We start from the raw sequence: 138,414 nt of genomic DNA, 5'->3' as shown, positions 1-138,414 counted from the left end.
GCGGAGCACAGCGGCCCGACGAGCGGCAGCGGGCGCCGCTCCACTGAGGCTCTCCAGCCGAGGGCTGGCCTCTGGGTTACGCGGCTCGTTTAGAGCAGTGTTGCCGCATCCCGCCCCCGCCACCCTCCAAATTAGGGCGATTTATTTCGGGGGTGAACCTGCGCGACCTAACCTTGAGCAGCCTCCGCCTCAGTCCCCGCGTGGGGGCGCGCGCCAAATCCGGCAGGGGCCTCGTGCCTGCCCGCCGGTCCTACTCCGGGCACCGGCCTCCCTCCATTTGTCCTCCTGACGTCTTTTCCGCACCCCCTCCCAAAAGTAGCTAAATCTGGGTCTCAATTTTTCAAAACATCTCCTGTGTTGCACCAGGTAGAGACACCGTCCGGCCCTGGTGCAGCCGTGGCTCCCCAGCCCCGGCCCCCTTTCCAGGTGCTTTCAAAGTCTCCCCGTGGCCTCTCCAAGCCCCAGCGTCAGCAGGTGCCAATCCCACCTTCTAAAACCTGCCACGTCAGCCTGGGGGGCTTTCCCCCTTCTTTTGCAGTCCAGAAGCAACTCGGCCTAAACGCTGATGTGCACAAAGATGTCCTGGCGAACCCTGAGCTTGTGTCTGTGTTTTGTAAATTTGGAAATATTAGAGCTATGCAGAAGAGAACAGAAATAATATTATATAAGGCCAGCATGGTGGCTCAGGCCTGTAATCCCAGTGCTTTGAGAGGCCGAGGTGAGAGTTTTGCTCGAGGCCAGGAGTTCAAGACTAGCCTGGGCAACATAGCAAGACCCCATCGCTAAAAAAGGAAAAATTAGCCAGGCATCTGTAGTCCTAGCTATTCAGGAGGCTGAGGTAGGAGGATACTTGAACCTAGGAGTTTGAGGCTGCACTGAGCTGTGATTGGGCCATTGCACCAGCTTGAGCAACAGAGCTAAACCCTGTCTCTAAAAGAAAGAAAAGAATATTAATGACACCCACCCACATCCACTATCAAGATTAAACAGATATCAAAACATTTTGCAGCATGTAATTGGGATTTATTAAAGACATAAAATTAGACATAACTCAAGCCCCACCCTCATTCTTCTCCTTCCTCTCCAGAGATAGTCACTGTGCTCAAGTTGGTGCATATTATTCCTGTTCGTGTTTTTATACTTTTATTACGTATGACATATGGATCTAGCAACTACATATGGAATAAATACCAAATTTTATTTTTAATTTTTACAAAAATCTCCAGGCATAGTAGCTCACACCTGTAATCCTAGCACTCTAGGGGGCCGAGGCAGGAGGATGAACCAAGCCCAGGAGTTTGAGGTTGCTGTGAGCTAGGCTGACACCAGGGCACCCTAGCCCCGGTGACAGGGTGAGATTTTGTCTCAAAAAAAAAAATCTTAGCCGGGCGCGGTGGCTCACGCCTGTAATCCTAGCACTCTGGGAGGCTGAGGCGGGTGGATTGCTCGAGGTCAGGAGTTCGAAACCAGCCTGAGCAAGAGCGAGACCCCGTCTCTACTATAAATAGAAAGAAATTAATTGGCCAACTAATATATATATAAAATTAGCCGGGCATGGTGGTGCATGCCTGTAGTCCCAGCTATTCAGGAGGCTGAGGCAGCAGGATTGCTTGAGCCCAGGAGTTTGAGGTTGCTGTGAGCTAGGCTGATGCCACGGCACTCACTCTAGCCTGGGCAACAAGCGAGACTCTGTCTCAAAAAAAAAAAAAAATCTTTACAACAATGACATCTTGATGAATAATCTTTTTGTAACTTTTTTCATTCACCATTATGTTTTTGAGATTTATTAGTATCAATTCATTTGTTTTAACTACAGCATAGTATTTCATGTTTTTCATGTCTCCTATATGTAGCATAGAGCTGAACTTTTTAGGAAACTTAATCTGAGACTATATCTCTTTTAGCAAGAGTTTAGCTTGTTTTGCTAATTATAATTGGATTTATTTCTTCTGTTGTATTTTGTGCTATTTACCATGCCTTTTCTTTACATTTTATTTTCTGCTTTCCTGTTACATTATCTGGGTTCAGTTTCAGAGAACAGAACCATTCTAGATAGTTTAAATACTATCTACATAGTTAAATACTATCTAGAATTTAGATGGTTTAAATACTATCTACATAGTTAAATACTATCTAGAATTTAGATGGTTTAAATACTATCTAGTATTTATTGCAGGTGTAGGATGGAGGGCCGAAGCAGCAGACTCCAGGCTGAACATTCAGGAATGACTTTGAGAGTCGTGCTGCAGAACGGAGCCACCAAAGGAGCCACTGCCTCTTCTAAAATCAGGAAGTCATGTACTGAATTGGGAAGCTGTCACTATACTTACGAGCTCTTGAGCCACACAGGTATTGTATTGTCATGATGAGAAGCCACTGCAGAAAAGTTAGATGCCTCCACACTGCACTCCCTGGCAGAGACAGCACACATGGACTCTGCTTCACCCGCACCTACAGACCTCATTAGAGAGAAAGTGATTGAGAGAACCAAAACCGCGTCCGGAATCCTTGCTGCAGGATCCTGCAGGAGATGTAGTTCTGGCCTTTCAGCTTCTGCAAAGCGGGAAGGACAGTAGGAAGGCAATGGAATGGGCGTTGCACTAACTCCACTGTATCAGCCCACCAAGGCAGCCAGCTGCTGAATCTGCACTCTGTTCCGTATTTCCTCCGTCTGATTTGGAATATATTTATTCGATTTCTATTCTTATTGTGATTAACTTAGTCATTTAAAATTTTTATTTTTATTTTATTTTTTTAGGAACAGAGTCTCATTCTATTGCCCAGGCTGAACTCCCAGACTTAAGCCATCCTCCTACCTCTGCTTCCCAATTAGCTGGGATGATTTTTTAATCAAATAAATACATGGGAATCGTATAAAAAGTAAAATTTACAGGCTTATAATTGTAAAAAGAATTCCCAAGTCCCCGTTTAAATAAGCTTACTTGCTGTTTTATGATATTTTTCAACTTTTACATATTAACTTAATTTTTTATTACAGAGAAGAATGATTTGGTCATTTTATGCCCCACCAAAAATATAATTTTACCTGCCCTCATTCTTTCAGTGTAGTTTTATGATCATTTTTGGTAAATCGATATTAAGTGTTTACATAGTGTAGTATAGTTTGGTATGAACTCTTTTTTGGAGTTAAAAATTGCCTGTGTTGTTGATTTGCTTAGATTTCTCTCAGCCCATTATAAATCCTTTCTCGAACATTTTTCCAGAGCTGTGAAACATATCGCTGCATCTACGAACGATGGTTTGCGGGAGGGCCTTTCCCCTGGGGTGCTTCGCCTCCCTGTTCCATCCTGGCCGCTGCCCTCTACCTGCTGTCGGCTGTGGTCCAAGCGTCCCCTCCCCTCCCCGTCGTGAGGTGCCCTGAGTCTCCCGCGTTCTGACCTCTGCTTCCTGCATCCCAGGTAGGCCTCTTGCCACGTGCGCACCTGCATTTCGGTGAAACACATGCCCCATTGGTTTCCTGGGGGCGGGAGGTGGGGTAAGGGGTACAGAAAAAGTAAAAATCTTTTGAGACTGTAAATGCGTGAAGATGTTTTCATTCTACCCTCATACTCGATTGTTAGTTCGGCTAAGAACAGTGGTTGTCGTTGGAAATCCTTTTCACTTAGCTCTTCGAATGCACGGCTTCGCTGTTCCTCGCTCCGGTGTTGCTGTTGGGAAAGCCACTCGCATTCTCTTTCCTTCCCTTTGCAGAGGACTGGGTTTGTGAGAATTATAATTTATGTATTTTTGTACCGCTCCCTCCCCAAACCCTCTGAAGGCTTGGCGTGCTGGTATTTTACGATGACGTGCCTTGGTGTGGGTCTTGCGACGTGCCTTGGTGTGGCTCTTCCGTTGCTGTTCATCGTGCCGGGCGCTGGGCACGTGTGCGGAAGTGAGCCGCTCACATCTTTCAGTTCTGGGAAGTTGTCTCATCTTTTTGTTAATTTTCTTCTCTTCATTTTCCTTGCTCTTTCTTTCTGGAACTTTTGTTAGTCAGTTCATGGGTCTCCTAGATTGCTCTTCTAATTTTCTTTTCTCTGCTATTTTCTATTTCTTTGTCTTTAGTTATTTTTCCATTTCCTGGTACATTTTCTCAACTTTATCTTCCAGCTATTCTGTCAAACTTTTGTTTCTGCTATTAACCTTTTAATTTCTAAGAGTTTTTCTTGTTCTGGAGGCTCCTTTTTTTAATAGCATCCTGTACTCCTTTCATGGATGTGATGTTAATTGTAGATTATTTCTGTTTTTACATTTACTTCTATTCCATACGTTGTCTGCCTCTGTTTTGTTCGAGTTCATTTTTTTATGTGTTCATTTTGGTCTCCATCTAGAGACTTTCCTCAAACTTCTGGTGATCCTTGCCTCTCCATTCATAGTTAAGACAAAAATACTAAATATGTATAGATTCTTTGCTTCTGGAAATAAAAAAAATTAAATATATATTTGTATTTACTTTGTATCAAAGATTGCTAGTTGTCTCTCCTCCTTCCTTTATTAAAAGAAACCCTGAGCTTTAGCTGAACACATCTGGGCCCGGCTGAAGCCAGCTAAAGACTACATTTCCCATTCTCCCTTGCAAATAGATGTGGCCATGCAACCAAGCCCTGCCCAGTGGGCAGAAGTAATATGTGCAACTTTGGGATTATGTCCTTAAACGAAAATGGCATTCTTTTTCCTCTTCTCTGTTTCTCACTGACTGCAGTGTGGATGTGGTGACAAAATTGGAAGCACCCATCTTAGACCATTAGGCGAAAACTATGTGTTGAGAATGACAGAACAATGGTAGCAAGGGGGCCGGGGGCCCAGGACTGTAGGACCACAATGTGAGCTCTGGGCTGCTTCTAGACTCTTGCATGACTGAGAGACAAGCACCGATTTTGTTTAAAGCCCTGTTATTTTAGCCTTTGTTATAGAAACTAAAGTAGGACCTATGATACTTAAATAGAAAAATTTTTTATAAACATATCAAGATGTGGTTAACAATAGTTGCCTTTGGGACTGTAATGGCTACTGGGCAATTTTTATCTTCTGCTTTACTCATTTTTAAATTATTTGCATTGTTTAAAAACAAGTATTACTGTTAAAATAAGAAAAAATAACAAAGGAAGAATACCATTTAGTTCTATTTTTTTTTTTTTTTTGAGACAGTGTTTCACTCTGTTGCCTGGCCTAGAGTGCCGTGGCATCAGCCTAGCTCACAGCAACCTCAAACTCCTGGGCTCAAGCGATCCTCCTGCCTCAGCCTCCCAAGTACCTGGGACTACAGGCATGCGCCACCATGCCCGGCTAATTTTTTCTACATATTTTAGTTGTCCAATTAATTTCTTTCTATTTTTAGTAGAGACAGGATCTCACTCTTGCTCAGAGTTGGTTTCGAACTCCTAATCTTGAGCGATCCTCCTGCCTCAGTCTCCCAGAGTGCTAGGATTACAGGCATGAGCCACCGAGCCCGGCCTAACATTTAGTTCTAAGCAACTGAGTGGAAGGTCTGTGTGCATGCGTAGAGCTTCTCGGCTGGGAGCGCGGAGGGGCGCTGAGTGGAGACCCAGCCTTTCCATTGCATGTCTCCAAATGTCCCTATCTCCAGATTGTTGTCTGGGCTTTTGTTTGTTTGTTTTTCTCTAAGGTGGGTGGATTTCTCCAGCCTGAAGAATCCTCCAGTCTCCCGTGCAGGCAGACGAGCCTGGCTGCTGGTGTTCTGGGCGCCGAGTGGGGGGAAGAGAAGCCGAGGGTCTCGCTATCTGATGCGCAGACTTTCTCTTGACCTCCCTGTTTTCCGATTGCCCCTCACTCCCAGCCTCTGCTGAGTCTCACCCTAAATCCGGAATCTTTCTGGCTTAATTTGCCCGGAGTTAACCTCCCATCTGCAGTCAGAGAAGAAGGGGGAGTCACCTCCCCCTGGAGTCACCTCCCACCTGGGCTTTGAGCAGGTGGGGAAGGGGTCTAACTGCTCCATGTACGGACTTCCGGCCAACCTGTGCACTTTCAGCTCTGTCGCTCTCCTCTTCTGGGTCCTTCTGAAGTTCTCTAGGACAAATTCTTCTTAGCTTTTCTCCTTCGCTCTGGTTCTTATGCATTTTGGTCTCTGCTTTGTGGACGACAGTTGGTGCATGCTTGGTGGCTAGGCCTGCCGCTGCAAAGCCCCTGCCTAGACCGGAGTTTAAGAAGGGTAAGGCACAGCAAAGAGAGCTGGCACCAATCAGACCCACTATGAATTTGAGGCCCCAGAATCTGGACTCTGAATCAGAACCCAAATGACCTCACTTGCCCGGTAGCAAAATCGTTTCCCTACAGGCTGCGACAATCTAAGTCGCCCCCAGGTGCTGATGCGGCTGCTCTGAATGACACACCTGAACCTTTCTTTTGAGTTCCTCAAGCCTGTTGACCACAGACACCACTGGCCTGGGCATCCGCTCTGAAGGAGTAGAAAGGCAACGCTGGGAATTCACACCCATTCAGATGTACCCTCTGTCTGAGTCAGGGGCTAGCAAGCCTTGTTTCTGTAAAGGGCTATATAGTTGATATGTTGAGCTTTGCAGACGGTATGGTCTCATCTCCTTGTAACTACTCACCTCTGCCACTGTAGCATGAAAGCAGCAGAGACAGCACATAAACAGACCGTATTCCAATAAAACTTTACTTACAAAACAGACAGTAGGCCAGATTTGGTGCATTGACTGAATTTGGTGACCCCTGGTCTAAGTTGTCCTCACACTTTCTCAGGCTTGGTAAAGCTTATAAGGGAATTTCTCTATATCTGCAAGTATCAATCAATATTTTTAGGTCAAACCCAGAACTTTGAAGAGTTTTTTTTTTTTTTTTTGGTCTTCTGGCCTCTTTCGTTGCTGTTAGTTTAATTGTTATTCCTTGTTCCTTTGTAGAGAATCTGTCTCTTCTTCTTTGTTACTTTCAGTTTCTTGCTTGTTTGTTTGTTTGTTTTTTGAGACAGAGTCTCACTTTGTTGCCCAGGCTAGAGTGAGTGCCGTGGCGTCAGCCTAGCTCACAGCAACCTCAAACTCCTGGGCTCAGGCGATCCTCCTGTCTCAGCCTCCCAAGTAGCTGGGACTACAGGCATGCGCCACCATGCCCGGCTAATTTTTTGTATATATATTTTTAGTTGTCCAATTAATTTCTTTCTATTTTTAGTAGAGACGGGGTCTTGCTCAGGCTGGTTTTGAACTCCTGACCTCGAGCTATCAGCCCGCCTTGGCCTCCCAGAGTGCTAGGATTACAGGCGTGAGCCACCGCGCCCGGCCTTGTTTGTTTTTTTGTTTTTAAATTTTTTTTTTTTTTTTGAGACAGTCTCACTTTGTTGCCCAGGCTAGAGTGAGTGCCGTGGCGTCAGCCTAGCTCACAGCAACCTCAAACTCCTGGGCTCAAGTGATCCTCCTGCCTCAGCCTCCCGAGTAGCTGGAACTACAGGCATGCACCACCATGCCCGGCTAATTTTTTGTATATGTACTTTTAGTTGGTCAATTAATTTCTTTCTATTTTTAGTAGAGACGGGGTCTCGCTCAGGCTGGTTTTGAACTCCTGACCTTGAGCAATCCGCCCGCCTCGGCCTCCCAGAGTGCTAGGATTACAGGCGTGAGCCACCGCGCCCGGCCTTGTTTGTTTTTTGAGACAAGGTCTCATCCTGTCACCCAGGCTGGAGTGGAGTGGCACAATCATGGCTCCCTGCAGCCTTGAACTCCTGGGCTCAAGCGATCCTCCTGCCTCAGCCTCCTGAGTAGTTGGGACTACAGGCCTGCGTGACCACGCCCGGCTAATTACTTTGCAGTTTTGTTACAATATGTCAAGGTATGGATTTTGTCTTGTCTATCTCGTTTAGAACTGAGTATATTTCAGTCTGATGACTTGTGTCAGTCAGGATTAGACTTGGCTGTAACAGAAAACTTCCCCCAAAGTGACCTATAAAAAGATGAAAGTTTATTTCTTTCTTATGTAAAAGTTAAGGTACCGTCTTGTTGCCGTGCCATTCATAGCCTCAAGTTTATGGTGCAAGATGGTAACATTTGTATTCCAAGCAGCAAGATAGAGTAAGGTGCGAAAAAGGAAAGAAGGGTACATTCATTCTGTCTCTTTTTTTTTTTTTTTTTTGCCCAAGCCTTGACCTTGATATTCTGTCTCTTAAGGAAGATTCCCAGAAGCTTCCACATGAACTTTCCTCTATATTTATCCCATTGAATAGAACTTAGTCACATGGCCATACCTGGATACAAGACAGTCATGTGCCCAACTAAAAACCAATATGCTATTATAATAGAACAGTGGTTCTCAAACTTTAGCATCCATCAGAATCACTGGAAAGCTTATTCAAACATAGATTGCTGAGCCCCACTTCTGAGTTTCTGATTCAGTAGGCCTGAGATGGGGCTGAGAATTTGCATTTCTTTTTTTTTTTTTTTTTTTCTTTTTTTGGTCAACTGATCTGAGACTTTAAATCTTTTAAAGATTTTTTTTTTTTTTTTTTTTTTGAGACAGAGTCTCACTTTGTTGTCCAGGCTAGAGTGAGTGCCGTGGCGTCAGCCTAGCTCACAGCAACCTCAAACTCCTGGGCTCGAGTGATCCTTCTGCCTCAGCCTCCCGAGTAGCTGGGACTACAGGCATGTGCCACTATGCCCGGCTAATTTTTTATATATATATATATCAGTTGGCCAATTAATTTCTTTCTGTTTATAGTAGAGACAGGGTCTCGCTCTTGCTCAGGCTGGTTTTGAACTCCTGACCTTGAGCAATCCGCCCGCCTCGGCCTCCCAAGAGCTAGGATTACAGGCGTGAGCCACAGCGCCCGGCCTGAGAATTTGCATTTCTAACAAGTTCTCAAGTGATGTTGATGTCACCTGCTCTGGGACCTCACTTTGGGGACCGTGGCAGTAGATGACAGGAGAGCAGGTACTGCAGAACGACTGGCAGACTCTGCTACCCATATCTGCTAAATCCCTTCAAATATTGCTTCTCCTTCATATTCTCTCTATATTCTTTCTCTCTAGAAGTTCAGTCAGATGCATATTAAAGCTTCTCATTCTAGCTTTCAAGTCTTTTAATCTCCCTTTTATATTTGTGGTAAAATATACAAAGGAGATTCTTTTGTGCTGCATTCTAGGTAATTTCCTTAGCTCTGCCTTCTACTTTACTAGCTTCTCTCTTCAGCTGTGTCTAATCTGCTGTTTAACCTGTTCATTTTTTCTTCTTCAAAGACTATGTTTTCCTATCTAAAAATTGTATTTACTTCTTTTTCAAATATGCCTACTCTTTATTTATTCAGAATCCTATTCTTTTCTTATTCTTTTTTTCTTCCTTCTTTTATGCCTTTACTTTTACTGATATTTATATTCTCTTTCAGCATGTAGCTCTATTATCTCAAGTTTTGGGAGCTCTACTCCTGTTTGTAGTGTCTGCTGGCTCTTACTGGTGGTGAATTATTCCTAATGTTTTTAACTATGCTTTATCTTTAGGTGGCCTAATTTTTTTTTTCCTGTGGGAATCCTGGGTAGCGGGATTATGACTCAAGTACAGTTTTGTTTATGTTCCATGAGTCACAGAGTATCAATTACCAGACATGGGAATTTTATTACATGGACACTGTAAATCCATACCTTAAAGCCCATGTTGCGCCAAGTTTTTAGTTTCTCAAGGGGCTTTTTATTCCTCCCACAGCCTAGCCAGAGACAATCAAACTTCCTTGTTAACTTTGCCAGTAGGTAGACTTTACCTTCTCAGATATGGAATTTTACCCTACTTACAAGCTAGTACATTAATTTGTTACTATTTCGTGGGTGATTACAGGAGGCATGAGTTTCCTGGGTCAGAGACAATTTATGACTCACTGCACAGCAAGCAGCATGATCATTTTTGTGTCAGTCCCTCTTGCCCACTGAGTCCCACAGGGGTGATGCTGAAGGGCTCAGATGGATGTCTGCACATGCAGTGAGCTCTGCTACAGGACAGGAACAACCTGCTTTTTGTCCCATAAGACATTACCTCATCACTCAAAGTTGCTCACTGCAAACCAAACTCTGAGAAATGGCCCAGTAAGGAGTGGTCAGAGCTGTGCGTTTGTGGCATGACCAGCAAGAATGTCTATGCTGCAGGCCCGTAGAGGACTACCTCCTAGTGCACCTTTTTCTTTAGTGTGCAGCCTTCCGAGGCGCCTGGCTCAGGTTCCAGGTGTGACTCCTCGACTCACGTGAGTCTATTGTCTCCTTTTACCCAGTGGGTGTTAAAAACGGAAACTCCAACTGTCACAGGCAAGAGGAGCCTCGGGTGACATGATGACTAAATGCAATGTAGTATTCTGAGTGAGATCCTGGAACAGAAATAGGACATTAGGTAAAAACTAGGGAAATAGGAACAAATATGAATTTTAGTTAATTAAAAAAAAAAACAAAACGTGCAAGCAAACAAAGAAAAAGCTAAAGCTCCTGGATTATTGGATAGACAACCCTGTGTTTACTATCTGATTTTCAGTCACTGGAGGATTTTCCTATGAACTCAACCATGCATGACATTTTTTGTTATGTCGTATTGAGCGTTTCTGGGTTTCCATTCACCTTCGTCTATGACTTTGCTGGAATCCAGCTGCTTGTTTAAAATTTGTATTCCTGGTTCCCACCCCGGAGGCTGTGATTTATTGGGCTAGGGCCCAGGATTCTACCTTTATAACAAATGATTCTGATATAGATGATCCATGGGTCAAACATTAAGAAATACTGCCATTAAGAATGGAATCATAAACTGGGTCAAAGAATTAATATGGTCTGTAGTTTTCAAACTGAAAATAATCAACTCCTTGTTATGGCAAATACTCCCTCCCATCTCCTGTTGCAGAGACCATAGAGGCGGATGCCACTTCCCGGCCTCCCTCACGAACGGACTTGGCCACGTGGCCAGACCGCTTATTCAGACACAGGGGAAGACTATTGGAAAGCTTCTAGGAAACTTTTGGTTTTCAGATAACAGGGACTTATCCAGCTGGAGCCCTTTCTCCTTTATACTCTGCATGATGCCTGGAGCTACGGAGCCATCCTGCAGCCATGAAAAGAGAAAGCAGAAAACAACTAAAACCAGTGTTAGCATTGTCGAGTGGCTAAATCAACACTTGGCAATGGTTTTCCTCTAAACTTATTATGTGAAATAAGGAAAACCTTTTTGCTTAAACCATTAGAAGTCAGTTTTTCCATTTCTTTCTTTCTTTTTTTTAAGAGATGAGGTCTCACTATATAGCCCAGGCAGATGGGGTGCAGTGGCTGGTCATGGACAGAAGCAAAGTGCACAACAGCCTTAAACTAAAGCGATCCTCCTGCCTCAGTCTCCCGAGTAGCTGGGACTACGGGATGTGCCGGTGTGTCAGGCTGATTTTTCCATTTCTTGCAGCCAAAATTATCCTGATGCACTCAGGTAAAGACCCTCATTTCTTCCAAAAAACTTTTTATGTAATTTCAGACTTACAGAAAAGTTGCAATAAAACAAAGAATTCCCATATAGTCTTTATCCAGATTCCCTAAATGGTCACATTTTACTGTCCTTGCTTTATCATTTTCTCTCTATGTATGTTCATTTTTTCCAAACCATCCAAGGGTAAGTTGACATGATGCTTCCTTACCCCTAAATACTTGTACTGTTTATTTCATAAAAACAAGAATATTCTCCTATATAACCACATTATAATTATCAAAATAAGGAAATTAACATTGATATACTATTACTTTATTTATTTATTTATTTATTTAGAGACAAAGTCTCACTCTGTTGCCCGGGCTACAGTGCCCTGGCATCAGCCTAGCTCACAGCAACCTCAAACTCCTGGGCTCAAGCCATCCTCCTGCCTCAGCCTCCCGAGTAGCTGGGACTACAGGCATGCACCACCATGCCTGGCTAATTTTTTCTATATATATTTAGCTGGCCAATTGATTTCTTTCTACTTTTAGTAGAGATGGGGTCTTGCTCTTGCTCAGGCTGGTTTCGAACTCCTGATCTTGAGTGATCCACCAACTTCGGCCTCCCAGAGTGCTAGCATTACAGGCGTGAGCCACCATGCCTGGCCCTGATATACTATTATTGAATTTATAGTTATTATTAAAAATTTTGGCCGGGCGTGGTCGCTCACGCCTGTAATCCTAGCACTTTGGGAGGCCGAGGTGGGCGGATTGCTCAAGGTCAGGAGTTCGAAACCAGCCTGAGCGAGACCCCGTCTCTACCAAAAATAGAAATAAATTAATTGACCAACTAAAAAAATATATATACAAAAAATTAGTCGGGCATGGTGGCACATGCCTGTAGTCCCAGCTACTCGGGAGGCTGAGGCAGGAGGATCGCTGAGCCCCGGAGATTGAGGTTGCTGTGAGCCAGGCTGACGCCACGGCACTCACTCTAGCCTGGGCAACAAAATGACACTCTGTCTCAAAAAAAAAAAAAAAAAAAAAATTTTGCCAACACGGCCAGTTGCAGTGGCTCATGCCTGTAATCCCAGCACTTTGAAAGGCGAGGCAGGAGGACTGCTTGAGGCCAGGAGTTTGAGACTGGACTGGGCAATATAGCAAGACCTCATCTCCACAAAATATTTTTAAAAAATTATCTGGGTATCATGGCACATTCCTGTAGTCCCAGCTACTTGGGAGGCTGAGACAGGGTGATTACTTAAACCTACGAGTTCGAGGCTTTAATGAGCTATGACTGCACCACTGCACCACTGCACTCCAGCCTGAGTGACAGAGCAACACCTGTTTCTTTTTTTCTTTCTTTTTTTTTTTTTTTTTTTGAGACAGGGTCTCGCTTTGTTGCCCAGGCTAGAGTGAGTGCCGTGGCGTCAGCCTGGCTCACAGCAACCTCAAACTCCTGGGTTCAAGTGATCCTTCTGCCTCAGCCTCCCGAGTAGCTGGGACTACAGGCATGCGCCACCATGCCCGGCTAATTTTTTTGTATATATATTAGTTGGCCAATTAATTTCTTTCTATTTATAGTAGAGACGGGGTCTCGCTCTTGCTCAGGTTGGTTTCGAACTCCTGAACTCAAACCATCCGCCCGCCTTGGCCTCTGTTTCTTTAAAAAAAAAAAATTGCCAACAGTCCCAGCACAAGAAAATCTAACATCACTGATCATATATATTCAGAAAATCTAACATCACTGATCATATCTCTTTAGAATCCTTTAATCTGTATCAGTTGTTCAGTTGCTTTCATGACTGAAATTTTTTGAAGTGACAGGCCAGTTACTTTGTAGAATATCCCTTAATTGGGGTTTGTTTTATGTTTCCTCGTGATTAATTTCAAATTATGCACCTTTGGTAGGAACAGCACAGGAGCAACGTTGTGTTCTTCTCAGTTTATCATATCAGCAGGTACACGGTGTCAAATTGTCCCACTGCTGATAATAGACTTGGATCATTTGCCTGAGGTGATGTCAGCCAGGTTTCTCCACTATGAAGTTTCTATTTGTCTCCTTCTGTAATCAATAAGCATCTTGAAGGGAGATAATCTGAGACTATGTACATATCCTGTTATTCAGCAAACCTACACCCACTGGTTTTAGCTCCCATTGATGTTTCTTTCCCTTTCCCCATTTATTTGTCTATATCAGAACGGGCTCACGGATTCCGATTCTATCCCACGGGTTATGTAATTCATTACTGTAATTATTTCGGTACTTAAAATTATCTCAGATCCGACCTTCAAGCTGGCTTCTGTGTCCTTTTCACACGTTCTCTTGCATTTTTCAGTATTTCTTCCTTTCTGGGCACCCCACGTGTTCTGCTCGCTTTGTGCTTTCTCTGCCCGGCCCTAGCACCGGCGTCTCCCGAGGGTCGCGGGTCCCTGTAGCGGGGAGGGCACCGGGCACTGATTCTCCTTGTTTCTGGGAGCCGGTTCTGTCTGAGTTGGCTGCTCCTGGGAGGAGCTGTCCTTTCACTCTCAGCGCGTCATCCTTCCTGCCGCGCCTTTCCCAGCCCCGGTTTTGCCTGTGCCACTTGGCGCCTCCGCCCGAGCCCGGGACTGTCTCCCCACAGACGAAGGCCGGTGGCCGCGGGCAAGTGCAGTGGGATTATCGCGTACACACTCTCACGTACTCGCATCAAAATTGTTTTCTAAACAAGTAGAAGCAAAATTTAGACAGAACAGGTATCTGCACCTTAAGATGAAAAGTTTCCATCAAATTGGCCAAACTAGAAATGTAGAAATTCTTTAGCAGACGTGAGCTACAAATGCACTTTTTGGCCTTTTTTTTCCCTTCTTTTATGACTTTCCATTTTAAAGTCTCAGCTGCATTGTACATTTTTGCCTTTTTTTGTTTTCTAAGTACTATTTACCATTTGCTGAGAACATAAGATCAAGGTTCTGTTCTAGCCTCCTCTTGCTCCAGCGATTCATGGACTGTGCTCCATGGAACGAGTGCCACAGGTGGCTAAGAGGAGCTTCCTGAGAGTGAGACGGATGGGATTTCACGGTCAAATACTCGCGGGGAGAGCTAGGGTGCAGCACGGCAAGCAGATGTTTGGGCTGTAAGACTTCTCAGAGCTTTTTAATACGTGTTGTGACTTCCCAGTAGAATGACGATACCCAGCACTCCCCAAGCCTCCTTGATCACCGAATACTTCTTAGGGAGCACTCGCGGCCCAGTGTCCTGCTGCTCCTCCCCCAGTGGCCAGCACATCGATTCTATTTCCTACGTAGCTCTAGAATTCACCCACCTCTCCCCAAGCTCACAACCAGGATCCCATTCAAGCCACCACCTCTCTCACTCATTGAGACCTTAATTGGTCCACTGTGTGTCAGCCGAAGTCCCAGCAGGAGACAGGTGGCACGCTCCAACGGAGTGATATGAGGAGAAGCTGACAGAAAGGCAGGACGGGGTTTAGGGACAATGCAGAGCCCGCTGGGGCTAGTTACCGCAGGAGTCATTAGCTCCAGGCCCGCAGGGACGGGGAGGAGCTGCTTGCGGCACTGGGAGGTGACTATCTGCAGGAGCTGCCAGACAGGCGCCCGGCCTTCCGTGGAGAGAGGAGCCAGTTCACAGCGAGCTGGCAGGATCAGCCCTGACTTCACCTTCTCCCAGACATCCAGTCTCCCGCGGGGCCCCCATGGGCCGCACCAACCGGAAGCTGGAGACAGAGCTGCAGTCCCTGTGGCCGGCTCTCCCAGGGCACCGGGCGGGGGTGGAGACCGAGTCTGGAGGGACAAAGAGAAGATACGCAGCACGGCCTGTCTTGAATTTAGTCTCCCCGCCCACATCCATCCTCCACGTCTCCAAAGCCCACGTCTCTCCTTGCTCTTCTTCAAGTCCATCAATGTCCCCACCCCACCCCAGTCATCCTTGGAGTAGAGCCGGCAGTTCAGTACCAGCTCTAGTATGAGCTGCTAGCGTCTCCTCCCAACTCTACGTTCAGTGACAGGTGACAGCAAGCCGTGGGGAAGTATTTATACCACAGGAATTGGCAAATGCTGCTAATCAGGGCATTCCTTTCTTTCACTGAGCTGCGTATCTTAAGATAAAAATATTCTATATAACCTTTTTTTTGGTGGCAACTTGGGAAGTGTTTTTCTCCATTAAACAACTTCCAATTGAGAAAGCCTGGAGGCAACGGCTGGCCTAGCGGTGAGGCGCGCCCAGCGCCCAGACCGCAGTCTCCAAATGCCTCGCCCCGCCTCGGGCACCAGGGCTCCCTGGAGAAGTGGCTGCTTCCAGGTCTGCGGTGAGAAATGTAGCAAGATGAGGCCAGAACATCGTGTACCAGCGAGCGAAGGGACAATCAGAGACAACTTGGGGCCATGTCACAAGGACCCCACAGTTGCCATGAAGGTATTTCTATCGGCCAAAGAGAGGACAGTTTGAGCATTGACACACATACATATGCATGTACGTAGGTATGTGTGTTGGATCGAAAGACATCACACATATTAAAAGTCCAGGAGTTCATGCCTCTTAAAAAACCGAACCTCACTGGTCACCTTCAGAAGGTGCTGGGAACCAGCTCTTCCTGACAACCGCTAAATACAGCTGGAAAATGAATCATTCATCATCGTTTCCAATACTAATGCTCTACAAAGCAACAAAATAGTTGATGAGAGGAAATTATTTTTAGAAGACTTCTGTTAAATGAAGAAGGCGTGATATCACCATTTTGCAACCCCTAGTGAAAGATCTAGGCCGCCAGCATCAGTGGCTGCCGGGTCCAGGTGGTCTGCGACGAAAAGCTGCTGGGAAACCGTGACGACCGGGTTAAGCTGCAACATCTGAATCAACAGTCAGTCTTCACAGCTTAAAAATATTAATATGAGCCCCCCGATGGGATGTAATAGGAATTCTGAAATATTCTAAGCCGACGGTTTAGAACTGAGTCTGATCCACAAGGATGAGATGAGAAACCCAGCGTGTGATTCCACAGGATCAAAATCAAATAAATTGCAAGGTAGAAAAGAATTCATGGATTTTAGAGACTTACCAACTAAATGTAACGGATGCATCTTGCTAGGCACCTGATGCAAATGTATGAACTGTTTAAACTATTGTAAGTAAGATGAATGGGGAAATTTAAACAATGACTGCATATTTTATATTTAAAAATTATTAATATTTAGGTGTGATAATGGTATGGGGCTTTTTTTTTTAAAAGTCCTTATCTGTAAGAGTGGAGTCTCAGCAAGGCACTGGGAGCGTCAGGGGCTGGCTACTTCCTGCTATGGCAGCTGTCACGCTGTGTGGCCAGATGCTACCGGCATCCCGGGCTCCGCCCACCGGGTGCCCTGAGCACCCTGTTTCCTGGGGCCAAACAAAAGTATCTCCAAACATCAAACATCACCAAATGTCTCCTGGGGAGAATCGCTCCCCGTTGAGAAAACCGTGTTGGGAGATGGTACTGAAGTGTTTATGGTTGAAAGGACACCATACCCGGGATTTGTCAAAACCACCCAGGGGGTGTGGGTGGAGTGAGAGGAGTTTGACCGTGTGTCAGTAACTGGAGAGGGACACACAGGAGTTCATCATGCTGTTCCCTCCACTTGTACGTCAAAAGTTTTCCATGATAAGTTTAAAAATTGTAGTGCCAAGTATTAAAATATTTCTATTTCCCCAAAGTATCTTAACATATTTGAATAAATGAGTCATCTTTAAGTCAAAGGGTTATGGGAGTAATTAAGTCATTTAAAAAGGCTTGGCAAAGCCCTTGTCACCTTTCCAAGTCCTGAGAAAACAGATGATCTAATGATTAGATAATAAATTATTCTCCAAATCGGGTAATTTTGTTTTTAACAAAATTGAAGGACCTAATCATGTTATAATGTATTATAAATCACTGAGGGTTTTTGGGATATTTCCTAAGAAATGGGTGACCTTCCTATAATCAAACACTTCAATTTCTCTCAGAGTTCTTACATTTATAGAAATGAAAAGTAGGAAAAGAGTTGGTCATGAGCCTTAACTCATAGCAAATTCATAACATTTTAAATCTTCACTTTAAAACACCTTCATTTGTCTCATTAAGAAATGTGTCTCACATCTTTTAGAATTCTACGTCAAGAAAATATATTCCGTTACTGTGATGAAATATGTACTAGCAATAATTGTAACGATGCAAAATGTTTTTGTGGATTAATAGCCCTATGGTCACACAAAATAAAATTTAATTTTTATTACACATGGTCAAAAATAAGACATGCTTTAAAATATTACACTAAGATAAAATTCTGTGGGGGTCTTAGACTAGAAATATGAGTTTAAAGAGAAAAAAAGTTGTAAAATTTCCAACTGGCCAAGAGTTGTGTTCATGCACCTTTAAAAGCGAATGATAGTGGGTTCCATTTGATATTTTTATGAGCCAATTTTTATCCTGAAATTCACAGTTGGCAATTACACACGTTATAACTTAAAACATAAAAATTTAGTTGTCGGACTTACAATGTGTGAAGGGTTGTGTAAGTTTTCTCAAATTCTTTTCGGGGTTACACAGGCAAAGGCGTGGCCAGCATGGCTGTGACAGCCCCAGTCCCCTTCCCCTGCTGGGACTCCAAGGCACTCACTGTGCCTGCTGGCGTCACTCCAGCTTCCCTCATCTTCCTCTGATTTCCTTACTGGATATTATTATGCCTCGATAAACGCCTAACTCCCTTGATTCTTTGCAGGACAACGTAGAGCAAAAGTTATTGAGACGTATTTCAGGTTTCAGTGACAAACCTGCCAGACGGCATCACCTCCTGTGAGAACAGACTCCAGGGGGGACTTCCTCAAGGTCCTGGCACCGGGCCAGCCGTTTCTTGCCTCCCCACTTCCTCAGAGTCCTGTGGGGTCATCCCCAGCCACTTGCACAGACCACCATCACACCTCCAATTTTTCGTTTGGTCTATTTTAGAATTGTTCCTGTTTGTCCCCGTATTCCAGTCTCTGATTTTCTAATAGCGACGCTAGCCAGTTCACAAGCGCGACAGGATGCATAAAGACGTTTGCATTTGCAAGTAAGGCTGCCCTCTGACCTTTAGGAAGCCACTTTCCCTGTTTGCTTTTTCCAGACCCAATTTCCCCCCGTCTTGTCAATACTTCACAGGTAACTCAGGACAGAAGCCCCTGGCGGGCCACCCGGCCACATGCTCAGCACCCAGCAAGCTGTTCCACGGGCTGCCACTGTGAACTCCCAGCTAGGAGCCAATCAGAATTCAGCAGCATGTCTCCTTTCCCTCATCCCCTTGTTTGTATGTTGAAGATACTTTAAGCATGTAACATAAGGATACCTTGTAAACTAGGTCAGGTAAGGGTATTTTAAGTTTGAAAATGGTAAACTCAACATTAAAAATCGCTTTGAGATATTCAATGATTTGCTAGTGGGATCGCGTCTGCTCCTTTTAAAAGGCTGTAAAAAGAAGGGGCTGTTTTCTGTTGTAGTTTTAACTATTAAGTCTCACTGTAGTTGACATTGTTTAGCAGGAACTGCTAACAGTGAAACTGAGAAAAAGAAACACAAACATGAACAAATGACCTTTTATTTCGTACGGAGATATAAAGGCAATTGTGTGCAGCAGCAATCTGATGGGCAGTCCAAATTCTCGGGAGGAAGTAAATTCACGCTAAATGTCAGGATGGCTGCTTGAAGAGAAGGTCAGAGGAGGAGAGATGAGACAGAGACTACTACAGCTAATAAATAAAATCTGCAAGCCACGTGGTTTGAGCACCACAACTTGAGAGTTAGGGGTTCTCCACGCTTAGTAATTCTAGAGTCGTCATCAACATTCTTGAAGTGCATTTTGTGCTATTTTGCAGTGGAAGTTGCTCATTAAGGAAACTTTAATCCTTACAAATAATTGAATCATTTTATTAAAGGAGTTATAAGCTTTGCTTATTGTCTGTCTTGGATGTGGCCTTTGGGACGGATATCCTCTTTTAAGGGTTGTCAACAGGGCTGACACACTTGGTTGGTCCCATTTTTGAGGTGATGCTAGTTGTAACAGCATATTCTTTTTTTTATTATTATTATTAAGACAGAGTCTCACTCTGTTGCCTAGGCTAGAGTGCCATGGTGTCAGCCTAGCTCACAGCAACTTCAAACTCCTGCCTCGGCTCAGTGATCCTCCTGCCTCGGCCTCCCGAGTAGCTGAGACTATAGGCATGCGCCACCATGCCCGGCTAAATTTTTTTTTTTTTTTTTTGAGACAGAGTCTCACTTTGTTGTCCAGGCTAGAGTGAGTGCCGTGGCGTCAGCCTAGCTCACAGCAACCTCAAACTCCTGGGCTTGAGTGATCCTTCTGCCTCAGCCTCCTGAGTAGCTGGGACTACAGGCATGCGCCACCATGCCCGGCTAATTTTTTTTATATATATATCACTTGGCCAATTAATTTCTTTCTATTTATAGTAGAGACGGGGTCTCGCTCTTGCTCAGGCTGGTTTTGAACTCCTGACCTTGAGCAATCCGCCCGCCTCGGCCTCCCAAGAGCTAGGATTACAGGCGTGAGCCACAGCGCCCGGCCCCGGCTAAATTTTTATATATATTTTAGTTGTCCAGCTAATTTCTTTCTGTGTTTTTAGTAGAGACGGGGTCTCACTCTTGCTCAGGCCAGTCTCGAACCCCTGACCTTGAGCGATCCTTCTTCCTTGACCTCCCAGAGTGCGAGGATTACTGGTGTGAGCCACCGTGCCTGGCCAGCATATTCTTTTAAGCTGGGAAAAATGTTTACTAAAAAAACGTGTCTTCCAAAACACAACTAATGACAAGGTCAGGGGCCTGGCGAGCCCTTCCCCTGCACTGCGCGCCACACCGCGGAGCTGAGTGAGCAGTCCCACAGCGACACTTCTCCGACACTTACACTTGTAACAGGGACACGCCATATACTTTGTTATGAACACAGTTTATTGGCTTTAAATATACATCAGTAAATTTTTAAATGTTTATTAAGTTTTATGATGAAAGAACACTGAACCAAAACACCAAAGGAAACAGAGGCTCAGCAGCATGATTTCAATATATTTTCCTGGATAAACAGATTTTTTTTTAAAAGCATACATGACTTTTTATCCATGAACAAGATCTTCCTAAATTCAATGTTTAGAAATGAATTATTTTTGACTAAGCCCAGAAAAATGGGGTTCATAAAATAAAGGCACAATGTGGGTAGCAAAAGAGGAGAAAGAAACGGGGGAAAGTTTATTTTAATCTCAAGTGGAACATGGGTTGGCTGGTTTGGTTTGGTTTTGTTTTAGACTATTTAAGGCAGGACTCTCCCTCTGCAACCCTGTAGATAAACCCTAGTGTTTTAGCTATAAAAGTTTTAAGAGTTCAGATATACAGATAGACCGATTTTTAAAAAAACCTCTTTTCCTAAGAGTATTCTAAAGGCTTTTGAAGCATTATATAAATCTTTAAAATTCCTATTACCCAACATTTTAAGAAATAAATCTATGCTTGAATAAGGCACGAAAGATACAAAACAGTTTAAAAAATTACAGTCGATGCTAGGGCTAGCCCGCTCCTCTGCTCTGGGGACCAGCGGCCCATCTCCGGGAACTGAGTCAATCTGCGCGCACCGGTATCAATGGGCAGGTGCCGCAAGAGCTGAATTTTATCACTGAGCTTCCCTCATCCACTGGTGAGGGAGTGACACAATGGAACTGCCTAAATTTGACAGTGAAATTTAAAAACAGTATTTCCTTTTTTTTCTAGAAATGCTTCCTTTGAACATGGAACAGTGACTTCCGTTAGCTCCTGCCCATAAAGGAAAACAGAATGGAAGAGAACCAATGATCCCCTGCATACTTCAATTTTACTGATGGGACAGAAATTTAAAGGAACTTTGCTTCTAAATGACAGCCTAATAACCGTTGATGACTTGACATTTTAGTTGTGTATCTTCTATGTATGCATGTTACTGGTGCTAGTAGTTCCACTTCTGAATCACAAGAATTCAAGTCCTCCTACCCCACTGCTAAGTAAAACAGACAGTAAAGCTTACGATACAGCAATGCCACCTCTGAGACTGTAACAGCAGAGAGATTTTAGTGGAGTTCCACACTTCCCTAAGTGATAGAAGAAAATGAAGGATCCAGAAAGGTCAGACTAAGCCTGAAACGAAATTTCACTATGAAAAAGGGACAACAAGCGTCCAGCCAGAGCGAGAGCAGTTAAACGTGCGGCGTGAGGAGTGCATGAGACCGAGGCATCGCCGCGGGCGGGGGCTTTGCCCGGGGGGGCAGAGGAGGGCCCGGACAGGCCGCCGTGGGTGCTGCTTTCCTTCCTCCTCCGGGGCTGGCAGCAGAGGACCAATCACTTCCCGTAGAACTTCTTGTTGAGGAGGAAGATCAGGAGGTTGACATTTACTTTAGCTCTGTCAAACAGCTTCATGACTGCGACGCCTTCATACTGTAGCTGCAGCAGGTCCTGTTCAAAAACAACATCGGGACAGTCACGGCTGCGGAACACGCAGAGAGGCCGCGGTGTGGGGAGGGCTCCGGGGAGGGAGGCCCGGCCTTCGCGCCAGCCGAGAGGTGGGGCGAGAGCACAGTGGCCGGGGCGACGGGGCACGACGGCCGATGGAATCTGGTTGATTGATTCAGAGTCAGGAAGTCATGTTGTTCACATCAAAATACACAAAACATGCAATCCTAGCTCTCTGGGAGGCTGAGGCGGGTGGATCGTTTGAGCTCAGGAGTTCGAAACCAACCTGAGCAAGTGTGAGACCCCGTCTCTACTATAAATAGAAAGAAATTAATTGGCCAACTAATATATATATATAGAAAAAAATAGCCGGGCATGGTGGCGCATGTCTGTAGTCCCAGCTACTCGGGAGGCTGAGGCAGGAGGATCGCTTGAGCCCAGGAGTTTGAGGTTGCTGTGAGCTAGGCTGACGCCACGGCACTCACTCTAGCCTGGGCAATGCAGTGAGACTGTCTCAAAAAAAAACCAACAAAAAAAACCAAAACAGGGACAATAAAACGAGGCATGCTCAGGTGTCACACACACCTAAGCTTTCTATTTCAGAAGTTACAAAGACATTTTCCCATCACATCTACGTTATGGGTCACCGATTTTAATAAATCGGGAAAAGGTGAAGGCATTTCAACCTGAGGTGACATACACTAGCCATTAAACATGACACAGGGCTAGTAATGTTGTCTCAGTAATATCCACTAGATCCCTAATCTCTGTTTCACTTGAGAAAGTTTTTCTAGCCTGCAGGCAAGGGCAAAAGAGGACTTCACGTTTATTAGGTGGCTGCCACGGGCCTGGCGACACAGGCTGGTATCTGGATGGCATCTTGTTCAGCCCACACAGAAACCCTGCGCGGTGTGGTCTTCGAGTTTAGGGACGAGCTACCGCGGCTCAGAGCCGGCAGATGACTTGCCCCGCGGAGCAGAGTCGGCGCCCTGAGCCCAGGCCCGACTGTGGGGCGCCTGCCCTACCCTCGACCCTCCACTGTCCGGGACAAGTCCAACGACTCCGTGGCCTCACCCCTGAACCTGAGAAGAGCAGTGAAGGAGAAAGCAAGAGTAAGGGGCTCCAGGGGGCCCCGAAAGTCCAATCAATTAATCTTCTGGAAAAGTCCTGGCAGCTCCATCGAGAGCTGGGACATGTCACCTGTGCCCAACCTAACAGCACACACCCGGCGGCCGCTCCACGTGTCATGAATTTGTACACGCACGAACACGCTGCCTCGGGCAGACCGGCCTAACGGAACGGGGCGAAGCTGAGGAAATGAGAGCGTCGTTTCTGCGCGTGAAGCGCGTTGGCTACGTGCGCCACAAACCATTTCGCGTCGTGCAGCTCCCGTGTTTCACAGGCCTGCCGGTGGCTGCGAGGGACACGGCAGCACCGAGAAGCACGACTGCGCCTGAGGAGCCGTGCGTGCCAGGGGGTGGCAGGGAAGAGAGCTAACTAACGCCTGCTGCACACAGAGGACGCCTCCAAGGCCACAGAAGCAGGGACCGTCTATCCCGGCGTGGCTGGGGGAGGCTTTCGGAGGTGACACACACGCGAGCGCTCGACAAGTGACGGGGCGACACGTGGCGGGGAGCGGGAGGGCGGGCGGCATGAGGAGCCGGGACGCAGGGGCGCAGGAAGGCACCCACGTGGCGTGACGCAGTGCGAGGAGGCGAGAGCAGGCGCCCGGTGCCACCAGGCCGAAGGCGTCTGGATGCTACCTGGGAATCCGCTTGATGCCCCGATGTTTTTTAATGTGCAAAAAATCTCAAAATAAAAATTAGGGATCTTGGGAAAGCCTCTAACCAATGCTCACACACTACTGAACATAAAATAATTTCTAATACAAAGGAACATGACAAATTGAAAAAAAAATTAGGGATCTTTATGCTACAAAAGGAATCACAGGAGAGTTCTTTTCGAATTTAAGACACAATTTAGTTTACAAAAAAAATTTACATACACCTTTGTCAGAAGTGCATCTTTAAGTACCTATAATGCACCTACAGGAAACTGAAATGAGAAGAAACATTTCAAGCTACTAAGTAGGCTCACAATCGTGTACTGTCAACACCTGTCCTTAGGAATTCTGTTCAAGTCCAAGGAATCGCTCATTTCAGGTGCAAAGCTAGGCGGAAGCTTCAGACAAATGCTTTCTGGAAACGTACTCGTCTGCCAGAGCTCTCTAGAGCCACAGAGCAGATCCGATGCAGGAATCCTCAGCCCTGACCGCCACCCCCCCCAAGCCGCACTCGTGCCGACCATGGACAGCCTTCCCCGAGTGGGTCACCTTTCTACCTGTTCCTCCCACCAGGACAAGAGCCCTACCCAGAAAGCTGCAGGTCCCACCTGGTGCAACCCACCTGGTAATGTAACATAAAGGTCTCCATTTGAACTCCCATGAATTTGGCTTTCACTTCAAAGTCTCCAACTTCTTCTGTTGGACTGATTTCGAAGATAACATTTTTAAACCTGTTGAAACAAAACATCACAAGAGTGTGGTTTCTATGTGCGCATATAAAAATTCTGAGAAGTGGGGAAAGGAGATGAACCAAGTAAGTCTAAGGGTGAAAAGGGGCAGAAACCGTAGGTCTGAGGCACTTCTGCAGGGAGACGGCACGGGGCACCATTTCTAAGTGCCGTCTGCTCAGGCGTGCAGAGAGGACCGGCAGCCACGCCCTGTGGCACGTGCGCTCTACCGAAAGAGGAACACTGAGGAATGCTACAAGTGGCCTGTGATGGGATGACATCAGGGGATTTTCTTGGCCTTCCACGTGGCTGGCCACTAATGAGACCTAATGGTAAAAGGAAGAAACTGGGCTGGAAGGAGAGGGGGCGTGTGTCTGAATGCATGCATCTTTGAGGATTGGGAGAAGTAAACAAAAGGCAGTCAGTACCAAAACAACCAAGGGTGGAGGTTTTCTAGATAGAGTAGATACTACGTATATAAATGCACCGAGTATAACCAGAGATAAATTTCTATTATTAAAAATATTTAAGGTGTCATTCAATCTCAACACATTACATGCCAGGAAATTTTATGGCCCCAGGAGGAGGAACGATTATGCTGTCCCCCACGTGATGAGAGTGCTTCACCCAGAACGCAGCTGTGGAGCCCCTTACCTACTATGAACAGGGCCGAGGACCACCATGAAAGACGCAAAAGAGCCCACCAAGAAGCTAAAAGAGAGCTCACAAAGGCCACATACGGAAACGCAGTCACTTTACTCAAATGGAACACCTCACGGGTTATTCCTTAAAGATGCTTATTTTAAGTGATAAATTATTTCAACAGAACTGGTTGGCCATTTGACTTCTAAGCCCACAGAAACAAATTAAAAAGAAGTCAGAGAGGCAATTAGAGGAAAGCACTTGAACAGCAGTGGAAAATAAGGACCAAAAAAGGGAAGAGATAATAAATATTATGAGACTGAGTTTTAAAAAATCCATAAAGTGTTCCAAAAAAGCCCACAGAAAACAAGACAAAACAAAGAGGCTGAGCATGGTGGCTCACCGCCTGTAATCCTGGCACTCTGGGAGGCCGAGGTGGGAGGATCACTTGAGGTCAGGAGGTCAAAACCAGCCTGAGCAAGAGTGAGACTCCATTCTCTACTAAAAATAGAAAAATTAACCAAGCGTGGTGGTATGCACCAATAGTCCCAGCTACTCGGGAGGCTGAGGCAGGAGGATCACTTGAGCCCAGGAGTGAGGTTGCTGTGAGCTATGATGATGCTACTGTACTTCATCCTGGACGACAGAGCAAGACTCTGTCTCAAAAATAAAATAAAATAAAGACTAAGGCCCCCAATTGCAAACTGACCAGAGAAAATACAAATAAGCCATGTTTAAAAAAACAAAAGCCCCCCAAAACCCTCAACAAGAAATCTAAGAAATACACGTTATCAAAAGGACAAAAAAAACTACTGAATTCAAAAACATCAAAAATTATATTATTATTCAATAGTAGCAAGGAAGTGGTGAGACGATTACTTTCATACACACTTCAGATTACTGGTAAAAGTTCTGGCAATACATGTAAGTTTAAAAGTTTTTTCAAGCACTATGGAAAACAGTATGGCAGGCTCCTCAGAAAGTTAAAAACAGAATATATGCTCCAGAACTCCACTTTGGAGTACATATCCCAAAGAACTGGAAGCAGGAAGCCGACGAGCTATCTGCACACCCGCGTTCAGGGCAGCGTCATCACCGCAGCCAAGAAGGGGATGGACCCGAGTGTCCACCAGGATGGATAAGGCATGCACGGTGCGACACAGCCAGCCGCACACAGGAAACAAGTCCTGTCACATGCCACAGCGCGGGTGAACCTTGAGGACATCATGCTAGCCAATCAGAAGACGCCTAGTATCTGAGCCCACTTATGAGAGGTAGCTAAAGTAGTAGAACTGGTAGAAACAGAGAGCGGGGCTGCGGGTGCCTGAGGCCGGGAGGGGAGGGCAGCTGTTTAATGGGTGCAGAGTCTCCGTTTTGCTGAACTCCTGGAGATCTGCCGCACAGCAACTTGGATCCACTGAACCGCACCCTCGAACATGGTTACGGTGGTAAATTCGATGTGTTTTTATAATAAAAAAAACTGTTTTTCTTTTCACATCAGATAGGTAATGTGCCGACGTTGTAACAAGGTTTGAGGGAGACACATCTCACACGTGAGCGTGAAAACCCAATCATCACACGCACGAACTACAAAAGGATAAAAAAGTTTTTTTTATACTCTGACCAGAAATTCCATTTTTAGGCATCTATTGTTTTTAAAAAATCGAAAGAAAGATCAAACATTTGCATATAAAGGTGTTATCACATGCATAATAAACGCAAAAAGTCAAGTCAATTTAAGTGTCATACAATAGGTGAATGATTAAAATATAGGTTATATATTAGGGTTAAAATGATGACATAATGAAGAATGCCTACAATAATGTTGTGAGGAAAAAGTTGGATATATGACTACAAACATTGCCCCAGTTTATGATGAAGAATGGCAAGCGGGTAGCTCGTGTGCAAGTGGCTGGCAGACCATCCTCATGTGAACAGGGCATAGAAGGAAATGTACTGAGATGTCGTCAGTGGCATCTCTGGCCTGCAGGGTTATAGGTGCTTTTACCTCATGCTTCACTGTATTTTCACACTTCAATAATGATTATATATTATTTTTAGAATCAGAAAAATGTAAACCTTTTTTTTTTTTTTTTAGTCTTTTTTTATCAGACACAAGAAGGGGAAAGCTCAGTGGCCTGAGGCCACGGGGCAGACTGAGCAGGTGCTCAACTAATGCTGGTGCCGCTGGGCCCAGGACCTGGGGGAGGACGTCTGGTCAGACCCACATGCGAGCTAAGAAAGGAAAAGAGGCGAAGTCCCTGGGTCCCAGCCACAAGTGGAATAAACTAAACTCCTCTTATTGTTACTCTTACTTATTCTTGGTTCAGATACAGAAGAAATCCAAGGAATGGCTTCATGCTTTAAAGAGGAAAAATTAAGATCAGATCACAATATATGGATATGAACATGCCCTGAGACAAATGCTCCACAAACAAGGAAAAGATATACTTTCTCTTTTATGACAGACATTAATTCTGAGTATAAGGCCTAATTCTGCACATAAAAATATATAAATACATAAAAAATATTAAAAGTAACCATCCATTTCCAGCTGAATTCAAAAAAAAAGAAAAAAGAAAAAAAAAATAATAATAAAAGTAACCATCCAGAAAAAAGCAAGAAAATAAAAATGTGATAAATGCAGAAATAAAAAAATCAACTAATAAAGTAAAAGAATACTCACTGATTCACTTGCAGGTCCTCAATTTCTAGTAGAACTCCTTTTTCGTGTAGCCTTGCTGCTGTATATTTCAGAGAAATCTTTTTGCTTTTCTTTCCTTTCATTTCCCTAGGCTTTTTGGAGACCCTGTAAAAATTACATCATGTCACCTTCCAAATCTTCATAATATTCCTTAAGTGATTCTGAGGCACACCCAGGTTTGGGATCACTAGATGTTCTCCTTCCCATGATTCTAGGGCCAAGAAGAGACTTAGGAAGAAGGGATGCTTAGCTAGTGTTATTTACGTCATATACTAACAAAGGGACTAGTCAATTATACAAACAATTAAATGCAAAATGAAGGACTAATGTGATAAATAGCTGCAGTGTGTCAGGTAAAAATTCCCAAAGTCACCTCAGTTGCTTCTACTTATGTTTCCCCACCCTAATTCATTCCCCTGATATGGATTCTTAAAAAAAAAAAAAAATACTCACTTGCCCTTGCTGGCTAAGTTATCCAGGCAGGTTTTGATGTAGCTTTTGTAGTAATCCACCTGCTCCCCATAAAAGGTGGCCTTAGAGTTCAGAGCAGCGTACGTTTGTTGTAATTTCACCAGTTCAGCCTTTCTCCTCTGTCGGTATCGCCTCTGATTCCGAATGTCCTGAAACACAGTTATTCAAATTAGGAAAATAAGAACAGATAGCATGCACTTCCTGAATCAACCTAACATTAGAACCCAGCGGTGCTTAACTCTGCCTTGACTATGACCACGCATTCTTAACAGGTAGTAGTAATCTGTGTTCACAAATTAATACAGAAATTCAGATATATTTTTGCCCCATTTGCATCTTTTGGTGGGGAAAAATGTGTCACTTTTAGACTTTCACGCTTTTAGAACTTACTTACAAGGCTGGTTCAGACCTCTTAAATATGTTGTCGGGACAGCGGGAAAAAGAGAATCGTAATACAGTGATCCCCGGGTCCCCAAGCCTGCATGGTGCTGCCTCAACCGCAGAGACTCCTCAACTCTCAGCACCAAAGCCATTCCCTCTGAATGATTCACACAAATCAGGGACTACCGTGAATTTATATTTCACAGTAATCATGAAAAAGATCTGGAAGAATTCTGTAAGGCCAAAGCCGAATTTAGCCATAGGAGACTCTAGTTAGGGTCCTCTCCATGTTAATTCAGGCCATAGAATAAGTCACCTCCGGACAGGCAAGGCCCTGGGGACAGAGAGCCAGAAGTGGCTTCTTAGCAGGCAGGGCACCGACCGCCTGTGAACTGACACTCTGCTTGCTGTTGTCCCAACAGCTGCTGTCTCCACTGTCTCCTTAGGAGCCTCTCAAACAGCTTTAAACGAGGCCAGGCCGTCGCTGTCCCCCAAATGCAGTACCCTGGCAATGTCGTTGATCAGTTCCTGGTATTTGTTCTTTGGGTCCACAGTTCCAAGCTCCGTTAGCTTCTTCAAACCCGTGTGGATCTTTTGTTTCTTCTCCTGAAGAGTGAGGTTGCTGTCTTCCTTTACAGACTTTGACTTTTTCATCTTGTCGGGAGTCTTGGCGTCACGCATGGCACGTCTCTGCATGGCCCTCTGATGTTCTGCTTCCTGCAGAGGAGGAAAAGAAGTTCTTGGCAAGTTCGCCACACTAAACCTTAGCTTGAATTTACACAGCATATCTGCACCTGCATTGGTATCGTTCTTAAACTCCATCCTGGAAGCAGAGGGGAACAAATCTTGCCCCCTGCTCACTGACAGCTGAGAAAGTGCACGAAGCAGAGGCAGATCTCTTTCCCTCTAGAAGCGATTATATCCACGAAATCGCACAACTTCTTTGGGTTTCTCTCCTGGACTCTAGGTACGACTGGGTGACTGGACTCCATTATCAAATCTCTCACATCTTGGGACACGAAACCCATTTAATTTTATTCCAAACACAGCTCCGTGATTGCTGTAACTGTACTGAGGCCACATCGGCACTCAGTGAACCTCGCTAAGTCTTTTCACCACTTGTCCAGGCTGCATCACGATCAGCCTTCCCTCTGCTTCCGAACATGCTGCAAACGCCACGGTCCCAACCAGGAAAAACCTCCCCTTGATCCTCACGTCCTTCCTAGTCACCGTCCACGTCTGCCCAATATATCCCTGTCCAACAAATGATCTGCACTTGCTGGTCCATTCTTTCAGCACTTTCTTCTCTAACTCCTTACAAACTGGCTTCTGTATCTACTGCTCTTGTCACCGATTACCATTCCCCCACCACAAATCCAGTGCCTTTTGTTAGCTGTCACCTTGCTCTTCTTTGATGCATTTTCTTCTCACCCTAAGCATGGATTGGGTACATCCAGTGACTCACGGCCATTTCTCTGTCTACTCTCTCGGTTTGTCAATGACAGCCTTCCCAGCTGACAGATCCCAAATCTTTGTGGCTAGGGCTCCAGTGCCACATTTTGAGCTGTTTGCACTAGGATGTTTACACTTGGAATGGCTTGCAGTTCAGACTTGTAATTCCTCCCAAATTGGAACAACTTTCTTTCCTAATCCTCCCCTTTCCTCTAGTGTCAACACTACTCTGCATCACATAAGGCAAAGAGCACAAGCTTTGGGGTCAGACAGAACTGGATCCAGGTCTGGATCTGCCACTACCTGCTGATGGTCTTAGGTAAGTTATTTAACCCGTAAGGGTCTTAGTTTCCTCATCTGTAAATGAGGATGAAAAGATTCACCTCATAGAGACACTACAAGGATTAAATGAAAGAACACAGGTCAAAGCCCCAAATAAACACTAGGATCTCAATAAAGACTCGCTCCTCCTTCCCAGCTTCAAAATTCCTTCGAGGTTAATTAAACCCATTTCAGTTCCGGGTTATGCCTCTTTCCTTGCTCCTCACACACATCCAATCAATAACCAGTCATAGCATCTAAAAGCTGAGAGCTGTCAAATGTCTTCTGTACAGTCTTAAGAGTTTAACAGGTGCCACAGGGTCCCAGAGGGCTGGGTTCCAGACGCCCCATTCCTGGAGCTACCAAAGTAGCCCTGATTTCACCTGCTCTGCATACTGGGCTTCTAAGTAAGCTGTCATTCGATTAAACAGATTCCCATGCTTAAAATTTGAAAACGAAAGACCTGACCTACTTTCTCGTTTGACCAATGAGAAACAGGGGTCTCAGACACGCAGTGACTCATCTAACACTTCTCACCACCATTCCCCACCGCCCAAGCCCCTGGGCCTCATCACACACCTAGATGATTCCACTACCACTGCTCTGATAAGCTCTGCCGAATTAATGAACATTAAATGGTCTCCAAGCCTACAAAGGTGCTACTCCTCATCTCTGCAGTACCGAATTCCTGAGTTTGAAATAATGGGGTGCCAGTGCTTCCGTTCTCACTACTCACCTCCACTTTCATCTCGTCAGGTCATGCTTGTCTTTCCTTTGTCCCTTTGTCCACATGGGCTCTCCTGCCTAGCATGTCCTCTCCTACGTGCACACCCAGACCCTACCTATCCTTTGTAAGTTTGACTCAAGTTCCACATTCTTTTTAACACAGAGATGGTCTCTGTCACCCAGGCCAGGGTACAGAGTCCCGGTCATGGTTCACACCAACCTCCAACTCCTGGATTCAAGTGATTCTCCCACCTCAGCCTCCCAGTAGCTGGGACTACAGGCGCACACCACCATGCCTGGCTAATGTTTAAACGTTTTGTGGAGACAAGGTCTTGCCATGTTGCCCCGGCTGGTCTCAAACTCCTGGCCTCAGGAAGCCTCCCACCTCATCCTTCCCAAATGCTGGGATTACAGATGTGAGCCACAGTGCCTGGACTTTTTTTTTTTTTTTTAAATAGACAAGGGTCTCACACTATGTTGCTCAGGCTGGAGTGCAAGTGCTATTCACCAGCGTGATCATAGCACACTACGGCCTCAAACTTCTGGTCTCAAGTGAACCTCCTGCCTCAGCCTCCAGAGTACCTGGGACTATAGGCGTTGAGCCACCACATCTTGCAAGTTCTACTTCTTTTATGAAGGCTTCCCGATGCATTACTCTTCATTGGCCTCTTTCCTCAAATTTCTATCATTTGTATAGTTAATACCATAGTTAATTTTTAATGGTCTTATCATTAATTCAGGTATATATGTCATATTTCCCCAATAAGGTTATGAGTTCATTTAGTTTAAGAACCACATTCTGTATTTTTCTTCTATCTACCAAAGCACTTAACAGAATTCCACCTATATAATATTCAATAAGTTACAGTCAGCCCTCCGCATTCATGGATTCAACTGACTTTGGATCAAAAATATCTGAAAAAAGGCTAGGCTTGGTGGCTCACACCTGTAATCCTAGCACTCTGGGAGCCAAGGTGGGAAGATCAATTGAGGTCAGGAGTTTGAGACCAGCCTGAGCAAGAGCCAGACCCAGTCTCCACAAAAATAGAAAAATCAGCTGGGCGTGGTGGCATGTGCCTCAAAACCAAGTCCCAGCTACCTGGGAGGCTGAGGCAGGAAGATTGCTTTAGCCCAGGAGTTTGAGGCTGCAGTGAGCTAGGCTGACGCCACTGCACTCTAGCCGGTGCAATACAGTGAGATTATCTCAAAACAAACAAACAATTTTGGAGAGAAAAAAAAAATGAAAAGTAATAAAAAAAATAGTACAAATTAAAAACTAATACAGCATAACAACTATTTGCATAGCATTTACACTATATTAGGCATAAGTAATCTAGAGATGATTTAAAATATACAGGAGGCGGGTATAGACAGGTTATAGGTAAATAAGGGACTTGAACATCCTCAGGTTTAGGCAGGAGGTGGACTGGGGGCTATTGGGGCCCTGCAGACACTGAGGAATTACTACACTGGATGGACTCACCAATTCTGCCCCAGGTGAAATTAATACTCACACACTCTCTCTGCATGTAAGCACCAATAGTGAGCTTCATGCCCTAAGAACATCTCCTTCTGGATTTAGGAGCCAATACCTGTCTCGGACAAGCGCTAACTACCACCACGCTCCATTTATGTCCATGCTCACCCCCAGGGTGCCACATCTTATCTGCATCTCCCCTCCTTTAACCCTGGCATGCGCCCATCACAGAGAGCTTACCTACCATATGAAGGAATGTGTTAAACCCTAAATTTTACCTGTTCGTTGGTGGCTGGTGTTTCTAGGATTTCAGTCAAGGTCTCTCCTGGCTGGAACCGGATGACATCCACAATTAAACGTTTTGTGCTGAAATGAAAAAAGTATTTAAACATTACCACGTGGTCTGGGCGTGGGTGGCTTGTGCCTGTCATTCTAGCACTCTGGGAGGCTAGAGGAGGGAGGGTTGGTTAAGGTCAGGAGTTCGAGACCAACTTCTGCAAAAGTGAGACCCCCATCTCTACTAAAAATAGAAAGAAATTAGCCAGGCAACTAAAACTAGAAAAAATTAGCTGGACATGGTGGCGCATGCCTGTAGTCCCAGCTACTCAGGAGGCTGAGGCAGGAGGACTGCTTGAGCCCAGGAGTTTGAGGTTGCTGTGAGCTAGGCTGACGCCACAGCACTCTAACCAGGGCAACAGAGTGAGACTTTAGCTCAAAAAAGGAAAAAAAAAAAGAAGTAAACATTCCCAGGTATTTTAGTTCCTCTCAGGTGGACCTAAGCAGCAGCAGGACAAACGGCACCTCACAGAGGTCCCAATGAGCAGGGGCTAACACACGGTGCTCAAGGCCCAAGGCTTGTGTTAACAGTACATATAATACAAGCAACTATACAACAGAGCAGGTGCCATGGTTAGGATTTCTAAGATTTAAATTTCATTTTAGCATATCAGCAAAATAAGGCAGATAGGTCCTGTGCCAAGTACAGTATGAGACGTGACCATAGTTACGATGGCTATGACAGGCCAGGATGACCGACTCAGGCACGACCGAGCGGGCTCACTCACCAAAGCCAGCCGATCTTTGGATCACACTCGCTTCACTCTCCTGCTTTGCATACTCACTTCAGCAAGATGGTCCGAGCATCCATTTCCGCATTCTCATCTCCAGGCACATCAAACTTGTTGGTCAGCGTGAGAGATACTTCTGTCTTAGCCAGCGCCTCCTTATTTGGGTCATTTAAATTGCCAGAACTTTCCCCTAAAGTTTTGGGAGGGTAGAAAAAGCACAATAAAAATGAGATATTGGGGGAAAATAATACAACTAAAAGATACAAATCAGGCCAGGTGCCCGTGGCTCACGCCTGTAATCCTAGCACTCTGGGAGGCTGAGGCAGGCGGATTGCTCAGGGTCAGGAGTTCGAAACCAGCCTGAGCAAGAGCAAGACCCTGTCTCTACTATAAATAGAAAGAAATTAATTGGCCAACTAATATATATAGAAAAAAATTAGCTGGGCATGGTGGCGCATGCCTGTAATCCCAGCTACTTGGGAGGTTGAGGCAGCAGGATTGCTTGAGCCCAGGAGATTGAGGTTGCTGTGAGCTAGGCTGACGCCACGGCACTCACTCTAGCCCGGGCAACAAAGTGAAACTCTGTCTCAAAAAAAAAAGATACAAATCTAAGATGACACTTAAATAAGCCAACACTTGTAGTATGACAAGAACACTCTTTACTGAGGAATGAAAGAAGGTGTTAAAGCCAAGTGAAGGATTGGCAATAAAATAATTTCAAAAATAAGTGACCAATCACTTCAACACTGTCATATCAATTCTCTCTCAAAACACCCTTTTGTTTTGCAGGACTTATAATTTCTATATGTGCATCTGTATTTTAAGTGACTCTTCCACGGACTTCAGTTCTGTGGTCCCTGTCCTCATAGACAGGGACCACATCTGTTTTGTCTCTCAATCTATATCCAGAGTTCGGTACGGTACAGAAACAGAGGTGCCCATTATAGCCCTCCTCTGTCACGGTCCCTCTCACCTTCCAGGCAGTCAAGACAGAACTTACCTATCAGGGACTCGATGGTGGGCACCTCGCCAAGGTCGTCCAGCAGCTCGTGGATCGGATCGTTGTGCTCTGGAGCAATGGCGTCCTGGTGATCCAACAGGAGCTGCACCGACACCCAGTGATCAATTCCACGTCCACACCCGACCCTCTGCCCCACCCCCTGCCCACACTGCCTAGCAGTGACCTGCACAGAAGAGGTCAGACAACAAAGCTCCTGTAGTCAAAGAACTGACAAGCCCATCCCCAGCAAAATAACCACCCCCAATCAATATAATACATAGAGCACCACACTGGGCTTTGTTGCAGGACATATATATGACGATGGATGGAGAGGAAAGACTGGCACTCTCTTAACCTCACAGCTGTAAGGATTCAAATGCGCCCTGTTTAAGGAAGAACAACGAAACCCACAGAGTTCAATACCTGAAGTCACCAATGTACCCTACAACCTGTCCAAATAACTCACATTCAGACTTTGACTTAATGTTTCCAGTGTGCAACATCTTTTAATTCATACGAAAGTATACCAAATCAATGTCATCATCATCTTAGCAGCACTCAGCAAAGCCTTCCAGATGCCATCATCCCAGGGCATGTCCTCAGAAATGACAGTGGCTGAAACCTGCTTTATGTTTTACACATGTCCTCATTTCCCGTTCTACACATCCCCAAAGGTGAAAGAAATGATTTGAGAATCTGAAGAGGGTGCACCCAAGGGAAAAACCCACTCCAAGGCTACACAGAGGAAGAAGCTGGTATCGTAGATCAAGTTAGAAAAATGACACAGAGGGCTGGGGTAAAAAAGGAGGAGCAGTAAACACATTATTCTAACGAGCCACTACTAGAGCAGTGTGGATTTTGGAGCCCATCTCTGGGGATTCCGATTCGGTAGGCCTGAGGCAGGGTCCAAGAAAGTTCATTTTTAGCTATCAGCCCATGTGATTCTGACGCAGGTAGCCCAGGGATAACTTGTAGAAACTTAGCAGTAGACATTGTTAAGAATAATAAGCAAAGGAAGAAAGACAACAAGGAGAGGTGGTGTCAGTAAGATCACAGGGAGGTGAGATAACTTGGTTTCCAGAGATTAGCAGCAGCCAGGGAAGGTAATTAAGGACAGAGCAACAGAATTAAGTAATTACAGAAAAATACTTACAGTGTGGGTGTTGATGATTTCACCAATGGAGATGTAGATAACCGGTTTGGTGAGGGTTACCAAGTCAGAGTACTCATCCACATTAAATTTATCCTGAAGCTCTGGGACATCACAAGCAGTTTGGAAAAACCGCCTGAAAATAAACACAGGAGGCAGCCCCCCAACAAGTGACATCTGCATGAGAAACTGGCAAGAGGACACTCCATAAGCCTGTCATGCAATGGCTTCAAGCAGAAGCCAGTCGAGACAGCTAATTCTAGACAAAGTACTGCAGGTTTACCTGACAGCCTTGGATGCGGACTCTGATAACTTCTCTCTACCTAGTTTTACAGTGTTAGTTCTACCCACAAGAACCACTGAACTGTAATTTAAAACATTTCTCAGACACCGGTGCCATCATGAGAACCAACTCTCACTCTGTAACCGTGCAATGAGGCACTGAATTCAAAACCAGAAGTTAATCTGCAAATATTAAAAGCACTCTCCAGTTCCTGTCTGATTATAAAGTAACATGTGCCTAATGCATAACCATTGTTTTTATGTTAAGTATTGTCTGTTTCATATGAAAATCCTCTTCAAAATGAATGTACCACCTTCTGGTGCCCTGAGCACATCAAACCCGTACCCTACAACACGGCAGTGCAGGGAAAGTGAGGGGTGGTATTTAATCTTGCCTTTCCCCTCGGAAGTAAAAATATACCCAGGGAATTCTTCAAGTACCCTGTCCTTTTCCCCTTACCTGAACTTCTGGTAGGACTGGGACAGATACTCGTTAATGATGCTCAGGTGAGCATTGTCTCCCAGAAACATCTTGTTGGAGGCAGCGTGCTGCAGCATCTTTGCGATGGAGCCCAGGTTCCGGCGCTGGTCCGTGGTCAGCTGGCCTCCTGCCGACAGGTCGATGATGTCGAACGCATCCGGAGCAACAATGGCTGGATTCATGTATCGATAGTAAAGCAAGTTGCCAATGATCTGGAACAGGCGGCACAGAGAGATGAGTATGAAAAACCACACCATCGAGCAAGCTACAAATGACTCTGCTAGCAAAGAAAACCAGAAAATGCAGTCCTGTTAGGGAAAAATAAAAATACACACACATGCACACATGCAAACACACTTTCTCTCAAATAAAACAACCTAAATAAAACAACCAAGTTATCCCTTTGTTGGATGTGGTTAAAAAAAAAAAAAAAGAAAGAAAAAGAGAACAGAACTGAAAACCACTACTAATAATTAACGAAAGCAGATTTAGAAGGTAAAAATGTCAAGCTCAAAGTCTGTCACCAAGCATTTTCGGGCATCTTTTGTTCACACGTCACAGTAGCAAATGAGGCTGCCGTAAGCCACGTGCACTTTTTACTTGCACATAGGTGGGCTTTCGTTATAAGAAGCTACTGAACATGGTTAACACAAGTCCTTGAACACAACCTAATGAGCACAGTGCAATCTGTCCAACCCCCATCACCCTCATGCTGCAGACTTCAAAGGCCAAGTTCATGCCTTTGAAATTAAAGTCACTCAATACACATCTCTTCCACAGAAGAATTCGGAGACAGTCACAGCATTTCCCCTAGAGTACATCCAGAAAAAATAAAATTAATTCACCTGAACAGAAAGTCTAGAATCGAGGCCTCACTGTAGGAAAGCACAGAACTAGGAGAGAGAAGAAACAAGCATTCAGATTACAAAAGAGGAGGAGCAGCACAGCTGAGCCAGAGAGTTCCCAGCCACCGCCTTAGCAGAAGCGACCGCACTTGCGACTATTCGCCTCGCCACCAGCAGAGGGAGCAGTTCTCCAGTGAAAAGACAGGACTCAAAGAAATGTATCTCGAGACAGGAAAAATCCATCTTTCTCCACTTGTTTGCTGTCTATGCACCATTCAAACTGCAGAGGAACGGCTCCACACTGAGAGAGCTATCATTTACATTCACAGTTGCTTTCAAAGGCTCAAGATCAAGGGCGAGTTGCTGCCAGAGTCTAAGGCTCCATGGCCTGACCGAGGTTTATATGAACAGCTTTTTCCTGCGGGGCTGTGGAAGGGCAGGAATCTGCCGGCTCTCGGACCCTCACCTTCAGCAGCTCATCCTCACCGGCGTCGGGGAACTTCTCATGCAACGAGTCCTTCAGCACCTTGGCGATGAAGCGCATCCCGTAACTGCGGGTGGACAGAGCTCGGTGAGAAGGGCCAAGGGGCAGGAGGGTGCGAAGGCCAGGGGCCCCCCGGGGTCAGGACAACTGCGGCACTCACGGGATTTTGTCCACAGAGCTGATGATGGCGCAGAGGAACTTGTCCGTCACGGCCCGCATGTTCCTGATGGAGTTGTCCAGCCGCGTCTTCACTTCCTCGTGAGCCAGAGCTTGCTCGGGGGTCACGTCATAGGGCAGTTTGCTGGAAAGCAGAAAAAATCCCCAACTCCGTCAGAACAGCAGCCAGGTCCAGCCTGAGGCAGGGACCGCATCCTTCAGCAACAGAAAGACCCAGATTAGTAACTCACGCTCCTGCTCACAGAGTTGCTAAGTGGGAGGGCTAGAATCTGAGCTCAGGTTTTCAACTGTGAATCGGGTGCCCTGGACTGTGTGCCAGCACTATGACAGGGGCTTGGGAATTGAGGGCAAGACACGAGACCCCCTCTTGAGTCTCTTACGTATGATGGGAGAGACAAACGGATCATTACAAACAAACTGTGCTAAAAATAACAAGTTTAGCAAATGCACTGCAGGACCCCAGGGAAGGGGCTTCATTCGGACTGGAGAAACCAAGGACGGCTTCCGAAAGGCAGCGACACCTGAACTCAGGAAAAAAGCAGGGTTAGAGTCTTCTAGGAAGGAAGGTCAAATCCAAAGAGGAAGAAGAGGAGAAATGAGGGTGGAAAAGTAAACAGGGACCAGGTCATGGAGGGCCCTGTATATAATTTACTAACAAGTCTGGACTTTCCTAGAAGCTGGGCTAGGGGTGCATTAAAAGATAGGAGATCTAAGCCAGACACGGTGGCACATTGTGGTCCCAACCACTTGGGAGGCTGAGATGGGAGGATCACTTGAGCCCATGAGTTTGAGGCCAGCCTGGGCAACAATAGCAAGACTCCCATGTCTAAAAAATAAAATAAAATTTTAAAAATTTAAAAAAAAAATTGGAGATCTTCATTTTGAGAAGATTGCTGTGGCCCATCATGAGGAATGAACTAAAGATGGACAGTCACAGACAAAAGAAATAGGCGGCCAGTGCCACAGTCTGATCAAGAGATGATGAGAGCATGAACGAGGATGCCGCAGTGGGGACCAAGAGAAGCCCTTAATCTGACAGAGACTAAGGAGACACCGTCACTGGGACTTGGTGACCCCTCGGACGCTGGCGAGGGAGGAGACGGTTACGCACAGGAGTTGAAGCTAGAGCTGCCGACAGGATCGCTCGAGGAGAGGGCACGGTCGGAAGGAACCGGCCGGGATGGCAGATGCGCTAGGACACGGGGCCAAGGCTTAATCGGGAAGGAAATAAGGAAAGAGATGGAAAGACAAAACAGAGTGTGGGGGTGGGGGAATCAAGGTTCCGGTACTTTCTTGGATTATCCAGGTGGGCCCTAAGTCCAATCGCAGGGGCCTCATCATAAGAAAGAGCCGGCTTGAGATTGGGTGCGCACACAGGAGGCAGTGAGGCGACCACGGAGGCGGAGACCGGAAGCGCACGGCCCAGGGTCACGAGAAGCCGGCAGCCACCAGAAGCCGGAAGAGGCAAGAACAGACTTTCTACTGGAGGCCCTGGAGGCTTTGCCCGCACCCTGACTTCAGAGAGAACGATTTCAGTGAAAATAAATTTCTGTCGTTTTAAGCCACCACCTGTGTGGTGACTTGTCGTGGCCGACACAGGAAACCAGGACAAGCAGACAGGGGCACAACTCCATTTGCCGCAGCGTGGCTGAATTACGATAGGAAAACCGTGAATACAAGAATTCTGCAAAAATTAATAGAAGCATTCGGCGAGAAACAACTGGACACATGGGATGATGAAGAGTACTGCATATTTTACCTGTGACATTTAAAAAGCAGTAACAAGGGAATCAAAGTGCTAAAAGCAATGGTCACAGTCGGAGAATAGAACATTAAATTCCTAAGATCTTAGAAGCGAACACCCCCGTCCCCAAGAGGCGAGGAGATCCCGTTCGCTGTGTGTGGAGGCCGCAGGGTGACGGGCTCCCGCCGCACTGGCACCCTCGCAATCGTGGGGATTTTTTAAAAGGGTAAAATCAATTCCCCTTTTATGAAAAGCAAAATAAGATTCCAGTTTCTAATAGTCACCCAGAAGAAAAAAAATCCCGACGTGTCGAGTGGAATTTTGATCTAAAAATGACCGGCTGGTGGACCAGAGGAATTCACTTAGTAGCTTGAGCCAGTGTCCATGGGCCTATGACCTAGGGATGCCCCGGGTTGCGGGCAGAACTTCCCAGACAAGTACTGCAGTTGGCGGGCCACATTCCAGGATTTGGGCCTCAGGTGTGCAGGCCAAAAAAAAAATTTTTTTTTAATCACACCCAGCACAATGATCTGACTGACTCCTGGTGACAGACTTATGTGGTACTAAGAACCAAATCAAATGCCAAATGATTCCCAGTAGGGGATAAGCTCTTTCCAGGAATCAGCAGAACGCTCCATTCTCTGCCCAGGGTACACCCGCCCCTGGTACACATGAAAGGCAGGACGCTGCAGAGCAGTGCCAGTCTGGCCAGCCTCCAGACCAGCCATTGATAAGATAGGGACACTGAGCTGGAACGAAATCAAAACATGCTTCCTTCATTGAGAAAGTCTCACTATGAAGAAAAGTCATTTAAAATAAACACTGTGCTTCCTGACACAGATGATTTTCCATTATTCGTCTGCAAACCACACTTTGAATAGCAATAGCATGGAAAGCTACTCCTTCTAAGCCCCAGAGAGCTTCATGCATGATCTAACACTACTCCGCAACAACAAGAAAAAAACCTCAACTGGTCACATCTCCATTCCTCACCCAGGCTGAATAAGGCCAGAACATTTTGGCTCTGTGAATTCAACTTTCCCAGCATCACTCATATCTGATTGACGCATTTTTGCTTTAGATAAGTTAATGTTGGTAAACTACTGCCTGGCAGAGTAATCTCCTGTAATATGTTAATTTAGTTAGCCCAGCTCACAATGGTCCAAGGCAGCTCACCATTCACCCCACACCATTTTCTCTTTCCTTTAATGAAACACAGTGATCTCTCCCAATCTACACAAACCTTCCCATTCAACTGCATGTCTAGTTACGCCAGGGTGCTTTTAGGTCCTAGATCCTCCACCTTAGAGGGTTCAGACATAAACACTCTGTATCTAGCTCTTAGCAAGGCAGGCCCCATCTATCCCTTAGGCTTCAGCTAAATGGAATTTCACCTTCTCAGACAGGCTTTCCCCTAATCACCCTGTCCATGTTAGCTCCAGTACCCTACATAAAACTTCACACAACTTCCCTCAATTTTTAATTATACTTTTACGTATCTGTTTGTTGTCTCTCCCACCCAATAAGTTTACTGGGATACTGGCGAGCATACTTGCCTTTCCAAAGAAAGGGCAGGGAGCATGTCTGTTTCATTCACTATTGTATGTTTCACTTTAATAATTGCATTATTGTATGTGTCTCTAACAGTGCCTGGCACACAGTAAGTGCTCAATAAATATTTGCTAAATAAGTGAATTCATTACCAGGTCAACAAGTTACAGAACAGTTTTCTAAAGGAAAAACTATTTGGATAATTCTTTGTTTTTAAATCAAAGGTTAATAACTACATTAATTAAAAAAAAGAGAAAATAATGACACGAAAGAGAAATGGTTATGATCACCATACCTTGCCTCTCCCGTCTGAGACTCCATCTGATTAACCCAAGATTTGTAAATATCCACCGGGTCGGTTTTAATGTTGAGAGACTTGTCGTCCATAATCTCCTTCACAACCGGGGCCAGGATCTGTCGCAGTGCATTCTGGCCCCGGGCGCCACGGTTGAAACTTACAACCATCTTAATAACGGTAGGATTTCCTGTCACGATCTCTTGAATCTGATCTACCTTTGACCTATAAATCCGCAAATACAAATTCAATTTATCACAGAACCTATCAGCTTAAAAGATCTTTCCGACTTAAAGATCCTCTCTCCTGGAAGCAGTCTTTCTCTAGAAACATCTCCCAGCACTCATAGGACTTTCCTACAGCTACACACTCAATCATGGGAGTGATTAGTAGGTCCTCTATTAGACAAAAATATAGAATCTTAATGTTTGGATCAGTTTTGGAAAGTATATCCCAATACAGAATGTTCCTAAAATTTAATTTAGCAAATTATCTTAATTCTACCCCCTCCCCGGAAGTACCAACACTTTATATTAATTTTAAAAGTGCAAGCTTCCTGAGGGTAAGTATTGTTCACAAATTAATTGAGATCAAGAAAAGGTATAGGCAGGCGTGACTCTCAAACTGGGTGCCTCTGAGACAGTGGGAAGGAGCCCCAGGCCCCGCAGAAATCCGTTCATACTTGATTTCCTCCTGGAGCGCTGTCTTAAAGAGCCGCAGGAGCAGGTACTCCTCTCGCTGGTTGGATGCATAGTTGTAGAGTGTGAAGATTACAGAGTCCATGAACTTGGTGGACTTGTTCTGAGGCATCTGAAAAATCAGCTTGGCCAGATAGGTGGGATTGGTCTGAAACAAATCCAAGGGAAAAACCATTTCCAGATAATAAAGACTGGCAAAAAAAAAAAAAAAAAATCCTCATATTTTTTAAACTTGAAGGATAAGAAGATTTAAGTAAGGAAAAGTAAGACAAACTTTCACTCATCCCTCAGTGGAAATCAGAAATATTTCCAGAGGGATTTATGGGTAAGGTTTTCTTGTGCAAAAGTGAATTAACTAAATTTTTATAATACTGATTCCAGGAGCCACTTACCTGCAATAAATAAAACAGATGCTGATAAGCTTCCAATTTCTCTCTTTTCTCTTTGCTCAAAGCCTTGAGACCGCCCTTCTGTTTGTTTATCATCATCATATCAGATAACTGCTCCTTATTTTTTTTAGTAAGCTTTTTACTGTGGGAAACCACATCCTATAAACGAAAACCAATACGAAGATCAAAAAGCTTTCCAAGATGAAACTCTGGGCACTGAGGAAGGGCCTTACAGCATTTGCATGAAGGTCTACCGTACTGGCAAATCCCCACTGAGTACTTTAGAACCACTACACTTCATCCTGTTTTTAGTACACCCATCGAATCCATTCTCACTTCTTCCTATAAAAAACTTGAGCCATAAAAATGTCCATTGACTCAGGAAACCAACTTCTAGGAATCTCTTGTATGCAGACATTAAGACATTAACTACAATGTTGTTTATAACAAAAACTTGGGAAAAAAGAGGTAAATCATAGTATATCTTCAAATGATCTATTATGCTGCCATAATAAATATACTTTATTATATACAATTTCTGGCTCTAAAAAATAAATAAATAAATAAATAAATATACTTTAAATATTATAAATAAATAGTATTTATGACTATATGGGAACAGTCTTAACTTCTAATATTAAGTAAAAATGTAGGGCACAAAATTATGGTAGGGTGGTAGAATTAGGGGAGGATTTTTATCTTCTCTATCTAAAATTTTAGTAAATTATTTCCTATGTGATTTTTACAAAATGTATGACATTAGCTGAAAAGAAAGTCAGCCTCCACCCCCCCCAGTCGGAAAGGGGAAGTCAGGGGGGATACAACAGGACAAAGTGCCCCGAAGTCCCCAGTGGCCCCGAGCCACACCTGCAAGGTGATTTTATTTTTCACTAGCAGTCCGATTTTGATATCCATGAGATTGAGGTCATTCTCCAGCTGTTGGTTGGAACGAATGAGGGTGATGACCTCTTCCCGCATTTTCATAAGATCAATCTCCTCCTGAAAATCCTGGTCACTCTGGTCCAGCAGGTGGACAAATTTTCGGACCACGATCATAGGAGGATCCTCGGCATTGACTGGCAGAAAGAAACCGTCCATCAGACACAAAACGGAGTTACCAGAAAAAGTTCTACGTCTTGGGAAACATCAGAAAAGTAGTTCGATTCACACGTTAAGATGTTTATTTCTGAGGCGTGCTAACACAACCGTCAAGTGCAGCCTTCTCAGTCATGCCACTACTATGTTATGACAAAGGCTAAGACAGGAAGCAACAAGACACCCCTCTAGCCACGTGTCCGCAAAGGGGTTCGAATCGCGAGCGGCGCCCACTCCCGAAGCCTTGCCTTCAGCACAACAAGAGATCCGGGGAGAACACCCAGAACCCGCTGGCTCTCACCACGGCCTCACTCTCCACGCGTACTCACTGAGAGTCTTGTAGTCATCACGAGCTTTGTTTGCCCGAATAAAAGCCTGGATTTTGATAATGTCATTTATCTAAGGAACAAAAAAGAAGAAGGAATTCCTTTGTTCGTCCGTCCACCAAAAAATATGGCAAAATCAAATCTACTGGCCTTTATTGTCCAAGGGTACGTACGTGGTCTCGGAAATACTGCAGGCGATCTCTATAGCGCTTTCGAGCTTGATGCATCCTTGCCAGAGACTGGATCTGTGGAGGAGAGATCCCGGAGGTCACACGAGGCCTCCACCCCGACACACGTCGCACTCACACCCCACACGGAGCAGCCCTGCTCAGCTACCATACCTTCACAACTTCATCTTTGTGCGAGCGCAGGTAAGCCAAACGGTCTTGATATGCCTTCTTCTGCTTGTATCCTCGCCACTGGGACTGAAACCATCAAATACCACAGATGACATGTTAGTCCCCAAGGACCAGAAGAAGCTAAAAAAAAAAACCTCATCTTGATACATTACTCAAGTGCAATTTTATGATGAGGCTTTAGAAAGAACCACTGGCCGCAGCGATGGAAGACGAGGGCCTGGGCTGTACCTCCTCCACCAGGAGGACACAGTGGCCGAATGCCACTTCCCTGACATTAGCATGGCACTTCACACCATTTTAAGGGCGGCCGCACAGATTCACTTTTTGGCTTCTTACAACAAATCAGGGGAGGAAGATAACATAAGACGGGGATATTAGCATCTCTATTTTACAGACGAGGAGACAAATTAGAGAGATGCACCGCTACCTAGCAGCAGTGGAGCCCTAACTCCTGACTCAGAATTCTTTCTGTGACAGTGTGTTATTCTGTCAGCAAAGCAAAACCACAGTTGCTTCACTCAAGGCTCAATCTTATATAAGACAGGAAGAAGAGGTGTCCAGGAACTGCCGCCATCACCACTAAGCACACCAGGATTACTTTACCCTGGTAGTAAAGAGGAGGTACCAGCCAATGGGACTAAGAGGCCAGAAGCCAAATACACACTCAGCCCTTCAGTAAGAGCAGGCGGTTTGTCACCGCTGTCTAGGAGCCCGCCTGTGGTCTGTCTGACAGGCTCCGAGGTACCTGGATGCAGGTGATGGCGGGGATCTGTTTCTTCAGGAAGTTCATCCTGGATCGGAATTCCTGTCGAACCAAGTACCCACGGCAGCAGGCCTGCAGCTTGGTGATCAGGCCTTCGTTGGCCAGCCACAGCTGCTCTCGGTTATACGCGGCAGTCACCCCAGAGATGGAACTCTGAAACAGCATCGGGTCATGTTTGAAGACGTTCACAGGTGAGAATGGACTAAAATTTTAACAAAGTATCACCCACAGCATACCAACTAACCCCTACTGCTTCCTTAGTCAATACTAGACCTTTGGCTAAGCAATGGGAATAAAGAGCTCAGGTCTGTTTTTCAGGGCCAGGCTCTTTGCACATCAAAAAAACCCCAAAAAACTCACAAACAAAAACTCGATCATCTTTTATCTCCTGTCGTCTCATTTAGCCACCCACCCACCCACCCCCGACTATGCTGGGCACCGTGCTGTCTGGTCTGGGGTCACCACTGACAAGACTACGGACTGACAGGTACCCCACAGGGCTATGTGCCAGGTGCTGGGACCCTAGAATGCCACAGCGTAGGACACCTCAGGGGGACCGGCCAGAGAGGAGGACCAAAAGCCTCATGGCTAGGCAGACTGCAACTGGTCTTGAAAGAGCAGCCCAGAGGGCTGGGACTGTTACCACAAGTCCTGGAGAGCCAGCGCGCTTACAAGCAGAGGAATAGAACATCCAGATTTATTTTTAAAAACAGCACTCTTAGGAGACTAGCTGACAGATTAGAGATAAGAGAGACTTGCACCAAGTGGGTGAATTAGGATTCTGCTGTCATGATGCAAGTGAGAGATGGACCTGGCCTTGACCGGCAGGTAAGCACATCTGGCCACCCACCCAACGGCCACCTTCTCCCTTCTCCTTGATAGCAGAGCTTTGATTTTTCCTGGGCAATGATGTGTGCACTTTAAAGATTACGTGAGCTAGGAACAGTTCACATGCTGCGAGCACAAGCAGTTCGGCAAGACCTTTGGGAAAGCTACTTAAGAGAAAGATAGGCAGCCGGCCACAGGCCTTTTTTGCTTTTCTTTCCCTTCCTCCTACTTCCTGTCCGGACTGCCAACTTGATGGGCAGAGCTCCAAGCTGTCATTGTGGATGACAAGGTAACCTTGAGAATGGAAGCCACGTGCTAAGAGTGACAGAGCACAAAGACAGAAGGATCCTTGGGCAGATGACATCACAGAGCCACCATCCCTTCCCTGGCCTGCCGAACTCCAGAATTATTTTATGTGAGGAAAAAGATACGCCCTTATATGCTATTGCAGCCACTGTTCTTTTCTGTCAAACTGTTTTTGAGGTACCTGCTGGTACTTCTAGGTACTTCTAGACTGCAAATGGAAGGGCAACCCCGGTGGTGATCACAGCGCAAAGGTAAGGGCTGGAGCCGCTGGCTCAAATGAGACCACCACAAAGAATGTGCAGGGGAGAAGGTGGTCAACAGAATCCCGCTAGCACTCAAGCAGAGGCTGAGCAAAGGCAGGCAGGCAGTGAGAGATTAAGAAGGGACATTCAGAAGCAGGAGAACCAGGAGAGAATTGCACTGGAGAAGCCAAAGGAGTTGAGGGTTTGAGGAAGGGACTTTAGAGAGGTCAAACATGAGGAGACCTAACTGAATCTGGCAACCAAAGGTTACTGATGAATTCCAAAATAAGAGTTTTACTAAAGTAAAAGCTGGACGAGAACCCACACTGCTGTGAGCTAAGAAGTGAATGGTGATGGAGAATGAATCGGTGAGGGGAAGACTAACTTTCAAGGCACTCAGCAAAGCCAAACACAAAGTATGAATGTAGATGAGGCCAAATCAAGGAGATGCTATGGGCTATTTTTTTCCCCCAGAATGAGGGATTTCAAGATGATTATGTAGGCCGATACCCAACAGTACGGTCCTTGGGCCAGCAGCAGCAGCATCACCTGGGAGCTTGTCATAAACGGAGTTTCTAAGCGCCACATCCTAGACCCACAGCATCAGAGACTGCCTTTTCACAAGGTCTTCAGGCAACTCACATACCCCTTAAACTCTGACAAGCGCTGATCTGGATGACATACAATAATCAAAAATAGAAGAGGGCTGGGCGTGGTAGCCCAGGCCTGTAATCCCAGCACTTTAGGAGGCTGAGATGGGAGGATCACTTGAGGTCAGGAGTGCGAGACCAGCCTGGGCAACATAGTAAGACCCTGTCTCTATAAAAATAAATTTTAAAAAGGGAAAAAAAGAAAAAGAAAAGAAAATATCAGGAGTACAAGGTCTTTAAGGAACTGGGAAAGGATGAACTCAAGCAATACAATGGACAATGAGATTTTTTTCCTCCAGAGAGAAAATGGTAAAGGATTCAGTGAAAATCCAGGTAAGTTCAAAGAGCAGAGAGCAGGGGGAGGCGAGAGGGAGGATCCATCCGCACGCGATGGCCAAGGTTTGCGGTAGGGCAGGGTAGGCGGTTGTGTCACATGCTGACAATGGGGTAGTATCACTCTCCTTTTAAATTCTTAGGTCCACATGCAAATCACTTTCTAAGCATGAGCCCTTCTATGGAGCTTAACAAGATTCTCAAAGGTGTACTTGTCCTAACAAAGTTAAAAATCACGCTGCCAGGAGATGCCGCCCGATACCTGAGCACAGCACACGAAGCCCTCAAACTTCAACCCCGGCCTCCCCCTGCCTGCTCCTCTGCCACACGGCACATGCCAGTCAGCAGCGCCATTTGCCTTTCCTTGAATGGCCCCTGTCCTCCCATTCCTCGGTGCCTTTCCCTTTCTGACCAGAACAGCCCTTCCTCTTTTTCTCACCTGCCATAATACTATCTGTGCTGCCTTCCTCCGGGACAAAATTTCACGTTCCCTCAGTACTCCCTCTACTGTGCTGTTGTCAGAGCACCACCTCTCCCAACCTTATTGCAGTACTCGGTTCTGCGCCTGCTGTGCTCACGACAGGTGAACTAGAAGGCAGAGACTGCGATACGTGCTGTACCTCTCAATGCCCGACAGAGTTCAATGAGTTTAGTCAAATGTAATCACCTGTGAGATCATTAGCCCTGAAGGGGAAACACTGGAAGGTAAGCGTCTAACCCTCCTACAAGCAGACCTTTAACCACAGGTAGACCTTTAACCACATCTATCTGATAGGTAAGTCCTGAAGAAAAGGACCATTTAACTTTTTCCATATGTGCATATTCTACTTGTAGTACACAGGATTTGGGAGATGCTGCTAAGTAGATAACCTTTTAAAAGTCCTTTACACTGTCCTTTTTCTCTAGGAATCTTTGATGCCTATTAGTAACTTGTCTAATCATGGCCTACAGGAGCTTATGCGCCCTCGACATATATTCCTCCCCTTCGATGTTCCCTAGACAAGGCGGTTTCACTAACACGAGCGCAGCACCAAGTGAGTAGTGCTCCGCAGCCCGACAATGGCGACGCAAGCGCCCACTGCACACCGGCACTGCGAACTTGGCGGCTCACCTTAAAAACCAGTAGGGGGCATAAGACAAGTACAAACATGACAAATTCAAATCCAAGCAGATTAAACTCCGAATGAATACAAAGTTCTCCGACGGCTTCAGAGAAAGATGGAAGGCGGAAGGAAAGGAATTTAAAAAAAGATTCCTTGAGGAGGTGACTCTTGAGATGGGTGTGCCTGGAAGGACAGAATTTTGACAGATAGATGGCAGGGGAGAGACATGTGACAGCAGGGACTGTGTTTTATTCATGACTACATGCCCATTGCTCAGAGAGTGCCTGCTACATTGAAGGAGGTGTTCAATAAATAACTGTTGATGGATGAATAAATTCTAGTAGGAATGAACATAAGCAGAGACACAGAGGATGGAGTGTACTTTAAAAACTGTTATTAGAACAGTTTCATTTGAAACTTTCACATTCATCTGAAAGTGCAGGCTGTATTCTAATACAGTACAGTTTGGAGTTTTTGGAATAGTCAGAAAGATTGAAAATGTAAATTGAGAGAGATTAAGCAGCAGTTGCATTTAATGAGGAGTCAGCAACTTTCATTTTTTCTTCTTTTCTGGATCATCCAAGTGTTCTTTAATAAGCACAGAATTTATCTCACATAATCCTACAATTCAGATGTTTTACTAAGGTTGGGCCTTAGTCACTCCCCCAACCACTACAAAAAAACACTACCCCCAAACAGTTCATTACATAAATTTTAGTCTAGAGCTTCTGACCACATGATGCCCTATTCCTCTCAACTAGTATTAGCAAAATAACACTTTCTCTCTGCTTTTTCTGATGTGAAGGAAGGTGACCTACCTGGATCTCCTCCCGAGAAAGCTGCATAGAATTTTGCACAAAGTTTGGGGGTTCGTCCCATCCTCCTTCCTGGGTCTCCAGGTTGTGGTAATAATAATACCCACCTTTCACCCAGTGCTTCACCCACTTGCTATTGTTGTCTCCTGGCAGAAAAAAAGAAAAGATAAAAGAAACCCAGAGCCACACTCCCCAGTTATATGCCCAATACTACAGGATTATTCTAGTCAGGTTTAACAATCTAAACGAAGACCATTACAAACACCTGCTCCTTGGATCAATGCTAGTAAAGGGGCATCCTAAGTCCCCATTAAATTGTGGCTTTGTGATATCTAATTCAGCTCATTCATATCTATAGTATAAAAAGAAAATACATACAAAGTCCAATTACTGAACTGACTGTGATTGACATTGTTCTTTCCGAAGCTTATGTCTAAAACCTTTGTCTAAGACAACCCTTCCGATAAAAGATCTGGCTGGGCACGGTGGCTCACGCCTGTCATCCTAGCACTCTGGGAGGCCGAGGCCCCGGCAGATCGTTTGAGCTCAGGAGTTCGAGGCCAAACTGAGTAAGAGCGAGACCCCATCTAAACTAAAAATAGAAAGAAATTAGCTGGACAACTAAAAAAAAAAAAGTATATATAGAAAAAAACTAGCCAGGCATGGTGGTGCATGCCTATAGTCCCAGCTACTTGGGAGGCTGAGGCAGGAGGATTGCTTGAGCCCAGGAGTTTGAGGTTGCTGTGAGCTAGGCTGACACCACCACACTCTAGCCCGGGCAACAGAGAGAGACTCTGTCTCCAAAAAAAAAAAAAAAAAAAAAAAAGATCTGCGATCATTCAGCCTCTCCAATTAAAGAAAAAGGCCACGAAATAGGATGAGAAATCTTACCTTTATTCCCCTTTAAACTACTTTTAACTGCCTACAGACTTAGATAATCAGAGCCACTGACACCCAACAAAAGATAAATTCAAATATTTTGATCTTTCCCACATTCTTAGAAAAGTGGTCTTATTAACAGAGCTGTCCACAAGGGGGGAGGGCCGGCTTTCAAAAATAGGGATATTATCTCCTTTAAAATGAGCCTAAATACTGTACATCTACACTAAAATACCTGTCCCTATAGCGTGTTCCTCCCTCTACATCTGTCCCCTCATACACTCGAGCGCTTAGCTTCAGGGCACACATTTATTTTCCTGTAACTCACCTGCTGCCAGTTTGTTCTTCCTGGCTTCAGCAAGGTCACTCTGGTAAGTGTCACCGCACTCGGGGATGACTCCGTATAAGCCGACATCAGGGGAACGAAGGGCACCCAGCGTCTTCCCAACATCACCGCTTTCCACTGCCTCGTTAATGGCAAAGACTCCTAACGCAACTGTCGCGATAAAGAGCTGTTACCAGAATGGTTTAGAACGTGTCCAAATGCACACACCAGTTCACCTGACTCTACCTATGGGTAAACTGCTCCCCCTAGACGTATCTTGGGCAAGCTAGCTGAATATTGAGACACGAGGCACCTTGTCACCCACACACTCCACCAAAACGGAAATGAAACGGCTGATACGTACACCTCTGTGCCTCCTGAGTGTCTCTGTTGGACTGCCAGACTCCACCCTGAATTTCATCCAGCCATAACACAGCCGACTCGTCCTGCGTTTCCTGCACATCGTTAAAAGCGAAACAATATTAAAGTCATGAAATCGGGGTACATGTGATGTATATGTGATGAGGGGGGCTTCTGAGACCCAATTAGATATGGAGGAAGAGTTTTAAAAAATAAGAGACACTCGGATTAGTCGAATGGAAGCAGCCAGCCATCGGAACACTGGTAAAGGCTGTAAGGGAACCGGCTCGATGCAAGTGAGCAGCACTCGGAGAGGAATTCAAGTGGATCAGGAGGTCGAGAGCAGCCAGTAAACTGGACACGGTCCTGTGACTTATACAGTGACAAGGGCCAGCGTATGCATATAAATATGTACTTATTCTAGAAAGCCTCTTTTGCCTACAATATTCAGAGGAAGTTAATATTCTCTATAACTCTCAATGTTTTAAGACTGTCAAGTCGCACTTTAACCAGAACCTTTGAATTATCACATTTAGAGCCAGAAGTCTCACTACGGGCAATCTAAACTTACCACCAGCTTATGTTCTAAAACTCGATGTGAAAGCACTTGCTGGGAACTTAACAGACCCATTTTCACACAGACACATTATAACAGACAGAGATTGGCCAGGTGCGGTGGCTCATGCCTGTAATCCTAACACCCTGGGAGGCGAGGGGGGAGGGGGGATTGCTCGAGGTCAGGAGTTCGAAACCAGCCTGAGCAAGAGCGAGACCCCGTCTCTACTATAAATAGAAAGAAATTAATCGGCCAACTAATATATATAGAAAAAATTAGCCGGACATGGTGGCGCATGCCTGTAGTCCCAGCTACTTGGGAGGCTGAGGCAGCAGGATTGCTTGAGCCCAGGAGTTTGAGGTTGCTGTGAGCAAGGCTGACGCCACGGCACTCACTCTACCTGGGGCAACAAAGCAGACTCTGTCTCAAAAAAAAAAAAAAAGACAGCGATTAGTTTCCTCAGTATGGCCAAGAACAGCTGCCAGCCCACAGCATACTTTGAGCTGACTGCTGGGGACAAAGGCGATAGAGCAGGAGTAGTGGCGTACTTCCCTCTTCCTAAGTATGGCTTCCAACAGGTTTTGTTTTTAAGTATAGTTTCTTGGTGATCATTTGTTCTGAAAGTCAATTTAAATAGAATTGGATTAACAGAAGTATCTTCCTCTTGTATTTCCTAATTTTCAAGAATCTGGCTCTCAACCTCTGACTACGGAAAGTGTAACAGCTTATGGATTGACCCCAGCTAGTTGCTGTTACCGACAGTTGGCACAGCAGGTAGTCTACTGTCTGCCTACGCTCAGCATGAGAGTCAGAATGGAAACCACTACCGATGCCCATTTAGACTTCAGCGCTCATCCTCGGGTTACGTAAGCTTCAGCTGGGTGTCCTGTGACGGCTAAGATGTCTCTAAGGCCTTTACAGAAGGTGTCAATTCAGCAGATTAATGTGGCAGTCTTTTCTAGAAAAGGCAAGGCACCTCGGGTTTTTAAGTGGCCAGGTTGTGAGAGTCATGTTTGTGGTGATCTTGGCAGACCCCCCAAAAATTAGCATGCTCTTCAGGCTTGAGCTGACAGCAAGTGGGATAAATAGCTCAAAAATCCATTTAGATTGCTTGATGTGAATATAATCTGTAAGGTGCCACGGGAGGTAGAAAAAAAAAAGTCAGCCAATAACCACAACTGTGTGGCCAGATGAGGCAGGGTCTGAGCTTGGGGCAAAGTGGGAAGTTTCACTGCCTAATAGCCAAAGCCACAAAACCTTGGGGGAGGCTTGGCTTTCCTCCTATTACGGAAAGACACAACAGTTTAGTCAGAGCGAAGCAGCCACAATCCCTGCAATTTGTAAGGAGTACTGGTGACAGGATAAGGCCAAAGGAAAGCATTTGAAATTGAAAGCAGTGATTTCTCTCAAATGCAGAGTTTCAGAAAGAAAGATCATTTAACCTAATCATGGTAGGTGCCAGCGTCACAAATATGAGAAGCACTGTCCCAACTGTAAGCAGCTCACAGTCTTGGGAAAGGGAGCCAGTGAACAGGTAAGTAGAATACAAGAACAAATCACTAACAGCTGCAGAACCTTGTACCCTCCCACCACCAGTCACTTTCTCTTACTGAAAGTAGAAAATGACCACACACTATCCCCTAGAGTCCTAAGAATAACTACTGGAAACACGAAGCAACAGTTCCAGCGTGAGACAGTACAGTGAGTCAGCTAGAGGCCTGTAAACCGAGAAGCCACAAGCAAGAGCGCTGAGGTCCAGTCTCCAAGAGGAGCAGCATAAAAATCCTTGCGTCTTAAAAACAGAAGCATTTCCACAGAATCAAGCCATTTGGGGTTCACTTGGGCTAGTCGTACACCAGATATCTCAGAGCGGAGTCTGCCGTAAGCAAAGCTGGCAGGCTTGGGCAACCTTCCTTCCTGGCGCTGAGAGGAGGGCAGAGCTCGTGAAGAATTCCGGCCTTTCAGAGTTCCGCCTTCCCTGCTCCATGCAGGCTGAGGTAAACCCTTTCATACGTGTCCCTCTAAGACACAAGCAACAGAGCTATGGTATGAAAGGCAAGGAAAGATGGTACAGAAATATCCCTCACCAGGATGAAGGGCAGCGAGACCGCACAGGTCCCTCCTCCCAGTAGAAGGAAAGAACAGGTTCTTTCTGCTCCAATTAGATCAAATAAGGTGACAAAACCCAAAATCTTCCTAGTAAAGTTTATTAACTCAAATCACTGAGCAGAGCATTAAAACCTAAGGCTGGATGTTATGGAGACTACCAAGATAAAACAGATTTTCTGTAGAAACGCTGCATAAAATACATTAAAGTACAGCCCCCAACTACTCTGACATTTAGAAACACACTGACAGGGCTGGGCGGGGTGGCTCACGCCTATAATTCTAGCACTCTCCGGAGGCAGGCAGATCGCTCAGTCAGGGATTCAAAACTAGCCTGAGCAAGAGCAAGACCCCATCTCTACCAAAAAAAAAAAAAAAAAAAAAGGAAGAAATTAATTGGCCAACTAAAAATATATAGAAAAAATTAGCCAGGCATGGTGGTGCATGCCTGTAGTCCCAGCTACTCAGGAGGCTGAGGCAGCAGGATCACTTGAGCCCAGGAGTTTGAGGTTGCTGTGAGGTAGGCTGACACCACAGCACTTTAGCTTGAGCAACAGAGCAAGACTGTCTCCAAAAAAAAAAAAAAAAAAAAAAAAAAATCTTTTCCTTGCTAAATTTGGAACTCAGCAATAATTATTTTTAAAAACACTCCCAAGATGGCTCATAGGAACTTAAAGGCTAAACTGATGCCTAAAAAAAGATAATTCCACCTAATATGTGGTTCAGCCAGTTGGGCCTGGCACTGTTAAACAAATTTTCCTTTAACTTCTCACCTCCTCTGCCTTTGATGAACTCTAAAGTTATTCCATATCAAAAGGAAATGCTTCAAACTCTAGTCACATCCTGTAAAAGCTTAACTCCCCTGACCCAAACATAAGTAGCAGACAGCTTTATAGCATGAGTGAGCACTATGTAAGTTATATCCTTAGTTTACTTTCCTTCTTGACATGGAACCAACCTAGTTTATTCTCCCAAATCCTACTCCTCTGACAGTAGGTATAAGACTTCTTTTGGATTTTCCTGGCAGCATGAACACTACACCACCAGTCTATACAGAATTGTGGCAGCCAGGCCCTACATTAGAGATTTTGAATCAGAATTGAACTAAAGCGCAAGAATCTGTATTTTTTTTTTTGAGACAGAGTCTCACTTTGTTGTCCAGGCTAGAGTGAGTGCCGTGGCGTCAGCCTAGCTCACAGCAACCTCAAACTCCTAGGTTCCAGCAATCCTACTGCCTCAGCCTCCCGAGTAGCTGGGACTACAGGCATGTGCCACCATGCCCGGCTAATTTTTTACATATATATATATCAGTTGGCCAATTAATTTCTTTCACGTATAGTAAAGATGGGGTCTTGCTCTTGCTCAGGCTGGTTTCGAACTCCTGACCTCGAGCAATCCGCCCGCCTCGGCCTCCCAGAGAGCTAGGATTACAGGCGTGAGCCACCGCGCCCGGCAAGAATCTGTATTTTTAAAATGACTTTTTTTTTTCTGGAGACAGAGTCTCACTCTCTTGCCTGGGCTAGAGTGCTGTGTGCATCAGCCTACCTCACAGCAACCTCCAACTCCTGGGCTCAAGCGATCCTTCTCCTTCAGCCTCCCAGGTAGCTGGGACTACAGGCACACACCACCATGCCCGGCTAATTTTTTCTATTTTTAGTTGTCCAGCTAATTTCTTTCTATTTTTAGTAGAGACAGGGTCTCACTCTTGCTCAGGCTGGTCTCGAACTCCTGAGCTCAAGTGATCCTCCTGCCTCGGCCTCCCAGAGTGCTAGGATTACAGGCATGAGCCATCGAGCCTGGCCCTAAAATGACTTTTTAAGTGTTCTGATGACCCACTAAGTTTGGGAAGCTCTGATCCAATAATGATCTAAAAAAATGAATCAAAGACTGAGACTTCCATTTCTAGTTCCCTAGAGCCAATTACCTCTTACCTGAGTAAATTAGTTGATCCCTTCATCTCAATTTCCTGGCTGTGAAACAGGAGTTGTGATTCAACCCTCTCTACAGGATCAAGTGACACTCTGCATTAATAATGTGCCTCTTAAATGAAACCTGGTACTATCAGACTACGTTTACATGATTAGGACATGTTATGTCAACTACTGTCATAGTACCGTAATCAGAGGAGATCTGTCAACATTATAAAATTACCCACAACTCCTCCACCCCTAACCCTAGTTTATAGAGCTCAAGCTGGTGTCGGTGTACAGAAAGCTCCAATACACTAAGGGCTTGGTCTGTTTTTCTACCCCTGGCTTCCCAGAAAAAATCTGACCCCCTGAATTAAAATTTTCTTTTAGCTCTTCCACTTGCTGCCTCACTTTAGCTATGGTTCTCCCTCTCTAGTTGTTGTTACTTAGGAAGCATTCAAAGGAGATGAATCACAATTAGAAAAACAGATGTAGGCCGGGCGCGGTGGCTCACGCCTGTAATCCTAGCTCTCTGGGAGGCCGAGGCGGGCGGATTGCTCGAGGTCAGGAGTTCGAAACCAGCCTGAGCAAGAGCAAGACCCCGTCTCTACTATAAATAGAAAGAAACTAATTGGCCAACTAATATATATAGAAAAAATTAGCCGGGCATGGTGGCACATGCCTGTAGTCCCAGCTACTTGGGAGGCTGAGACAGAAGGATCGCTTGAGCCCAGGAGTTTGAGGTTGCTGTGAGCTAGGCTGACGCCACGGCACTCACTCTAGCCTGGGCAACAAAGCGAGACTCTGTCTCAAAAAAAAAAAAAAAGAAAAACAGATGTAATTATGCTTTAATCATGCACCTAATATGTGAGAGCCTACTACATACAAGGGAACTTCCTAGATAAAGCAACAGAATAAAAGAATGGTACAAACCTTGCCAGTTTCCCCAAGAAACTAGCTAGGAGGTAAGACAAATGAACTTTCTATTACAATTACTTGGAAAAAGTGTATGTTCATAGCAGCATCATTCCTGATAGTCATAAAGTAGAAATAACTTGTATGCATCAGCTCAAGAATGGATAAATAAAATGTGGTACAGTCATACCATGGAATTATATTCAGCAATAAAAATAAAGTACTGATACATGCTACAGCTTGGATAAATGAAGCTAAATAAAAGCAGCCAGTCACAAAAGACCACATATTACATGAATCTGTTAATATGAAATGCTCAAATCCATAGATAGTAGTAGCCTGATGGTTGTCTAGGGCTGGGAGAGGTTAAGGGAAAATGAGGAGAGACTGCTCATGGGTATACAGTTTCTATTTGGGGTGATGAATATGTTCTAAAATTGATTGTAGTGACAGTTGCACAATTCTGTGAATATACTAAAAAACACTGAATCATATACTGAATTGTTTGATATATGACTTAGGTCTCAATAAAGCTGTTATTAAAAAAAAACTTACCACATTATCTACTAAAGCTTAACAAATATGTATTCCCTATAACCTATTAATCCCACCCCTAAATGTATACCTAATAGAAATGCATATATTTACCAAAAGACATGTACTAGAATATTCAAAGAAGCACTAATGTACAATAGCTAAAAATTAAAAACAACCAAAACTTCACCAATATATAACCACACGATGGAATGGTATAAAACAGTAAGAATGAACAAACTATTGCTACATGCAACCACATGGGTGAATATCACTAACATTATGTTGGGCAAAAGAAGCCAGACAGAAGAGAGCGCGTAATGTATGAGCCTATTTAGATACAGCTCAAAACTAGGCAAAATGAACTGCGGTATTATAAATCAGAATAGTGGATACCATCGAATGGAGAGTGGACAAGGAAGGATAGGAGGGGACACGAGGTAGGTTTCTGGGGGTGCTGGCAACACATTCTGCAACCTGAAGACCCATTATGTGGTATGTCCACTTGTGAACACTTATGCAATTGCACACCTATATAACTTGTGCATTTTTCTGGACCTTACATTTCATTAAAGAGACATGTCTACAGCTAACAACAAAGGACAAATACCCAAATTATAAAAGACCATGAGCCCCTGCGAGATAGAATCTATGTCTCAGATTTCTGTGTCCCTCCGGTGCTCTGGATCTAAGGGTGCCTAGAAAGTATTCATTGAGTGAATCAAGGGAGACATCCCTACCTCTGTCTTTGTTCTGGGAGGGATGAAATGTTCTCAACAGAAAGGAACGATTTTGATGCCACTCACCTGGGCTTTCTCTCGCTTTGCTCTAATCAGCGTGTCCTGGTAATGCTGGGCCACTTCTGCCAGGACTCCCTCAAGTTTAGCTGCAGGAATCTGCAGGGCCTGCAGGGTCTTCTGGGCATCGCCTTCATCCAGGGCTTCGTTAATTAAACCAATGGCCAAAATCCCTAAATACAGAGACAGAAAGGTTATTTTAATTAAGAAAGCATATAATTAGTCTTGAAATACGCTAATCATAAATCCACCTGAGGGTAGCTATGATTCAAATTTCAATTTGTCTTCCATTAAGCAGCCATTTATAATTCAGTGTTTGTTTCATTTAAAGTAAACTCCCTTGTATTCATGTTCCTATTGAATGCTCAAATCCTTTTGTTTCATTTTTAATTCCTCTAATTTAAAAGTGATGAGGATTTTGATGAAACTGGCTTTACAGTATAGCTTTTAGGCACATTTAAACGTGTAATCAAAACCATTCCTGATTCACAAAAAGTCAGCGTTCAACAGATCTTAAAGATCTAAATTCAACATCACCTAATGATCACCTAATTCAACATTTTTATACAAGAAAAGACAAGGCTTAGGGATCTCTTCTCCACGATTACACAGCAAACAAGAAGATGGAAGATCCAAGCCCAGGCTCCCTGCTACAAGGCAAGGCTATTCCCACTAAATCAGTTACATACTCTCATAGGAAATACAAATTAAAAGTAGACATGTTGATTCCTCAGGTATCTTAAGCAGCTGTGCCACTTTTGTAAGGATTCTGTTGTAGAAAGTCCGGCTGGTCTCTGACCCTGCTTCCTGGGACGGAGGGTCTAAAACCCTCAGAATACCTGAGTGACAGGCATGTCTTATTAGCCATGGGCGAGCCCTCCGACTACACCTGAATTTAGGCTAACCAATGACTTCTGGTAGGCCTCTAGATAGTTTTCAGATGGAGGCTGGCCATGCTGGAAAGATCAACCATGTGATTATAAGATCGAGTCATGTGATAGCAGCTTGGCTTCCTGACTTCCGGGGACGGGAGGCCAACTGGAAATTTGAGTTTAATCACAAGGCCTGCAATTCAATCAATCATGCATATGTAATGATGCCCACGTAAAAACTCTGGACGCCCAAAGCTCAGGTGTGCTTCCCTGGTGGGTGACACACTCCAATGTACCAGGAGGGTGACGTATCCTGAGAACACAGAAGCCCTGTATTGGGGACCCTCCCAGACATTGCCCTATGGGGGTCTCTACTTTCAGCTGGTCATAATTTATATCCATTATAATAAAACTGTAATCATAAGTCTAGCAGTTTCCCCAGTTCTGTGAGTCTTTCTAGCAAATGACTGAACCTAAGGGGGTAGGGGGTAGAGGGAATCCCCCAATTTCCAGCCAGCTGTTCAGCAGTGCAGTGGCCTGGGAACCTGCAGCTTGCACCTGGTGTCTGAAATGAGAGGAGTCTTGTGGAGAACTGCGCCCCCAACATGTGCAATATGACTTAATTCCAGGTAGTGTCAGAACTGCCTATTATATAACCATGTCGGGGCTCAAAAAACACTGTCCCCAAATGAAGGCTTCATAAGCAGAAGTTTTTCTCTGGCCTTCTCCTGCCCTCCTTCTCTCAGTCCCACTCTCCCTTGAGGCTGGCCCTAGAAACTAGAATCCCTCTGCCCCAAGGCAGGTCACAGAAAGCAGAACCTAGTCCTTTTCCTTCCAGTCAAAAAAAGAAAGAAAGAAAGAAAAAGAAAAAAAAAAGAAAGAAATCAGAACCCCTTTTCCCAAAAGCCAGCCATAAAACCTTGAATTATCCTGTATAAAAACTGGCCATAGGCTGGGTGTGGTGGCTCATGCCTATAATCCTAGCACTCTGGGAGGCCGAGGTAGGCGGATTGCTTGAAGTCAGGAGTTCAAAACCAGCCTGAGCAAGAGCGAGACCCCCATTCTCTACTATAAAATAGAAAGAAATTAATTGGCCAACTAACATATATAGAAAAAATTAGCCAGGCATGGTGACGCATGCCTGTAGTCCCAGCTACTTGGGAGGCTGAGGCAGCAGGATTGCTTAAGCCCAGGAGACTGAGGTTGCTGTGAGCTAGGCTGACACCAGGGCACTCACTCTAGCCTGGGCAACAAAGTGAGACTCTGTCTCAAACTAAAAAAACTGGCCATAAAGAAATTATCTGACCTACCTTGTCTGACTGCAGGTCATAAGACCCCCATTCCAGAAGGAAGGAATGCAGCTCAGAGAGCCCAAGAAGAATCTGGACAGACAGGCCTTGCTGGGTTTCCCTGTCTGTTAACACTAGATCATACCCATTTTGTCCAATCATATTCCTACATGGCTGTCCATACTTTGTTGAACCTAAGCATAAAAATGGAAAGCTTCCCCTATATCTCAGGGGTATTCATTCTGAAGGCTCCCATGTATATACATTAAATAAATTTGTGCGCCTTTTCTCCTATCAATCAATCTGTCTCCTGTCAGTGATTTTTTCAGCAAAGGGGGCCTTGGTCCCTACAACTGCATTTAAAATTAACAGATCAGGGCTCTGATCTGGTGGCTCACGCCTGTAATCCTAGCACTCTGGGAGGCTGAGGCGGGCGGATTGCTCGAGGTCAGGAGTTCGAAACCAGCCTGAGCGAGACCCCGAATCTACTACAAATAGAAACAAATTAATTGGCCAACTAAAAAAATATATAAAAAATTAGCCAGGCATAGTGGCGCATGCCTGTAGTCCCAGCTACTCGGGAGGCTGAGGCAGCCTAATGGCTTGAGCCCAGGAGATTGAGGTTGCTGTGAGCTAGGCTGACGCCATGGCACTCACTCTAGCCTGGGCAACAAAGTGAGACTGTGTCTCAAAAAACAATAAATAAATAAAATAAAATTAACAGAACATGTTCAATTTACCTCCTGAAAAATTTAGCTCTTATTAGATACATACCTAATTAGATACATAACTAGTGTTTCGAAAACAATATCCAACCTTAGACTTTTTAGTTATAAAGATATTTTTCAATCTCTCACCCAAAAATCCTGCTAGGAGTAGTGTTTAGAACCAGTTCACGGAATCAAACCATCTTTAACAGTGACATTATTTACGGCGGAGACAGGCAGATTACTCACTCTCATGTTCCTCTTGTACCACCAGGTTCACATGGTCCACGCAAGCTTGGATGTCATTCCACGTAATAAATTCATTATTCTCTGCATGTGCCTGAGCTTTCAGTTTCATCAACTCATCAAGATATCTGTCCCAGCACCCCGACAAAAAAAAGACAATGAAGTGCAGCATTAAAACACACACACATACACACAAAAACTCCAGGATTATGATGGAGGACAGGAATGAAAAGACTTAGGAGTAAAATCCAAGACTGCCAGGGTACCCCAATCGTCTGATATATTCTAGAGCAGGCATCCTCAAACTACGGCCCACGGGCCACCTGCGGGTGGTTTTGCCTGTTTGTTTTTTTACTTCAAAATAAGACACGTGGGTGTGCACAGGAATTTGTTCATAGTTTTTCTTAAAAAACTATAGTCTGGCCCTCCAAGGGTCTGAGGGACAGTGAACTGGCCCCCTGTGTAAAAAGTCTGAGGACCCCTGCTCTAGAGGCCAGGATTAGGGCTGGGGAGTTGCCTTAAAATGTGAAAATGCACATTATTCTCACGATAGCCTGGTACATATTCTAAATTCCAGATAGGACCAACTTTAGAATCAGAGGAAGCAGCTCAAGTAATTCCTCTAAAGACAACAAAAACGGCCACATGCAAGCTAATAAAGGTAGAAGGAATGACTGATCAACAAATCATCATTCAATACTTTCTGACTGAAAGTACTGATTTAGGCAAAGATGATCAATCAGAGGTTAAAATATCATGTGAATGACTGATGGGGAACTGGACATTTTGATGGTACAAAAAGAGACAATGTTCTGCCAACAAGGGAAAAATATAAATACACAATGGAGGTATAAACTGTCTCCCTAATCCAAGGATCAATCTTATTATCTCGAATAGTGATATAGCAAGTATATTTCACATGCCTTTTGATATGAGGCAATATGAAATACATATCACCAAAAGTGTTACAGTGAATTGGGGCAAGCCTTTAGATCTAATTTCCAATTTACAGTAATAAGTCTAATATGAGAAAGCAACCAGATCTATAAGATGGGACATTTTATAGGACAATTGGCCCTACCCCTTTAACAAGTCAGTGTCATGAAGAAAGGAACAATTTTGGATTAAAAGATACCTAAGGGGCCAGGCACAGTGGCTCAAGCCTCTAGTCCTCGCACTTTGGGAGGCTCAGGCAAGAGGATTACTTGAGGAGTTTGAGACCAGCCTGAGCAAGTGCAAGACCACGACCACATCTCTACCAAAAATAAAAAAAATCAGCTGGATGTGGGAGCACGCACGTGTAGTTCCAGCTACACAGGAGGCTAAGGCAGGAGGATCACTTGAGCCCACGAGTTTGAGGTTGCTGTGAGCTGCAATGTATGATGACACTACTGCACTCTACCCAGGGTGACAGAGTGAGACCCTCTCAAAAAAGAAGAAGAAGATGGCCGGGCGCGGTGGCTCACGCCTGTAATCCTAGCACTCTGGGAGGCCGAGGCGGGCGGATTGCTCAAGGTCAGGAGTTCAAAACCAGCCTGATCGAGACCCCGTCTCTACTATAAAAATAGAAAGAAATCAATTGGCCAACTAATATATATATATAAAAAATTAGCCGGGCATGGTGGCTCGTGCCTGTAGTCCCAGCAACTCGGGAGGCTGAGGCAGCAGGATTGCTTGAGCCCAGGAGATTGAGGTTGCTGTGAGCTAGGCTGACGCCACGGCACTCACTCTAGCCTAGGCAAGAAAGCGGGACTCTGTCTCAAAAAAAAAAAAAAGAAGAAGAAGAAAAACAAAAAGAAAACAGATACTTAAGGGACACAACAGCCATATGTAACACATGATCCTGGACTGAATCCTGGTTTTGAACAAACAAGCTAGAAAGGAAAGTTCTGGAACAACTGAAGAAGAATGAAAATGGACTAGGTTTAGGTAATAGTAAATAAGTATTACTAATTTTGTCAGGGCATGAGATAGTGTTATCCTGGCTGTGTAACAAGGTGAGATAGGCATGCATGCACATATACGTGGGAGCATGTCATATCTATAATGTACTGTAAATCCTTCAGCAAATAAAGTAGCAAATAAAATGAATCAAAGTAGAGCAAAAGAAATGTATGGCCACACTGAAGTCCTAATGCCTGAGAAGAGGAGTGTTGCTGCACAAAAGACAGAGGTGACAGCTAGGTGATGGACTCAACCCACTGACTCTGGGCACCTACCGCTGACAGTTTTCTTCCTCGATGTTGGTGAGGCCTGTAACCGAACTGCTCAGCTGCTTCCACACCGTATTCATGTCTCCCGATTCCAGCGCCCGGTTGATCAGGGCCACCGAGGACAGCATCTCCACCGCGACAGAGAGCTCTGGATGGGTGAGGTTATGCTGCACAGAAAGGCACGGGGGAGAACAGTGAGGAAAGACATTCTTCAACATCGAGGCGGCCAGAAGGCTGATAAAACCACAACAAGACTCAGTTTCTGGAAGAAAGGTCTACCTAACCACAGGAAGAAGCAGGTATTAAATTCACCTCCACCCCCCCTTGCTCACAAACAGGACAGGCTCAGTGAACTCACCTGGGGACTCTGCTGCTGCAGAGTAGCCAGCTCCTTCTGGTAGAGATCGGCGGCAAACGGGTACACCTGGGGCAGCTGGGCTTCCGGGTTCATCAGCTCCATAACTGTCTTCTCGGCAACACCCTTCTGGATCGCGGCATTGATGGCTGCCACCGCCGCCAATCCTGTGCGGAAGGCAGGTCAGACACGCAGTGCGCTGAGAGCCCGAGGGGAAGGGGGGCCAGTTTTCATGAAACAAAGTTACAGCCTGCGGATGAACTATCAGCCATAAAGTCTGAAGTGGAATTTCACCTTTAAAAAGCTGCTTCCTTTGTATACAGGGTGAACTGTGTGGCATGTGAACCGCATCTCAATAGAGGGGTTAAAAAAAAGGGGCAGACTCCTAACTGCTCTCCTCACCCTTCTCTTCTTTCCACCCAATTCACCCTGTCTGCCACCACTACTCCCCACCCAAACCATCTCCTCCTTCCCCTGTAGCTTCGCAAATAACACGCCAGCTTCTTCAGGTGCCACTCTAAGCTTTCCACAATCTATCCAACCCTTATCTTACGCAGCTCTGACCACTAACAAAAATTTTAGTCTAACCGCTCTTCCTTAAGTACATTTTTTACCATCTGTACCTCTGCTTCCACTTCCTTTCCCCTTTATGGTCCTACATCAAGAGCATTCTTCTCTCTCCTCTTACACCATCCAAATCTCACCAATGCCTTAACTGGCCACCTCTGGATCTCTCTAGCCAACCATGAAGTGCCTACTAGCCCAGGTGAGCCTATACTGACTCCAGTTCTACTTATAAAACTGGAGGAAACAAAACAGACACATAGACCAATGGAGCAGGGTAGAGAACCCAGAAGTAAACCCCACACGTTTACACCCAAGTCATTTTTGACAAGGGCACCAAGAACATACACGGGGGAAAGCAAAGTGCTGTGGTCTGTGGTTGGTTTGTGCCCACCAAGCCTCTTGTGGAAATGTGATCCCTAGTGTGGCGGTGCTCGGAGGCAGGGCCCAGAGCGAGGACTGTCTGGGTCATGAGGGGAAATCCCTCATGAATAATGTGGTGCCAATCCTGAGGCAGTGAGTGAGTTCCCGCTCAAGACTGGATTGGTTCTCAGGGGAATGGATTAGCTCGCTGAGAGCGGGTTCTCACAAAGCCAGGATGTCCCTTGGGTTTGGTCCCTCTTCGCCTGTGCCCACTTCCCCTTTGACCTTCTCCACCATGTTTTGATGCAACAAAAAAGCTCTCACCAGAAGCCAAGTGAATGCCGGCATCATGCTTTTGCATAGTCTGCAGAACTGTGAGCTAAATAAACCTCTTTCTTTACAAATTACCCTGCCTCAGATATTCCTTTATAGCAACACAAAACGGAATAATACAGTCTCTTCAATAAATGGCACTGGGAAAACTGGATAATCATATGCAGAAGAATAAACTAGACCCCTATCTCTTCACCGTATACAAAAATCAAACCAAAATGGATTAAAGACTTAATCTATGACCTGAAACCATGAAATTACTAGTCAAAAATATTGGATAAATGTTAGAGGACACTGGTCTGTGCAAAGGCTTTTTGGGTAAGACCTCAAAAGCACAGGCAACAAAAGCAAAAGCAGACAAATAAAACAACATCAAGGTAAAAGGCTTCTTCTACACAGCAAAGGAAACAATCAATAAAGTAAAGAGACAACCTACAGAATAGGAGAAAATATCTGCAAACTACCCATCTGACAAGGAATTAATCACCAGAATATGTAAGGAACTCAACTCAATAGCACCAAAACCAAACAATCCAATTTAAAAATGGACAAATGAACTGAATAGACATTTATCAAAAGAAAACATACAGTGCGGGTGCAGTGGCTCACGCCTGTAATCCTAGCACTCTGGGAGGCTGAGACGAGAGGATTGCTTGAGCTCAGGAGTTCAAGACCAGCCTGAGCAAGAGCAAGACCCCATCTCTACCCAAAACAGAAAGAATTAGTCAGGCACGGTGGTGTGTGCCTGTAGTCCCAGCTACTCAGGAAGCTGAGGTGGGAGGATCACTTGAGCCCAAAAGTTTGAAGTTGCAATGAGTTATGACGACACCACTGCACTTTAGCAACAGAAATTCTGTCTCAAAAAAAAAGGACATACAAATGGCCAACAGGTATGTGAAAAAATGCACAACATCACAAACCATTAATCAAGGAAATGCAAATTAAAACCACAATGAGATGTCATCTCACCCCAGTTAAACTGGCTTTTATGAAAAAGACAAAAAATAATGGACACTGCCAAGGATGCAGAGAAAGAGGAACACTCATACACTGTTGGTAGAAATGAAAATTAAGATCGCCACTACGGAAAACAGTGTGGAGGTTCCTCAAAAAACTAAAAATAGAACTACCATATGATCCAGCAATCCTGTCGGGTATATATCCAGAAGAAGGGATATCAGCATTTGAAAGAGATATCTTCACTCCCATGTTTACTGCAGCACTATTCACAATAGCCGAGATGTGAAATCAATATAAGTGTCCATCAATGGATGAACAGATAAATAAAACATGATATAATACATAATGAGTGCGATGCACAATATCTGGGGGTGGACACGCTTGAAGCTCTGACACTGAAAAAAAAAAACTCCCTGTCCTCATAGAGCTTAGAGTCCAATGGAGGGAAACAAAATAAAAAATTAAAAGAAACCACACAAACACACACACACACACACGAAAATGTGGTATAAAGATACAATGGAACATTATTCAGCCATTAAGAAGAATGAAATCCTATCATTTGCAGCAACATGGATAGAACTAGAGGTCATTCTGTTGAGTGAAATAAGACAGGCATAGAAAGACAAGTATGTTCTCACTCATATGTGGGAGCTAAAGAAAAGTGGATCTCATGGAGGTACAGCATTGACTGGTGGTTACCAGAGGCTGGGAAGGGCAGCGGGGATGAGGGAATGAAGAGAGGTTGGTTAATGAGTACAAAAATACAGTTAGATAGAAGGAATAACATCTAATGTTTGATAGTACAGTAAGGTGACTATAGTAAACAATAAGGTATTATAATTCATTCAAAATAGCTAGAAGAATTGGAATATTCAACATAAAGATAAATGTTTGAGGTGGCAGATATCCCAGTTACCTTGATTTGATCATTACATATTGTATGCATGTATCAAAATACCACATATGTACAACTATTACATACCAATTAAAAAACAAAACAAAACTGGGAGAATCCTACTGCCGCCAACAGTAACTGGTGGTTGACTATGGTTAGCGGGCTCGGGGTGGGGAGTAAGGGGTGACAGAAGCTAATCTGGGACCCTTCAGTGACGTAAAGGCACAACTTTCCCGCCCTACTGGACGCTTCCACGGACGCGCAGCTGAGGGGACTCTTACTTCGCTGGTACTGCTGGGCAGCACCGTTGGCAGCGTCCACTCCGGCCTGCAGCTCCTCCTTCTGCAGGGGGTCGGCCTGGCCGCTCTGAGGAAAGCAAGGAACACTGTGTAAAGATCACTGTGCCCAGGGCTCCAGTCCTCACGGCCCTCAGGGCTCTGCAGCAGGCACTAGGGACAGAGAACCGCAGACGCAAGCGACAGCTCCAGGCCGCACACAGCCCAAGTGGCAGCCCGAGATAGAGCCAAAGGCCCTTGCCAAATCTAGGGGAGAGTGGCTTTCCAGATACTGGCACATTCTTTTAAATATTCCGTAAAAAGCATCGAAACATTCTGAGAGAAAACATCTGTAGAATCTTCAGCACATTAACACTGCTTTACTCCGACCAACAGATGCCAGGAGTTTGAAAAATGTATACTTGCCCTTATTTAGACAAAAAAATAAAGCCCCCCCCATGTTTGTTTAAAAAAAACCCACAAAGTACAGTCCCGTATAATCTACCCTCACTGCACATTAAGTACTTTCCCAGTGTTGGCCACAAGAAACTAATGAGGTGTGGCTTTTTAAAGTGGAAATGTGTGATGTAAGAACGTAAAAAAATTCAGGTTTTCCCCAATAGCTTTTAGTGAGGGTGAGAGGCGGATGGTGGAAATGAAGGGGTGGTTAGACTGGGGCTTGGGGGTGGGGGTGCATTGTTCATTTTAAAAGAGGATTCGCTGCTCTAAAAGCACAAGAGAGCTGAAAACTAGGTATTTTACCTTAGGATTTTTTTTTTAAAAAAAACTAATGTATATGCAGGAAAACAAGTTGTACTAGAAAAAAAAAAGCTGCGTAAGTATCTTTAAATGACAGCACGGGATTCAAACGGACAAATGCAAACTCTTGCAGCTCCAACCCACAGTATTTTCACCTGTCTCTTCTGCTGTTTGTCACTCAGGAGCTGCTTGAAGTACCAATCACTGTTCTGCTGCTGCAGTCCTCGCAGACCCAGCGCTGGTGACTGCAGAGCCTTGAACAAGGCCAGCGCAGCTCCCTGCTCCAAAGCTAGGTCGATATTGGCTAACGCAGAAATTGCTGATGAGGAAAAAAGGCAAAAGCTTAAGAAAAAAACCACGTTAACGTAATAGCCTAGAATATTTTTCCTTCCCCAAAACCAATCTCAGTATTTCCAAATAAGGGAAATACAACTCGGAGAGCCTTTTCTTCTGTAGTATCTCAGAAGCATTAAGATCTTGGGATTGGAAAGGAACCTAAAAGTCACCCAGTGCAGGGCTTCCCAACAAGCTGTTCATCAGATGTCATGCAGAGTCCCAGGCCACATCCAGGGCCTACTTAAAGCCTTCCAGATGCAAATAATAATAGCTTGGCACCAATATGGGTAGTAATATAAAAGCCACCAATCCAGAGTTGTCCAGATGATGCTTACAGACCACTAAACAGGAGAGAGTATCTGCCACGGGAATTTTTACTAAATCTTTGGACAATTCTGTTTCCAAAAAAATTTTTTTTAACTTCTACCCTGAAGTTCGCACTGAATACATTCAACTCTCCCTTCCTTGTGACAGTGCACTTCGCACTAACAGCTCGAGTTCCTTCAACCATTTCTCACGCAGCATCATTCTGATTCCATTCACTACCCCGGCATTTCCCGAACATGCTCCACACACAGAAGCCAGTGCTCAAGGTGTCAAGGGTGGTCTGACCAGTGAAGAGTAGATGGGGCTCTTACCCCTCGCTCAATATTCTCTACCTAGTCATAGAACCTGAGGTCACACAAGCTCTTTAACATAGTATCTGATGGTGAAAACACAGATGTTCCTTCATCCCAAAACCTTCACAGCGTTATTTTTAAGATTAAATGAAATCATACACATAAAAGCACTTTTATACTATAAAATAAATAAGGTATTAGGTTAAAAGTCAAAACGAGATAATTTCTGATTAGAAATTAAATCAGAATCATAATTACTTTATTACTTTTAGTTTCCCAATTTTTAGAAGAGAAAATGCCTCCCTTCACCACTGCCCAGGGACAAACATCTTTATCAAAGTAGCAAAAAAGAAATCAATAAAATACAAAAAATCAAAATATCTGGGGCACAGCAGTACTTTTCAATTTTAAATGTTTTCATTAGTAAAAAAACAAAATAAATAAGCTGTTAGAAAGAAAATCAAAACAGCCCAAGGGAAATAAAGTCTCAAACTAGAAAATGGGAGGTGGGGCAATGAGAAAGAGTAGTAAACAAAACAAAACCAAGAGGTAAAAGGAAGAAAAGGTTAAAAAAAAAATTGCTGTGGATTTGTGGTCTCACAGTAGGCTCCTAAGAGATTATTTCTATGTTTCTGATAACCATACCAAGGTGGTGGCTTCTTAAGTCATGGCCGTAGGTCTATGTGGCCGTTAGCCAACCAACCAATCACTCCTTCAATAGTATTTACTGAGGACCTGCTACATCCGGGAAATACGACAGTGAACCAAACAAATACCCCCATCCTCATGGAGCTTTCACAGTAGCTGGGGACAAACACATAGTCAACAGCTATACTTTCTCTAGGCACTATCTCTAGATACCGCAAAATCTCAGTATCTATCTACAAAAGCATCCAGTCAATTGTGCCTTTGCTAGAAGCATAAATCTACTACTTAAACATGTAAATATTTACTAACATTTATATTGCAAAGATAAAGTTTAGATTATTCAAATATTTCCTCCTACTGAACTTTAGTTATCTAACTCTAACTTTCCTTATTTTACTTAACAATAAATAAAATGAAAACTTTTTTTCATTTGTAACTGTTGGCCTGTTGCTTTTTTCTGGGGCAGTGTTAATGGCCTCATTGCTGGTTCTCATTCCCTGTGCAAAGAATCTTACCTGTAATTACATTAAGACAATCCCTGGAACTGAAAGTCCCTTAGTTTTCCTGGCATATAACTTTCCCTTGCCTCAGACTTTCTCTACAATGAGAAAAAGATTTTTCCTCTGCAGGGAATTCTGCCTTATCCTCACCCTCTCTATCTATCCTAGGAATCCCGGTGAAGGTTCATGGACACTGACACCTACTCAAAAATCTAAGCAGAAGTCATCATTCCCGTTTTTATTCTATGACTGAGCCTAATGCACCTTTCAAACCTCTTTCTAATCAAGCTGCCCTGAAATTATTCATCTAAATGTCTATCTTCTCCTACCATATTGAAAGTTATTTGAGGGAATTTTTATTATTTTGCTCTTCTAACCACATGAGAATATGAATAGAACATTTTAAGAACATATACATATCCTTCTTTCCTTACATGTTTACAACTGACTCTCATAAAATTATCAAGGTAAAACTATAAAGGTTATAAAACCCCAAACAATATAGTAGGAAAAAATCCCTTAGTAAAAGAAAAAGGATTTTATGCAGTCTACACAACAGGAAACACATTAGACTTTGTTCTCATAAAGAGAATGAAGCATAAGGACACTCCAGTTTATATTTGCTGACTTAAAGTCTTCATATAGATTCAGCACAAGACACCACCCATACCTGAATGGAAAGTGATTCAAAGCATCAGAAGCATCATTATCTCAAATGAACCAGAATGTAGCAGAATACAAAGACTCCCAGTCAGGATTTAGAATTCCATATCATATAGAGTTGGTAAAATCTTGTAAATCCTCTCTAGTTATCAGAGTATTAGTTCAAATAAGAAATTAGGAGGTCCAAATGAACAATGAAAACACTAGTTACTATTACTGTTGTTGTTATTATCTTGAGCAAAACAAGATCAAGACAAGCCTAACTGGTTGAAATCAAACTTATCAGTTGTGTTGGTGAGTCTAAACCTAGGCTAGGAATTATGAGGACTTTAAGAAGCAGAATAAGTAATCTCTGCTTTAAGTTCATAAAGATGTCAGAAATAAAGAGCAAGCAATATAAGACAATGCATAATTAAGCACAAAATTATGGTGATCAGCCCATTAATGCTATTGGAGATTTGAAAGACAAGTATATTTGTGAACTGGGATAGGCACCGAGGTGGAAACTGAACTGGATCTTAAATGGTGGGTACGACTTGGATTAGGCAAGAGATGAAGAATGAGGAGGGCATTACAGTGAGGTGATTACATGATTAACAAAGCGGTAGCCTCTTGTTCATCGAGTACTTACTAAATATCAGGCAATTCACATACATTATCTCAATTATCCACATAACACCTCCTCTAGTGTCCAATGTCACATAGCTGTTAATAAGAGGACAAGAGGTCAAATCCCAGAGACCACTTCAGAGCCAGACTCTCTGAGTCATGAAATGAACGGAATGAATATGGGACACAAGCAAATGAGTTTCTGTAAAGAGTAATGTTCATGAAACGTTGCACAGAGAACTCCACTAGACCAGGGATCCATTTTGTCTGGCAAGTAATAAAGAGCCAGTGCAGGTTCTTTAGCAGAGAAGCGGTAAAATGAAAATGATACTTTCAAGAAACTAATTTTTCAAAAGTGTGTAACACATATGCAAAAATCAATATTAAAAGTATCATCTCATATCTGTTTAAATACATTTTGAAAGACATGCATAAAAATGGCAATGGGGTTATTTCTTAAGTGATGGGGTCTAACTTTTTGTTTATTTCTGGATAACTTATGTTATTCTTTAAAAGAAAAACAAAACCATAATGATTCTTTAAAAATAGGCAAATAATTTTTTTTAAAGTATATAACATGGAATGAAAGACTGAAGCTATAACCCAAAATACCAGCCCAGAAGCTACTACAGAGGACAATAACTGACACAGAGGCTCAGCACACAGAGCACTATAATGAGCGACAGTTCCCACACAAATCCACTAATTAATGTCTAAAATAAATCAAACCGTGTCGTGAGTCTGAGAATAGATCAACACCCACATTATTCTATAATATCCCCTTAGGTGCCTGACTCAGGAGCATACTTACTATTGACTTTGTTTACATTGCCTTGAATTTCAGCTTGAGTGAGCAGCTCCTCATAAACGTCCCTTTCCCTCTCAGCGTTTTCTGTCTGAAGATGAGTAAAAAGTAGAGTTACGTTAGCTCAGGTGCCTAAGACGACCACAGAAACACATTTGTGTTCCTCCCCCACCATAGCAGAACCAAGAAATCCTTTATAAACTGGGCGCTGTGGTGTGCATCTATAATCCCAACTACTTGGGAGGCTGAGGTTGGAGATCACTTGAACCCAGCAGTTCAAGATCAACCCTGGGCAAAATAGTGAGACCCCCATCTCAAAAAAAATCTTTTACAAAGAACAAAGCAGGACAGGTGTGGTGGCTCACGCCTGTAATCCTACCACTCTGGGAGGCCAAGGGGGCAGATCATTTGAGCTCAGGAGTTCAAGACCAGCCTGAGCAAGACCCCGTCTCTACTAAAAAAAAATAGAAAGAAATTAATTAGCCAAATAAAAATATATAGAAAAATTAGCCAGGCATGGTGGTGCATGCCTGTAGTCCCGGCTTCTCGGGAGGCTGAGGAAGGAGGATTGCTTGAGCCCAGGAGTTTGAGGTTGCTGTGAGCTAGGCTGATGTCACGGCACTCTAAGCCAGGCAACAGAGTAAGACCCCGTCTCACACACACACAAAAAGAACAAAGCAGAATGCTACATGATTATAACTAAAATCTCAAAAAGCAGATCCGTTTGTTAATGATGAGCACGGGGGTTCTTCCAGAGTTGGGCAAGAGCACTGAATAAACCCTGCTCTGCTCATGTACAAAGCCGCACATCCTGCCGCAGACCGGAGTAAAATGGGAATAGACGGTCTGTGGTCTTGTAGCCTCCACTGCTGACATAGGCAGAGGCATGGTAGCAGCATCTCCCCGGCAGGCCAGTTTGGCACCTATCCTGGGGGGTAAAATTCCTGCTCTATGATATGAGATACAATGTTCTGAGAGTGAGCCTGTCTTCATTTTTGTCACCTGCTTATGTGCCCAAAGAACCAAGAGGTTTTAATCACTAATTTCAACAAGTAAAGCCTTTTACCTGTGTAAAGCCTTTTCTTTTTTCTTTTTAGACAGGGTCTCACTCTGTCACCCAAGCTAGAGTGCAGTGGTGTGATCATAGCTCACCGTAATCTCAAAGTCCAGGGCTCAAGCAATGCTCCCACCTCAGCCTCTTGAATGGCTGGGACTACAGGCACATGACACTGCACCCAGCTGATTTTTTTTTTTTTTTTACTTTAGGGCCAGGGAATCTCACTATGCTGCTCAGGCTGGTCTTGAACCCCTGGCCTCAAGTGATCCTCCCACCTCGGCTTCCCAAAGTATTGAGATTCCAGGCATGAGCCACCTTGCCCTAACACATATAGGTCTTAAAGGAGACTCTTATCTTCAGATTTTTCAAGTCAGAATCATTCAACTAACTTCCACATACCCATAACAATAGTACAGAGTATTTCACCTCAGAGAATCTGGAAAAGGAGAAGGGCTATATTAATATTTGGAGATCATCTTTCAAAAGGGAACTATTAATTTTAAATGACTACATTCCAGAACTTTATTTGCACAAAATACAAAAAGAAAGTAGAGTTCAAAATAGAGTCTAGGCAGGCAGAGATGGCTCACACCTATAATTCTGGCACTTTGGGAGGTCAAGGCAGGAGGATCATTTGAGATCAGGAGTTTGTGACCAGCCTGAGCAAGAGATCCCGTCTTTACAAAAAATTAAAAACTTCACCAGGCGTAGTACTGCACACCTGTAGTCCCAGTTACTTGGGAAGCTGAGGCAGAAAATTTGCTCAAGCTCAGGAGTTTGAGGTGACTGTGAGCTATGACGACGCCCTGGCACTCTAGCCAGGGCGACAGAGTGAGACCCTGTCTCAAAAATAAAATTAAATTAAAAATAAAAATTAAAAAAAATTTTTAAATGGAGTCTAAAACCAAAAGATACTGTGTAATTCCATTTATATGAAATTCTAAAAAAGGTAAACTATAGTGATGGAAAACAGACTGGTAGTTGCCTGGGGTCAAAGGTGGGGTGGGGGAGCAGATATTGACTGCAAAAGGGCACTAGGGAACTTTCTTGGGTAATGGTTAAATGACCACACATATTTATCAAAACTCAGACTGTACACTTAAAATGGGTAAGTTTTATTATATGTAAATTATACCTCAATAAAACTGACTTTAAAATGAAGCCATGTCAAATTATGAAACAATATAAAATAGGAAGAATAGATATTCCATTTTTACCCTGTTTTTAGCATTTGCCATTTTGTCCTGCTTGGCCTGGTAAAGGACATCCTGGTACGTGGATGCCAAGGGCTCGTCAAGATTTACAAGCATGGCATTAGGATTCTTCAGAGCTGTAAACGTGTCAGCTGGAATTCTACGGTCAATAGCTTCATTGATAGCAATAACAGCGGCATGTACTAAAAAAAAAAAATTCAAAGCATAGAACACTGAAATTATATAGAGTAAAGGATTGTTATCACACATACAAAATAACACTGCAACCCCCTATTACAGAGAGAGGCTCCTTTTCATAGATGGAGAAATAAGTGGGACTGGAGGAATGGCTTCCCGGACCCTGTGCGCCTTGTCTCTTCCTTTGATGCACAAAGCCAGCCACAGCTCCGCCTGTGATCCATGCTTGGGATGCCGAACATGGAATCTCACAGGTAAATATTCATAAGAGAGTCTTTCAAGGAGCATTTACTGTGGAGATGTTCACCCTTAATTACAAAGTAAACATCATATGAAACTCAATAGGGTGCTAAAATGTAAGACTTACTTTCTAAATGTTTTTACTTAATCAAAATTAACCACTTATTCTCAAATAACAATAGCATAGATGATTATAGCAGTGTTTACCAGGGACTTAACTTGCTAGCAAAATTCACAGTCACCACTCCAGCATTAATTATTGGAAATGGTGGCAACAATCCCATCTGAACCCACAAAATATTTCTCTTCTTACATGCAGCTTCATCCACAGACAGTTCATTAGCCAGGATGCCCCCGATCTTGCTGAAGGCAGGCATCTGGATCCCGTACTTCTCCAGCTCAATCTTCATGTTGTTGATTTCTTCTTCTACAGAAGAGAATTAAGACCCAGTCAAGCAATTTAAGCACCTTTCCACAACTCAGAGAAGGAAACAGATTCTTCAGCTATAAAATGGGATAAAATGGCATCTACCTCTTAGGGTTGTTATAAGGGTTTAATGAGATGATACACGGAAAGCACTTAACACAGTACCTGGTCATATGATGCACTCAAACACTAACCATTATTATTATTATCAAGGACATAAGCAACAACTACAGAGTGAGAAGGCCCTATCGCAGTGGTCCCCAACAATTTTGGCACCAGGGACTGGTTTATGGAAGACAATCTTCCACAGCGGACGGTGGAGGGGGAGGAGGCAGAGCTCTGTGGCCTGGTTCCTCACAGGCCACGGGCCCAGGGCTTGGGGACTTCAGCCCTACAGGAAATAGTTTTTCAAAACTGCTACGTGTGGCATTTCCTACAACAAACTTAAAAATGGAACAGCTCTAACAGAAGCTCCACAAGTGAGTACCAAACCAGTCTGTTATCTCGGTCTTTACAATCTATATCACTAGCTGCTACTCAACAGTTTGGTTTCTAAGGCAGAAAGCCAAATGATAAACAACACGTAAGGTCTGGCCCTCGCCCCAGGTCTGGTCAACAACTTCCCTGGAAGGAAAATATCATAGATAAAAGCTTTACTACCACAATTTTAAACTCCCAGGCCTAGAAAATGATCACCAGTTTGAAGGATGTGAATCTATCTTACCCCTAACCAATATTAGCACCATCTTTTTCTCCCCAAGCTCCCAACTCTTTAAGCACCTGACTATAGCAAATACAAACACCCACCCAAATAAGGTTAAATTTTAAATGTACTAAATTATCATCTTTGTATCATCTCATTCCCCACTCTCCTCCTACTTTGCCCACAACAGGTGCTTACTGGAAGGGAAAGGGAAACACTATTATAAAGCTTGTTTCAACATCCCTGAACATTTAATGTTAGATGTTAATATTATTATCTGTTAATGTTACTCTCAATTAAATATAAGAAAACTGAGATTCACTAATCATGCCCACATTATAAAAGTGAGAGAACAGAGCCTAAAAGTCCCAGTTTAGTGCTCTTTCCATCAAACCAGAGGAAGCAGGTTATTCATATTTCTTTCATCTCTGTTGTCAGAGTATTTCTAAAGCCCTAGATCTTTAAAATCAGTACTGTTGACTCTCCAGGCTATTTCCACATAAATTAAGCATTTCTTGGCAAGTTTGTAACTCCTTACCTGTGAAGTCAACCTTTCCATACAGGTCTTGAATCTGAGGAGCTAGGCCTAGTTTGAACAGGTACAAACTAGAAAACAAAACATGCAAAAGAGTTAGGCCTCCCAGCTATACTCAGCTGCTGCTCTGAAAGGCGAATATCAGCATAAGGAAGAAAATGAAAACATTCTGAGCACGGAGACTCCCGGCACCCACAACAGTCCCTTCTGCAGTTACGATACTTTGCCTCAGAGCCTTCATTAGTTTTACATAACAGCATTGTCCTAAAAGGTCACACAACATAATGCAAACAGCACCAGACTGGGAGAAATCAGTAAACACAAATTCAAGTCCCAGTTCTGGCACAAATTCAATGTGGATATGTTAACGTGAATGTTAATATAATTAATTATCAGTGAAGTTTCCTCATTTCCATTTACCTTCCTGTGATCAATAAGTTTTATGTAATAAGACATTTTAGAAAAGTCTCAGGAAAATGATTCAGATAGCAAATCTTAAACTGAATTCATATTATTGATGAAAAAGTTTAATCCAGGTAAATTTAAGAGTTTTAAGTAAAACACACATTATGTATTTTAACTCTTTAGATTAGAAAAATAAATCTACTAGACTCTAAGCTCCCCCAAAGGCAGGGATAATACAAGTCTCACTCACCAAAGTCTACCTAGAGCCTAGCATTATATTAATTAATATCAGTTTTTCACAGATAGAGAAATAAACATCCACATGCCTGTGTTAGGTTAAGTGGATTCTAAAGCCGTACAAGATTCAATAAATTAGAAGCCTTCCGAAGGGCATTTTACCGAGACTGACATGAGCAAGACAGCCTTACAATATGGGAGGAAATAAAAAATATATAAGAAACAAATCATAGAAACTTAATAAAATGGCCTAAAGTTATTGCAAATAATCTATAAACCTCAGTACCATCATACATGCATCATACATACTGCATTCATAGAACTGACTAGAATTTAAATTATATATGATAAACCCAAATGCATGATATAAAACAAAAAACACACTGAGTATTCAAACTCATTAGAATTTATACATCTAGGCCAGGCATGGTAGCTCACACCTGTAATCCCAACACTTTGGGAGGCTGAGGCAGGAGAATTGCTTAAGGTCAGAAGTTTGAGACCTGCCTGGGTAGCTTAGTGAGACTCCATCTCTACAAAAAAAATTTAAAATTTAGCTGGGTATGGTGGTGTGCTCCTATAGTTCCAGCTACTTGAGAGGCTGAGGCAGGAGTATTTCTTGAGCCAGGAGTTCAAGACTCCAGTGAGCTATGATCACACCACTGTACTCCAACCTGGCTGACATACTGAGACCCTGTCTCAAAAAAAAAGAAAAAAAGAATTTATACAACCACAGAAGTTAGTCATTCTTTCAGAGAAGTACAAGTATAAATCATGTGTATATAATTAAGCCCTTTTGTTCTTTAGGGTAAAATACTCCAGATGGAACTATATAAAGTTCCTCTCTCAGGTGATTTTAAATCGAAAAACTTTCTGAAGCAAAATAACTAATAACTTTCTATATGTGCAATATGTTCCCTTATATATTTTTCCTCACTAATACAGCCCACCTGCATTCTAAATCAGTAGTAATATTTTTCTCCAAGAATTTCTTTTATTCCTATTTGGAAATAGCAAAGCAGTTGCCATGTTTTAGGTTTAGGAATGTCACTTTCATAGCCCCAAGAAGAGTTAGCTTTTTATTTATTTATTTATTTTTGAAGAAAGAGTCTCACTCTGTTGCCTGGTCTAGAGTGCCGTGGCGTCAGCCTAGCTCACAGCAACCTCAAACTCCTGGGTTCAAGTGATCCTCCTGCCTCAGCCTCCTGAGAAGCTAGGACTACAGGCATGTGCCACTGTGCCTGGCTAATTTTTTCTATATATTTCTAGTTGGCTGGTTCATTTCTTTATATTTTTAGTAGAGACGGGGTCTCGCTCTTGCTCAGGCTGGTTTGGAGCTCCTGACCTTGAACGAACCTCCCCCCTCAGCCTCCCAGAGTGCTAGGATTACAGGCATGAGCCACTGTGCCCTGCTGTGAGTTAGCTTTTATTGTCTTTAAATGGTAGACTGAAGATACTACAGTGCTATCACTGGCTGATATAAAAGGTAGAGGATAAGATAAGACAAGGCCACCATCTTTCTTTCATCTCTCTTTAATTACTAGGTAGTTACTATGAGTATTTTAAGGAGATACAGGAGCTATGAATGGATTCATTATGGGCACTTAGGTCCTCTCAGTAGCAAAAAGGTACTTAGCCTCACACCTAAAACTTACAAGCCCTAATGGTAAACAGCATTTTCCAATCTTTGTTCCTGCTCTCCCATGCCAACTTTTACAAATAAACTATTAGGTGCTTATAAGCTCAGCTTATAACTGAGATTAGATTTCTTTTTCTTTTCCTTTTTTCTTATTTGATCTGTACTTTGTAGCAACGGGAAGAAGTAATAAGCTATGTTAACCTATCTGGATTCCAATTAGCTTTGCTAAATGCAGAGTAACCTAGAAATCACCATACTAATCTCCAAGATTATTAATAAAGACCCTTAAACACTGCAGTTCATTAGGAAACAGAATGTAGTATAGGTAAACAGTCCCTTATCTAAATTATTTTGGCCAGTTATGTTTTACTGTAGAATTCCTCAGATATTAGAAATGTTTTACAGTTTTACAGTGTAGAATTTCTCAGATACTAGAAAGGTTTTACAGTATAATTTGAATGTAGAATTTCTCATATATTAGGAAAGTTTTACAGTATTATAAAAACGTTCCCAGCAAACCCTAGGGCAGCACCTCCAATCCAATATATTACTTTTCTGCAGAGAAACATTCAAATAATCATAACCCTAAATAACCTTAATTATCACATTTTGCCAACAAATGAGCCTGCACCAAACTTAAACTAAACTTTCAGAGATCTTAGGATTTTTTTTTTTTAATTTAGGATAAGGGACTATGAGGACCTATTTAACCCCCAAATCAGTTCTTAGAATAACCAAACACCAGGGGAAGTGGAACGAAAGTATACAAATATATTCAAAATAATGGAGAACTGGGGACTATCTGAGAGTCGAATGTTATCTAAAAAGTAATTTAGTATGACTGAATTATAGTTACTATCTCTGGAATAATGCCAATCAAGATTAAGAAAAAAGGCCGGGCGCTGTGGCTCACGCCTGTAATCCTAGCTCTTGGGAGGCCGAGGCGGGAGGATTGCTCAAGGTCAGGAGTTCAAAACCAGCCTGAGCAAGAGCGAGACCCCGTCTCTACTATAAACAGAAAGAAATTAATTGGCCAACTGATATATATATAAAAAATTAGCCGGGCATGGTGGCTTGTGCCTGTAGTCCCAGCTACCCGGGAGGCTGAGGCAGAAGGATCACTCGAGCCCAGGAGTTTGAGGTTGCTGTGAGCTAGGCTGTCGTCACGGCACTCACTCTAGCCTGGGCAACAAAGCGAGACTCTGTCTCAAAAAAAAAAAAAAAAAAAAAAAAGATTAAGAAAAAAGCCCAAGAAAAAAGGCTGAGAAAAAAGGGCCAGGTGGCTCACGCCTATAATCCTACCACTCTGGGAGGCTGAGGCGGGCGGATCACTCAAGGTCAGGAGTTCGAACCCAGCCTGAGCAAGAGCGAGACCCCCATCTCTACTATAAATAGAAAAAAAGTAATTGGTCAACTAATATATATAGGAAATATTAGCCGGGCATGGTGGCGCATGCCTGCAGTCCCAGCTACTTGGGAGGCTGAGGCAGAAGGATTGTTTGAGCCCAGGAGTTTGAGGTTGCTGTGAGCTAGGCTGACGCCACGGCAGTCTAGCCCGGGCAACAGAGTGAGACTCTGTCTCAAAAAATTTTAAAAATTAAAAAAAATTAAAAAGATTAAGAAAAAAAAAGGGCAGGGAGAAAACAGAGATAATGCTTCTCTGTCACTGTTGATCCAAAGGGAGATGGTGCCTTACCCCATACAATTAAGTGGAACCTGCCTTGAACGCTGTTGTGTTTTACGGTAAAAGAGGCTCTGAGCACTTATAAACACATTCTACGTATTACCAAATGTTGCCAACTATTGTTCAGGAAAACACCATAAGAAAGAAACCATAAATCGCGAACCAGAACACATTACTCTCTTTATGTATACTTTCTAAGCACAGACTGCATATTCAAGAGAAATAGAAAACAACAGTGGACTTCCTCGCTTTCTCATTCTGACCCCATCATTAGAAAGGCGCAGTTAATCCTCTATCTCTAGTTCAGAGAATGTGAGGCCTGGGACCCGGGTTACGTTGCAGAGTGGTGGCTACAGAACTAGCAGAGAAGAATTCTGCCAGCTTAGCCTCTGTGCCTGCCAGGTTCAGGTATCCATTGTAGTAGGCACAGCCTTCACAAGGTTATCAACACAGACCTCATGTAACAAAAAGCCAATCACAATACTCAGAACTAAGCTGCTTTTGGCTCAGACACATACATTTGAAAGTGCTACAATTCTCAATCCAAGACATCCACGTCCTTAGCTATATTCATTCTTTCGCGTTTCACACTGATTCCAGTGATACCAAAGATCTAGTACATGTCTGATCAAGAAATTAGAGACGATAGTTTTCTTATAGATCAATATTATACATATATTTCATATATGTAATCAACATTTATTAAGCAAACATACACGATGCTATATAAAAAGAGCAGCTCAGGCAAAGAAAGTTCATATTCATATCCTACTCACTTGTACCATCTTCTGCTTTAGTCCTATGGCCATCAAATAAATGTGCTGAAATACTTTCCTTTATAGCCCACTACAGGTTGAGCACCCAAATCTGAAAATCCAAAAAAAATAAAATCCAAAGTGCTCCAAAATCTGATATCTTTTGAGTGCCAACATGATGCTCAAAGGAAATGTTCATTGGAGCATTCTGAGATTTCAGATTTGGGGTGTTCAGTATAATGCAAAAATTCCAAAAGCTGAAAAAAAAAAATCCAGTATCTGAAACATTTCTGGTCCCAAGCATTTTGGATAAGGGATACTCGTCCTGTATGAGCATCAACTCCCATCCCATCCCACTCTCCCTCCAGACAGAGCACTTTTTCCTCCAAATTAGTACCTTGTTGATTCTGGGGACGTGAAATTAAGTCATCTTTCAAATGTATCATGAAATTGTGGGAAAAATTATACTGTTCCAGTTGCTATTATCATATTTGTATTGGTATAAAAATTATTTAATGAATGAACAAATGGCTTAATAATGGCAAGGACCTAGATGACTACTTGAAAGAGACCAAACCCCAAGTGAAATGCATAATTCCCAGAAACCTTATATAATAATGAAAGAATATGCCATAGTTTCAGAACCAAAGTATCTGCTATTATGGGAATAAATTCCTTCTCTAAATGCCCTAGAAAAAACACAGCTATTTTTCACTATTTTGTTAGGATGATAGTATTCTATTTGAAATTCTGAAACTAATTTAAAGAAAAACTTTTTCATCTTACACCATGGATAAAAAGATACACACTCAATTCAGATGTTATTCCTAAACTGCTTATTTTACGAAGAAAATCTGATTACCTGAGTGCATGGATACAGTAGATACATCTTGGCATGTTCTTTCGATCATAGATATCTGTAGTTTCTGGATAAAAAATCTAGGGAGAAACAAAAGTAGTAAGGTATCCATCCACTGGGTTCATTTGACATTCAACAATCATCAATACAAATAATAAAACTATGGACAATTAGAAAACATTGTTGGCATTCAGCAAATAACTTCATTAGGGTGAATAGACATTTAGTCATATTTTAAGGGATAAAATGCTATAATACAGAATGAAAAGTACTACTTGGAAAATCCCTATTTGGTCAACCTACTGAATTTCATTAGGTGTGTGAAGGTGATTTACTTATTTCAGACCCAGACACAGGCTCTAATCCAGTTTAAATCAGTGGCAAGTATATGAGGCTTTAAGGACCATACTCTTCCTAGTTACTCTCTACCATGCCTGTGTGGAGTAATAACAATGAAGACTTACTAAGTGCCTTGGTTTGGGCAAATTGCTACATTTAGACATTGAAAAAAACTATAAAATATTAAAATGTTCTATAATGCTTACAGGAGATAGGAAGATACATACATGAAGTAGCTAGAACAGATGCATATGAGAATATGGAAGACCAGTACTTTTCTTTGGTAGCACTTACCACAATCAATCATTTGTGTTTATCTGTTTGGCTACTCTTACAAGGTTTTGAGACTGGATGACTGAGAAAATGGCGACATGGTACCATATACTATAAAGGAGGGGAAGTTCACTTGGGGGAAAGATAGATTTAATTTTAGATATGAAAAATTCTAGGTGACATTATAGAAAGCTATCCAAGGAGAAATGTCCAGAAGCCAATTGAAGATACTGTGTTTATCTTACAGCAAAGAGTGTTGAGAATAACTGAAACCATGAGAATGGGAATAAAGACTGCATCTTAAGGAATGTCCATAACTAGGACATGGATGGTAGAATGAAGAAAACAAGACTAGTACAGCAGATTAGAAACAATTTAAAAAACAAAATCATTGACATTCCCTCATCTGCCTAAAAAAAAAAAAAAAAAAAAAAAAACAAAATCAAAGTAAGAAAATAGCCCAAGCACTGTGGTTCACGCCTATAATCCTAGCACTCTGGGAGGTCAAGGCAGGAGGATGGCTTGAGGTCAGGAGTTCAAGAGCAGCCTGAGCAAGAGCAAGAGCAAGAGCAAGACCTGGCCGGGCGCTGTGGCTCACGCCTGTAATCCTAGCTCTTGGGAGGCCGAGGCGGGTGGATTGCTCAAGGTCAGGAGTTCAAAACCAGCCTGAGCAAGAGCGAGACCCCATCTCTACTATAAATAGAAAGAAATTAATTGGCCAACAGATATATATAAAAAATTAGCCGGGCATGGTGGCGCATGCCTGTAGTCCCAGCTACTCGGGAGGCTGAGGCAGAAGGATCACTCAAGCCCAGGAGTTTGAGGTTGCTGTGAGCTAGGCTGACGCCACGGCACTCACTCTAGCCTGGACAACAAAGCGAGACTCTGTCTCAAAAAAAAAAAAAAAAAAAGCAAGACCTGTCTCTACTAAAAATAGAAAAATTGGTCTGGTGTGGTGGTGCATGCCTGCAGTCCCAGCTACTCGGGAGGCTGAGGCAAGAGAATCACTTGAGCCCAGGAGTTTGAGGTTGCTGTGAGCTAGGCTGATGCCACAGCACTCTAGCTCAGGTGACAGAGAGAGACTTCAATTCAAAAAAATAAAATAAAATATTTCAAGGAAAACGTAGCCAACAGTACCAACTATGATAAAGAGCTAAAAAAGGATAAAAACCAAAAAATTACTGCATTAAGTTTCTACAATTAGCCTGTATGTACCATATAAAGAGATTAGGAAAGACATCCCAACAAACACTATCTATGTATTGTCAATTATGTATCACACATTATGGGCAACAATACATTTTTAGGCTAAATATCTTTAGCTCATATTCTCAAAAGGAATCATGTAGGGTAGACAGTTCAAACCTTATAGCCATGATTACCATGTTGTTTGTCCCTGAAAGCCTTTAGTAAATACTATGTTTGCTGAAAGTGTGGTCCAGTACAATACACTACTGTTAGTAAACAAAAAAAGTAATAAAATTATATCATTAAAAAAACATTTTGTAGTAACATTTCTAGCAACAGCAAATATTAACAAAGCTCTTAGTACCAGTCAAAAGTGGTTAAATTGTCATTGTCCACTGGCAATATACTACATCAAAAACAGGAACAGGAAGTTACAGGTGCACAGTACAATATTTTATACTATATAATGTTTTATACTATATACAAAACAGGAACAGGAAGTTACATGTGCACAGAGAGGCCAAGCAGCTGTAAGAACTCAACATATTGCATTTCCTGACATTTGTGGGGCCTAATTCTCAAACATACCAGTGGCAAGGAAGAGAACTGCAGCACTTGCTCTGAAAAAAAGAGGACAAAGGCTAGTCTTCCCCGAAGACCCATCTCTGGATTGAACTCACGTCAACAGCTGTGTATGCAACAATGAGCTCGGCACTATGTAAATCCCAAATATTCGAGTCCAAGTGGTTTTAGCTACCTTCTGATATTCCACACCTCACTTTTTAAAAATCTTTCTTTGTTTACACAAATTTGGACTCTACAGAAAAAGTGTAAAGAAAATAAAAATCACCCCTTAATCCCATCACACAGGAATGAAAACCCTATCTCCTTACAGATTTTTCCCAAGAATACTCACTTTATTTTTACACAAAAACTAGTGATCTCATCTTAGCCAGAACACAAACTCTTAAAATCTTAAACTGGTTCCCCTCCCCCACTTAATACATCAAAGACAACTTCCTTTGTTTAGATAGGTTATAACCTTTTTAATGGTACTAGTATTCGATTGGCTATAACAATTAATACCCCGAGTGAAGAAACACGTAGTTTTGCTATCAGTTTTTCCCATCATTAGCAATGCCTTTATATTATATATATCTTGTTGTGTTTGTCTGATTGGAATTTGGGGGGGGGATAAGGGGAATTCTTAGGTCAAGTGATGTAAAGAAAAAAAGAAATCAATCAATCCACCAATCCATGCCTCCAAGAGTGACAATAGAGCATGGCCTTATGGTAGGACTGGGTAGTTAGAAATGGCAATTTCACTAAAAGCAGCACTAAATATACTTCTGAGCAAACACTCAGAGGATTCACACTCCCATATCAAAACTACAGCCATCAGCCAGGCACAGTGGGTGGCTCACGCCTGTAATCCTAGCACCCAGGCAGGCGGATCGTTTGAGCTCAGGAGTTCGAGATCAGCATGAGCGAGAACCGGTCTCTACTAAAAAAATAGAAAGAAATTGGCTGGACAACTAAAAATATATACATAAAAATTAGCCGGGCATGGTGGTGCATGCCTATAGTCCCAGCTATTTGGGAGGCTGAGGCAGGAGGATCACTTGAGCCCAGGAATTTGAGGTTGCTGTGAGCTAGGCTGACACCACGGCACTCACTCTAGCCCGGGCAAAGTGAGACTCTGTCTCAAAAAAAAAAAAAAAAAAAAAAAATATATATATATATATATATATATATATATATATAGCCATCACTCAAAACATGTGTAGGAAGTAAATTATATTACCTCCATATAATATGACTCTTCATACTCTCTAGAGATTTCTAAAATATTTCCTGTGTTTCCTAAAGTCAAATTTTAATGTAACAACTTTCTGAATAGATAAAAACCACTGAATTTGTACACTTTAAAATGGCAACTCTAAGGCCGGGAGCGGTGGCTCACACCTGTAATCCTAGCACTCTGGGAGGCCAAGGCAGGAGGATTGCTCAAGGTCAGGAGTTCAAAACCAGCCTGAGCAAGACCCCGTCTCTATCATAAAAATAGAAAGAAATTAATTGGCCAACTAATATATATATATATAAAAATCAGCCGGGCATGGTGGCTCGTGCCTGTAGTCCCAGCTACTCGGGAGGCTGAGGCAGGAGGATCGCTTGAGCCCAGGAGTTTGAGGTTGCTGTGAGCTAGGCTTACGCCACAGCACTCACTCTAGCCTAGGCAAGAAAGCGAGACTCTGTCTCAAAAAAAAAAAAGGCAACTCTAATAGTATGTGAACTCTACCTAAGGAAAAACACATTAATGTAAGTCTACAATGTCATATAGTAAAAGTAAATATCATCATGAAGAATTTCTCCAGGGTGAAGTGAATAGGTATGAGGAATAGAAAGAGAACAAAACTATTTCCTAAATCAAATAGAAAAAAGATCTTTTGGTATTTTACAAAAAAAAAAAAAAAAAATCACCAAGGAGTCTGAGAATAACTTGACAGGTAGAATGAGGACTATTATGACAAAACGGCCAGAAGTATGAATATTAGGTAAGCTACCTTAGGCAATCCAATGTCATCCATGGCATTCAACCACTGAATCACATTATCTGTGTGTCTGAAGTGGAGGCCAGTTGCCTGGAAGAAATGAAAAGACCATTAGGCACCAGTGGCTATACCAAAGCAAATACTAAATAGAAAGTCTTCTTGCAGAAGTTTCCTTGTGACACTTTAGAAGATCTCCTTAAATTTGAGGTCACTGTGCTCACATTCCAATACCAAGAAGCCAAATCCACATTTCAGCTCCTCTCACTTAAGAGCCAGCTGGAGAACCTTCCCGTGTGCAGCGTGTTCTACAGGGCACGGGCTTTGGAGGTAAATTAGCTTGGATTCAGTTCCCGACTAGGCCATCCGCCGGCAATACAGGGGAAATCATTTGACCATTTGAAGTCAGCGTTCCCCAATCTAGAACGCCTATTTGATATGCTGTTGTAAAGATCAAGTCAGACGGTGCATGTGAAGTAATTACTGTGGTGTAGTAATTAGTGCGGTAATTAATTCTAAACACAGAAGACAAAAAATGACAGATATTATGAAATGTATCAATCAGTACTTAGATGCTACAGACAGAAATACCAGCTTCTAAACCTCTATGTCTGCTATTGTGGAGATTTGCTCTCAAGAGGGCACAAAGACTTTAACTGTCTGCTACCAAGTTTCCACTTTCCTTTTGCTATCTTGCTATTCCATCCAAGGAACGACTCCAGAGTTGTCTTCAGAAAAGCTGTTTATTTAAAGCTCAACATTTAAGTCTTCACTTTTGATCAAGGAAAGTTTCTGTTTAGGAAGTTAATTTTGGCTAAAGACCTACTTCTTCCTTGTTCTCCTTTTAATTTAAACAGAACCCAGAAAAATCTCTTTTCGACACCATCTGCAGCCTTACTCATAATGAGTTTGGGCCCAGTTCTTACAGACCATTACAATTGCTCCTGGTTATGCGATCCTCCACCACCTTTTATACTCACCCTTTTTTTCAAATAAGAGCTCACAGGCAAGCTCCCTATAGAAGCTCTGCAGACATAAGAATTTGGTCCTGTCAACATCCCACCTTAGCTCAGCAGTCGTCATTGTCTTATTTTTTTTTTAGGGCCCTGGGCCACAGGAATCAAACCCTTTCACTTATCTCAATTTTCTGAGATTGGATCACTTTCCCCTTGTACCTTGAACTTCAATATCATAGAGTGATGTTTCTTCCTAAAGTTGCTATTACTTTCAATTTGTCAGCAAATCTCAGTGCTTGGTGAAAACTAGATTTAAAGTAGTAATTCCCCTAGTTATCTCCTCTATCTTCTAAAGAATAAAAGAAAATGTCAGGGGACTAGTTTTTTGGTTTTATTTTTTATTCAGGAGTATGAAAACTTCTAGATATACATCATCATAAGAGTACTACCAGAAATACAGACAGCTCAAGTTCTTTTACTACTGTATCTTGCCTTTGCACTAAGTTCTCCATCCTGACAGGCATTTTAAAGGCTGTATTTTGTTGGAAAAGACACACCTTACACATATTTCTCAATAACTCTCACAAAGAATAAAGTATGCTAACCTTCTATCTCAAGTTTCTAGAAATCTAAGCACCAAGGAAGGAAGGACTCACCTTGTATCTGGTTTGCTCTCGATCGTAGATTTTTTTCAGGGATACCACTTTGGGAGAGAAGAAGTTTCCTAGTTTGGCAAGGTAGACCCCATTCCTAAGTCCCTCCTCCAGTTCTGTGGTGGGAGGCAGGTCTTCCCCAAGGCACGCTTCCATCCACCTGCACGAAAGGAGAGAGGGCGATGAAAACAGAGAAGGGGAGGTCAGACTCTTCCTTAGAGAGTTGAAGCCTAATTTCCATTCTCCCTAGAGAAGTTCAAGTCCAGCACAGCAACACTCTTTTACAATCAGTCTCACATATATCCTTGCCCGGGCCTGGTCAGATCTCAGAGGCAGGGAACTTGGGCAAATTCCTGAGCATGAATGCCACCTTCTTCTCCACCCCGCTCTCCTCCACTGCAGCTACAAGGCCCGCTGGCTCCCCAGATCCTGGCTGCCCCAGGAACTTCAGACCCTTCTCAGTCCTCAGGTTACTCCCTGAAAAGTCCTAAGAAAAACCATTTATAACCGAAGCCACCATCTCAACTGGGCAGAAGCCTAAATTTGATGCTGATGTTCTTTCCCAGTTTCAGAATTCAGAATCCACAGTGAATTTCTGTGTTCGGGTTTTACGCTCATCTGGGGGTTATCAAAACAGAGTCAATTAGCTAACATACTGAAAGAAACTCCTATGGAAGCAGTTTTAAAATAGTGAATTCTTTAGTGTTTTCAGAGGCAGGGCGGAGAGGAAAGGAAAACAAAACTGTATTTTTCCCTTTTAATATTTCTCATGAGATTTCAGGGAAGCCTAAGATTAAACAAGGGAAAGTTTAATTGTGCATAATTTCTACCAATGGAAATGTAAGTAACCGAAAATCATTTATAACAATGGTTTTTAAACACTTTTTGAGCCATAGGCTCCTTTGAATGTCTGGAAAGCTATAGACACTTCCCGAGAAAAATGTACATATATTTAAAATGTACACATAATTTCAGAGATTTCATTGACTTTATGAACCTCAGATTAAGAATCCCTAATTTAAAATTATTCCACTCAAATTTTACAAGACTGATATCATCCTCACATTTTTCATTATGCTGACAAAGAAAATTCCCAAAACACCAGATGTTGCCTGGTCTGTTCTACCAAAGTGATAAACCTTTGAAAAGGCAAACGAAAAAAAGGTTCAAGATACAGGAAACTGAAATAAAAACAAGATTTATTGCCACATAAAAATTAGACATGTTTATTGATACATAGAAATTTAAATTAAAATACAAATAAACCTAGAAGAAACATTTGAATATGCCCTATACATACATACATATATATTCACAAAAACAAATAAGAAAAACACTAACATAACCAGGTGTGGTGGTACATGCCTATAGTCCCAGCTACTTGGAAGGCTGAGGGAGAAAGATCTCTTGAGCCCAGGAGTTCAAGGCTGCAGTGAGCTATGATTGCACCATGGCACACCAGCCTGGACAACAGTGCAAGACCCTGTCTTTTAAAAAATAACAATGCCAGAAAACACTAACATACCAACAAAAATACAGGCTAACTAATGTGTAAGTGTATTATGATCCTGTTTATGTGGTTTATATATTCTTTTTTTTTTTTTTTTTAACATTTATTTTTATTTTATTTTTTTATTTTTTGAGACAGAGTCTCGCTTGTTGCCCAGGCTAGAGTGAGTGCCGTGGTGTCAGCCTAGCTCACAGCAACCTCAAACTCCTGGGCTCAAGCAATCCTGCTGCCTCAGCCTCCCGAGTAGCTGGGACTACAGGCATGCGCCACCATGCCCGGCTAATTTTATATATATATTAGTTGGCCAATTAATTTCTTTCTATTTATAGTAGAGACGGGGTCTCGCTCTTGCTCAGGCTGGTTTCGAACTCCTGACCTCGAGCAATCCGCCCGCCTCAGCCTCCCAGAGTGCTAGGATTACAGGCGTGAGCCACCGCGCCCGGCTGGTTTATATATTCTTTACATTAATAAAATTGCTAGACTATAGAGTATGAATTTATCATACTTTTATAAATTGTTACTTTAATAATTTGGAATACATTTATTGTATTAAATCCATCTTTTTGAACTGAGAATATCACTCAGAATCTTTTAAAAACAAGAAAAAGTGACAATCTCTCTATTTTTCCCAAATTCTATGGAACAGTCAATCTCACTTTGAAATCTATTCTACCTTTAAAGTAGCTAGTGTACTGACAAATAGTAACTACTTAAATAAAGGCTAGATGGATATATGAATGGGCCAGAGAATTTTCTACAACCAATAATAATAAATTTCTCCTCTGGCTTTTCTTTCAAGTAATAGAACTTAAACTGTCATAGGGGAAAAAAGGAACAAATGCATTTTTTGGAAGTATTGCCATAGTAAATTAGATACCAATTGGCAACAACTGCAAAATTTGAACTATACCTCTGCAAGAGCCTAAAGATCAGAAGGGCAATGTGGAAAAGAATGGCAGCTGCTGATATGGAAAAACAGTTGTAGTCCAAGGACACAGCTCATATAATTGGCTTTCTAATATTCTACTGCTAAAAAGGATACAGATAAAATCATTCTGGCAAACAACTGCTGGCAACCTCAGCTCTCAGGGGATAATCTAACTTGGGTTCTCATTAACAGGGGCAAACCTAACAATTATAGCCTAAGCCAAAAAACAGCCCTATAGCACATAACAGTACAAAGAAAAAATTATTTATTTTCTTCTCCATATGAGGTGAACACACAGCAAATACTGTGGATTAAGAGCACAGTAGATACTTTTGCCCTGAATCAGAGCCAGGTACCAGAGTGCTTAGGGTCTTCCCTTTCTGAGATTACTAGACTGAGACCAAAACAAGAGGAGGGGCTGAGTGTGGTGGAGTGGAGTAAGCCTGCCTGTAGGCCCCGCTACTCCCTACTCTGGAAGCAGAGGCGGAAGGATCTCTTGAGGCCAAGAGTTCAAAGCCAAGGTACACCATGATCAAGCCTCTGAATAGCTACTGCTTACCAAGACTTCATCTCAATCAATCAATCAATCAATAAATTAAAAAAAGAAGGACTTTAGTGACATCTCCCACACTCCTTTATCTTTACTTTCTCTATTCTGATAAAAAGAGTTCCAATTAATGACTGGACTTAGACATTTCCTACAGTGGGGATACTTTGCATATCACATAAGTGTCAGGTCAGAGGAAGAAAACCCAACTGTGACTTGGTGGAAAGGGTTAAGCAAAGGGAGGGAGCTAGGATAAATAGGGAGGCAAAACACAGAAGTATTTCTAAACAACTGCCACAAACCCAAACTGCCCTCCAAGTCATCACACGTGTGGCTTACCCACCATTCCAAGCTGCTTCACAATGGAGCACCACCTGATTTGCTTAACAGAATAAATCAGGACCAAACTGCTTTGAAAAGTGGGGTGCCATCTTACTATAAATTCTAGTGTTAGTTTTAAGTAGGTGCCATGTTACTATAATTGCTAATTAATGTTAGCAGAAGTTTAGATTCTACTCTAATTCCGAGACACAACAAACCCTCCTTTCAGCCTTTCTCTACAGCTCACATGAGATTTCCCCTCTGCTACTAAATCACAGAATCACAAAAATTGATAGCCAGGAACCCCATGCACTTCTGGAGCAAATACCTTTTTGGTTTTCTTTAAAATATAATACATATCCATTAAATAAATTACTAAACATTTCTCAAAATTTTATGACTAATTCCCAAGTATTATATAGTTTCTGAAGACTGTAAGTTATATAAAAATTCTACCAAGTGCCTAATCAGTCACCCATGTGGGACAATTACATCATATTTTACTGTTTTCAACCATTTAATATTGCAAGGAATATCTTTGCACACAATGTTCTTCTGTATTTAGAATTCCTTAGGAGAGGTCATTAGAAGTAAAACTCTAAAATGGAAAACTATAAACATTTAAAAGTGGTCTTTTTTACTGCCCAAAAGCCTATTCAAAAGGCTGTACCTACTAGCACAACCCCTCACTTGCAAATATAAGAATGAGGCTTTATCCAAGGTCACCTGCTAGCCAGTGGCAAAGGTGGAGTAACAAGACTCCGATTCAATTTAGTGTTTCAAGTCCTTCCCCTCTACCCTGCGGTTGCTCTGAGCACATCATCCCAAAAGCCTGAAGGGGCTGAGCTCCCCAGGCTGTCTAAACGGCAAAGTTTCAGATATACCATGTAGGAAAAAGGCTGCTCTCTCTCTCTTCTGTCCACTTAATGGGGTTTTAGGAGTGATTCTCAACACAGACACAAAACTGTTTTATAAAACTGAAGCATTTAATTTTGATTTATAAATACATTTAAAAGTAAATTTGCGCACAAATTTGTCCAACACACCTTTTTACCAATTGTCATGTTTGACACTATCCTCCCAATAATCATAGAACCTCAAGGTTGGTGTCTCATTGAAGATCTTCCACAGCCCACCTCACTCCCCTCTTACCTTTCTCTCCTCCCCTCTTTGATGCCTGAATGCACCCAATATCTTCCCCACATCATGCTGCAGCCTCAGCCAGAGCCCTGCTGCTGACAGGGAATTAAACATTCAATGTCATTTCATTTCATTTCTAGATTCTAGTAGCCAGGAAAATTTTGTTAAGCCAGCGCCAGTTCTCCACTGGCCTACTGGAGCAAGGGAACACATGAAATAAAAGTATAATGTGGCTAGGACTGCCCATGGACTTAGAAAGACCTGGATTTACATCCTGTCTCTGGCACTTTACAAGACAGCGAGCCACTTAACCAGTTTCTTCATTTGTTATAAGGGGATAACAGTACCTTCCAAATAGGTTTCTTGTTGAGGATCAACTACAATTGCAAATAAAGTACAAAGCCAGCACAGTGCCTGGCTGGGCACTGAAAAAATATTTGTCCCTTTCCTCCTGTTCCCTCATATGATGAGTCATATGCTAACACTTCCGTAAGTAAAATGATTCCAGCTCCTCAAGCACTCTTCATAAAGAGACAATAATAGCACCTACCCGCAGAGTGTTTGTGAGAATGAAAAGAAATAATGCACATACAGTGCTAAGAATAGTGCCTGGCACAGAGTAAGCAAGCACTCCAAATGTCGCGGGTACTGCCATTAGCGTTGGACGCGACTCCCCCGCCCCTCACATCTCTCTCGCTCTCCCATTCTCCGCCCAAACGCCCTGTTCCAGGTGTGCTGTGACCAGGCTGAGGCGGAACAGGACTATCTCCTTCATTCTGAACACTCCGTAAGCACAAAGCCTGAGATTAAATAATTTTACTACACTTTTCCAATCAGCAGAAACTCACTGTTTCCCACATACAGAGCTGCTAAGCCGTATCTCTACGATACCACATTAAAACCATCATTTGCATTCATCTGTTATATTTCTTCATGTTAGATTCAACCCATTGTCCCTAACATCGGCATCTTTTGTGATTTTATTTCTGCCACCCAAAATATTAACTTCCTCTTCAGCTTCACATTATCTACAAATATTAACGGGTTTTAAAGAATGAACAGGAGTTTAGCAAATGGCCAGGGCGAGAAGGCCTCCAAACACAAGAAGTACCAGGTACAAAGGCAGGGAGGCACGAAAACACAAGGTGCGTCACCCAGGAGCTCAGCACGTCCGGTGCGGGAAGGTGAGGGCAGGGGCCTACGGGAGCAGCCGATGGAAGAGGCAGAAAGAAGGCTGGATCATGCAAGGCCTTGTTTGTCAGGCTGAGAAACCTGTACATCACCCTACTTGTGGGAGACACTGAAGGATGACCTGATCAGATCTATTTCAGAAAATCACTGTGGCAACAATGTAGGGTCTTTAAATTTTCTTCATTAGCAAAAAAGTACAAATGTTTTAACAAATAAGCAACTTAAAAAGAAAAAAAAACAACTTCCAAGAATATCATACCAAGTGGTAGCATTAGCACATCCTACAAGTCATCAGACTGTTGGCCTCAGTCACAGAGCTCAGGGACAAAACTTGTTTCTTATAATTCTCACAAAAGGTGAAGAAAGTGGAGAGTTCTTAGCCCTCCCTCTCACAACAAGGGATGTAAACATTCAACACTTTCTCCTCAAGTTTAACCCCAGCGCTGCTTTAGCAAATCTAACTCAAATGCAAATTGTTAAAAAAAAAAAAAACAAAGTGATAGCAGATCTGAAACACAACTACTAAATAGGAAAATACTGATATTTGAATGGTTCACTTTCAATATAAATAACTTTTTAAAAATCTCTAACATGCCATTTGGCAGATAAGAAGCTAAATATCTTCCATGTATTATTTCACTTGATCTCTGCAACAACCTAGATAAGCAGTATTCTTCTTTTTTTACAGATAAAGAAACTATATGTTCCAAAAAGTAAACCATCCGGCCGGGCACAGTGGCTCATGCCTGTAATCCTAGCTCTCTGGGAGGCCGAGGCGGGCGGATTGCACAAGGTCAGGAGTTCAAAACCAGCCTGAGCAAGAGCGAGACCCCGTCTCTACTATAAATAGAAAGAAATTAATTGGCCAACTGATATATATATAAAAAAAATTAGCCGGGCATGGTGGCGCATGCCTGTAGTCCCAGCTACTCGGGAGGCTAAGGCAGGAGGATCGCTCGAGCCCAGGAGTTTGAGGTTGCTGTGAGCTAGGCTGACGCCACGGCACTCACTCTAGCCTGGACAACAAAGCGAGACTCTGTCTCAAAAAAAAAAAAGTAAACCATCCAAGATTACCCAGCTAGTAAGTTCACACGTGAACCCAAGTTGGTATGATTCTAAAGTCCATACCCTTAATTGCTATTGGATGCTGCTTCCTTCAAATATAATAACAGCTACCATCTACTGAATGAACACTCACTAAGAAAAGCTCAAGTCTGCCCATAGTAGTAGCTCATGTCTGTAATCCTAGTACTTTGGGAGGCCGAAGCGAGAGGATTACTTGAGGCCAGAAGTTCAAGACAAGCCGGACCAAGTGCAAGATCCCATCTTTACAAAAAAATAGAAAATTTAGCATGCATGGTGATGCACACCTATAGTTCCAGTTATTCAGGAGGCTGAGGCAGGAGGATTGCTTGGGCGCAGGAGTTTGAGGTTGCTGTGAGCTATAATCTTGCCACTGTACCCTAGCCCGGGCAACAGAGCGAGACCCTATCTCAACAAAAAAGTTCAAGTTCTGAAGTTGGGCTTCCTGAAGCATTCCATACCACACTATAACGGCTTCATTAACAACCCTTACTCTATCAAGCACCAAGACAGGGTCTCTTATTAAACATTGGTGAAGTAGACACAATTAGTGCAAAAACTGAGGGCTCATACAAAAGCCTGTCTTTAATTACATAGTAATTGTTACATATCTTTCTAACTTAGTCTGTTTTAATAAAATGTTGTTTTATACATATTTTAAATCAATTCTTCAAAAAAGTTATCTACTCTGACAGCCACATATTCATTCAGGAAATATTTCTAACTTAAGGTTCTATGAAACACTTATCATTGCATAATATGTGCTGAATACCAGTCCCTACCTTCAAGGAAATCGCTCTCCGGGGAGAGAGATGCTTAAACAACTAGCCACAATAGGAGATGATATTTGAAGTAGGCTTTGTTAAATTATATTTAGAGAGGTGAAAAACGGAGAAAAGAGACATTTAAGATAGATAAACGGCATAAACAAAGAGCAAAAAAAAAAAAACCATGAAAACAAATGGCATATCAGGGACTGAGAGATCACCGTGGTAGAGGGGTAGCTGGAGATGTATCGGGATATATCAGTATTTTAACCTGAAGGCAATGGGACCCGCAGGAGGCTGTGGAGTAGAAGACTTGCCTGGGCAGATCTGAGACTTAGGAGGGTAAGGAGGACAGCAGCATGGAAGACAGATGCAAGGGAGAAATATCAGGCAACTGGCCAGCCGTGGTGGCTCATGCCTGTAATCCTAGCACTCTGGGAGGCCGAGGCAGGTGGATCGCTCAAGGTCAGGAGTTCAAAACCAGCCTGAGCAAGGGCGAGACCCTGTCTCTACTATAAACAGAAAGAAATTAATTGGCCAACTAATATATAGAGAAAAATATTAGCCGGGCATGGTGGCGCATGCCTGTAGTCCCAGCTACTTGGGAGGCTGAGGCAGCAGGATCGCTTGAGCCCAGGAGTTTGAGGTTGCTGTGAGCTAGGCTGACGCCACGGCACTCTAGCCTGGGTAACGGAGTGAGACTCTGTCTCAAAAAGAAAAAAACAAATATCAGGCAACTATCTCAGGAATCCAGGTGAGAGATAATAAGATATTTAGGGCAATGGCAGATACAGAAAGAAAAATGATGAGCAATCACAAGTTGACCCCATTTGACAAGCTGTTAGATGGGTGGAAGGTGGGGTTCAGGGAAGTGGGGAATATGAAGCTTCCAGATTATTGGAAAAGAAAAAAAAAAAGGCAAAGTTAGTTCCTGACTTCACATTTTGCAACTAACACCAAATGGATTAGATTTTTAAAAGCCAAAAGAAAAATACAGATGAATACTTACATAATTTTGAAATGGGAAAGGAATTTACAAACAAGACCATAGAAGGAGAAATCGGAAAGGAAAAGATAAACTGGCTGGTATTTAAACTTCTATAAGGCATTTTTCAAAAAACTTAAATAGGAAAGGTTACTGGAGGGGGAAAAAAATCACAACATATAACAAAGCGCTAATCATCTCCTAAAATATTTACATATATGTACATTTTAAACATTTGAAATAAATAACAAAATGACAAATATTTCCCTACAAAAATGGGCTAGAAATACAAATAGGCTTCTTCACAAAAGAAGAAATATAAACAGGCTGAATGCAGTGGCTCACTTGTAAGCCCAGCACTTTGGTAGGCAGAGGTAGGAGGACTGAGGCCAAGAGTTCAAAACCAGCCTGGGCAACACAGTAAGACTCTGTCTCTACAAAAATAATTTTGTTTTCAAATTAGTTGAGCATGGTGGCACATGCCTACAGACCCAGCTACTGGAGAGGCTGAGGCAGGAAGATTACTTGAGCCCAGGAGTTACAGGTTGGAGTGAGCTATGACCACATCACTGTACTCCAGCCTGGGCAACAAAGCAAGACCCTGTTTGTAAAAAAAAAAAAAAAATACAAACAGTAATTACAGTAATTATCTGAAAATTTCTCAATCTTACTACTTATCAAAGAAATGCAAATTAAAATAACAAAACCACCATCTTCAGTTATCAGGCTAGCAAAGATAAAAAAAAAATGATAATATATATATTTTTTGAGACAGAGTCTCGCTCTGTTGCCTGGGCTAGAGTGCTGTGGCATCAGCCTAGCTCACAGCAACCTCAAACTCCTGGGCTCAAGCCATCCTCCTGCCTCAGCCTCCCAGGTAGCTGGGATTACAGGCATGCACCCCATGCCCAGCTAATTTTTTTTCCTATGTATTTTTAGTTGGCCAATTAATTTCTTTCTATTTTTAGTAGAGACGGGATCTCACTTTTGCTCAGCTTGGTTTCGAACTCCTGACCTTTAGAGATCCACCCGCCTCGGGATAATAACTTATTATCCAGTGTGTGGGGAAAACCCACATTTTCACACACAGTTCCGGAAGAAAATCTGGCACTTACAGAAACTTCTATAAAAGGAAGAAGAAAAGGTTTTGTTTTATTTTTAAAAGATGATTTGGTGACTCGTGGCATGGATGACTAAATAAAAGATGATGCCATTAAACTAGGCTGAGGATACCCACAAAACCAGAAGGGGATGATAAATTCACCCCTGAGACATATTCAGCTTGAATAGTCAATGGGACACCCAGTTAGTGACATTCTTCATGCAGTTGGAAATACCAGTGTGATACTCAGGACAAAGACCCAGGTTGGAGACCTAGATTTGAAAAATGGCACCACAGGAGTGGATGAGTTCACGAGGGAAACAGGCTATAGAGAAAAATTTTATTGTTTTAATTTTTTTTTGAGACAGAGTTTCTCTCTGTTTCCCAGGCTAGAGTGCCGTGGCATCAGCCTAGCTCACAGCAACCTCAAATTCTTGGCCTCAAGCAATCCTCCTGCCTCAGCCTCCCGAGTAGCTGTAACTACAGGCATGCGCTACCATGCCGGCTAATTTTTTCTATTTTTAGTAGAGACAGGTCTCACTCTTGCTGAGGCTGGTCTCAAACTCCTGACCTCAGTGATCCTCCCTCCTGGGCCTCCCAGAGTGCTAGGATTACAGGCACCAGCCACCACGGCAGACCGAAAATTTTAAAGGTGAAGGTCTGTGCCTCAGAGAACACTAATATTTAAGAGGGGAAAGAGGAAAGGACAGTCACTGCAGTGAATGAGAATCAGGAGAGCATTGCATGACAGCAGTCGTGCTGGAGTCCCACCAACTTCAGTGCTACAGAGAGAGGTGGCAAGTGAGGAAGAAGGCCATCTGTGACCCTGTAAGGGGGTCTCTGCAAGGTGAGGTAAGGGTCAGATTACAATAACCTGAAAAGTAACGAGAAATGGGGAAGGAGAGGCAGCAAATGTAGGCTTCTTTTGTTTTTTGAGACAGAGTCTCACTCTGTTGTCCAGGCTAGAGTGAGTGCCATGGCATCAGCTTAGCTCACAGCAACCTCAATCTCCTGGGCTCAAGCAATCCTCCTGCCTCAGCCTCCCAAGTAGCTGGGACTACAGGCACATGCCACCATGCCTGGCTAATTTTTATATTTATATATATATATATAATTAGTTGGCCAATTAATTTCTTTCTATTTATAGGAGAGACGGGGTCTTGCTCTTGCTCCGGCTGGTTTCGAACTCCTGACCTCGAGCAATCTGCTTGCTTCTGCCTCCCAGAGTGCTAGGATTACAGGCGTGAGCCACTGCGCCCTGCCAAATGTAGGGTTCTTTCTCAAAAAGTTTGAGAAGGAAAGAAGAGAAACTGGGAAAATGGAAAAAGGGTTAGTCTGAGATGGTAGCATGTCCAGGGAAGGTGTCTTTTTTCTTTTTTTTTTTAATGATTAAAGAAGCAGCATATATTTGCAGTCTGCAAGAAAAGAATAAGGAGGGACTAAAGAACAAAAGCAAGGTTCTGAAGAGCAGACTTAGCAGCTGGCTACAGAAAGGAACATACCCACTTCTTCCCTGAAAAAAAGAGGGAAGGAAGTAAGAATGACATGTTATCTAACTAACCTCTCTGGGCTTCTGTTTCCTGTCTGTAAAACAGGATTAGCAACACCTCTAAACCTCATAAGTTTGCTGTGAGGATTAAATGAGATAATATATAGAATACATTAGTAAGCTCTAAATAATGGTAGCTATAGATTTGTGTATGTATACATGAGTATGTGTGTGACATAGCTACATTCTCAGAACTAAACCTACTTTTAGAGTCTGACACACAGTAACTTACATAATACCTGTCTACCTTGTCCTACTGATAACATTTTTCAAAGGGAGTAAATACTTGGCCCTACCCACTCTACCACTCAGCGAGACAAAGAAATGACTATACTGAAAAACTCTACTGTGGTAAATCTTAAAACAAGCCCAGGCCAAGAGCATACGTAGAAAAGAATCAGGGTGGAAATCTGAATTAGGGGTCTGTGAAGAGGAAACCAGTTGAACAAGTTCTGCAGAGCACATGACTTCAGCGGTTTCCCAGCTCGGTGCAATACAGAAGGGGAACATACCAATGCCGGAACTGACTACTCCAACCCATTGAGATTCAGTTCCTCCAGGAACAGCTCCTTGGGCACCACACCCATCTTGCAGAGCAAATACCCCTAAAAGCCAGACTTACTCCATCCTAAAAACCTCCCAAATTTGGCTGTCTTTCCCCACAATTAAAATTCTACTAAACCACTAACACATCAGAGCACCACCTAGGCACTGGAAACAGCTTAGTCATTTCAATATGATGGGGTAACTCCACGTCTAGAGAGGAAGGAATGCAAAGTATTAAAGCATGCTTCACCATATGAAGAGGGAGGGAATCAGGCGCTTCCCAGAAAAAACTGCATTTATATCTTGAAGGACGTGTGTGTGTGTGTGTGTGTGTGTGTGTGTGTGTGTGTGTGTGTATGGGGTGGGGGAGAACGTGTCAGACCAAGGGAACAGAATATGCAGAACCTTCAGGGGATTTGAAACAGGTATGAAAGGATAAGATGTGATTTAAAAGATCACTCTGAGCAGCACGGACTAGGAGGAGGGGCTAGTGAGGGGAAAGGAGACAGTTAAGAAACTGCTGCAGTAATGTAGGCAAGAAATGAAAAAGTTTTGTTTCCCAAGACATACAAGCAAAATGAGAACTCTTGATAGCATCTGTTTTAAAAAAAAAACTTCTGAGTATAAATTAGGACAATCTGAAAAGCTATAGAACTAAGTGAAAAACAGAGAGAAACTTTTTTGCTTCTTCTAAGTAATGTATTTAACTTCTGTATTTATTTATAACTAATACAGACCCCATCCCTGAGCAAATCATTTCATTCTTAGCATAACTGAATAGGGCAGGTCAAGCTTACTTGTAAAAATTAAATGTCTAATTGTTATATTTCAATAGAGTTCCTGGTCTTTTTTTTTTTTTTTTGAGACAGAGTCTCGCTTTCTTGCCTAGGCTAGAGTGAGTGCCATGGCGTCAGCCTAGCTCACAGCAACCTCAAACTCCTGGGCTCAAGCGATCCTCCTGCCTCAGCCTCCCGAGTAGCTGGGACTACAGGCATGCACCACCATGGCCGGCTAATTTTTTCTATATATATTAGTTGGCCAATTAATTTCTTTCTATTTATAGTAGAGACAGGGTCTCGCTCAGGCTGGTTTTGAACTCCTGACCTTGAGCAATCCGCCTGCCTCGGCCTACCAGAGTGCTAGGATTACAGGCGTGAGCCACCGCGCCCTGCGAGTTCCTGGTCTTATATGGAAACTAGACTATAGTGATGGGTTGTACAACTCAGTAAATTTATTAAAATTACTGAGTTATACACTAAAAATGGGTGCATTTTATAGTTTGTAAATTATACTTTGATAAAGTTTTTTTAAGAAAAGCTCAGACTATTAGGAAGAACTACTTATTCCCAGACTCAGTCTTCAGATCTAGAGCCTGGTGAAACATTGCCAAGTTCAACCTGTCTACCTAGCCATCCACCTCCATATTTACCAAATATATCATGAAGCATGAAAGACCTTTTAATCTTAAATGAAAAAAATCCTGAGACTGAATTAAACTGATAACAGCTACATCTTAAAAGCTATAGCCTGCTCATTATTAATTGTGAACAACTCTTTAGGAAAAAAACAGGTGACAGTCCTCTACAAGGTGTAAGATGGATACACATTTCTTTGCAAAAGCAATCCTCTGCTAGAACCTTGGAAACAAGGAGAGCCTGTACAGCAAGTATTAACATATGTCAAAAATTTAATTTTCAGATCTATTTACTTAGTAAGAACATATGAGGAAGAGGATTTAACTGTGATGCTCATTAAGGATATAGTCCTTGTCCTGTAAGGCTCACAGTACATTAGGGAAGAGGAAAGCTATCATAAAGATATCATACATAGAGGAAATTACAGAAATACAACTCCGACCTGGGGTAAGGGTGGGTGTCCAGGCAAGCTGGCAGAATGCTAACTGAATTTTTCTTAGATAGGCAATATATTTTTAACACAGGTCAATAATTGAACATGGTTCAAAATTCAAGAAGTATAAAAAGGTACCCAGTTAAAACGAAGAAAACTCAAGAGTGGCATATGCTACAGAGATTAAGTACTAAAAACTTCCATTGGACAGAGCAATTAGGCCACTGGGGGAGAGAGAAATTTCAGTGGGGAAAAAGCAAGAACAAGAATTCCATCCACATGAGTTAGGATAAAGAAGGGAATATAGGCCGGGCGCGGTGGCTCACGCCTGTAATCCTAGCACTTTGGGAGGCCGAGGCGGGCGGATTGCTCAAGGTCAGGAGTTCGAAACCAGCCTGAGCGAGACCCCGTCTCTACCAAAAATAGAAAGAAATTAATTGACCAACTAAAAAAATATATATACAAAAAATATATACAACTAAAAATATATACATAAAAATTAGCCGGGCATGGTGGTGCATGCCTATAGTCCCAGCTATTTGGGAGGCTGAGGCAGGAGGATCGCTCGAGCCCAGGAGTTTGAGGTTGCTGTGAGCCAGGCTGACGCCACGGCACTCACTCTAGCCTGGGCAACAAAGTGAGACTCTTGTCTCAAAAAAAAAAAAAAAAAAAGAAGGGAATATAGAAAGTTTTCCTTGAAGGAATAATGAGGGGACAATAATCAGAGGCGAGTCTAGGATTAAGAAGTGTATCTTGAATGGGTGAGGTTGTTCATGTGTTAAGGAGAAAAAATCAATGAGAAAAAAGTTGAAATTATAGTGAGAAAAAAAGTTTTGGAATAAGAACCCTAGGAGACAAGGGACAGGATCCCAACCACAGACAGAAGGTTGAGTCTTAGGAGGAAAGATCTTTCTCCCATTGCTATAGGGAAGAAGGTCAACATGGCATGCTAAACGAGGTGGGATAAATTAGGGCCAACATTTGAGGAAGATTGTTGAGAAGATAGAGGTCATCAAGCCATATTGTAGGAAGCTAGGGATGGAGACACCCACTAAGAACAAAGGTTTTCTAAAACTTTTAGGTGATCGGTCTCACCTATCTCTGCCAATTCAAATATTACCTTCAAAAGTCACCTCCTCCATGAATCCTTTCTGTGAGCTACCATCAGAAATAATCTCTTCTTACTCTAAATTTTCCTACAACACCTTATATCTCTTTGCCTCCTAACACAGTCATTTATGTACATAAGGGCAGAATTTATCTTTGAAGCATGGTACTTTAATGAAAGACACATTGTTCTTTCTCTATTGCTTAAAGACTATAGTACTCCTGGTTTCAATTATAACCAAATAATAATATTAAACAAGAATAAAAAACAGAAAATTACCCCCACCTCTTATCACCGTAACACCGAAATTCTCTTTCCCACCACAACCCCCCCAGACCGCACAACTCGGCACTAACTCAACTGAACAATATCCCTGAGCACCTACTTTGTGAAAAGCAGTGTGGTAAGAGGTGCTGCTGGGTACCAGGTAGAAAAAGACAGTCCCACTCTAAAGGAGCATGGAGAGAAAGACAAATACACGTATTGCTGTGCTGTCCCTTCTCTCCCATACAATGTCAGCTTCATCTTGCAAAACCAGCCATAAAATAATCTTTCCCTAAATGAACTCTCACACATTAACTGTATGCATCATTTCCTTGGCAATTATGTATTGCCTTGTGACATTTAGACCTCTCATTCTCTGACGTTGGGTAACTTTTCAAATGTTTATGCCCCGTCTGTCCAATTAATCTGTAAACCTCCGAAGGGCAGGACTGGTTATACCTTAGCATCCTCTCCAGTTCTGCCAGAGTGTCCTGAACAATGGAGGAGCTCACAAATGTTTTTTATTTGCTTTAAAGTAATGATTTACTTTATTGGAGGTATTTTTCCCAACTTCCTCACCATGTCAGGAAAAATGAGCAATGTAATATTATCAAGCCATTCAAAATAAAAATAGCTTTTAATAACATAGGAAATGAAAATAAAATTGTTTCTAAAATAACTTGATAAAATACTTAAGTTAGAACATAATAACAATCTTCCATGAAACTGTTACACAGCCTATGCTTGAAAATCTTCTGCAACATGAGTTTTCCCAAAGCAGCTCAGACACTTTGTGGAAATTTCTTATTGTTATAAAGTTCTTCCTAGCAGTAAGCAGACTTCCACTACCTAGTTCTGCTACCCTGGTACCACACATGATAAATTGAAACCCTCTTCCATTTCTCAGGCATTTTTTAGTAATGTAGGCAAAATGTTAATAGAATAATAGAATAGTGACTGAATTCCTATACTGGATGAGAGGCTAAACTTCTGAGATTCTGGTTTTATATTCCCTCTAACTCTTGTTTCCACATTAAATGGCCTCAGTCCTTTCAATTATTCTTCATATGTCGTAATTTATAGATCTTTTATCATCCTGGGTCATCCAACATGCTCTAGTCCTGGTGCAATAACCAAATCTCAACTAGTGGATTAACACCCACTGATTGGGAGTGGCTCCTCTGGTTCTGTGTTGAAAAGGATTCTGCTCTATCAGCAGTGCTTGCTGTTGGTATAAAAGAACCCACCACAAATCTAACATCCTTGCTCTAGACTATCAAGGTCCCTCTTAAATGTATGGTCTCCAGAATTGAATACCAATTTCAGGCAGCCTCTGATTAGTATGTAGGACAATAGAACCATCTCTTCCTTAGTTGCACATACCACATATCTATTCGCACATACCACATATCTATTAATGAGTCAGGTTTCTTTCATTTCTTTTTCTTTTCCCACTAATGCTGTTTCCATTAGTGCTACTTCTCTATCTTGTACTTAGACACTTCTGGAACCCCAATGTAGAACATCACATTATCTCTATTAAATTTCATCATTAGATTAAGAGTATTTTCAAAGCAGAATCTGTCATGCTGTGTACTAACCAACCCTCGAGCAACAAATTTAATCTACACATTATTGGTGAGCTCATATATAGTCCCAATAAAATTGTTTACATATAACATGGCCTAAAGAGCTTTCTTTGCATTAAAAGCTATAAACAAAGAATAAACTAGCAGCTCTTTTCTTATTGCGATAAAATTCATAACATGAATTCGCCATTTTTAAACCATTTAAAAGCATGCAATTCAGTGGCTTTTAGTATATTCACAATGTTGTGCAACCATCATCATTAATTCTAGAACGCTTTCACAACCCAAAAACAAACCCCACACCCATGAAGTAGTCACTCCCTATCTAGCAGCTCTTTTTGAATCTGATTTATTCAACCAGTTACAAATCATCTTAATTATATTACAGTCTAGTTCACATTTATCCAACCCATCTGCAAGAGTATCACAAGACATACTTTCAAATGCCTTGCTGAAATCTACACATTACTGTGTTCTTCTGATTCGCCAATCTGGTAACCCTGTCTAAAAGGAAATGATGTTAATGTGACAGGGCTTTTCTTAAGAAGTCCATGTTGGCTCCTAAACATCGATTTTCTTGCTAAGTGCTCATAAACTATCTACTGGACAATGTGCCCTGGAATTTTGCCTAATGTTTTGCAAGAAACTAGTTCACTAGACCAGAGTCTGTGATAACCTTCTTCTTCTTTTTAATAATTAGTATATTTGCACTCCCCATTTTAAAAACCATACTCGTGTCTTTCACAATGCCTTCAAGATCGATGACGACAGTTCACCAATTATACATACCCAATTAGTACAATTGTGGCTTTATTTTAAGCTCTATGAGCCAAGAACAAAAAAACTCAATGAAGAATGGAAGGAAACAATAATATAATAAAACATAAAACAGTGAGAACTGACCATGAACATGTCCCTAATTCTTATTTGAAATAGTATCTCAAATCCATAACTCTAATACAGAAGTGTTTCCCAAACCAGGATAACCTGAAACATTATTCCTATGAAAATGATTCATGAGTAGAGTGACAGTAAGTTAAGTTTGTGGAAGGTTGCATACACTATCCTCTGCCTTGGAGATTCAGAATTCATAGCTCCACAATAAAGATTTTAAGTAACCTGCCAGTTAAATAATTTGTTTAACTTGGTTTATTTAACCCAGTATTTCTAAAATTTGTTTCACCACTAAACTCATTCTTCAAGGTTGTAGTACTCATTAATATTAAATAGAATATACCTCAAAATATACTGATATATGAAGTCAGCCACATTGTTTTTCAAACTCTTAACTTGTACTCTTCTTTAAGACAAAGAATAAACTATGTCAGTTTGGCAAGTCTATTCACCTCTTCCCAGTCTTTTAGTCAAAGCTGTTAATCCAAAACCTGTTTTCTCAATGCCTACTTCATTACACACTATTAATCTGTTTAACTTAACAATACAACTTACTTGAAAGCACTCTGGAAAATTCTAGCCAATTTCCCTAAGAGGATATGTAAGCCATATGTTTCAAAAAATCTCAACAGTTGAAAATAACTTGTTCCGAAAAATATTAAGATCCTGGTTCATATACTAGAGCATATGGCACATTTCAGACCACTTTTCATGAGAGCCATTGCTAATGCTCAAGATATGATCCAAAATTCTGGAAGAAAAAAAAAAAAGCAGATTCTCTACCTTACACCTCACACTAAAATAAATTCCAAATGAAATTTATTAAAGAGTTAAATGTTAAAATGCTTCACATCTTAAAAATACTAGAAGAAAGCATGTGGGAAATTTTTTTTATATAATCTCAGTACAATATAGATAAGGATTCTCTAAAAATGACACAAAAATCTCAAAACCTAAAAATAAAAGATGAAGACATTCAAATGTTATACAAAGTCCAAATTGAAATGACAAACTGGAATAAATGTACCATACGTATATATAAAGAGCTCTTCCAAATCAGTAATAAAAAGACTAATAATCCAATAGAAAAATCAGCAAAGGATTCTGCCTAAACAGTTCACAGAAAAGGACATACAAATGGCTTTTAAGCACATGTAAAGATACTCAGCTTCACTCCTAATTAATCTGAAAAAGAAACTACAATGAAATACCATATTCACTATGAAACTGGCAAATATAAAAATAACTTATAATCTTCTGGGTCGGTAAAATTATGGGGAAAACAGCCCTCTCATAGGTATGTTATTGAAAGACAGACATGTAAACTGGCACAACATCCAAAGAGAACAAGTTGGCAATATTTATAAAAACTAAATATACATATTCCCTCTGACCCAGAAATTGCTCTTTTAGAAATTTATCCTGCGAAAATAGTCACATATGCACAATGACATACCTACCTACAATGTTGCTAATCACAGCACTACATAATAGCAAAAGCTGGGGAGAAAATGTCCATTGACAGGTTAAATCCATAATTGAAAAATAAGCAACTATGAAGAAAAACAATGAGGCACTCTATTGTATTCACATAGAATGAATCTTAAGATGCAAAGCAAAATATATAGTGTGCTACCATTTCTAAACAAAGAAATAAAAGTGATTTGTAGTGGCTGGGCATGGTGGCTCATGCCTGTAATCCTGACACTTTGGAAGGATGAGGTGGGAGGATTGCTCCACTTGAGGTCAGAAATTTGAACCAGCCTGAGCAAGAGACAGACCCCATCTCTATAAAAAGATAGAAAAATTAGCCAGGTGTGGTGGTGCTTGCCTGTAGTCCCAGCTACTCTGTAGGCTGAAGCAGGAAAATTGCTTGAGCCCAGGAGTTTGAGGCTACAGTGAGCTATTATGGCACCACTACACTATAGCCTGGGCAACAGAGTAAGATCTTGTCTCAAAAAATGTGATTTGTATTTATGCACACAGAATATCTCTGGAAGCATACACAATCATAATAGTAGTTTCATGTGAGAAAGATAACCTGGTGGCTGGAGAAACAGGACTAAGGAGACTTTTTTCCAGTGTATATACTTGCCTAGCTTCTGAATTATGTATCATGCCCATGTATTATCTATTTTTTAATTAAGAAAAAAAAGTTTTAAATAAAAAAATTTTTAGGCCGGGCGCGGTGGCTCACGCCTGTAATCCTAGCTCTCTGGGAGGCCGAGGCGGGCGGATTGCTTGAGGTCAGGAGTTCGAAACCAGCCTGAGCAAGAGCGAGACCCCGTCTCTACTATAAATAGAAAGAAATTAATTGGCCAACTAATATATACAAAAAATTAGCCGGGCATGGTGGCGAATGCCTGTAGTCCCAGCTACTTGGGAGGCTGAGGCAGGAGGATTGCTTGAGCCCAGGAGTTTGAGGTTGCTGTGAGCTAGGCTGACGCCACGGCACTCACTCTAGCCTGGGAAACAAAGCAAGACTCTGTCTCAAAAAAATAAATAAATAAAAATAAATAAAATAAAATAAATAAAAAAATTTTTGATTAAGACCAAATCTGGGCTAGGCGCGGTGGCTCACACCTGTAATCCTAGCACTCTGGGAGGCTGAGGCCAGTGGACAGCTCAAGGCCAGGAGTTCAAAACCAGCCTGAGCAAGAGCGAGACCCCCGTCTCTACTAAAAATAGAAAGAAAGTAGTTGGCCAACTAAAAATATATAGACAAAATTAGCCAGGAATGATGGTGCATGCCTGTAGTCCCAGCTACTTGGGAGGCTGAGACAGTAGTATTGCTTGGGCCCAGGAGTTTGAGGTTGCTGTGAGCTAGGCTGATGCCACGGCACTCTAGCCCAGGCAACAGAGTGAGACTCTGTTTCTAAATAAATAAATAAATAACCAAATCTGTCTAAAAGACATCTTTGTGAGGATTCTCAACTTTTTAAAGGAAAATCCCCAAAGTGAAGCCATTGTCAAGCACTACCTTTTTGAACTATCAGTGATAAACAAGTGTTGCCCCAACTAATGACATAGCAATAGGTCTTCAGGGAAGAAAAACATTTTCTTATAATGGTCATGGAAGTAAATGGAAGTAAGTAATTTTTGTTTCCTTTTAGCTGTTTTAAAGGTCATCTGAGATATGTTGTTTATAATAAAATGACCTGTTGATTAACGACAATTGCGTATCTGTGAGACTTTTTCTATTTAAATTTTATTTTGTCATTTTCCTATCTTTAATGTTCATAGGTTTTTTTCCTCTTCTTAACTTTCCCTTTCTTTATTTTTCCCCATTCCTTCTTTTATTTCTCAGTTCTTTCTACTTCAGTGTTTAGGATCACCAATTAATCCTATTCAAGAAAATACTTTTGTTTTTTATGTTGCTAATCAATGATCCCAAGCAACAATCTGATACTTTCTAACCTTGTGGATACCTACCAAAATAACAGTATTTCCTTCTACTACAAAAATCTCACAGCTCTTCTTAGAGCCCAGTATTTTCTGAGTCCCAAACATCTATCCCAACAGAAGCTGGGCCTGGGCTGGCAGCTGCCTCTCCAATGTTCCTTCTGCTTTTTGTTATGATTTCCAATGAGTCAACAGGAAGGTATTCCAAGTAAAGGAGAAAGAGGCCTTTAGACAGGCCTTTCCTCCGCCCACAACCCCTAAAAATACAGTTCTTGCCAAATGATCCAAGGCAATTTCCAATCCAGTTTGCCACTCCTGTCTGTATGAGGTCAACTATTTAACAAAAAAAGAAATCGGTAGGAAGAAACACCTTTCTAAGCTGAATCCAAAAGGGATATCAGATTATGAAGGAGAAAAGCGATCAGGCAAAGTCCAACAATCTACTTAGACACAAAAATACACAGGACAGGCCGGGCGCTGTGGCTCACGCCTGTAATCCTAGCTCTTGGGAGGCCGAGGCGGGCGGATTGCTCAAGGTCAGGAGTTCAAAACCAGCCTGAGCAAGAGCGAGACCCCGTCTCTACTATAAATAGAAAGAAATTAATTGGCCAACTGATATATATATATAATTAGCCGGGCATAGTGGCGCATGCCTGTAGTCCCAGCTACCCGGGAGGCTGAGGCAGAAGGATCACTCGAGCCCAGGAGTTTGAGGTTGCTGTGAGCTAGGCTGACGCCACGGCACTCACTCTAGCCTGGGCAACAAAGCGAGACTCTGTCTCAAAAAAAAAAAAAAAAAAAAATACACAGGACAAAGCAGAGGCTTGCCCTCATAACGTCAGAGTTGCGGGTGGAAGAGACTCTACAATAAGAGGCAAGAAACAGCTCTAATTCCCCAGCCACATGACAGCTAGGCAAATTACTTGACGTCTCTGCCTCTGGGCACCAGGTAACTTGATGGTGGACTTAAATGTTACCCCTTCAGTGTCTTAAAAGGTAAGACACTAACACTGGTGTCACACAAACCTGGGCTTGAATTCCACAGATAGTTATATGACCTTGGGACAAATGACATTAACTCATTTTTTTCCCTCTTTAAAAAAAAAAAATGCCTATCTCACAGTAATGTTATATGTAAATTTTATCATCATTCTACTTAATTAATGGCAGTTACTATTGTTGTCATTATTTTTAGAGCAGAAGTAGTACTGCAGCAGCAGACTAACACGGCAGTTAAGAGCAAGGGCTTTGTAGTCCTTGCCAAACCTGAAATCTGGATCAACCACTTACTCCATGAGTGAGTTAACCTCTCTGAGCTTTGTTTTCTTATCTGTTCAATGTAGATAATAAGTACTTCATGGGGCTTCAAGAATAGTTAATTAGATAAAGTATATAAAGTGCTTAGCACAGTACCTAGCACATAGTAAGTGCTTGATAAATGGTAATGATGGTGACAATGAGGAAGGGGGGAGAAGCAACAGGAGGACACTGACTTGGGACAGATAAGAAGTATTTTAGATCTTGATGGCCTCCAAACTGCAGGTTTTTGTTTTGGGAGATTGTTTTTTGGCTTCCTTTTAGCTGTCTTAAAGGTGAAGTATGGAGGTTTCCATAATAAAATGCCTTATTTAGGTAACTAATTCTTCCTAAAACAATTATAAATTTTTTCTAAAAACACAAAACTTGAACTTACACAAGTGAACTCTTGCTCTTTGAAATAATTAACCAGGTCTTCCACTCATATGCTTAAAATTTGATTCACATACTGTCACACCACGGGGATCAATCATTTTACTTGGAAGGTTTCAGTAAGGGGGAGCGGAAAAAAAGCCAAGCAGCACCTTCCTGATTTGACCAGGTAAGGAAGGCCTCAGACCTCAGAGTTCAACTGGCACTTCACAAGCCAGCTCAAGATATGGTCTCTAGGCAACCAAGCTGTGAATTAAACAAACAGCCCTGGTAATATGAATCACTTCCGGATGGTCTCGCTTTGCCTACTAGCACTTTCTTACACAAATACTTCTCGTCAAGGGGTTTATTTAGCAACCCCAACTGGAAACAACTAAGAGTCCACCAAATACTACATGGCCTAAAAATGTTCAAAACAGATCCCACTACCAACAAGTATTCCCAAATATTTGAAGCTACACTATGAAGCAGAAGCAATAACACAGAAATCAAAGACAGGTCACTATGCAAAGCCAGAGAATGAAATTCCTACAACCTGCCAAATTGGATCCTCAAACATATTTTTACTATCTTGTCATTACAGGCATTAAAACATATAAATACAATTACTGCTCTAACCTGTAAGACCAGAAGAAATATATGCCAAATTAGTGCAAACTAATGGGCCACTTAACCCAGTCAGACTTTTTTTCCCAACCTTGACTGGTGGACGATTCAACTGGACAATTTAGCACTGGTTTCCCCTGGTCACACATAATTCAACACCTACTGATTATAAGGGGAATCGGGAAAGTATGTAACCAAACTCTCTTGGCTCTTACTTCTCTTTTTCACCTTGAAAGTATTTTACATGTGCCACACTATTCTTCACGAACTAAACAGAGACCCTTTAATCTATTAACAAGAGTGGAGAGGCAAGAGGACTTAGTCAAAAATGAAAAGTACTATAGAACAAAGCAACTACCATTAACAGAACCAAGAGGAAAAAATCAAGACTAGAAAATCAAGTCAGCGAAACAAAAGATGTATGTGAAACACATATCTAGAATGCTGCTTTAAAATAAACATATGAAGAACAGACTATGCACACCTAAGAGTGAACTAATGAATAAGAATCAATTACCAAAGGTATAACAATTTCCTAGGGCTAAAATAGAACAAAATAGATACACAAATTACATTTAAAAAAAGATACTATAAATCAAGAAGAGACTCCACATTATAGGCAAAACTGATAAGCCACTATCATCAACCCTAACATGTAACATAGACAAATGTTTATATTTCAGAATCCTACAAGTTTCAAATAACAAGTAGGGGGGGGGAAATCAAGTTACTTGTCATTAAGCTAAAATTAAGCTAGCTTCAGATGTTGATTTTCAATAAGAAGGACAAGCAAATGAAGTCATACACAGAATGAAAAATCCAGAACTACATATAATTTAATATTTGACAAAGCAGACATCAATTGCTAATAGTAAAAAAAAAAAAAAAAAAAAAAAAAAAAGAGAGAGAGAGATGGTTTTAAAGTGATATTAGAATAATTCGGAGACAACATAAGATGTAAAGACTCTTAAAAAGCTGGGCATGGTGGCTCACGCCTGTAATCCTAGCTCTCTGGGAGGCTGAGGCGGGCGGATCGTTTGAGCTCAGGAGTTCGAAACCAACCTGAGCAAGAGCGAGACTGCATATCTAACATAAATAGAAAGAAATTCATTGGCCAACTATACATTAAAAAAAAAAATTAGTCGGGCATGGTGGTGCATGCCTGTAGTCCCAGCTACTCGGAGGCTGAGGCAGGAGGATCGCTTGAGCCCAGGAGTTAGAGGTTGCTGTGAGCTAGGCTGACGCCATGTCACTCACTCTAGCCTGGGCAACAAAGCAAGACTCTGTCTCCAAAAAAAAAAAAAAAAAAAAACAGACTCTTAAAAAATTAAATCATAGAAAACCTAATGGTCTATAAAATTGTAAATTTTAGCAAGATTTTGGAGAAATTAAACTATCTAGGTTGTGAATTGATAGACGAAATTACAAACAGAAAGATTAACATTTAAACTCCATAAAATTTAAAACTACAATGAAAAAGCAAATAAAATGGAAAGTCCAGGAAAAATGTGACAATAGGACAGAAAGCCAACATCCATATATTAATATAACAGAGTTCGTGAAAGTTATGACCCTAGAAGGTAGACAAATGACGTCAACAGAAAATTTGTGTGAGACAATAAAACTGGTAAACAAATATGAAGGAAAATGTGTAACCTCTCCAGCAATTAAAGCAATATAATTTAAAACTGTAATAGACCTAAATAAATTATGAACGTTAGACAGCAACTAAAAATAGTAACTAAGTCAGAGACATCCGTGCTGTCTTATGATGGCAAGAAGGCACCAGCATTCAGCAGAAACCATACTTTGAGTCCCCAATCATTCTGTTTTTCACTTTCAGTATTCAATAAATTATGTGAAATAGTCAACACTTTGTTATAAAATGGGCTTTGTGTTAGATGATTTTGCCCGATTGTAAGCTAATGTCAGTGGTCTGAGAACATTTGAGGCAGGCTAGGGTAAGCTACAATGTTGGGTAGGTTAGCTGTATTAAGCACATTTTCGACAAGGGTATTTTTCAACTTATGATGGGTTTATCAGGATGTGACCCCATCATAAATCTAGGAGCACCTGTATAGCAATTTAAATCTTCATTTGTGAATACAACTATCTGAAAATTAAGTACTTGCAGTCTTCTCTTTTACCTAATCCCTTCCCTTTTTATTATAAAATTCATTACCATTGTAAAAAACATTTTAAATATATAGTACAGCATTAAATAAAAAGGAAAAGTCTTCCCACACCCTCTGCCCCCATCCTACTCTCTAGGGGCATCCTCCGTCTCCGGTGTTTCCTTTCAGGCAAAGCATGAGTCTGAAGTAAAATAACCAGGGCTACCAATCTTTAGGACCTAGAAAGTACCCAGAAAATTTCCCCAAAAAGTGTATTAATGCCTCATCATCTTCATATTAAATCTGCTTTTGCCCAAGGAGCGGGATAAAGAATGCATTTATTGAGTGCCTGCAGTATTTCACTGTGCCCATGCACAGCATTCCCACTCTGCAAAGCTCAAGTTTAGGCTCACTTCCTGAAGCCAAACAACTTGCAAAACCAGAACTCGCACCTGCCAAAACTGAAAGTTTCATTCTTTTCACTTTGACAAGATATCTCAACATTCAAGATTTTCAAAGATATTCTATTGAGACTTTTTGAATTTCGGTTTTACTTCATTATAAGTATTATGACAGCATAGAGCCATACGACTTTTCTCAGTAATAATGACGAGTACTAACTAGCTGACTGCCTAATACATACCAGACTACTCTCCATATTTCCTAATGGTAAATTTTGCTAAGTCTCTCAGCTGCACAGTAAGGTAAAAAGCTCTTGGTGGCCACACTGGGAACTAATACTCCCATTTGTAACATTGTTACTATGTGAAAAAGCACTTAGTTTCAATCACTTTAACAAATACACTTTTAAATGTAACCCACTTCTCATGGTGGAATCTGTCCAAGCCAGTTGCACTAAATTAAGTTTCAGAAGAGAGAATGGAGATTTCTATGTCACCATTTTAAGAATTAAGAATAAATCCTATCCTATACATCCCTCGGTAATTACGAATACACAAATACATCCAGCTCCTAGTCCCAATGTGCCATTAAGCAGCTTCACACTATAGGCCCTAATCACACTGGGTCACATGAGATGATTAAACCAGTTTTCTCATCTGTAAAAGGAGGGTTTGGGTCAACCTCCTAAAACTGATCTCCCTCAACCTTTAAGTGATACTCCTCTCTCTGAGAAGTCTAGAAGCTGGTGAGCATGCTATTTATTTTCCTAGTCACCCCACCTATCCATTTTGTTTTCTTGCCTCTTATGTTTTCATGATCACAATGTGCCAGCCTGGATATATCTAGATGTTCTTGGAATTCTGGTACCATTTAGAGGGAGTTATCTGAAGAGCCCATCCCAGAAAATATTCTATGTCAACAATAAAGACATATGCACAAAAGACTTTGTTCTCAAGAGCCAATTTCTTTCCAAGACACTTTTTCAATTCCCCTAAATTACAGAAGGGTAAAGTGCTTCTATTTAGTGCTAAACTCTACTGAACACTGTGGAGTTTCTGACAATTTCCAAACGGCCACAGCCCTTATTTTGTCTTCTACAAGGGTTGTGTGCTCTACCCTTGAACTGTGGGATGGGCACTCGTCAGGAAAAAAGGTGGCCCAAGACAGACTTGAAAATGCCTACCAGGAAGTCTCTGAAAGCGGGAATAGTATCAACAAACTCAGAGAGTGCTGTAATTAACCTTCTTCCTCTGACTTTTTTTTTTTTTTTTGAGACAGGGTAGGAATGCAGTGACGTCATCATAGCTTACTGCAACATTAAACTCCTAGATCCTCCTGCCTCAGCCTCCCAGTAACTAGGACTACAGGTGCATGCTACCAGTCCCAGCTAATTTTTCTTTTCTTTTTTTTGTAGAGACGGCATCTTGCTCTTGCTCAGGCTGGCCTCAAACTCTTGGGCTTAAGCGATCCTCCCACTTGGGCCTCCCAAAGTGCTATGATTACAGGTATGAGCCACCACACCCAGCATGTGACCTTTAACCTAACTGAATTTTCTTCCATTTCCAGTACTGTTCATACTTTCTCCTCACAACACTTCCCTATTCTGCCCTGCCTGGTATGTTCTCTTCTTCGTTCTTTTCATCTGAACCTTCTTCTGATCTATTACTTCCTCCTGTCCAAGACCTGAACACTCATCTTACCTCACATACTTAAATATTAAATTTACCTCCTTCAATTGAATGAAAATGTATTCATCTCTCCTATGCAACTACTTCTTAACCAAAACAAATGCAAAGCCCAATCTGAACCAGCAAAAGGATAAAAATAAACTTACATTTAAGCATAAATAGTAATTTAAGATGTCTCCCTTTATAAAGTCCTCAATCTACTGTACAGCCCTTAGCAAAAAGCCTTGAATCCTTAGGTGATAATTCATTAGTACAATAGCTTAATTTCAATATTGAAGCTACTCTCCAAAGAAAGACAAGCAGAAATCTCTATATTTTCTATTTCCAAATCACTCCCCATACACACTTTTATGAATCACCCCTAAATTTTCCCACTTAAACTTTTGAAGAAACACAAACCCACATTCACAACACACACACACTCTTACTTACACTCCCTGTCTCCACACATTCATATTCACTCTCCCTACACACCCTCCTCTCTTTTCTGGAGAAAGAGCTGTTACAGGTACAGGAGAAAACGGAATGCCCAAGATATACAATGGGACCACTGTAATAAAAGGTGGAGCTTTTGGTGGGAGGAGTAGAGGTATTATAAATAGAACTGAAGAGGGGAACCTTTTCTCCCGTGGTTCTCGCTGATCTTTATTCCTGGCCTTGGAGACACTGTAAATCCCAGACCTTGGGGCTCCTCCAACTTGGGAGGTTATGAAGAAAACAGGATGGGGCCCAACCAGAAACGCAAATTGGGCCTAGTGCTAAGGGGGAAAGAGGAACCCTAAGAGCACACAAGACACAGGCCAGTTTACCAGGGCAGGAGAAAGGACTGGGAGCAGAAGCCCTAGCTAATAATGAAGAGCATGCGCTTTGTGCTGTGCCCAGAACATTTTTTAGAGGTGGCAGCAGCAACATTAGGTGGCTGACAGGGATCTTAGTCCTCTTTTCTCACCATAACATTCCCAGACTTCTTTTCTTAGTCCTCTCTAGTTATAAAATCCAAATAGCTGCTTCCAAAGTTGATTTTCTAATCAAAGATTTAAATGAAAAACAAAACACTGCATCCCAATTTTATAAGATTGCCTCCATAAAATAAACCAGGCACATTTCCATGATGCCAGGCCAACAGGCACACTGTGCCAGCATAATAAGCCACTATTATGCTCTCCCTTATGACCCAAAGCATAAAAAATAAAAATTATCACAAATTTCTCCGCTTCCTTAGTCACTTCCTAAGTATGCAAAAGCACCCAACTAAAAAACATCCCAAGGCCAGTGGTGGTGGTTCACATCTGGAATCCTAGCACTTTGGGAGGCTGAGGCAGGATTGTTTGAGGGCAGGAGTTTGAGACCCCATCTCTACAAAAAAAAAACAAAAAACAGAAAAATTAGCTGAACCTGGTGGCCCCCGCCCACAGCCCCAGCAACTCAAGAGGCTGAGGCTGATCGCTTCCCAGGAGTCTGAGCTGGCAGTGAGCTGTGATGGTGCCACTGCACTCCAGCCCAGCAACAGAGTAAGACCCTAGCTCAGAAAAAATAAAATAAATAGAAAACACCCTGGAGGATAATGACCCCTGAGTGGGTTTTGAAGAAAATGGGCTACCTTTCTACTAGAACAAACACCTGACAGAAAAGAAGATGCTCCAGAGCAGATGCAAGTGAGACTCCTGGCTAGCACAGCACTTGAGGAAGGAAATGGGATGGAGAGCTTCATTATCTTCAGGCTGTCATAGCCCAGCAGGAGGCAGAATTCCAAAAATGTTGTAAATCCTGTTTCTCAACTGGCAGGGGGAACCATGAGAATCACTAGGGGCGTTTAAAATACAGTCGGGCCCACCAGATCCATGGGCTCTGCATCCTGGGAGTCAACCAGCTGGAAATCAAAAATATTGAGGGGGGGCATAAAAATAATAAAATAAAAACAATATAAATAAACAACAATACCATATAACCACTATTTTCATAGCATTCACATTGTACCATGCATTGTAAGTAATACAGAGAAGATTTAAAGTATACCACATGTGCAGGTTATATGCAAGTACTATGCCATTTTACATGGAAAGGGACTTGAGCTTCCTGGAACCAGTCTCCTGCAGATACAGAGGGACTACTGGATACAGGTGTCTGGATCCTCCAGCTGAGACCTACTGAACCAGAATCTCTGTGGTAAGGGCCAGATAGCTACATGTTCTTAAACTTCCCCCAAATGATTCTAATGCATGAAACTGGTTAAGAACCACTGTAAAAAATGATGGAAACTATTGTTCGATAAAGAATACTATAGTTCTCACCCAATCTTTCTAGTAAAAAAAAAAAAAAAAAAAAAGAATACTATAGTAGATCAAGAAAACTCGGGCCTCAGTTTCCTCATTGAATGAGATGGTTAAACTAGATTAACAGTGGGCAGAGGGGCTGCTGGCCAGGACGCCGTCCGTAAAAGGGAATTTTACTGTGGAAATCCAATATTAAAAGGAAGGCAGAACTGCTTGGATGGGGGAAGGAAGGTGTGTGGAAGCTCTTCCCTCTCATCCTCAGGTCACCTCAAAAGAATCACCTAGGCTCCACACAGCACAAGATGATCTCGGACCAGCTGCGGCTTTCGAATTCTTTGACCTTTCAAAACTAGAAGTCCACAATTTAAGTGGCAGAGAACTTAATATTTTCCTCCCTTATATATATTTCATATGAGAAAATGCTCCGTTTTCTAACGACATATTCACCACTTGCTTCCATTTAGAAAGATGAGTTACTGTCAACACTCCCCACCTAAACCATCATTAAAACCCCAGCCATTTTCCTGGAAGAGCTTTAAGCTCAAAAAGGGAGAGGGCACACAAAATGCAGGTTAGTGGCTGCCCCACAGGAAGGAAAAAGAATGGGACCACGGAGAGGCACAAAGGAGACTCCAAATTCAGCTAAGTCAGTTATTAGTTTATTTATTTATTTAGAGGAAAGAGAAATATGAGGATAACACCTGTTAGTTCTGGGATATAAGGATGTTTGTTGTATTGTTCTCTGGACTTTCCTGTAGCGTTTTAAGGTTTTCAGAATTAAAAAAAAAAATATGCACACCCTTGTTAATTATTAGTACCATTTGAAACATCGTTGATTTTCACTGAACTCTGATTACGATTATCATTTACTTGCCCTTTCCTAAATTCACTTAGAAAATACATGGCCCATGATTACATCTATCCACCCTGGGGCCTTATGAAGGAACATAAGCACTGGAACAAAAGAAATGAATTCCTGATAACAAACTGACACTCTAAAAATTAAGGCCACATGGTCGTGTGGCATCTGAAAAAGGAAAAAAGTAGCTTTATGTTCAGCTACAAAGCATGCAGAGGATGCTGCCTTTGAATATTGCCAAATGGGTGGGCCTATACCCACAGCACTACACTTTTAAGCCTCCCAAAGCAAGCAAGCACTCCATAAATCATGGGAAGAAGGGACTCAATTCATACATAAATCAAAACCAGTGAAGAATCAGTGAAACATTGAAGCCGACAACTTCAAACCCTAAAAATGCTATTTCTCCCCCTCAGTTGGTAGTGCCCAAAACATGCAACAAAAGTTTAAGACTGAACAGCACAAATCTGGAAATTTTTCAGTACACTTAAATGCCCATCACAGCATTTCATGATAAACTGCCATCAAGGCTACTTACTCCCATGAATAAACACCCTACCTATACTACCGTGTTTCCCTGAAAATAAGACCTACCCATAAAATAACCCCTAGCAAGATTTCTAAGCATTTGTACAATATAAGCCCTACCCCAAAAACAAGACCCAGTGATGAGCGTGGTTACGCAGGGTGTCTGCACAACCTGTGCAGTCCCTAGCAGAGCAGTAAAGACGACGAGCAGCCCTTTTCATCTGCCCCACGGTGACAGCTGCTACCCCAGAGGTGACTGGAAAGGTGCAGGCAGCCCCACCAACCAGGTCCCGGCAATCCTGTGCGAGCTACAAGCTGAGGCTTTGAGGGGAAAGTCTCCTCAGTGAAGTGAGGAGCGGATTGGACCCAGTGCTCACTGGATCTCTGATAAATAAGCCAGCCCTGCTCATTTGATGAGAGCTCTATTGCTCGACATGAGAGATTGGGGCCAATGGTTCTAAATGAAATAGAGTCGCAAGAAATTCAGGATGGAATTCAGGGTTTGGAAAGTTATGATGATGTTCCAGAAGAAGACGACTTAACTACATTTGAATAAATGTAGATTGTTGTACCATACTTAAAAAAATAACACATCCCCTGAAAATAAGCCCTACGGTGTCTTCTTGAGGAACAATAAATATAAGACCCTGTCTTATTTTCGGGAAAACATGGTAATTCCCTCAACTACCAGCATCCCAGTTATACCTGCAACACACACAAAGAAATCTTTATCTGTGCACATCATACTAGGCCCCTTCTCCCAATCTCCTCTCCAGCAAATCTTTACCTCTTTGCTTCTTCCAAATGGCAAAGGTACTCATAAGCCACATTCTGTCGTCTCCTTTCATCCATCTCCTCTGCAGTAAGTCTCTCATTATCCAGGACAGCTAAAACATTAGAGAAAGAATGTAAACAACGGGATCTGTAACCTTCCTGAGTGATAAAAGAATGCCACAGCATCAAATTCCTGCCAGTCACCTAGAAGGTCAAGGTAACCAGTGGATGTGTGGACCACCAGGCGTACTACAATGACCTTCTTAGAAAAAGAACTATGGGGTTTCATCTATACTCATCTTGCCCCTTTTTAAAAATATACAACACACAAGAAAAAGTTTTTTAAATGTATGATAATATAAACATGTGCCAAGTTTCGGTGTAACCTTGAAAACACAGACTTGAGATTTGGGCCCAAATTTTCCTTCTCTAGCTGCCAGAACTCCTTCTAAATACAGATCTGACCATGTTGTTTCCCTCTTTTATTAATAACCAAAGCCAGCAGTTATTGAGAATTAAGTGGCAGTAGTTATATTAAGCATTTTACATGTATCCTCTCATTGAAACCCAGAACAATCCTCTGATTAGCACTCCTATTTTACAGATGAGGAAATTGAAGCTGGGTGAGCTCAGCCCCGCAGCTAAGTGGCAGGGCCTGGATTCAAAACCAGACGGTCTGTGTCCGAGGCTTGAGCTTAACCTTGAAGCAATCTGCCTCCTTCAAGGGCACCCAGGGTGTGGAATAAATTTCTAACTCCTTGGGAAGGCCCAGGCTGGCCCCAGCCACTCTTGGAAACCCTTCTCCCAGCCTCTCCTCCCGTGCACTCCACACCACTCGGTCCCCACCAGGCTCGGCGCCCTGCACTCTTCCACACCTGGTTCGTGCTCCTCCCTCTTCAAGTCCCGGCTCTTGCTCCGCCCTGTCAGACCTCTCTACACAGCATCCTTCAAGCCTCTTCCGAATGTCACCGCCTGTGTTCACACTTGCCCACGGTACTCTGTACAGGCAGTTAGTTCACGCGAGCTTGTATCATTACTGCACCTCATCGTCATCACTTTGTGCACCTGCCTCTGATTAAAAAGTTCTGTGAAGGCAGGGCCTGGTCTTACTCATCCCTAATTTCACAGACGTGGCACAATAATACCCCGCGTATAACTGTTGATGAGTGAAATTACCATTTAAAAAAGAACTTCATTCCCAGAATATAAAATCGAAAACCTCAGAACCCCAAAGGTCAGTCCCTCCCGCAGTTTACTGGTGTCCCGGGACGCCCACAGAAAATGAGGAAGTCAGGGGATTTTTTTTTTTTTAATTTTACTTTTGAAATCCTGGCGAGGGAACTGAGCTGGGGAGAGCCGGCGAGACCCGCCCGGGGCCGCGGCTGTCGGCCGGCTGGGGCCGGGCAGGGCGGACCCCGCGTCCGCCTCGCAGGCAGCGCCCGGGGCAGCACGGCCGGCGGGGCCCCGGCGGGACACGCCCTGCACCGCTCCGCCACCTCACCCAGGGCCGGCTCCCCAATCTCGGCGGGCTGGGCGGGAGGCGCCGGGCGGGGCTGCCCGGCTCCGGCGCGGAGGCCTCCGAGGGCCCCTCCGCCGCCCCGGAACCCAGGGGCGCGGGCCGGGGACCTCGCCGCCCGCACCCGGCCGCGCCGGCTCTTCCGGGTCCGCGCCGCCGGCAGCCGCCAGACCCCACCCGCCTCCCGAACCCCGGGGAACCGCGCCCCGTCGGCGGCGAGCCCGGCCCCGCAGCCCCCGCGCCGCGAGCCCCGCACTCACAGCCATAGTGCGGCCGGACCACGCCCAGCCCGTCAACCTCGTCCGCGGCGGCCATGGCGGCGGAGCCCGGGTCTCTGCAGAGCAGGCGGCGAGACCTCGGAGGCGCGGGCGACGGCAGCTGCAGCTCCTGCCAAGTGCGCGGGCTGCCCGGCCCAGGCCACGCCCCCGCCACCGGCCCGGCCCCGCCGACCCCGCCCTGGAGACCCCGCCCGGGCCGGCGGAAGGAGGCGGGGCCAGAACCGCAAGGCCCCGCCCCGGGCCTCGTTCTGTTCCCAGCAGGCGGCAGGAAGAAGGCGGGGCCGCCGTCCAATCAGGCTCGCGCTCGCGCCGCTGCGCCGGGAAGCTCGGCGGGCAGCCCCGCCCCCCGGGCCACCGCCCGACCGCGGCTCTGACAGAAAGGCTGCCTCCGCCGGCGGCTCGAGATCAAAGTCGTGACCGCCTCCCTTCCCGAGCCGCCGAACTAACCTCCTCCGCACCAAGGCTCGGGGAAGGCAGTCCTGTGAGGTGGCCCAGGGTGTTGTCGTCGGACGCAAGCCGGACCCAAACTGCCATGAAGGACCCCGCTCTCCGCGCAGTGTGGCAGCCTGGCGTCAGTCACCGGATTAGAACTGCTCAGCTCCCCTAGAGGTGGAGATGTGCGTTCTTCCAGGCTTCCTGCCTTTAGATTCCTCGACGTGGTTCCTCGCAAGTTCTGTTTCAGGAGACTCTTGGCCCGTGTTAGGGATACCTCTTGCCCTTGCACCTGTGGCCTGCCCTTAAAATATTGGTATTCAGCGGAATTCGTCCTCGGCCCTCTTCCGTTCTTCCTTTGCCCACTCTGAATGACTTTACGCTCACCTGTAACTGCCGAGATAACCCCTAAATATGTAATATCTACAGACTACCTGGAGGCCCCTCAGCGTTTTCAGCTGGCTAATAAACACTTTCACCTGTGTGCTCCACAAACGCTTCAGTTTCCACGCGTCAAGCGCTGACGCTGCGCCTGCTGTGTTCTCTATTGATAGCAGCGCTCGATTCCCAGCCGGGACACCCAGGCTCCTTGCCGCACGCCCTACATCCCATCTGTGTTATTTCTAAGGTGTCTAGCTTTTATCTCTGTCCCCACTGTGATTACATTATCATCATCTCCAGTCTCCCTTCTGCCAACCAGATCCTCACAGTCACCAGGGTGTTCTTTCTGAAGTGCAAAGGCAACAGTGTTCCTCTTTTTTATGTGTTTTTCCTATTACTCCCTTCAGGACCTGGTCCAAGTTCCTTAGGATGCCAAAAAAGCCTCTTGGCCCGCGCGGTGGCTCACGCCTAGGCGGGCGGATTGCTCGAAGTCAGGAGTTCGAAACCAGCATGAGCAAGAGCGAGACCCCGTCTCTACTATAAATAGAAAGAAATTAATTGGCCAACTAATATATATAGAAAAAATTAGCTGGGCATGGTGGCGCATGCCTGTAGTCCCAGCTACTCAGGAGGCTGAGGCAGGAGGATCGCTTGAGCCCAGGAGTTTGAGGTTGCTGTGAGCTAGGCTGATGCCACGGCACTCACTCTAGCCTAGGCAACAAGGTGAGACTCTGTCTCAAAAAAAAAAGAAAAAAAAAAAAAGCCCCTTCACAGCCTGACTCCAGGCTTTTTGTTTCAGCCATTTTCAACTTACTCTTCCTTCAAACTACTAAAGTAAGATACTTGAAAACCTATTAGAGCAAAAAAAGCCCCTAGAAAAATGGCCAAGGGTTTAATTTATTAAACTTACGAATTCAAAAGTGATCTCTATCTTAAGCTTTTAAGTACAGCTAACCAATTTTATGATTCTATTTATAAATCTAGCACATTTTACCAATCACTTTTCATAGATCAAATGATTTTTTTGTCCCATTCACTAACTTAATTCAACATCTACAAACATTTAAAATTATGTCTCTAGGCCTGGCATGGTGGCTCATGCCTGTAATCCTAGCACTCTGGTAGGCCGTAGGCAGACAGATCGTTTGAGCTCAGGAGTTTGAGACCAGCCTGAGCATGAGCAAGACCCAGTCTCTACTAAAAAAATAGAAAGAAATTAGCAAATAGAAATTAGCTGGACAACTTTTATATATATATATTATTTCATGGACTTCAAAACTCATTACCTCATCCTCTGACTACTCTCAGAAATTCGGCAAGTCTTACTCAGTTTAACTCTTGATTTTATTTGACATTCCCTGGCTTTTAAGATATGCTTATATATTCTAATGTTAATTCTAAAGCCCTTTGTAATGAGGAGGATCTAAAGTGTAAATGTCTTTTCTTTCTAATGATAAAGGTTATGAGTTTAATGGGTTCTTGTATTCTTACTTTTCTTGGGACCATACACTTCTAACAGGATTCTAAAGCAATATCCCATTGAGTTTTAGATATCTTTCCTAGATTTATCTGATATGTAGAACCCCATTATTGTCATTCTTAACTATAATAACTGAAATGCACTGAGACCTTACTATACTAAATGCTTCATATTTATTTTCTCATCTGATCCTCATAATAATCCTACAAGATAAAGACTACTATTGTATCCATGTTACACTTGAGAAAATGGAAAACTGAGCTACCTGAAGCCCACACAGCAAGAGACAGAGCTGAAACCCAAACCCAAGTCTAATGACAAAGCCCACATTGCTGGTCAATAAACACAAGATTCAAAAAAAATACATATTAAGATAATAACATGCCAGTTATCACTTCTTGCCTATCAGAATAGCAATGTTTTGTTTTGTCTCCTTAATTGATATTATTAGCAAAGTGGTGAAAAAGCAACCGCATGCCCTGCTAATAGGCTATAAATTGATACAATCTTTCTGAAGACAAATTTGACATACATCTATCCCTCAACCAAGAAAATTCACTTCTTGGAATATATCATAAGGATATTGTGTTTTTATCAAATGTGAAAATTGGAAATTACTTAAATATTTGTCACTAAGTGTTTAAATCAGTGATAGCACTTATACACAATGGTGGCACCCATACACACAGCCATTAACAGTGTTGATTTGTGGTCCTGGTCAGGTGTAACTGGCTACAGGAAACAGAGACCCATGTGTTTTATTTCTAGAGGAAAAACAGCTGGAAGGGAGGCATTTATTATAAAGGTATATATGGACTGGAACTGCAGCAAGGAAAAACAAGACTAAGGGGAACTTGAAGGCATGGTTCCATTCCTCTGGGCATCTCTGTCTCTCCACAGAACAGCTGTACTTTCCTCTCTTTGACAACCAGCTTCATCTATTCTAATTTTTTCTGTTCTTTACAACTCTTATTTCTGCTTGGCTTGCCATGGCTTTGATTGAAGGTCATGGCATCCTTACATCATCAGCTCCAATGAAGATCGACACAGCTGCCCAATTCCATAACCCATAGAGTGGCATATGACTGATCCAGCTCATCTTCCCACCTATGGGTACATCTCTGACCACCCACAGGTGGGCTGACCTTGGATCAGATCCTGATCCTTTAGTTCAACTAGCTGTGATCACAAGATACAGCCAATTAAGGATAGAGAACTATGGGCTGGGTATATTTCTTCCTTTAGTAGGAGGCTGGGTAGACAAACAATGATCAGTATTTCTAATAGGGTGGTTAAATAAAAATAAATTATGAACTAAGATGTTATGACACCATTTTGCTTTAAAAGTAGATAGATAAGCTGGGCACAGTGCTTCACACCTGTAATCCTAACACTCTGGGAGGTCAAGGCAGGCAGATCGTTTGAACTCAGAAGTTTGAGACCAGCCTGAGCAAGAATGAGACACCGTCTCTACTAATAAAATAGAAAGAAATTAGCTGGACAACTAAATATATATATATAAATTATCTGTGCATGGCGGCGCATGCCTGTAGTCTCAGCTACTTGTGAGGCTGAGGCAGAAGGATTGCTTGAGCCCAGGAGTTTGAGGTTGCTGTGAGCTAGGCTGATGCCACAGCACTCTAGCCTGGGCAACAGAGTGAGGCTCTGTCTCAAAAAAAAAGGTAGATAGATAGATAGATGCATGTGAATAGAAGCAGCATTGAAACACATACACCAATATATTAACAGTGGTTTCTTCTGGTAGTGATATTACATAGAATTTATGTAGGGTTTGTTTGTGTCTCTGTATTTACAATGAAATACTATACTACTAGAAATACTATTTTGTCAGCAAATATAAATATGAAATTAGTAAATATGAAACAAAAGTAAACGGCAGAATAATCAGCTAAATTGTTGTTTTGGGAAATAAAGTGGTTCGTGACCTCAAGGAATTTAGGAGCTAGTAAGAGTCAGCAATAGTTAACAGGTTATCTTGAGATAAGCACCATAATAGAGGTTTAGCTGGGAATATCTGTTAGTCTCTTATCTGCCTGGGAAATTCCTACTCAACTTCCCAGACCCAACTCAAATGTCATCTCCTCTCCCAGGCAAAATTAATCACTTCCTCATTTATTTTCCAGTAGCACTTTATTTTTTTTTATTTTTATTTTTTTGAGACAGAGTCTTGCTTTGTTGCCCAGGCTAGAGTGAGTGCGGTGGCGTCAGCCTAGCTTACAGCAACCTCAAACTCCTGGGCTCCAGCAATCCTGCTGCCTCAGCCTCCCAAGTAGCTGGGACTACAGGCATGTGCCACCATGCCTCGCTAATTTTTTCTATATATATTAGTTGGCCAATTAATTTCTTTCTATTTATAGTGGAGACGGGGGTCTTGCTCTTGCTCAGAGCTGGTTTCGAACTCCTGACCTCGAGCAATCCGCCCACCTCGGCCTCCCAGAGTGCTAGGATTACAGGCGTGAGCCACTGTACCTGGCCTCAGTAGCACTTTAGAAACCATAAGTGCCAACTTCTTTCACATTAAAATGCTTCTGAAATCAGGATAGATCTTATAATCAATATTAAAAGAAACTAACCAGCTACCAGGTGGAAAAGTAGATAGAAAAATAATTTTCATTGCTTGCAGATGTGTGAATTTAACTAACTTCCCAGAAAAGATCAGAGAACTTTCAGAGCTAGAACTGACGACAGATTCACACTTTAAGGAACAACTAAGTGGGTCCAAATAGAGTTAAACTCTACATTAAAATTATGGCTCCAACTTTGATTTAGAGAAGAGGCTTGTAAGTAATTCCAGGGATAAATGTATGCTATTATCAATCAAGTTATTAAAAAAATATATATTTGTTAGGATATTTTTAATGTCCCAAAAAGCTATTGAAATTTAATGGCGTATCCTACAAGTGTCTTCAATTCCAAAAAGTATGTAACTTTATATGGCTCTGTTAAAGCATTTAGCTCATTGAATTATAGTTAGTTATTTGCCTGTCTTCTTTTGAGACAGATCATTAACTCCTCAAAGACAGAAATTGGGGTAAATAAAACTCAGTGTGAACAGTTAACAAATGTAGCATTCTTACAGTCAGAATTTTTAAATTTGCTTTTTATAATAGTTTTTTCATGATTGTGCTTTGTAAGCCATTACATGATAAAGAAAAACTATCATCATTATGGTCCATTTTTTCAAGTGTGTTGGCATCATTTTCTTTTTTTATTCCATTGTCAATACTAAATAGGCTAAATAGGCATCATTTTTTTTAAAGAACAAAAAGTAAGTTTATTTGTCTCTCATGTTCTGAGGTGAATGGTCTCAGCTGGTGGTGTAGATTTTTCATAAAGTCACTTAGGGGCCCAGGATCCTTCCAGCATATTGTTTCACAATCTTTTAGGACACTGTCATATTTGCAGGGTTGGAGAAAAGTCATTTCAGGTCCCAATCTTTGTATTCTCTCCTCAATTTTTAGAATCTACTAAATCATCTGAATGTATAGCAGACATACTCTTTTTTTGTTGTTGTTTTTGAGACAGAGTCTCACTTTGTTGACCAGGCTACAGTGAGTGCCCTGGTGTCAGCCTAGCTCACAGCAACCTCAAACTCCTAGGCTCGAACAATCCTACTGCCTCAGCCTCCCGAGAGGCTAGGACTACAGGCATGCGCCACCATGCCCAGCTAATTTTTTCTATATATATATTAGTTGGCCAATTAATTTCTTTTTATTTATAGTAGAGACAGGGTCTCACTCTTGCTCAGGCTGGTTTTGAACTCCTGACCTCGAGCGATGCTCCTGCCTCGGCCTCCCAGAGTGCTAGGATTACAGGCGTGGGCCACCGTGCCGGCCCAGACAAACTCTTCTGAGCAACACTGGAGAGTGGTGTTTACAGAAACCAAAGCCTACAAATGCCTTAGAATTTTCCATTTTCAGAAAATCCTCAGGAAGCTCCCACTTTCTTCCTTACAGGATCCCACTGACACCATTTTTGAAGTTGGATTATAATGTTGAAGAGGGAACGGGCTATATTATATATTCCTAAATTATTTCCCATAGCAGCTACACACAAAACAGGTATTCACAAGTGTTCATTGATACGTTGACTCTTTTTTGCTGGACAAGTTGACATTTGCACAACTCTGGGAAAAAATGTATCCCTTTATCTCCCATCAAATTGTACATTTTTCCTAGAAAATTGCAGGCTATATTATATATTCCTAAATTATTTCCCATAGCAGCTACACACAAAACAGGTATTCACAAGTGTTCATTGATACGTTGACTCTTTTTTGCTGGACAAGTTGACATTTGCACAACTCTGGGAAAAAATGTATCCCTTTATTTCCCATCAAATTGTACATTTTTCCTAGAAAATTGCAGGCCTCCGCACCCTGAATGGTTTTCATATAGTTTATGTAGAATTCCCTAGAAAGATGAATTCCCTAGGACAGATAGTAACACTTTTCACTGATTTGGTCCCTTGTCTTGTATGAGAACATATTGGGCTTTGTATGCCAGCTTCCTGTGACAACGCTGGGAAATCTGAGTCTATAGCTTTTCAATATCCTTATAGATCAAGTGTTAGGCTTCAAACAAGAGCTTTTTAGGAAATTGTAGCTATGCTTTTGTAGGTAGAATTCTAACATGACTGCTGAAGATTCCCAATCCTTGGTTATTCAATCAAACACTAATCTAGGCACTATTTTGAAGGGATTTTGCAGATTCAAGTAAGGCTACTAAGCAGTTGATCTTAAGATAGGAGACTATACTGGTAATCACATGAGCCCTTTACAAGCAGAGAGTTTTTTCCAGCTGATCGCAGACATCAAAGAGACTCAAAGCATGGGATGGATTCAATGGGCCATTGCTGGTTTTGAATATGGGTGGGACCACTTGGAAAGGGCCTAAGAGCAACCTTGAGGAACTTAGAGTGACCCTTAACTGACAGCCAGCAAGGGAACAGGGACCTCAGATCTACAACTGCAAGGAACTTGATTCTGCCCATAACCTAAATGAACTGGAAAGCAGATTCTTCCTCAGAGCCTCAGGATAAGCCCACCCAGTGGACATTTTAACTTTGACCTTGTAAGACCCTGAGCAAAGAACCAAGTCAAGTTTGCCTGGACTTCAACAGAAAGCTAATAACATATGTGGAGCTGAGTGGGATGATTCATAAATAGTGTTGCCAAATAGGCTGATGATAAAAATTTTGTATAGAAAGGACTGTGAGCTAGCTGGGCACCCTGCTCCTCCTTGGCACAACTCACTCCTTATAGTTGATGAGCCTTTTGAACAGCTGTAAGCCCACAATAAATAAGTTGGGTAGTCCTTTTGGTCTATGCAATCGCTGATCTCACTTCTTTGTCTTCCTATCAGTTGAACACCTCAGGTAAACTAAGACTAGAAATAGAATGTAGAGGGCGTTTGGCAAATTACAGAATACCATCTGTCAAGTATCAGTTTTCATTTTTGTTAAACTTTAAGTGTTATCTGTTACTGCTTGACTCTCAGTCACCTTCTCATTTGGAGGAAAACTATTTTGCCTTGTCCTTCAGGTATTCAGGTATTATGTCTCTTGTGTTTGAGGTATTCTGACTTTAGACACCTAAACTCTTGGTTTTTCAGGAAAGAGCAAATGTCTTTAACTCCCTGTTTGTAGTCACAGCTATTTACCAACTACTTACCATGTTCTAGAACATATCAGGTGTGTTACATATATTGTTTCATTTAATCTTCACAATAACCCTGTAAGGTAGTATAATTATCCACATTTCACACATGAGGAAACAGGCAGAAAGAGGTTACCGGTAGGTATTTTGCTCAAGTTCATAGGATTCAGAGGAATCAAGCCTAGGTCTTTCTGAGTCTGAATCGTCTGGCAAATTGCCATTGAATACTGTCTTCTAGTTTATGGGCAGCATTATCAGTGAGGAGGTGATCATTCGCCTCCTGAATGTGCCTAATTGCTTCTGCAAACCTTTCAGCAAACATTTATGAACACCCATGTCCTGGTCTAGGGACAACTTATAACAGCAGAGATCCGGAAGTTGTGGGAGGAAGCCAGGAAGTCAGCCCAGAATGGAGTTAGGGTATTGGTTTCCGGGCAGGGGTTAGAATAGGCCACAGGGCACTACTGCAGTCTCAACGACTCATCAAGAGACCTTGGGGGGAGGGGAGGCAGGCAGGTCAGACCAAAGTATGGGAAAAAGAGAGTGAGAGGGCACCAGGACATCAGACTCCATCATAGGGTTAGATCTTGAGACAAGCCTCCCTGGGCAGGGTTCCCCCACGGCATACCCCTTAAACATCTACAGAGATGACAATGGGTTACTAATAACAATATCTAACTTGCATGAGTGCCCTCTAAGTTCTAAGTATGTGATATGCTTCATCTCATTTGACCTTCACAACAATCCTGTGAGGCAGGAACTAGAATTGCACTAGAATGCTCCAATTTAAGGATGAGGAAATTGAGACTCAGAAAAGTTAACAATTTTCCAAAGATTACACAAATAGCTAGTGACGGAGCCAGGATCCAAACTGCACTTGACCCAAAACCCATGTATGTGAACATCATTCTACACTGCTGTGCCACTTCCACCCATAGTAGTGGCTACCTAGAGAGCCGAGTCGAAAGCTCTGTGAGGCCACATCCACCGAAGAATGCGATGGACACTGTTATGGTCTGGATGTGGTTTGTTTGGCCCTACAAAGTCTTACGTTGAAATTTCATCCCCAGGGTTGGAAGTAGGGCCTGGTGGGGAGGTGTTTGGGTAGTGGGTATCTCATGAATAGCTTGGAGCCATTCTCCTGGGAGTGATTTTTTGCTCTTAGTTCCCTGGAGAATGGATTGTTGAAAAGAACTTGGCACCTCCTCTCTGTCTCTGTCTCTTTCCCCCTCTCTCTCCCTCTTTCTCTCATGTGCACGTGCTGCTTGTCTCGCCATGTGATTTGCATACACTGGCCTTCTGCCCTGAGTGGAAGCAGCCTGAAGCCCTCACCAGAAGCAGATGTTGGTGTCATGCTTCTTGATCAGCCCGCAGAGCTATGAGCCAAATAAATCCCTTTTCTTTATAAATTACTCAGCCTCGCCAGCCTCAAGTATGCCTTTACAGCAGCACAAAAATGGACTAAGACAGACACAGACATGACAAAGCACTCTCAGAGGGCTTTCGGGCATCAAGACAGAGATCTGGGAGCACAGATAAGAAAACAGTTGACTTTTATTAGATTATATAAGAAAGTTTCCTAGAGGAAGTGGTGTTTAAGCAAGGCTTCCAGGGAAGACCAGTGGAAAGGGTGAGAAAAGGCACAAGTTGGGGAAATGATATAAATGAGGCCAAGAAGCCAGGAAGGTATGTTGTGCGTGGGCATGTGTGTGTGTGTGTGATTGTGGCCGCTTTCTGCCTAGCTGGCTTCACTCCAGCCTTCTCAAAGAGCAGAGCCACGTGATGCTTTTAAAAAGTCTAAGTGGAATCTCTTTGGAAAGATGCTGTACTCTTGGCAGAGGGTGCGACCTCCTCTTTCCCGAGGTACCAAGGGGTGCCAGATGAGGAATGTGTGGATGCTTTGGGCAAGTGGGGTTATAAATATCTTCTTCCTTTGTCACTCCTCATTCGCTTTAGGACTGGTATTTCAGCGTCAGAAAGCTCACATCCTTTGTGAAATGCCACTTTCCCATGGGTTCCTCTAGAAATTGAGTATGGAAAAAGCTTACTGAGCCTCCCATGCGATTGCAGGCAACTAGGGACATTTTTACCACCACTTATATTGCCAGAACAGGGCAATGTAGCATTCTGCAAGACTTCAGTCACCATTAAGTTATGTAAATACTAACACACACAAAAAGGGAAAGACACACAGCTATGCACCAATGTTTTTCCCTAAGACTCCAGTCAGTTAATTGACACAGGTCCAGTCTGATAGGGAAATTGCCAGTTTCTAACCGTCTCCTCACAGTATAGAGAGGAGGAGCTCTTTGACCATAAGTATCAATCTTGTTCAGTTCAGTGGAGTCACTGGCAATACCCCATGTATTAGAATGTCTTATGTCTTATGTGGTAGAATTCATGTGTGAAGGTTAAACAAAGCTTTATTTCAAGATTATGTTTTATATTCATCTACTCATTCATGCACCAACTGGCCCAGGTGATACCTCCCTCAGGGACCCTTCCTTGACTCTCAAGATAGCCCTTCTCTGGCTGACATTTACTTCTTCGTATTGAAACAATGTGTCTGTATGTCTGTTTCCCCCAACTACTCTATGTGCTCCTTAAGAGAATTGTCATGTTTATGCCTTATCCCCAACATCCTGGACTAGGCCTGGATATAACAGATGAGTCATGAGTATTTATGAAATTAAATTAAATAATTAGATACAGACGTGGTGGCTCACGCCTGTAACCCTAGCACTCTGGGAGGCTGAGGTGGGAGGATTGCTGGAGCTCAGGAGTTAGAGACCAGCCTGAGCAAGAGTGAGACCCCCTTGTCTCTACATAAAAGAGAAAAATTAGCCGGGTATGGTGGTGCATGCCTGTCACCCCAGCTACTTGGGACGCCCAAGCAGGAGGTTTGCTTGAGCCCAGGAGTTTGAGGCTGCAGTGAGGTATGAGGACACCACTGCACTCCAGACCTGGCAAACAGAGTGACACTCTATCTCAAAAAAAAAAAAAAAAAAAAAAAAAGATATAATGTGGAGTTGGACCTGTATATTCTGTTTATAGTATAACTCTAACTCTGAAGAGGGAGGACAGCTGTGCTGGGACCTAGACTTAGGCTTCAGTGCTGAAGTTTAGATGTTTCAGGTTTCCTTCAGGTGAACCCAAGTCACCTGGATAAAGAAATGTATGTACTTTTAGTACACAAATGACAGATTCAGGGCAGATGCCATGATCAGTAATAAAAGCAAGCTTTGGCTTCAGGATCCCTAGATTGTCTTGTAAAGAATCTGATAGGCAACTAAAATGGGTGGGAACCACCTGCCATCCTGGCTGCAGAGCGGAAAGCCAAAGATTAGCGGACTGGGAGCTCATTGTGGACAAAGCATCCCGTATCTGGGGCAGAAGCAGGGTCATCCCAGGAGAAGAGGCAAGAAAGGAACGTTGATGCCAGAGCCCATGGAAGGGTCCTTAATTCTACAGTAAAGGAGATTCAGCTTTCTTCTGCAGACAATAAGAAACAATTAAAGGTTTTATAAGCAGGGGAGGAGTAAGATTTTTTTTTTTTGATTCAACTAAGATTTATGAAAAGTATACTTTGTACTAGTACTAACAAGGGCATAAAGTTGAGTTAAATATAGTCACTGCCCTTGAGACAAGTACACAAATGACTGTAATACAAGACAAAATAAGAAGCGAAACCCAAGGTATAGAAAGAAAGGGTTATGGATGTCCAAAGGAGATCCCTTCTGCTCGATGGAGGAGATCTGGAAATACTTTACAGAGAGGGAAGTGTCTTAAAGGGACCTTGAAGAATGGGTACTTTATGAATGAACACAGAATTCCCTCAAGAGACAAGATAAACAACCAATAAACTTGTAAAAGTTGTTCAACTTCCTTACTTTTCAGGGAGATGCATACTAAAACCACAATGAGGTATCATTTCACACCCATCAGATTGGAAAAATTAAAAAGTCTGACAAAACCAAGGGTTGACAAGGAACAACAGTGATAAGAATATGAATACACTGCTGGTGACAAAGGAAATTGTTACAATCACTTTGGAGGATAATTTCATGACATCTAGTTAAAGAAGCACTTACCCTATGACCACATAATTCTATTCCAAGTATACATACCCAGAGAAACTCCTACACACATACACAAGGAGATGTATCAAAATATTCATAGAAGAAATGCGTGTGACAGCAAAAACCAGGAATGACCTCAATGGTCATCAGTAAGAAAACAGATAAACTGCAGTGTGATTGTATACTGAATATTAAAGCAAGGAAATGAATGAAGTTTAGCTATAATACATGTATCAACATGTATGAATCTCACAAACATCATACTGAGGGGGAAAAAAGTTCAGAGTAATTACCTTAATAGCTTGATAACCATTCATATAACATTCAGACAAGTTTATGCAAACCAATATTATAAATACTTATGCATATACATCTAGATATAAATACAGTATAAACATATACAGAGATAGAAAATATATTTATAAAATATATTTTTTAATTATAAATTTTCCATATGTATATATATATATATATATATATAGAGAGAGAGAGAGAGAGAGAGAGAGAGAAAACACATAAATATATATAAAGGCATAAGAGAGAAAAATACCAAACTCTTTTCTTAAGCTGTGTAGTTGGTACATGGTTGTTCATTACACTAATATTTATAACTTTTCATATTTTTTTTGTTTTTTGAGAGAGAGTCTCACTTTGTTGCCCAGGCTAGAGTGCCCTGGCCTCAGCCTAGCTCACGGCAACCTCAAACTCCTGGGCTCAAGCAATCCTACTGCCGAATCAGCCTCCCGAGTGGCTGGGACTACAGGCATGTGCCACCATGCCCAGCTAATTTTTTCTATATATTTTAGTTGGCCAATTAATTTCTTTCTATTTATAGTAGAGACGGGGTCTCGCTGTTGCTCAGGCTGGTTTCGACCTCCTGACCTCGAGCAATCCACCCACCTCAGCCTCCCAGAGTGCTAGGATTACAGGCGTGAGCCACTGTGTCTGGCCTATAACTTTTCATATGTTTTAATACTGAATTTTTAAAAAAAGAGTAGAGAGTAGCTCAGTAGGAGGAAATAAAGTAAGAAGTCATTCTAGTGAGAAGAAATTGTACAGGGAGGCCAAGCTATATTCAGGGAACAAAGTGTCATCATTCTGCTTGGCAGAATAAAAGGAATTTTTTTATTGTCATAAGAGCAGTAATTGTATTTGTATTACACCCTGTACTTTATAGAACACTTCCATATACACTAGCTTATTTAATTATCAACTTGAGGGACAAGTATTCCCATTTTGTAGATGAGGAAACAAACTCAGAAAGGATAAGTGATAGATTTGTGAATATTTTTGGCAGAGAAAAAGCTTAAAAGGATATACACCAAATGGTAGTGGTTATCTCTGGAAGGTTAAATACAGGTGATTTTACTCTTTGTTTTCTTACTTGTGTTTTCTGATATTTCTATAATGAACATGTATAATTTATGAAGTAAAAAACAAAATAAAGCAGGGAGGGGGAAGGGAAGCAGCAAGAACAAAAGGTGACTTCCTCAAAATCAAATGGTCAAGTTTTTTGGTTCTCAGCCCTGCTCTGAGTACAAAAATGACTAACAATAGAAGAAATGCAGCCAGGCACGGTGGCTCATGCCTGTAATCCTAGCACTCCGGGAGGCTGAGGCGGGAGGATTGCTCGAGGTCAGGAGTTTGAAACCAGCCTGAGCAAGAGCGAGACCCCATCTCTAGTATAAATAGAAAGAAATTAATTGGCCAACTAATATATAGATAGAAAAAATTAGCCGGGCATGGTGGCGCATGCCTGTAGTCCCAGCCACTCGGGAGGCTGATGCGGCAGTAGGATTGTTTGAGCCCAGGAGTTTGAGGTTGCTGTGAGCTAGGCTGATGCCATGGCACTCACTCTAGCCTGGGCAACAAAGTGAGACTCTGTCTCGAAAAAAAAAAGAAAGAAAGAAATGCAAGAGAGGACATAACATATGAAAATGTTCAAACTCACTGATCACCAAAGAAATACAAATTAAAGCAATTTATAAGAATCATGTCTATTAAATTAACAAACCTGTTTTTCAAAGATGAGGGTGTGGTGAAACTAGTAGTCATTTATTGCTGGTAACATTGTAAATTGATACAATTCACTTAGAAAACGATTTGGCAGCAAGTAAGGAGAGCTGTAAAAATGTTCACACCCTGTGGAAATAATCTAAAATGTGGAAACATTTTTTCCTAGGGAACAAAAAAACATTCACATGAGCATTATTAATGCAGTGTGGCACCCCTCATTCAGAGAGTGGGTCCAACATTGGCTATTTATAGAAGGGTGGACCTGTAATCTTCTGGACATTTATTTGCACTGATTGATATATGTAAGCATGGAAGGTGTTTATTGCTTTGTTTGGGTTTCAACTGAAGGAACACAGAGAAAGTGTGTTTGTGTGTGTGTGATGCGGAGGGAATGAAGGGGACTGATCTGGTGTCTGTTCAAGGCCCAGGCACCCAGATTGCTTTTTTTTCCTGCATCAGAATAGCTATATAAGATTTAAGTAGAAAAAGTCAGTCTCTGGAAGAGTGTTCTGGTTTCCTATTTGCTTTCTTTTTTTTTTTTTTTTCCTTGTGAAATACATTGTAAATAAAAAGCATGTAAGTAATACATAGTAACAATTTAAAGAATTATTGTAAAAAGAAAACCTGTATACTCAACGCTCAGCTTAAGAAACCTATAGAAGCTCAGCTTAAGAAACCTATAGAAACTAGCCGGGTGTGATGGCTCACGCCTGTAATAACCTAGCACTTTGGGAGGGCGAGGCGGGAGGATCGCTTGAGGTCAGGAGTTTGAGACCAGCCTGAGCAAGACTGAGACCCCGTCTCTACTAAAAATAGAAAGAAATTAATTGGCCAACTAAAAAATATATATATAAAAAATTAGCCAGGCATGGTGGCACATGCCTGTAGTCCCAGCTACTCGGGAGGCTGAGGCAGCAGGATTGCTTGAGCCCAGGAGTTTGAGGTTGCTGTGAGGTAGGCTGATACCATGGCACTCACTCTAGCCTGGGCAACAAAGCGAGACTCTGTCTTAAAAAAAAAAAAAAGAAAAAGAAAGGAAGAAACCTATAGAAACTTAACATCCTTCTCCTCTATTCCAGTTAACCACTATACTGAAGTTTTTATTGACAAATCCTTTGGTTTTTATTCGTTTGCATGTGTGTCCTTGTTGCTTAAGCAATACTTCATTTAGTTTTGCCTGTTTTTTTTTATCTTTATTGTATTTTGACTCTTACTAAATGTATTTGCATTTTTTTTTTTTTTTTTTGACACAGAGTCTCACTTTGTTGCCCAGGCTAGAGTGAGTGCCGTGGCGTCAGCCTAGCTCACAGCAACCTCAAACTCCTGGGCTCAAGCGATCCTTCTGTCTCAGCCTCCCAAGTAGCTGGGACTACAGGCATGAGCCACCATGCCCGGCTAATTTTTTCTATATATATTAGTTGGCCAATTAGTTTCTTTCTATTTATAGTAGAGATGGGGTCTCGCTCTTGCTCAGGCTGGTTTCGAAATCCCGACCTCGAGCAATCCGCCCGCCTCGGCCTCCCAGAGAGCTAGGATTACAGGCGTGAGCCACCGCGCCGGCCAATGTATTTGCATTTTACACTCAATATTGAATGTTTGAAACTTATCTATGTTGATGCATATAACTGTAGTTTGTCCATTTCCCCTGTTGTATAATATTCCACTGTGTGAATTACCAACTTGCTTGGAAGTGGGGCCACTAAATCCACATTTTGAGCAATCTCCCCAAATAAGATTGATATAGGTGGTCTTCGACTCACACTTTGAGAATTATTATCTTAGAGGACAAAGTCCAAGCACTTATTTCTCAGTCTCCCAAATCTCTTCCTTAGCCTTTTAATGTTAGTTAAATTGCTTGTTTCCCTTTTCCAAAAGTGTTTTCCCATCTTTCTTCACCTAGTGAGAATTGTTATGCTTCAACTCTCTCCACTAAATTATTAGTCTGTCATGAAATTGAGAGCAAAAAATCAAAATAGAACAAACAAAAAAACTATAAGCTCCTCCAAGGCAAAGATTATCACCATTGTTGTCACTGACGTTTATGGAGCAGATACAGTGTACCAAGTACTATATGAACAACTTTATATGTATCATCTCATTAATCCTTACCCAACCCCATGAAGAAGGTAGTGGGATTAGACTCACTTCACAGATAAGGAAATAAGAGTCAGAGATAGTAAGTAACTTGTCCAAAGCTAAACAGCTTTTACACGTGGACCTCTTTATCTTATTTGTCCTTGTACCTCTAGGATCTAGGGTAGGACTTAGAGTATGGTAGGCACTCAATAAATGTTTCTTGAGCTGAACTGAAAGGAAAAGTCAAGGAGAACAGATGGAAAACCATCCCTTTAGTTCAGACGAAGGCAGTGGGGATGGAAAATCAAAGTTGGAATGAGACTTGGCAAGCCAGACTATTACAGAGCTGAAATCTGGGGAGTTGCATTGGGGGAGGGAATAAAGAACGGACAAGGCATTTCCATTTTTTTACTTTGGGCACTACTGTATTTTTTGGAAATTTTTAAAACAAGCACATGATGGTTTTACAAATTTTTGAAAAGAGAAAGTGTAGAGGCAGCTAGTACATGACTAGACACTAGCAAAATATAGAAAAGAAGGGAGAAAAAGAAATCCCAGCTGAGCAGGAGGCCTCCGGCAAGGATTCATAGGAAAATGTGGAGTCATTTGCAGAAAGAACTGCTGGGAGGGATGCTTTGGGAGGAGAAGCTGACTGTAATTTGGAGATTCTGGGTTTGGGAAGCAGCAGAGCATTCCTGGGGACTTTCCACCAAGCATCTGGACTTGCAGGTCTGAAATACAGGACAGAGATCAAACAAGACCCCAGAGATGATGGTTGAAGCCATAAGATTAGTGTGCACAATAAGAAGGAAAGGAGAAAGAAAGAGGACCAAGAGCCAGAACATTGAGGGGTGTGAGGCACATGTGAGGGGAAGAAGAAGAGCCAGGGAAGCTACTTGAAAAGGAGTAGCCAGAATGTCAAACCCTCTCACAACTACCAAGGGAAAAGAGAATTTTGAAAAAAAGCATATGT

At 42.6% G+C, this 138,414-nt stretch overlaps 1 protein-coding gene and 1 non-coding gene across 3 annotated transcripts; both read right to left on the bottom strand.

Moving 5' to 3' along the window:
* Positions 1-20,302: 20,302 nt before the first annotated feature.
* IQGAP1 (IQ motif containing GTPase activating protein 1) lies at positions 20,303-121,457 on the bottom strand. 2 transcript variants are annotated; one of them, XM_012763271.3, is made up of 38 exons: positions 121,283-121,457; positions 119,520-119,619; positions 87,803-87,959; positions 86,206-86,283; positions 81,845-81,921; positions 76,266-76,333; positions 74,911-75,024; positions 74,184-74,362; positions 71,916-72,000; positions 67,884-68,047; positions 66,976-67,060; positions 63,580-63,743; positions 63,228-63,388; positions 61,012-61,136; positions 57,904-58,067; positions 51,081-51,171; positions 50,720-50,887; positions 49,516-49,658; positions 45,218-45,388; positions 44,455-44,538; positions 44,287-44,358; positions 44,117-44,186; positions 43,560-43,768; positions 42,696-42,851; positions 42,288-42,451; positions 41,606-41,830; positions 37,999-38,139; positions 37,821-37,905; positions 36,489-36,721; positions 35,750-35,882; positions 34,597-34,699; positions 33,651-33,786; positions 32,808-32,895; positions 29,058-29,270; positions 28,155-28,321; positions 27,684-27,806; positions 24,250-24,358; positions 20,303-21,847 (listed from the first exon to the last, which is right to left on the bottom strand). In XM_012763271.3, exons 1-38 carry the CDS (start codon positions 121,335-121,337, stop codon positions 21,734-21,736), a joined length of 4,974 nt encoding a protein of 1,657 aa, XP_012618725.3. In that variant the 5' UTR covers positions 121,338-121,457; the 3' UTR covers positions 20,303-21,733. The 2 variants fall into 2 exon arrangements, with proteins under 2 accessions (XP_012618725.3, XP_020144697.2); XM_020289108.2 differs by lacking the exon at positions 121,283-121,457 and adding an exon at positions 120,382-120,676.
* Positions 26,493-26,596, bottom strand: LOC142872241 (small nucleolar RNA U13). The gene has a single exon (XR_012920455.1). It is a non-coding gene; the product is annotated as a small nucleolar RNA U13 (small nucleolar RNA).
* Positions 121,458-138,414: the final 16,957 nt, after the last annotated feature.

Source organism: Microcebus murinus, chromosome 7, assembly GCF_040939455.1.
Source record: "Microcebus murinus isolate Inina chromosome 7, M.murinus_Inina_mat1.0, whole genome shotgun sequence".
NCBI lineage: Eukaryota > Metazoa > Chordata > Mammalia > Primates > Cheirogaleidae > Microcebus > Microcebus murinus.
This window is presented reverse-complemented; position numbering and strand designations above follow the sequence as displayed.

Bases quoted from the DNA above. Each gene is read 5' to 3' on its own strand.
- IQGAP1 (XM_012763271.3), bottom strand. From the start codon at position 121,337: ATGGCCGCCGCGGACGAGGTTGACGGGCTGGGCGTGGTCCGGCCGCAC. The intron at 72,001-74,183 runs GTAAAAATGGAA...ACTCATCTTCAG, and splicing joins TGGCAAATGCTAAAAACAGG to ACAGAAAACGCTGAGAGGGA. The intron at 50,888-51,080 runs GTACGTATCAGC...TTATCGCGACAG, and splicing joins CACTCAGGAGGCACAGAGGT to TTGCGTTAGGAGTCTTTGCC.